The sequence below is a fragment of the Papio anubis genome, chromosome 11, assembly GCF_008728515.1.
Source record: "Papio anubis isolate 15944 chromosome 11, Panubis1.0, whole genome shotgun sequence".
NCBI lineage: Eukaryota > Metazoa > Chordata > Mammalia > Primates > Cercopithecidae > Papio > Papio anubis.
The window spans coordinates 18,229,469-18,373,647 of NC_044986.1; the positions used below are offsets into that span (position 1 = coordinate 18,229,469).

The window sequence follows — 144,179 nt, forward strand, 5'->3', positions numbered from 1 at the left end:
GGAGACCCAGGACTCCAGGTCTGAAGGCCTGAGAACCAGGAGTGCCAAGGGCAGGATAGATGTCTCAGCTCAAGCAGAGAGGGGTAATTTCAACCTTCCCCTGCCTTTTGTTCTATTCAAGTCCTCAACAGACTGGATGATGCCTACCCCTACTAGGGAGGGCCCTCTGCTTTACTTAGTTCACCAATGCAAATGCAAATCTCTTCCGAAGACACCCTCACAGACACACCCAGAAATACTGTTTAATTAGATATCTGGACATCCCATGGCCCAGTAAGTTGACACAGAAAATTAACCATTCCAGCAGCTAAAAAGAGAACAGCTGAGGCCTGGCGCAGTGGCTCATGCCTGTAATCCCAGCACTTTGGGAGGCTGAGGCAGGCAGATCACGAGATCAGGAGTTCGAGACCAGCCTCACCAAAATGGTGAAACCCCATCTCTACTAAAAATACAAAAATTAGCTGGGCAGGTGGCGGGCACCTGTAATCCCAGCTACTTGTGAAGCTGAGGCAGGTGAATCACTTGAACCCAGGAGGCGGAGCTTGCAGTGAGCCAAGATCATGCCACTGCACTCCAGCCTGGGCAACAGAGCAAGACTCCGTCTAAAAAAAAAGAAAAAAGAAGAAAACAGCTGAAATTGTAATGAATTCTTAAAGTCCAGGAGTAGCAGTCGAGAAACAAAGCAATCAACAGACACAAGAGAAGTCCATACTTGCTTCCTCGCTCTTCTCCAAGGGTCTCTACTAGGTGCTCACAAAAAACATTGAGGCGGGGCAGGAGAACTGAGAGACTGTACGAGGCACAAAGGCACAGAATTCCCTCATCCATGAGCCCTGCTCTCACGTGAAAGTCATAAGCTGCTGGGGGAGAGGCCCAAGAAAAGATGCCCTGCCTTTGGTAGAAGGGTGAAAGCAAGAGCTGTCTGCCACTCGAGGAAGGACAGAAAACGAGCTCAGCTCAGGATATTGCACTGATACAAAGCAGAGAGCTGCCACTACTGGGAAAGGGGCCAAATTACTGAGAAATCACTGGATTCCATCCACCCCGGGAGTCTAGGAGCTCAGGGCCCAAGACCGAGGCTGGAGGATGAAAACTAAAAAACACCATCTTACTCCATGATGAGCTATAACAAGCAACAGTCGATCACCAGGGAAGGTCAAAAAGAGCATGGGTCAGATTCCTTCTGTGGCACAGATATGAAGACTTGCTGAAATCTGAGCATGGGGGGAAACACTAAGGAAAAACCCTTCCGCAATTCAGGCCTCACATGAAGCACAAAGCAGCAGCAGCCCACACCTGCAGCGACTGGAAGTCTGGTGCGCTGTAAGTATAGCATCAACAAATCCAAACCTAGTTCAGCCACTGACTAGACTGCCCCAACCTCCCTCCACACTGATGACTGGACACAAAAAATGTGCCTATTTCTGGATAGAATAACGACTTATCTAAGTTTATTTTAAAGACAATATTTGGCATACAATCAAGAAATACAAAACCCACAGACAAGAATGAAAAAAAGCTGTTAACAGACTCATAAAGTTATTAACAGACTTAGATTTGAATGTCAGAACTGTCAGACAAGGAATTGAAAGTAACTATGACTAATATGTTAAAGGATTTCATGGAAAAGATAGACAAAATGCATCAAAAGGTAAAAAATGTCAGCAGAGCTGGGCACAGTGGCTCGTGCCGGTAATCCCAGCACTTGGGGAGGCTAAGGCAGGTGGATCACCTGAGGTCAGGAGTTCAAGATCAGCCTGGCCAACATGGTGAAACCCTGTTTCTACTAAAAATATACAAAAATTAGCCAGCCACACTGGTGGGCACCTGTAATCCCAACTACTTGGGAGGATGAGGCAGGAGAATCACTTGAACCCAGGGGGCGGAGGTTGCAGTGAGCCGAGATCCCGCCACTACACTCCAGCCTGGGTGACAGAGCAAGACTGCATCTCAAAAAAAAAAAAAAAAAGTGAGTAGAGAGATGGAAACCAGAACAAAGAGTTAAATGAAAATGCTAGAAATAAAAAACACGATATTAAAGACAAAGAATTTCTTCAACAGGCGTTGAGCACACTAGACATGGCTGAGAAAAGAATCAGTGAACTTGAAGATAGGTCAACTGAAATTATTCAAAATGAAAGACAAAAAGTAAGAAAGCAGAGCATCCAAGTGCCGTGAACAAATAAAATGGTTAAACACACCTGTAATTTGAGTCCCAGAAGGAAAAGAGGATGAGGAGAGCATGGAGTAGGATAAATATTTGAAGAAATGATGGCTAAAAATTTTCCAAAATTAACTTTTTAAACTATGATTTTATTTTTCTTTTTTTTGCAGCCCACTTAAATCAGACCAAAACTGATTTAAAAAAAAAGAAAGAAAGAAAAAAAGGATCAAAGAAATTAAGAGGCCCCCAAAAGGATAAATACAAAGAAAATCACTCTAGACACATCAAACTGCTAAAAATTAAAGACAATGAAAAAAATCTTGAAGGCAGCCGGAGAAACTATACAAGCCGGAAGATAACTGAGTGACTTCATTAAAGTGCTGAAGAAAAAAGAAGTTATCCAATATGGATTTATATACCCAGCAAAAGTATATTTCAAAAACAAAACACTTTTTCAGACAAATAAAAACGGACATAATTCATTGCTATTAGACATGTACTATAAAAAATATTAAAGGAAATTATTTAGAAAGAAGAAATACGATACCAGAATGAAATTTGATTCTACATAAAGAAAGAAGAAAGGGCACCAGAATGTGAATAAATGTAATAGATATTGTTAAGATTTTTAACCTCTTTAGAAGGTAACTGACAGTGTAAAGCAAGGGCTGGCAAGCTAGAGCAGAGGATAAATATATTGGTACACAGCCACACACATTCATTTATGTGTATTTTGTTTTCCTTTTTATTTTTGAGACAGAGTCTCACTCTGCTGCCCAGGCTGGAGTGCAGTGGCACAGTCTCGGCTCATTGTAACTTCCCCTTCCTGGGTTCAAGAGATTCTCCTGCCTCAGCCTCCCAAGTAGCTAGGACTACAGGCATGCGTCACCATACCTGGCTAATTTTTGTATTTTTAGTAGAGACGGGGTTTTGCCATGCTGGCCAAGCTGGTCTCGAATTCCTGACCTCAAGTGATCCATCCACCTCAGGCTCCCAAAGTGCTGGGATTACAGTCCTCATTTATGTGTATTTTCTGTGGCTGCTTTCATGCTATAATGACAGAGGTGAGCAGTTGCAACAGAAACCCTATGGTCTGAAAAGCCTAAAATATTTACAGGCATACCTCATCTTATTGCACTTCACTTGACTGAACTTCCTAGATACTATGTTTTTTATAAATTGAAGGCGTATGGCAAACTTGCATGGAGCAAGTCTATCAACACCAATTTTTTCCAACAGCATGTGCTCACTTTGCTTCTGTGTCACACTTTGCTAATTCTCAAACTATTTCAAACTTTCTCCCATGATTATTATATCTGTTATGGTGATCTGTGATCAGTGATATTTGCTGTAACTATTGTCATTGTTTGGGGGCATTAAAAACCACACCTATATAAGACAGCAAACAATTTATTAGTGTTATGTGTGTTCTGACTGCTCCACTGACCAGTCATTCCGCCACCTCTCTCCCTCTCCTCAGATCTCCCTATTCTGAGACACAACAGTATTGAAATTAGGCCAATAACTGTACTATGGCTTCTATGTGCTCAAACAAAAAGAAGTGCACCTCTCATTTTATTTTGAGATACGGTCTTGCTCTGTCATCCAGGATGGAGTGCAGTGGCGTGATCTCTACAACTTCCACCTCCTGGGTTCAAGCAATCCTCCTGCCTTGGCCTCTTAATGTGTTGGAATTATAGGCGTATGCCACTGTGCCTGGCCTACATCTCTCATTTTAAATTGAAAGCTAGAAATGATTAAGCTTAGTGAGGAAGGCATGTCAAAAGCCAAGGTAGTCTGAAAGCTAGGCCTCTTGCACCAGTCAGCCAAGTTGTGAATGCAAAGAAATATATCTTGAAGCAAATTAAAAGTGCTACTCCAGTGAACACACAAATAATAACAAAGTAAAACAGCCGTGTTGCTGATATGGATAAAGTTTTAGTGGTCTGGATAGAAGATCGAACCAGCCACAACATTCCCTGAAGCCAATGTCTAATCCAAAGCAAGTCCCTAACTATCCTCAATTCTATGAAGGCTGAGAGAGGCAAGGAAACTACAGAAGAAAAGTTGGAAGCTAGCAGAGGTTGGTTCATGAGGTACGAGGAAAGATGCCACTCCATTACATAAGAGTACAAGGTGAAGTAGCAAATGCTGATGTAGAAGCTGCACAGTTATCCAAGAGATCTAGATAGTATCATTGATGAAGGTGGCTACACTAAACAACAGATTTTCAATGTAGATGAAACAGCCTTATATTGGAAGAAGATGCCATCTAGGACTTTTGTAACCAGAGAGAAGTCAATGCCTGGCTTCAAAGCTTCAAAAAATAGGCTGACTTTCTTGTTGGGGGCTAATACAGTCAGTGATTTAAATTGATGCCAATGTTCATTTACCAGTCTGAAAATCCTAAGTCCCTTAAGAATTATGCTACATCTACTCTGCCTGTGCTCTATAAATGAAACTACAAAGTTTAGATGACAGCACATCTGTTTACAGAATGGTGGACCAAATATTTTAAGCCCATTGTTGAGACTTACTGCTAAGAAAAATAATTCCTTTCAAAGTATTACTGCTCACTGGCAATACACCTGGTCACCCAAGAGCTCTGATGGACATGTACAAAAAGATTAATATTGCTTTCATGCCTGCTAACACAACATCTATTTTGCAGAAAATGGATCAAGGAGTAATTTCAACTTTCAAGCCTTATTATTGAAGAAATACATTTCATAAGGCTATAACTGGCATCGAAAGTGGGTCCTCTGGATGGATGGATCTGGACTAAGTAAATTGAAACCCTTTTGGAAAGGATTCACCATTCTAGGTGCCATTAAGAACATTCATGATTCGTGGGAGGTCAAATATAAATATTAACAGGAATTTGAAAGAAGTTGATTCCAACCCTCATGGATGACTTGGAGAGGTTCAAGACTTCAATGGAGGAAGGAACCACACATGTGGTAGAAATAGCAAGAGAACTAGAATTAAAAGTGAAGTGAGGCCTGAAGACATGACTGTATTGCTGCAATCTCATGATAAAACTTGAACAGATGAGGAATTTCTTCTTATGGACGAGCAAAGATTCCATCTCATTTCTTGAGATGGAATCTACTGCTGGTGAAGGCACTGTGAAAGTTGTTGAAATGACAACAATGGACTTAGAATATTATATAAACTTAGGTTGTTAAAGCAGAGCAGGGTTTGAAAGGACTGACTCCAATTTTCAAAGAAGTTCTACTGTGCATAAAATACTATCAAAAAGCATCACACACTATAGAGAAATCTTTCATGAAAGGAAGAGTCAACTGATGTTGCAATCTTCACTGTTGTTTTAAGAAACTGCCACAGCCACCGTAAGCGTCAGCACCTGACTCCCGATCAGTCATCAGTAAGAAAAGACCTTCCACCAGCAAAAAGATTATGACTCACTGAATGCTCAAATGACCGTTAGCATTTTTTAGTAATAAAGCATTTTAAAATTAAGGTACTTTTTTTTTTAAGACATAACACTATTGAACACTTTATATAATAGACTACAGTGTCATATAAGCAAAACTTTTATATGCACTGGGAAGCCAAAAGACTTGTGTGACTCACTTTATTGTGATATCCACTTCTTGCATATTTGTATTATTGTGGTGGTCTGCAACCAAACCCACAATATCTCCAAGGTATGCCTGTACTAGCTATCCCTTTACAGAAAATGTTTGCTGATCCCAGCCAACAGCAGTAAGGTAAAAACAAATAACAACAAACCAATATATTATAGGATTTCTAACATGTAAAATTATATGTATAAAAACAATAGCATAAAAATTAGGAGACAGAAATGAAAATATACTATTGTAAGGTTTCTACATTACACATGAGGTTGTAAAATACTGTTTGAAGGTAATCTGTGGTAAGTTAAATATGTATATTATAAATCCTATATAAAACAGAAAAAAATTTTAAGAGGTATAACTAAAAAGCCAATAGATATAATGAAATACAAAAAAAGTATTCAGTACTAAAGAAAATGGTAAAAGATGAAAAAAGAACAATGAAAAGATGGCTCACATATAAAACAAATGAAAAGATGGTATAGCAAATCAAACCATGTCTATAATTACATTAAATGTAAATGGCCTAAACATTCCGATGAGAAGATTGAGATTATCAGATTAAATAATAAATTAAGACCCAGACATATGCTGCCTGTAAGACACTGACTTTAAGCATAAGGAAACATAACATCTAAAAGTAAAAAAAAAAAAAAGAAAAATGAAAAATATATACCGTAAAAACACTAATTTTAAAAAGCCAGAGTGGTTACGTTAATAGCAGACACATCCAGAAAAATATTTAGAAAAAGAAATACTATCAGGAATGAATACAGACATTCATAATGACAGATCAATCTATCAATAAGACATTACAATTTTACATGTATATGCCCCTAATAATAAAGCTCTCATACAAATATAGCAAAAAAAAAGTGATAGAACTGAAAGAAGGGCTGGGTGCGGTGGCTCACGCCTGTAATCCTAGCATTTGGGGAGGCTGAGGCGGGCAGATCACTTGAGGTCTGGAGTTCGATACCAGCCTGGACAACATGGTGAAACCCTGTCTCTACTAAAATACAAAAATTAGCTGGACTTGCTGGCTGGCACCTGTAATCTCAGCTACTTAGGAGGCTGAGGCAGGAGAATTGCTTGAACCCAGGAGGAAGAGGAGGTTGCAGTGAGCCAAGACCACGCCACTGCATTCCAGCCTGGGGAAGAGAGTGAGCCTCCCTCTTGGGAAAAAAAAAAAAGAACTAAAGAAGTCCAACATTGTAATTGGAGACTGCAGGTCTCCTCTCACCGTAACGGATAGGCAAAGTAAACCAAAAACAGAAAACAAAACAAAGCAAAACAAACCCCCCATTAAAGCTATGGAAGACCTGAATAACACAAGCAACAAGCTTGACCTAATTGATATTTACAGAATGACCCACCCAACAACCATGAAAGCACATTCTTAACCAATGTACATGGAACAAATTCCAAGGTAGACCATTTCTGAGTCATGAAACAAGTCTTAACAAATTTATAAGAATGGAAATCACATATTTTATGTTCATGTATTTTATATTCTCTCACTGTAATGAAATTAAACATCAACTAGAGAATTTTATATAGAAAATCCTCTAATATTCAAAAAGTAAATGATATACTTCTAAGTAATAGGTAAAGTGAAATATCATAATGGAAATTATTTTAAATTGAATGACAACTTATTGTAACTTATGAGATGCAGCTAAAGCAGTGCTCAAAGAAAAACTGGTAACATTAAATGCTTAAGTTTGAAAAGAAGTGACCTAAGCTTCTACTTTAAAACTAGAAAAAGAGCAAGTTAAACCTCAAGCTAGCTCACTGAACTATACACTTAAAATGGTGAATTCCATTGCTTATAAATGTGATGTTAAAAAAATTCCTTTAAAAAATAATTGAACTTAAAAGGAAATTCACCAGGGTCCAAAATAAAGAACACTCTGAAAACCAGAGTGATAAACACACTTGTTGATGCTACAGCAATCCAGGTAGTGGGGAAGGGAGGCAAGATTTACTCCTCTCTGTAACCAAAGGGTTTGCATTTTAAGTGGGGATGGAAATGAAGAGGTAGGTTTTGGAACTGTGATACTCGCAAACAGACATAAAACTGGTACCCTTAAAGGACTATACATTTAATATAATGGTAGACTACAACACAATTTACCACAAACATAGGGCAAAAACAAGGAAGCTTTTCTTTATTGACTTAGGCTTTAAATTAAACAAAAAAACACGAAAATAACAAAACATCTCTGCAATGATCATTTACGATAAGGATTTTGGAACAGCAATATCTGCTGTGCCTAGCAGAAACCATCCCAAAATCTCTCTGGAAGGACTCTCTCAACCCATGCACACACACTCCCATAAAGTCTCACTGAATTAACTCATAATCCAAGTTTCCAACACAAAGAACACAAGGTAGGACACAATCTTCCTTGGCTGAGAATGGGGAGATTCAACAAGCAATATTAGAGCATACTCCCTAAGAATTCCAGATAACTGAGTTAACAGAGACTATTAGGACTAAATAGACAATAAGACTCAATAGACTAATAGACTACACAGAAAATGAGACTAAAAAATACACATAAAGAAAAACTCTAAGAAATCAGAGAAAACCTCATTAAAACCATATAGTGATAAAGTAAACATGTGCCTAAATGGTTAAGATGAAAACGTAAAATACTTTGTGGTGATAAGGATGTGGAACCATCAGAATTCTCATACACTGGTGGTACAGCAACTTTGAAAAACTGCTTGCAGTATCTACTAAAGTTTAACATATGTATACTCTGCAACCTAGATTCCAGTCTTACAAATATCCATCAGAGGCAGGTCATGGTAGCTCATGCCTGTAATCCCAACATTTTGGGAGGCTGAGGCAGGCAGATCACTTGAGGTCAGGAGTTTAAGACCAGCCTGGTCAATATGGTGAAACCCTGTCTCTACTAAAAATACAAAAAAATTAGCTGGGTGTAGTGGCGTGTGCCTTTATTTCCAGCTACTCGGGAGACTGAGGCATGAGAATTGCTTGAACCTGGGAGGCAGAGGTTGCAGCGAGCCGAGATTGCACCATCCAGCCTGGGCAGCGGAGAGAGACTCTGTCTAAAAAAAAAAAAAAAAAATTCCAACAGAAATGTGTGCATGTTTACCAGGAGACAAGTGCTAGATTGCTCATAGAGTATTATTTAAAATAGTCAAAATTGAAAGCTAACCAAGTGTCCATCATTCAGTAAAATAGATCGATAGTGGTAATAACTGAATAATACTAAACAATGACAATGAACAGGAAGTGGGGCCTTTGGGAGGTAATTAAATTTAGACAAGGTCATGAGGTTGGAGCCACCATGATGGGGTCCGCATCCCTCTAAGAGGAGGAAGAAAGACAAAGCTTCTTCCCTCAGCCATGTGAGGACACAATGAGAAGGTAGCCCTCTCCAAGCCAGGGAGATGGTCCTCACAAGAACCCAACCACACACTAACACCCCGATCTCAGACTTCCAGCCTCCAAAACTCTGAGAAACAAGTATGTTAAGTCACTCAATCTATGACATTTTGTCATAGCAGCCCAAGCTAAGACAGCCAAAATATGGAAGAACCTCATGAATATAACTTTGTGCAAAAGAAGCCAGACATAAAAGAATACATATCACATACTTCTATTTATATGAAGCACAAAAAAAGACAAAATTACTAATCTACATTGTTAAATGAAACACTAATCTATAATCTTGATGAAGCAGTAGAGGATTCTGGAGGCGTTAGTGATGTTCTGTTTCTTGACTTGTTTGCTGATTATAGACATGTTTGGTTTGTGAAAATTCACTAAGCTATACAGTTATGTGTGACTTTCTGTACGTATATTAAATACCAAAGTAAAAATAAAATACATTTTACTAAAACCTTAATGAAAGAGTAAGACAACACACGAAAAAAGAAGAGGCAGATTTTGGAGGAAAAAAACCTGGTGTAGAAATAAAAACAAAAGGCCAGGGCAGTGACTCACGTCTGTAATCCTAACACTTTGGGAGGCCGAGGTGAGAGGATCACATGATGTCAGGAGTTCAAGACCAGCCTGGCCAACATGGTGAAACCTCATCTCTACTAAAAATACAAAAATAAAAAAATTAGCTGGGCATGGTAGTGCACGTCTGTAATCCCAGCTACTCAGGAGGCCGAGGCAGGAGAACCGCTTGAACCCAGGAGGTGGAGGTTGCAGTGAGCTGAGATTGCGCCACTGCACTCCAGCCTGGACAACACAGTGAGTCTCTGTTTCAAAATAAATAAATACATAAATATAAAACACAAGAGTGACTGGAATAAATATATGATTGTTAAACAGTAAATAAAAATAGGAAAAGGCATTCATTATCTGGAAAAGAGATTGGAGGAAATTCCCCAGTATGCAGCATAGTGGGATAAAGAGATGGAAAATACGAAAGAGTAATTAGATATACAATAAAACAAAAAGACTTAAATAGGATTACTAGCTGGAAGAGATGCAATATCCAAAGAAATGAAGGATGGGAATTCTCCAGAACTGATCAATATAAAAGTTCAGGTTCATGAGGAATGAGTTCCTGAGCAAAATAATTACTAATTATCTACACTTGGAAGCCTAATATTTTAGTGTTGGAGAGATTCTTCGAGATGGACTAGTCTGTCTCCTTTGTTGTAAGGATAAGGAAACTGAGACCCAAACAGATTAAGTGATTCACCTAGGATCAAAAAGTTGACTAATGGTAAAGATAGAAATAAAGTTAATATGCTGCATTTTAACGGTTATGGATGACAAAAGCAAAATAATCCCCCAACTTCAACTTTCCGACCAGTATCACTATTTATAGCAGTAATGTGAAGATATGCCTGTTCATAAACAGAATTTAGCCCACACATTAACAAATGAAGGCACTGCTGATTCAACTGCCTTAACAAATTTGCTTAATAAATAGTATTTAACGAAGAATTAGGACAAACTAGAGCTCTGCCCATACATTCCTTAGAGAAAGAAATTGTTTCAAGACAATCCCTCTTTAAATTTAACTACAAGGCCATTATACTCATTTCAGTGCATAAACCTCGTATCTATTATCTTTTCTTCTATTTAAATGTTTCAGCATTTTACAGTGCTTTTGAATTACATCTTTTTCTATAATATACATCATGATATAAGGTAAATTACTTACTTTCTTTAAAACAGAACAACTCACCATCTAATTGAACCTCAAAATGTTCATTGTAACTAATACAAATTTCAAACTGGTCAGGGGACATAAAATGTACTGAAGATCTGATACAAAGCACTCTTATTTAATACAGTAAATCATTTCTGATGATGAGTCAATGGTTTGTTTTAATTCAAGTATTTAAGAAAAAAAGACCTAGTCAGTACAGGTAGAGGAAAGTATGTTTAGCCTTTATTCGCATTTCAAAACTTTGAATTTGCAAAGAGCAAATTTCTATTACATAAAGGTCCTGGATTTTAAGACTATAAATAAAATAATTCTATGACTTTTGACAACTTTTAAGACAATATTTTTCAAATATAAAAAACTTAAACTGTCAAAATGAAGTGATTTGGTATGTTCCAGGTTGAAACATTTTCAGATTTTTAAAACCTTTTACCGTTTTCTTACAAGTAAAACAACTTTATTACGTCATGAAGGTTTAGACCTAGAAAAATATAAGACACAGAAATTTCTTGAATATTTTGACAAAAATGAAAAAAAAAATTCAGTTGGAATTTAAATACCAGACTATCAGGGAAAACTAATTTGTTTTATGAATGAGTCTTGAACTTTTCAGAGTATCTCAATCAGTTTCAACTGCTTGTAAGAGCGATAAGATTTTAAAGTTTCAATAAATTTTAAACTTTTCATATTTATTAATCTGACAACGATAAAAGGGGAAGAATTATTAGAATTGCAAATTTAGTTAGCAAAAATGAAAATTAAAACTATAGTTAGCAAAAATGAAAATTAAATCTAAAAGGACAACAGACCATGAAAAATCCTTCTATCAAGTATTTACAACACAAATAACTCATGCAAATATGTACAGAAATCATTAAGATATTTATTTATATAAATGAACAAAGTATACATATAAATCACATAAAAGCAAATCAGAAAAACTTTGATTTCTCTCCTATATTTACTAAATTAGAAACAACATATAAAACCCCTACTCAAATGGTAACACTGTAAAATGTTACAACTCTTTGGGAATGCAATAAGGCAAACATAAGTCATAAAGTTCTTCATATTATTTCACTAAATAATCCCCCTCCCAGGAATTTATCATAATCAAATTTAAAACTACTTAAGTATTCAGCAATAGATAAATAAGAGTATGAAGTAATATAATTAAAATAATCATTATCACAACTAAATACATATAGATAATATCAAATGAAAAAGTCAATTTAAAAGTGTAGGTGCCTTAAGACTATGTGAACAACAAAAAGGAAAACAGTAATATAAAAATTTAAATTCTACAGTTACTACATTAAGATGGTAGAGATAACAGTAATTTTCCCATTTGGCAAAATTTCCTTCAGTTTTAAATATAAAAGAAAAAGGGTGACTATCATTTTAAAAAAATTGTCAACAATCTCTACTCCCTCTATTAGTAAACTCTATGTGTCAATTTTTAAGTTGAAAAATACAGCAGAAATACCTCCGATGTGTTCTAAAACCTAAGTATTTTTCTATTTGGACTTTAACTTGCAATGGAAGAGGACATACTGTAACCTGTACCATTCCAACAGGCAGGCGCAGCCACTGCCACCTTTGGTTGACACACACTGTGGGGCACCGGATATGAACAGTTTTAAAATTGCACATTTTCATTTTATGACATTGTGTGTTTGGTATGTTATGTTAATGCATCATGGTATTAACATTCTTTTTCCTTACAATTTTGTCTTATACTAAGAATTGTTTTAATGTTTTCATTTAAAATATGTTGCCAATATGCTGAAAATGCTGTACTGATGCATATATAATATTTTACATTGAGTTTAAATTGGGTTAAGCACAAATAAAACTACTTTAGTTTACATATTTTAAATTTCAGAGTTAGAGATGACAAAGTAGAAAAACACCTTTAAAAAGAAAGACAAAGCATAAACATCTAAAAACTTGTATTTTATGAAATTTCTCATGAGTCTTCCTTTTGAAACCCTATTTGAGTAAAGGAAGAGGGATTTAATGTTTCCACAGACTGGCTGCATAATATATTGCTTTCCCACAACAAAAATATGAAGCACTCATTATATATGAAGTTTACTATTATAATATGGCTGCATTTAAAAAATTATGGTAAAGAGGGATAGGGAACTTTCAGAAAGCTATCTGAATGAAAATGTTTGAGAAGAACTGTTTTTAAATATTTAGAGCAGAAGAGATTAGCTGGAAATGCAGGGCAGCCATCTCAGCATCTATTTATATCTCTGGAAAGAGCAAACAAAAGAAACAATGTCATCGGGATAACGCCCTATAGAGAGATTTAAATAAATACTAAAGAATAAAGTTTTTAGTTGAAGACACATTCTTTACATTTTAAAAATGATGTTACTTAATAACTTGGTACAAAGTGCTTAACCACGTTGAAATTACCATGAACATATCTCATAGCTGCCAAAATACAAAACTATAGGAGCTGTCTTCTGCTCTAACGGTAGGAAGGTGACTTCAATTATTAGTCTTCTACTTACATCCTGTTAGTAGTAGCAGTAATAATTTGGTTCATTTATAAATATTATCAAAGTTTATTCATTTCCAAGATCTAAACTAACACAGGTATTACTAGATGATGGCCATTTTATCAAAGAAATGTTTTTAATAATAAACTCTCCAAAACACAAGAAAGAGATCAATAATGGCCACTTTAAACAACTTAAAGAATTTCAATAAAATGAAGCCACCAGGAAGCCTAAATAAAGTAAATATAACACTAAATTATGTTCATTTTTGTGAAACTAAAGAAACATGGAGCTCACACATTTTTTTATTAGAAACTTGTTCAACTTTTTCACAAGACACAAGACAGATCAAATTCAGAAAGTTAATTTTTCTGAATCTAATCATATTCATATTTTCACAATACAAAAAATCCTAAAAGAACATTCCACAACACAGCAAACAACTGAGCAACTGCAAGGCCATTTATAATGCATAGTAAATAAATTATATGCTATTGAAACTATAAATGATGGACGTTTTTCTTCATGCAAAAAAAAGAAAAGTTAGAAATATTGTTTGTCTTTTGAATGTAGCTTGTCATTCTGCATCTGCACACAGGATTCAAATGTCAACTAGAAAATGATGATATTCCCAGGTCAATCTCAACACGTCTTAATTACATCATCTTCTCCCTTTGGCTCATTTAGAGTTATATATTCACAGCTCAAAACCTGTTCATTAGACTTCTCAGGTTTTGATTTTTTAAGTGCCAGCTCTGCTGGGAAAAGAGATGAGCAATGCTCAAGAGACTGTGCAATGTCATCAATTGTCCATTTGTCTTCAGGAAGGGCATGTTCTTCTAGCGTAAATGGTCCCTGTTTGGTTCGGGTCAGCTCTAGCACATTGGCACAGGAAGACAGTTCTATGGCAACAAAAGGTGGAGAAAAAATCCAGAAGATAATTGATTCAGTATTTCATAGTCTATAATTGTTCAAATGACCGTACTCAATTCAAATCTCTCAAAATCACCTAAAAGCACGAGTATAATAATCTAAGAACCAAGAGCCCTGAGATAAAGAAATGATTAAGTAGCAAAATAATACTTAATAATCCACCTTATAAGCTACTTTAAAATCAACAAAGAACTTGCACACGTTTCTGTTATTTAATTCATGCAGCAGCCCCATGAAGATTACCCTCACTTCACAGATGAGATCGTATGACCTGTCCAGTGCAACAGCTGCCAGTAAATGGCACAGCCAGAACCGAAACCTTCTGGCTGTTTATAAAGACTACGGCTTCCAGTTCAAAACAATTTGAAAATAACTTTTAGAAGGTTAAATCTTTTTTTTTCCCTATCCCTAGTTTGAGTTAAAATCTTTTGTACTTGAAAAGATGTTGGCCCTAAGTTCATTATTCCTGTCTTCATTTTCTGTTCTCTGTTTCTCTTCTTTCCCATTACAAGCATTTCACTGCAGCTGCTGAGGCTGATAATTGCAAGCCAGAAACCTACAATGCTTTTAAAGCTGAAGGCAGCAAGAGTTCAGTTCCTAAGGCCAGTACTCAGAAATAAGAAAAACGGAAAATTCCCTCTTCCCATTGAAAAGGAGTATTGCTCTCTAAATGATAATTCATAATTCATTTTTATGCTTACCTTTTCCAATGTCACTGACCAAGCTTCTGATATAAAAACCTCCTCCACATTCAACATCTGGAATGTTAACAGTGACATAGTAAATTGCTAACCTCCTATGAAATCCACTTTACATAGAAATGATGCCCCTAAACAAATGTAAAAATGCACTATGCAAACAATTGAGTGATAAAATATTTATGCACTAAAACATAAATTATTCATCCAGTAGCATATGTGTTTGTGAGATTGAAAAGTCAGAGTGTGGAGAAAGCAAACAGCAGAAACTCATGAACACATTTTAAATTAACTGGCAAGTCATACCACTTTAATACTTCAGCCTTGTTCATTTAATAGGTTTTAAATAGTTAGAAATCTCAGCTTTGCTATCATGAGCTGTAGATTTTTAAAAATATTTTCAGATTTGTATGCCTTGTTCATTTAATAGGTTGTAAACGGTTAGAAATGGTAGTTTTGCCATCATGAGCTGTAGATTTTTAAAATATTTTCTGATTTGTACATTAAAAAAAAATACAACCAACCAACCAACCAAAAACCCCTTTTCACAGTGACAAGAATTATGTTTGGGGTACTGCACTACACATGAAGAACTCAGTTTATTTAAATGTTCTCTTGGAAATACTCCTGAAGAAATCATAAAACAACTTAAAATTATACAATGTCCCAGAACTGAATGTAAATCTAAATATCTTCTTAACACAAGTTTATTGGTTAAGAACAGGGCTCTCCGTTATTTTTATTCATCAGCAAGACTTCCTGAAAAGAGCTGCCACATTTCCACACAAAAGGACTACATTCTAGCTGCTTCAAGTCTTACTGGTACAAATAAAGTCATTTGGGAGAATTAATCAAAACTCACCACCTGGGGATTTTAATCACCCCCCGCTTTCTTCAGTCAGCTCATGGTTGGGAGCCACTGCTGAGATTAAAAGTGGGCACTGGGATGAAATGCAGGTGTGCTAGCATTCTTGCATGATATTTGGCTTGAGTGAAAAGATGGCTCTTTTGGCCTGTTATGCTCTCCCTAGTCAATAAAGTATTTCTGACTTAAATGCAATCTGAAAAACCTGAGTTTTTCTTGCTTTCATAGAGAATATCTACTCTGCCAAACCAGCTGCTTCATTTTCATGGAATGGAGCCCAACCTTTTTAAGCGTGTTTTTTTCATTATCTGTCAAATATTTTAGAAGCAGGAACTTGAAGAGACAAAGTGACTTTTTTTTCCCAATGATACAAAACCATATCCTGCAGAAACATAACACAGATAAAACAATAGTGCCCATCAAAAAAAGCAATACAGTTTAGATTAAAAGATTTGGGGACATTATTTTTAAAAGGAATCCTATTCAATCCACTGTGAAATTAAGGGTAAGCCCAATTTAAAGGAGTCTGAGGATTAAGAACTACAGCTTTGGATTCTTCACAGATCTTACATGTTAACAACTTTCTGCAGCCAGATCATAAAATTTCCAAACAACAGAAATGAACTTTTTAGTGTTTACATTTATTTCAAATATGTATTAGAAATTAAAATTCATAACTTGAATTTAAAATGTGACCATGTATTCAAGAATACATTTCTGACTTACCCGTTTTTTCCATATTTACAGGATCTTTAATAAGTTATAGGTGGTGAAGAAGGGGGTGAGGGGTTTCTTGTCCAAAAACTAAAAATGCTTTGTTTTCAATGGAAAACTAATGTCAATTCTAAAACTGAATGTATGGGGTACTAGCCAAGGAAAAGCATCCAAAAGATAATAAAAACTAAAATTTAAAAAGTATATACTCCTTACCTACTCTTCTCTATAGAGATCTAAAGTATGTTACTTTCAACTTTCTAGTAAGATAACATAGTACAATACATGAAACAGCCTAGTTAGAAAGGCATTTCTCAACCTCCATATAGCTACAGGTGTCTCATTAAATGTGTTACCAAAAAAGTATGAAGAAATCCTAACTTTCCTTAAATTCAAATTTTAAAAAATCTCCAACATCCTACAGATCTATTAAAATGACACAAAAGTAGCCAAATACAAATCAAAAGTACATGTAAATACAAATGATTTCAAATTTCTCCATCTTACCTAATGTGAAAAATGGTGGTTGGAATTTTTGAAGGGAGATACTGTACACAGTCACTGGCCTGGCAGGTTTTGCTTCTACAACTTCACCTCTCTTCATCAAAGTCGAAAGTCTCTGTCCATCTTTCTTTAATGCAGAATAGCTTGTGAGATGAGAAAAGGAGAAAGGAAACGAAAGGAGAGCAAGAATTGAGAGGGATTTGGAAAGATTGAGAGATTATGATTCCAGATTTGGCATGGAAAGGAAGGATGACTGGCAGTGCTTGACAGTGAAAATCCTTCTGAAAAATGAATGAATTTTTAATTCTAACCTACTCCATAATGCTGTCATGGATAGAGTTTCTAAATATTTCTAAGGCTGATATAACCTCATTCTGGCACACAATAAGCAGTGTTACCAATTTTATTCTTTAATCATTTTTCTGGAGACGATCTATTCATGTCTTGTCCTTACAAGTCCTCATTCTGTGTTAAAGGCACAAGGAATTTAGTAGACTCTGGTCATAATACTCTCAGCTATATTTCCTTGAAACAATCTCTACTATAATATTCATTTTTTATATAAGTTACCAAAACATTTCTAAGAAGGTAATAAGCAAATAATCTACTTAGCGTACCTTAGCTTTTCATGATGAAATTTTACTAGAAAACAAAATCCTTGCAATAATCATAAAAAATACTAAAACAATCTTACATATAAATATAAATAAGTTTAATTTATTTTAACAATGATCCAAAATTATGTTTATGCAGATCTTGCCAAAATTTTTAAATTTTTATATTTGAGGCAAAAATCATGAAAAAGCATCTCCTCAGAGATATTTCAATGTTCCTTTAAAAAACCCAAGCTTTTAAATACAAAATAAATACTAAAATCTAAAAAAAAGTCAGAAACTTATCCTGACATATCCTTTAACCAATTCAGCCATTTTTTTAAAAAAAGGCAATTTGCTTGAAATGGTAATGTGCATGAAAATATGGCTACATGGTATTATGATCTGAATGCCAAACCTCCAAATTTATATGCTGAAATCCTAACCCCCAAGGTGATAATATTAGGAGGTGGAGGCTTCTGGGAGGTAACTAGGTCACAGGGTGCAGCCCTCATGAAAGAAATTAGTATGCTTATAAAGGAGGCTCCAGAGAGCTGCCTTGCCCCTTCTACCATGGGAGGATACGGTAAGAAGGTGCCATCTGTGAAGGCATCTCAGGCCTTCACCAGAAACTGAGCCTACTGCACTGTGATCTTGGACTTCCCACCCTCCAGAACAGTGAGAAATAAATTTCTGTTGTTTATAAGCTACCCAGTTTATGTTATTTTTGTTACTGCAGCCCAAACAAACTAAGACAAGCAGTAAAGCAATCTACTTATATTTTTAGTAAGTTGTAACTCTCATCGGTTTCGCTGGTTGCAGAGAACAGTGAAGCAAAAGATTGTGCCCAACAGGAATGGTCTCAGCACCTGACATGCAGTGCACATTAGGACTCCGACTCACAGCTCTGACTTCCCTCCCAGACTGGACTGGTCCTTCCACAACAGTTCTAGGAAAAGAGACATCTCTGGGCTCTAGAACTGCCCTGATGTCTGTTGATAGAATCAGAAAAGCCAATAAATACTGTAATAGGACAGATGCCAGGTTGTGGCCACACTCAGAAACAAAGGAGACCACATTCCACTCCCTCTTAGAGAGTGTTAAAAGCTCCACATCCTGTCTCACCTTTACTTGAACATTTGGCACATCAGATTTAAAACCTGCCTTGCCATATGCTAAGAGGAAACTCGTGTATTTTAACTAGAGTCATGTTACCCATTGGAAAAGAAAACATTTTTCCAAATTTACTAATTGAACTTACAGGGGGGGAACTTGCATTATATTCCCAGTAAATTTCTGTAGAATGCCTTCAATATCTTCTTGTGTTATTTTATCTGCCAAAAATCAACAAAAAAGACACTAAAACAACCACAGAAGTACATGTACTACATTCATAGCACCAACAGCCCTGAAAATTCATTTACAATTTTTTCCAAAAAAGCATGTATTACGGTGTATGTTTTATAGCCAAAATTCTACCTTGTTAAAAAGAATAAAATATACATTAATGAGATAAAAGAGGGAGAAAGTCTTATATTCTCTATTAAAACAATTTCATTTGTTTCAATTTTTCTCCAATAAAAATAATGCAATCATCTTATATATATACTCAGTTGGTTCTGACTATGGCCTTAAGAAGATCTGAGGAAAATCCCACATTAGCTATAGAAATGATCCTGCAGTAATTAATAATGAAGTGATCAGAATACAAGCAGCAAAATAATCCCCGTAAGTTCTTTTCTAAGTTTCTCTAGGGATCAAATATTGTAAATAACTTAATGTGGTACTTAACATTAACAGGCATTATCCACATTTTAAGTTTTACCTGGTAAGATTTCAAATCTGTTCTATGTTATGGCAGAAATTTTACACACTCACATTCAACTCTGTTGTCAAGTAAAATTGCATTTATCTGTCCCCCCCAACCTCCCCCTTCTCTATTGTTGGAATTTCTCTCGTTTTACATGAACACTCACAGCCAGCCTCAAAAATAAGCCAGTGCAAAAAAAGAACACACGTAAGCAAGGATTTTAGCATGCTTACTAAACAAGCATTTTTTAAACAATGATTTTAGAAAATGTGAATGAAGACATATACATAAAGCTTTTAATATCTTTTACTTAGTCATGTTTTCAGCTTTTGTTTGGTATTGCTTCAAACAAAATGATGCAATATTAAAGCAGAGTTCTAGCATGGACCCTGAGCAAGGGTGACATGCAAATTAGTGAAGTGTTCCATATTTTATATATTTTATTTTTATTTATCTTTTTTTTTTTTTTTTGAGACAGGTCTTAATCTGTTGCCCAGGCTGGAGTGCAGTGGTGTGACCTTGGCTCACTGCAACCTCTGCCTCCTGGGTTCAAGCGATTCTCATGCCTCAGCCTCCCAGGTAGCTGGGATTACAGGCGTGTGCCACCACACATTACTACTTTTTGTATTTTTTAGTAGAGGCTGGGTTTCACCATGTTGGCCAGGCTGGTCTCAAACTCCTGACCTCAGGTGTCAGGTGGTCCTCCTGCCTCAGCCTCCCAAAGTTCTGGGATTACAGGCATGAGCCACTGTACCTGACCGTGTTCCATACTTAAAAAAAAGAAAAAAAAAAAAAAGACAAAAAGTACAGTTCTATAATTTCAAAAACTAAAACCTATGATACATTGAAATTCAGAATTTTCATACTCAAAGATGTCTTCATACATATTTCGTATTTAGTAATAAACTAAATCACAGAAGTATTCTATTATCTGTTTAGTTCACACCCAGTGGTAAGAAATTTCAGTGCTTTTACCATTTTGTAGAAAATTTATCTAAATTTTTTATTCTGGTATATGTGTATTAAATTTGATTTTATTTGAACAATATTAAATAAAAACGAGTATGCTTTGAATTACTCTTCCAATACCAGAATTAAAAGTCAGCATGGAATACTATGTCCAGATTTTAATATCAACCCAGCAAGACAGTTTTAACCTCAGTATGACCTTGATCCTTAAAAGCTAAACACAAACAAAAGACTAGAATCTACTAGACTCAAACAGACAGAAGAGCTATAAAACTCAAAAGAATTTCTCTAGCACCTAGCAGCTCCAAAAAGGCAGACCTCAGATAGCTGATCTGTTCATACTGTTTCTCAGATGTATCTCATGATACAGATGAGGATTTTTCTATGAAAAAATTTTGGTCTATGGCAACATTAAGACATTATTACTAGTGGAACCTTAGTTATACAAATGTAAGATTTCCAGATCTAGACAGCCAATGCTGTCACCAAGCTGGCACTTGCTGAAAGAAATGCCACTGCTGACAAAATTGCAATAGTTCACAACTTAGCCACATATTTTTTAAAACAAGGCCAAACAACTTTCTACTTCTGCTAAGCTGGTCTCTTTACTGACACTCCTGCAACTGTGTACTCCTTTGTGCTGCTTTGGTGGCCCTCTTTTGCTGATGTCACCACACACATGATGACAAGATGTGTTCTTTCTCATTCTACTTCTGCCACATTGTCTCTTTCTCTGACTGAACATGTCAAGCATCTGTGGTTTGTGCTGTTCACTCTATAATTAATCATACATAATTTTTAACTATTCTCTCTTTCTACATTTATTCTCTCTTCTTTCTACATATTCTATTTCTACACACACACACATACACACACGTAGGTGTTATCTCACCAATGAAATTCTAAGCTTCTCAAAGACAAAGATAATTTTTCTTATATAGCATACACTATTAAAATGGCACTCAGGACATCTGCTGAATTTAATTTGCTGAAGAATAATAGAATCTCAAGGCTGAAGGGCATTTAAAAGTCACCTAGGCCAATCATCCATCTGATGTTTGAATTACTAGGCAGCCTACACAGCAAGTTATCTTATAATAAAATCTAAGCTTGTGGTACATGAGTATGTAGTACAAACTGGCTATATCCAAAACATGATATAAGTCCAATCGAAATAATAATAATTGTTCTTATGACATAAGTACAAAGACTCTACTTCCAAAGTATTTAAAAAGAAACAGAATAAAATGTCCACAGTAAATATATCCAATAACTAGGCAGAATAAATATATTTGGTAAAAGAGGTACAAGTGTTGTAGGACTTTGGTAATTATTTTTTGTTTAGTAAATTAATAAGCCATCAAAGTGACAGCATTCATTTGAAATTAACTTTTTAAAATCATTTTCATAAAATGAATATATACAAGATCATGTTATACATCATTATTTCCTTAAAATTTTACTCTTCCAATGAACTCACAACATAATAGTTGAGACTTAACTGGACTATAGAGCTAAAACCAATATGATTGAGTTAAAAACCGTATTTGACTATGATAGAGTAACTGCGACTGGATAAATCTTGCCACCATAAACAGCTGTTAAACAGGACAAAATATATTAAGCAACAATTTCTAGACACACAACAGGCAGCAAGGACCGTAATCCCTGAGGAAAGAGAAACAAAGCAAGTCCCATGATCACTTGCTTTTGTCTGGAGGTGCTTTCTTAACTGTGGGACAGACAGGGGGATAGTCAAAGCACAGTGATCTCACTGAACAGAGATCAGAATCTGAGGAAGTAATGGCAGCCGGAATTTGAGGAAAATACACAGAGAAAGAAATGTCTATGAAGGCCCCCTTGATACTCTGACTAAATTCTAAGCTGTACATACATATATACAGAGTCTCTACAAAATTAACTAAAGAAGTACAACCAAAGTTCTTACAAGGCTGGGGGATGTTTTAATTTTAACCATCCAGAATGAAGAAACTTTGCTGAATGCACAGGTCATTTGACAGACATCCCAGAAAAGTCATGCTTTAGGAGCAGAACTAATCTAGACCTGGGAAAAAAGTCTACTTTAGAGCCATTCTAATATAAAATCTATACAAAAAACAACTAGAACAAGTAAGTGAGTTTAGCAAGGTTGAAAACACAAGATCAATCTACAAAAATCAATTCCATTTCTATATACTACCAATGAACTACTAGAAACTGAAACTTCAGAATTTGAGGTACTCAGAGATTTCATAAACAAAGGATGTAAAGATCTGATACTGAAAACTACAAAACTATGGCTATAAAAGACCTAAATAAATGAAGAGAGATATCTTATTTCATGGGTCAGAAGACTCAATATTGTTTAGATGTCAATTCTTCTGAAATTGATCTATAGCTTCAAAACAATCTCAATCAAACTGCCAGCAGGCTTTGAGTGTGTGTGTATAAAAATTGACAAGCTGATTCAAAAATCCATATGGTAATGCAAAGGACCAAGAAAGCAACTTTGAAAAAGAACAAGTTGGAGGGCTAACACTCCTTAATTTAAAGACTTACAAAGCTACAATAATCAAGACAGTGTGGTAGTGGTTTGAAAATAAATACGTCAATGGAATACAATTAAAAGTCTCGAAATAAAAGTATGCAGATATGGACAACCGTTTTTTGACACAGGTCCAAAGGCAACCACAGAAAGGATAGTCTTTTAAAAAATGGTTACAAAACGATGTACATATGCAAAAAATGACCTTGAATCCATATCTGAAATCATATTCAAAAATTAACTCACAATGGAGAGAGGGGCATAACACTTTTATGATGATAAATATGTTCACTATTTTCATTATAGCTATGATTTTAAAGGTGAATGTATATTAATTTTTAAAATTATATATTTTAAATACAGTATTTCTGTATGCCAATTATACTTCTAGAAAGCTGTTTTAAAAAAATAAATAGGGTCTTCAAACTGAATTGTGGTAATGTATTTGGGGTGGTGGGGCATCATGGCTGAGCTTGCTCTTGGGTAATTTAGGAAAAGTTATTTGCTCTAAGTTTGATATTCAAAATAAAAGAAAGGTCACAAGGGACTATTATAAACAACTTTATACCAATATTTTTGAAATTTTAGATGAAATGACAAATTCCTAGGAGAAAAAATTATCTATATTGATATAAGCAATAAAAAATAGTATAACCAATAGCTGGTAGAAAAAAATCCAACCCATAGTTTAAAACCTTCCTAACAAAGAAAACTCAAGAACAGATGTCACCCTGTAAATTCTACCAAACATTAGAAAAAAACAGCAGAAATTCGCCCTGAGAATAGAAAAAATGAGACCACCACCCAAACTCTTGTATGAGGTCGTCATAACTTTGATATCAAAACCAGTCCAGGACATAAAAAGAAAAATACACGGTAATCTCACTCAAACACAGATGCAAAAATCCTAAACTAAATATTAGCAAAACAAATGCAACAATTTATATAAAGGATAACACATTATAACTAAGTTGGGTTCATTCCAGAAATGTAAAGTTAGTTTAATATGTGAATAAGGAGAAAAATCAAGAGATACAGGAAAAAATATTTGATAAAATTTAATGTCTGCTAATGATTTTAAAAAACTAGAACTCGGCAAATTAGGAATAAAAGGCAACTTCTTTACTTTGATAAGAAAGCTATTAAAAAAAAAACCTATAGGGCCGGGTGCGGTGGCTCAAGTCTGTGATCCCAGCACTTTGGGAGGCCGAGGCAGGCGGATCACGAGGTCAGGAGATTGAGACCATCCTGGCTAACATGGTGAAACCCCGTCTCTACTAAAATTACAAAAAATTAGCCAGGCATGGTGGCTGGCACCTGTAGTCCCAGCTACTCAGGAGGCTGAGGCAAGAGAATGGCGTGAACCCGGGAGGCGGAGCTTGCAATGAGCTGAGATTGTGCCACTGCACTCCAGCCTGGGCAACAGAGCAAGACTCCGCCTCAAAAAATAAAAATAAAAAAAAAAAACCTACAGAAAAAAATATGTAAGAAATAAGGTAGGAAGGACTTGTTCTTCCAGATAGCAAGATAGTCTAAAACTACAGCAATTAATATAGTCTGGTGTACATACAAGTATAAACGAACTGATCAATGTAAAAAAAAATAGATTTTTTTTTAAACAATAGCCTAAGTGGGTACTTGAGTGTAATGAAGGAGAGAACACAAGAGTACTGGGAAAGTGCTGAAGCAACTGGACATCCATGCAGGAAGAAAAGGTGGACTGCAGAGGGAACATGAAAGGCAAAGCAATAACAGCTTCTAGAACATAGGAAAATATCTTCATGCTTCAAGAGTCAGAAAAGTTTTCTTAAACAGGACACCAAAAGGACCAACCATAAAGGAGAAGGCCTGATAAGCTGGACTAAATTAAAACTAAGAACTTGTGTTTTTCAAAAGATAAGAGAGGAAAAAGGCAAGCCACAAATTAGGAGAAAATATCTGCAACACACATAACCAAAAGAAGAGAACATATCCAGAGTATATAAAGAACCTACACATCCTCGAATGGAAGGTGCTTAATAAAAAACAAAAACTCATACAAATGTATAAGAAAAAGGCAACTCAAAAAGGAAAGAACAAATAAAAAATGGGTAAGAGACCCGAACAGACAGATAATACACAAAAGAAAATGGCTAGTAAGCCAAAACCACTTGATAAGTGCTGAATCTCATCAATAATCAAAACCACAATGGAATACAACTACACACTCACCAGAACAGCCAAAATTAAAAACACTATTAATAGCTAAAGATGTGGAGCAAGTGGAATGCTTATGCACTGCTAGTGGAAATGCAAAGTGTTCCAAGTACAATCACTTTGGACAACTGTTTGACAATTTCCAGTACAGTTAAATATACACCCATTCTGTAACCCAGGAACACATGCGCACGCACACACACAAACACACACACACACACAAATTTATGACCTATATTCCATTTGGGTATATACCCAAGAGAAATGATGGTAGAAATACATCTACCAAAAGGCAGGTATAAAATATACACAGCACTTTATTCACAAAGCCCCAAACTGGGACAGTATGTGTGTAGTATATTCACACAGTGGCATATTACATAGCAATAAAAAGTCCAAAATACTCATACATGTACCAACATGGATCTCAAAAATATACTAAGTGGAAGAATTTAGACACAAAAGGACACATAGTGTTTAATTCTATTTATACTAAATTAAAAAACAGGCAAAACTATGCCTTAGTTTTAAAACCATCTCCATAGTGTTGGACGCTAGAGTAGTAGTTATCTTTGCAAAAGGAGGACAGGGTAATGACAGATAGGGCACAAGTGTGGTTTCTAGAAATCTTCTATTTCTTGACTAAGGGTGATAGCTAGATACACAGATATTTGTTTTGTGAAAATTGATAGAGCTGTACCTTTATTTTTTGTTTCATTTTCTTTACTTGTACAACATTTTATAATGAAAAGTTTAAATACAAACAGCTCTGTAAGAATTTTTATACCTAGCTACACACTAGTCCAATTATAGCATATAACCTATTAGTTTACATCACAATTTGAAACTAAATTCAACTCTTGAGCTTACTCCAGGATAAGTCTCAGCAGCCAAACCATATACAGTCCAAAAGGAGCCAGTACTGTTAGATACAACATAGCTACATCCATTTGAGAAGACCTTGGTAACATCTGATCTCAGGACTAAGGGGTGGTGGTGTTTAGAATAAAAGATTAGCATGAGATTCCACTTTTTTTTCCTACCTTTCTTGCCTCATGGGAGGGACAGAAAAAACTACTCCCATTACAGGGACAGTTAGGCCTTCCCAGACGCTTGGTCCACATCTAGCCTGAGAAGCTATGGTCCTAGTGTCCTGAGCTCAGTGGAGAACAGATGAGCACACTGAAGCTGTGTGTCCTCAGAGACACCAGCAATAGTAGCAGACACTTAATACCTAGATGTGGATGAGAAGACAGCAGCAAAAAGCAGGAAGATGCTGTGCCTTTCCTGGCTTAACTGCAACCATCTTTTCTGAGAATGCTTCTGCTGCCTATCTTTTTTTATTCAAACTCTATATGTCATATATGTCATTCTGTATGCTATATACTACACCAAAAATACACTGAGGACCAAAAGAGACATGGTTTCAGCCCCATGGCTGAAATACACCTGCATGACTATCTGGCAGACATCCTGAAGTCTGGCAGTACACTGGACAATTCTTCACTGTGTTCTACGATCCTCTGTGTTACAGGACATCTGGCATCCCTGGTCTCCACCCATTGAAGGCAGCTGGTGTCACCACCCCACCCAGTCATTGTAACAACTAGAAACACAGTTTTTAATTGACCTGTCAAGAACAACTGATGTTAGATAAAGTAACTCAGTATGCAGTCAATGGCAAATTAATGTTCTTAAGTCATTTTGTCCTATCTAGACAAATACTATTTTTAACTGTTATGTCAGATAGCTGAAGGCTATCTCAGAGGAATAAGAAAATGAGTCTCTGGCTTAGACTCAAACATCAAAGCATGTAACAGGGCCTTTCCCTTTGTTCTCTATCATAACACTCTATTATTCCTAAATAGCACTTTTCACTATTTACAATTACGCTGTATGTTTGAGTGTTGATCAGGAGTTCAAGACCAGCCTGGCCAACAAAGTGAAACCCCGCCTCTACTAAAAATACGAAAAATAGGCAGGCATGGTGACACATGCCTGTAGTCCCAGCTACTCGGGAGGCTGAGGCAGAAGAATTACTTGAACCCGGGAAGCAGAGGTTACAGTGAGCCAAGATCATGCCACTGCACTCCAGCCAAAAGACTTTTAGTGTGCTAGTATCTGTATATTTATATATGAATGCACCTACTTTATTATAAATTACTTTTATTTCTTACTTATATTCCATTTACAATATCATATTGATTTTTCTAAATGTATAAGTAAATTCAAGTATCTCTGAATTTTATTTCAGGATAGTAAAGAAGGCATTGTAAGATATTGGTCACAGGTCTCTGTATCAGGTCTCAGAAGGTTGAGAATATTGGTCAGAGTTCTCCATTAGACAGTAAGTTCCTTAAGGACACAGGCTAGGTCTTACATTTATCTATCTTTCCCTTGGTACCTGCTATAGCAGCTTCAACAAATAAAAAAGTATTTGTTGATTTACTGTAAGCACACAGAAAAATCACACCAATCAGCAAAATTCTCTGAGCTCTCATTTTCCGGGACTACAAATACTATTCAATAAACTGTAGGAACCTCTTCTCTTCACAGTCGGAAAAAGTTGTTAGTTTCGCTATGATTTACTGTGTCACTACAATGAGATGATCTAACAAACTGAGCTTTCTTTAAGGTAAGTAAATAAGGTGACAAATTACCTAACACAGCATAGAGCTTTTTAAAATTCTAAAATGCTTAAGAATAGGAAGAAAGGATATGTTTAAGTATTTTTGTCACCCTGGTCCCCTTCCAGCATCCTCAGTGAATTACACCATCACGTAACCAATTTTAAAACACCAAAACCTAGATCATGGTTGACAACTTCCTCACTATCCCATCCAATCAACTAAAAAGCAAGTCTTGCCAGTTTTACTTCCTAATCATGGGAAATTTTTCTAATAGGAAAACTCTGTCTCTACCACTGGCACCCTGGTCCAACCTACCATCATCTCTGCTTGTACTACTATAAGAGCCTCATGACTTGTCTATGAGACCTCCAAATTCATTCTCCTCCAATCAATCCTCATAATCACACTATGAGGTTGCTATCATTATTGTCATTTTGGAGATGAAAAAACTGCAACATAAAGAGACTAAGAAAATTTCAAATTTACGCAGCTAGATAAGGGCAGAGCTAGAAATTAAACCCAGATTTGTTTACTCTAGTGCGCCTTATATTTTTCACCACGTGGTACCCCCCCAGCCTTAATTATATTACCCCAGGACTACTATTCTGAATAATAATCATTCTCCTTATTACGGTTTGGTAAATAGAGTCAGAGAAACAGGAAACTTAATTACATAAGTCCTCATGAATACTTTAGTATACTCCGGAAATCTCTGATGTCCTCTTATTGCCCTATGACTCCTTAATCTTACAAGTCTTCTGGTTGAAGGTTAAAGCTGGTTTTCAATTAAGTGAGGGTCTGCTATTATATGCTAATAATAATAATTCCAAGAATATTTCAACATCTGTTTTTGAAAAGTCTTGAAATAAATCAGCAATTTTTCTTTTCATTATGTTGCCTAATTGAGCAAGATACTAAGCTACATATAAATGTTAACAGAATAAATGAAGCTATTATGAACAACAAAAAGGTTGTCCTCACTACTGCGGCAATACGCAATATGTAATAAGGATAATCAACACAAAACTATAAGGGGGCCAAATGCTGGCTTGCCTACAACTAAGAGATAACAGTAAACAAACAAACAAACAAAAAAGCACAAAGTCCACAAATTGGTGACATAATCATGCAGGTGAACTGACTTAGAAAACTGCAATTGCTGCATTATAAACAGCATAAGCACTGTGAGAGCTGCTAGGAGACCATTTCATTTATCTATCCTTCCTTAGGGTAGTGAAAGATGGGATAGTAGGAAACTTAAGGTGGGCCCCAGTGAGCTCTGCTTTACTTCCAGAGAAATAGCTCACCCTCTGTCCTCTTTTTACATAGTCCAAAAGCGCAAAAACATGATGAGTTTTAAAGTACTAAGCCTGGTACATTTATTTCAACAGCTGACAGGTAATTTTTTTTTTTTTAATGGCAAGACAGATAAAATCTAACAGAGTATCTCCGCTTTGTTGCTCATTTACTAGGGAAAACAACGTAAATCCTAGCCGTAAGTGCTTTTGCAAGCAAGGAGGTTATTTGGAAGAGTAATTCTGAACACTTATATTTGTTTTAAAATTCTACCTTCACAGAAACTTTCCCTAAATGTTAGAAAACAGTCCTACATGAGATGAGCTTCATACCGTAAGGCTTTTCTTCTGTTACCTTCCCCGTAGAATCTAGTGTATCAGTAGCTTTCCCCAGTTCTCCAATGGCAATATATCTCTAGAGGAAGGGAAACAAGAGAGAAAATGGGCCATAAGCAAAGAAATACTGTTATGCATGTCTTGAAGTTTATACAGAATTTTACTAATACTACCAACCTGATACCAAATAAAGGCTAAAATAACAGACTGCAATGGTTTTGTTTTTAATATGTGGAAAGCAATTGTGTAAACTGAAGAGCATTCACAAACGTCGCACACTAGCCAATATGAGAAAGAAAAACCTGATTTTACTGATAATTATGGCTTAATAATTATGACCGTCACTATTGTAAACAAATTTCTCAAACCACCTTTATACTGAGAAGTTTGTTTAAGGAAAATTTTCAAGTCTATCCATGAGTAGAGAGAATGGTACAATAGCCCTGACCCCATGGCCATGTTAAGTTTCAAGAATCTTCCCACACATATAATTAAAATTAACTTTAAATAAACCAACTTAGTACTTCTTACATGAAATACTAAGACAATTCTTAGTAACTAGGTCATGCATTTAAATAAAAGTTAGATCTGTAGAAAACACAGAGTTAGTGACTTCACTATTACATGTGGGTTTTTTTGTTTTGTTTTGTTTTTGTTTTTTTACGATGGAGTTTTTGCTTGTTGCCCAGGCTGGAGTGCAGTGGCCCCTGGGTTCAAGCGATTCTCCAGCCTCACCCTGTGGAGTAGCTGGGATTACAGGCACCCACCACCACACCTGGCTAATTTTTCGCATTTTTAGTAGAGATGGGGTTTCACCATGTTGGTCAGGCTGGTCTTGAACTTCTGACCTCAGGTGATCCGCCCGTCTCGGCCTCCCAAAGCCAAAGTGCTAGGATTACAGGCGTGAGCCACTATGCCCTGCTATGTGTTTTCTTCATAAAGATAAATTACTACTTAAGATCTCAGGAACAAGAATCATTTCTAAGAACCGATCTTTATTCACAAGTGAAGAATTAGATCATTCTTGGTTACGTGAGGACTGTCTTATTTCTCATCTTAGGACACACTTGTAGTACACATTCTTTTCACTACTCTCTTTTGGTCAAACGCAAATTTTATTTGGGGCATCACATGAAGCAGTGAAAAAAGTGCAAGAATCTATTTCCTACTGAAAATAATCTGTATTTATGTGAGCAATTTTATAAAAGAAAGTTCAAAGTACTTTGCAGACATACAAGCTTATTAATGACAAATTTATTAGGCTAGTGAAGGGACCCAACACAAAAATGAGAAAAATATTAAAACTTCAAGACCTCATAAATATGCAGACATTTTATAACAGTTTAAGGGTCTTTGATGAAATCACCTTAATATTATATAGCTCAGATTTTTTAAAAAAATAAATGTAATACAGAAGGGAATATTTCAACACATTTGAATTAATTTTTTTAAAGTTTCATAGGTATTGACAAAAATTAGTTTTTTTTAACTAAACACAGTCTCATCACCTGAGACACCCATTCCTGCTTCTGTATTTTGGGACAATCAACCTTGATTAAGCACACCACAGGGAGAAGTACGAGAGAAGTACAACAATGGTAAAAGCACAGGCCCAGGGTCAACTGGCTGGGTTTGAATTCTGACTCTACCACAATTTGTAGATCAAGTTAGTCTTTCCTGCTGGAGCTTAATTTCCTTATCTTAAAATGTGGAAAATAATAATGCCTCATGAGAAGAAGCAAAGAGTTTAGAGCAACAATATCTAGCCCTGGTAAATAACAGATAATAATACCATCACCATTTTTATTTTCTAAGAAAGAAAATATTGAATGATTCACAGTAACACTAGCTAGAGTTGACTCACCTGGTTGCAGTGAGCTCCCATAAGGAAAGCAAAGCATCAAAATGTTTCATGATTTTTTTGCCTTTAGAGTCTGTTTAGTTGCATAAGAAAACCACAGTGTAATCTTGCAGACTGAGCCTTGAAAGTATCTGCACTATCCCGCTCTGTAACAAGATTGAACTAGGAAACTTAACATGTTTCCCAAGTATGCAATGCCCACTCTAGTCTCTGGACTCTCGGTGTTTTGTGCACCTGGGGCACATATGCCGCTTCCCTGGCCTTGAACTCCCTTTCTTCTCTAAGGATCAAACCTTATTCAGCTTTCAGAGCCACCCCTTAATCCATCCCAACTTCCAATTACCCACCTCCACAGCATGACTAAGAGTAGGTGCTCGATACAAATTCCGTACATAGAAAGAAGGCAGGCCCATATCAAATCCACAAATTCAATCATGTTTCTTAATGACTATGAATGTCCAAAGTATTCTCCTAAGTGCTAGGGAAGGACACACAGATACATAAGATAGAGTCCTCTCCCTCTAAGAGGTTACGGTGTAACAGGAAGACTTCAATAAAGACAACTACTGCAGAGGGGACTGGGTATAATGGCAACAACAGACATTTCTGGTTTATCTCACTGAGCTCTCATATCACATGGCTTAGCACATGACGACCTATAGAGATATTCACTGTTTTCCAAGTATATTTTATTGATCCTTACTTTCTTGAAGTATGAACTCTTAGCTAGACTTTCCCACTGCTGTTCTATTGTGTTCTTTACTAGATAGAAACACAGTAGCAGCTTAATAAAAAGTTGCTAACAGAATGATACACATGCTAGAGAAGTGCCTATGTGTGCAATTCTTCACATTTCACCATAGTTTTGAATATCTCGATTTTATCTGCTAAGTCTCAACCCATTCCAGGGTCTGCAATTATAGTGTATGTAGCTACGTGTTGGATTCTTTTTAGGGGAGACAATATCTAAATCAACATTCTTAAATCAAATCAAAATGTTCTCAAACATTTTGGTTTCAGCGCCCCTATACACACTTAAAACTTATTGAGAAACCCTGTCACACATTTTTTTTTTAATGTATCTGCCTAGATTTATTGTGTTATAAATTAAAGCTGAAAATGTTTAAAACTTCCATTAGCCATCACAGCAATGATACCATGGCACATCTAGTAACCTCTGAAAAACTCTGTCATGTATTTGTGGGATTGCAAGTTAAAAAGGCAAAACTATGAAAATACTTTCAATTTCAACAGGCACCCTGAAAGAGCCTCAGGAGTCCTTAGACCACACCCTGTGAACCGATTATTGAAATCATAGCTGTTTCCTAGCTTTCCCTTGTCCTGGCATCTAGTAATAATTATCCTTCAATTTTATTCAATTATCCACAAACCACTTAGAAAAATTCACCCACACAGTTAAGCCTCCAGCTGAAACAAAGTCTCACGACCAAAAAGATATTGGGATAGAAGAAAAAAGGCATGGAGATGTATACATTCAACCCTAACATTTTATCTTATGGAGTCTAAAATATTTCTTTTCACTGGCTTAAATTCTAAATAGAGTCTGTGCTTTAGAGCTGTTAATTCTCCAAGACGTGTATCTGGGAATTGTGAGTTCTACTACTGTATTCATTACAATGTAATTCCACTGCACCAAAGAGAGGTCCTGAAGAACATTCCATTGACCTGTGTACTCTCTGGGACTCATAGTTTCTCACTGGTATTATTCTACTCTCTACTTTACTCATCTTCAAGCTCCCTGAACCCCACAGCAGATATGAACTAGACATCTCTAGCAGCAAATCAGCTTCTGTACTGTTTAGGAGAAAGAAAAATGTTTCTATTACAGAAAGTATACACAATCATTTCCTTGGATCTCAACTGAGGTGTGATTTTGAAAGCTTGTGATTTAAAACTTCACCAACAAAATAGGGATATTACTGAGGATGAGAAAGAACACTTTTTTAAAAACCTGTCAAACCAAAAACATGTGGCTTTGAATGTCTTCAATAAGAAGGAACAGTTCTTTTTTATAGTTCATAAGTATAAGCCCTTTAAAATTTTCAATACAGTATTTTTGAAATATATGAATATTAATAGAGTATATAGAAAAGGTACAAACTGGACTAGCCTCTGGAGAAGACTGATTAGAAATTCTGAAATCTTCAAGAGTTGGCTAAGTTTCATAGGAGCATTATTCAAGTCACACTATAGAGTTCTCATAACTGGTTAACCTAAAAATGTTACTGTGTTCTTGGGGAAAGTTACTATCCTTTGACCACACCAAAAAGGGGAAACTTCATTCACTCCAATGATAACACTTGTTTAATTACTGGAGGCGGATACAAAGTTGCCTTCTGAGGAAATGCTGGCTTTGCCTGCAGGTGCCACTATGGTTTACCTGCACAGAGATATGGAGGTACCTTTATATCTGGACATACTAGTTAGATTCTTTGGGTTTTCATAACCTTTCCATCTGGTTTCTAAAGCATTTATAAAGTAACCAACTTTGATCAACAATATAGAAAACTAATAAAGACAGCACTCCAAAACCTCATCAAAGTCTGTTCCTTCAAAGTACAACATCTGGTATCCAGCTTTTGCTAAATGACTGGCTCAAAGAAAGTGTAATTTAGGGAAGATAGGAGAGGGACTACTGCCCTCCTCTAGGTAAGCTACATTTTATACTTAGATCAACTTAGGCCAAAGGAACACATCAGACTAACCTCTCAGAATAATTTTACCTAAACTGTATTTTACGTAGCTCCATGTCTACATCTGTTGTAAAACTATTTTTGAAAATCGCCGTCATTTAATATCCCTTATTGTCAAAAACTTCTGAGTTTAATGTCCAAGGAAACTGTCTCTCCCTTAAAGAACTGGCATGCTTTCTCTTTCTGATGAATGTACTATTTTTCCTACGTCACCAGTAATCACAAAAAGCAATGAAAAAAAAATGAAGTTAACTGTATTCAAGAGTTCCAACAGAACTCGCCTGAGTAAAATTAATTTCAGGAGTCTACAGAACATGTAGCGAGAGAGCTCCAACAGGCCTGGACCTCAAGAGAGAGATTGGGGGATAGGTAAAATACTTGGGAATAGTAGTAACAGTATTTAATGAGCAATTTCTGTATACAAGGCACTGTACAAAAGCTTACATGCTTTTCTTACACATTATACACATAATACTAAATGATCAGACAGAGGAAAAAAAAGACTTGAGAAATATGATCACTGGTAGAACAAAGCTCACTCCAAGGCAGGAGAGGAAGACAATGAGGAACACAGGGCAGTGGCTCTTTTCTTAACTCTTACCCTGATCTGAATGGGAAGAAATGCAAGAAATGATTTGGGTGGTCTGATGAGTATCTGGTCTTCATAGATGGAAGCAAAATAATATGATGGCCTAAAGATTTTATTTAAAAGGCCAGAATTTCACCTAATAAGTGACAGTAGTTATATGAAGTGGCACTATGTTGAAGAAGATTCTAAGGATGTTTCTTGATTCAGCAAGAAGAAATGTTAGGCCATGTTCAATTAGCGTATCTCCAATTAGGACTGGCTAGGGAGAGAAGGCTGTACTGTAAATACGGCCATAACAAGAACACTGAATATTTGCCATCCTAGAACTAAGTATTTCTACTCTTGATGTAACTCCATCCTACACATACCAGAAGTCTAATTTTACTAGTTGCACTGTGATGCAAATAAAAATTCATCTGTCAAAACAGGAAGTGAAGAAAAAGTGGACATTAGATCTGGGCCAAGTTAGGGGCTGCAGCCACCTTTTTTTTTTAAATGAAATAGAAGGAAAAGTATCAAGAATACATCATACATAGGGTTAGAGTTGGATAAAGTTTGGATGTCTGTCCCCTCCAAATCTCATGTTGAAATGTAATCCCCAGTGTTGGAGGTGGGGCATGGTGGGAACTGTCTGGGTGATGATACCGGATCCTGCACGAATGTCTTGGTGCCCTCCCTGTAGCAATGAGTTAATGCACGATCTGGCTGTTTAAAAGAGCCTAGCACCTCCGCCTCTCTCTCTCTCACTCCCTCTCTCACCATGTGACATGGCCACAAGTATAAGCTTCCTGAGGCCCTCGCCAGAAGCAGATACCAGCACCACGTTTCTTGTGCAGACTTCAGAACCATGAGCCAAATAAACCTCTCTTCTTTATAAATTACCCAGCCTCGACTATTCCTTTACAGCAACACAAACAGACTAACACAAAGTTGTTTGATAAAATTTTTCCTTTTCATAAATGTATGTATCTATAGGGTCATTACATAAAATATGTCTCTTACTATGGGTCTTAGTCAAAAAAATTTTGAAAGTCACTAGGTAAGATGATCTCTAAGATTCCTTCCAGTGCTTTTAAAAAAAGAAAAAAACTTTATTAACAGTTTTTAACTACTTTTTATTAAAAAATAGTCTTCATCATCACTAAACTCTTAATGATTTAGTTCTTTTAACATGTACATAAAACTAAAAGGATAAGAAATATAAATAGCTAACAAGACAATGATGCCTATTTTTGAAATACAAAATACCTAAGAACTAGGTTTCTGTAACAAGATGCACCTGTGGTATTCTATTTATGTTACAGTCATCTGAGGATCAGTGATTTCACTGTATGACATTCAGGTTTTGTAGCTGAACAGCAAATTGGCTGTTATAAAATTTATACCTGAGTCAGTGATGTATTTACATTTTCAGTCATAATATTTCTGAAAATATGCCTGAAATTTACAAGTAAAATCTTTCAATAATTTATAGTGTGCCTGTGTTTGTAGTTTGGGGAAGGAGGGGTGAACAATGAATATCTCAATGAACACAATATATTTTACCTTGGGAAAAAAAACCCAAACAAATTCCTTAATGTAAACATAACATTTTTATTATTAACATAAAAGTGCCTTGTTTACTGTATAGATTTTAGAAAATGCCAAATAATGTGGGAAAAAAAAATCATCCATAATCCCAGATTAAAGTAAACATTGTTCATCTTTGGGAGTAAACAAATATTAAACAACTGGCAAAAACCAGTATCAGAAACAGATTCTAAACTCTGTGTGTCAGTATTTAAGCACAATATACATATTTACTGAGAAACTGTCAAACGCCTTCATTCTAACACAATGTTTACACTCTAATTTTTCAACACCAATATTTTGAAGATTACAAAGCAAGCCACACTTCATTTATCAGAGGTACTAAGATTCCTTCCAATTGAATGGCACACAGATTTTTATGCCAGTTGATAACCAAAATGAGATATCACATGCAGTATGTTCTCCAGGGCTTTTTAAAATCTATCAATCAATCTATGTATCTATGTACCTATCTATCTACCTACCTACCTACCTTACTTATTATTTATTGAGATGGAGTCGTCTCACTCTGTCACCCACGCTGGCGTGCAGTGGCATGATCTTGGCTCACTGCAACCTCCGCCTCCTGGGTTCAAGTGATTCTCCTGCCTCAGCCTACCAAGTAGCTGGTATTAAAGGTGTGCAGCACCACACCTGGATAATTTTTTTTGGTATTTTTAGTAGAGATGGGTTTCACCATGTTGGCCAGGCTGCTCTCAAACTCCTGACCTCAAGTGATCTGCCACCTTGGCCTTTCAAAGTGTTAGGATTACAGGCATGAGACACCACGCTCGGCCAGGGCTTTTATTTTTAATACTTAAACCACTACTATGTCAAGTGTTTTCCACAGGCCAGTATCTATAATAAGTTCAGAAAATGAGATTGCGTAGAAACTTATTTAGCAATTTTACATTGCCATAATATTTTAATTATATTTTACAAAAGTCATCAATCAGTCCGCAATGAACTGAAAATTGTTTTAAATAGTCTTTGACTACAGATTCTTTTAAAGAAACAAAAGTCATTTTATCAATAATTTATATTACATTTAGAGCAAGAGTTTTAAAACAAAGTTTATTCCAGGAACATAATGAAATTTTTTGCTACCTCTTGGCATACTAATCTTCCTTGCACATGCATTTTCATTGGCCCTTAGTCCCAGCACTTATAACCAGCACCTAATTACTCATATGGATAGAGACATTATCTCTTTGACAGCTGGAAGAGACCCCTTCTACCAGCAGTTCACAGCTTTCCAACCACTCCTGCCTCCAAATAACCCCTTCTCTCTTCTATCAAGTGCCTAGAAAAGTGCTTTTGGATCTATTCAAGGTTACTCTCATACATGAACATACTTTATCATCTTAAAGAGGCCCTACTCTTTTCTTTAATAAACATTTTATAACCAATGAACAAAGCATATTTTTGCTAAAAGGGCGCAGGTTTACAAAATGGTATTGTTTCTATAAAAATTCTAAGGTTTAAAAAAGTCTGCCACTAGCATTTATGATCTCTAAGTCCCAATCATCTAAGAAATATGATATTTTAAAAGTCCAAATATAAGTTTATTAAATGATGAGCACTGTAGCATTGTTTCTTTAAGTCTAATTGGTTTTCAATTAAGAATTTCCAATTTTCAGTCTCGATATTTTCAATCTCAGATATGTTTGTAGACATAATACTCAGGAATGATACCCATTCATGCAGTTTACTCAGTTTATTTTTCTATTTGATAAAAATCCAATACATGTAAGTCATTAAGAACATTAAAGAAAAACAGAACTATTTCAGTATTCTTACCTTGGACCCTGACAACATACTGGTCAACATTTTTGTTCCACTTCCAATTCCAACAACTACAAATCAAAGAAAGAAATATTATGACACTCTGTTCTGAAAACTAGGTTTTTAAAATAGCTATATATTTTGGTCATAATTTCCCGGCTTAGGTAATGTGAAGTGGGAAAGAGCATATATTTAGCAAAATTTCAGGGCTCCTATTACTCCAAACAGTTGAACTTGTCATGCAAATAAGAAACTCTAAAGAAGGGATGAGAAGACCTTTCTCCCCATTCTCAAAGCATTAAACTCAGTAGAAACCTCAACCCAGCCCATTAGATAATGAAGCCTTAGAACAATCTCAAAGGACACACTGGAATTTTATATGGGCACCAGTAAAAAACACATGGCACAATTAACCATGTTCAAGTGGGTATGATAAAGTCTTTTGACAGAATTCATTATTAAACAAAGCAAAAGCCATTATCATAGCTAATGAACCATTTAAAGATGATTAGCACCCAGCAGTATATACAATCAAGAAAAGAGAAACATAACAACTCAGTCTAACACAAAGAAGAATACAAGGTAAAATGAAGGCTGAAGAATGTATTTTAACAGAGACCAAATATAAAGTACAACAATGGCCTACCTTTCTCTTAAATTTCAAACATTATTCATACGACAACACATTTCACTCGGTGAGGGTGAGAGGATTTAGTCACTTCTCTTTTTGTAAGAAGCCACATTTTTGTAAGAATTGAAATATTTGTCATCAACAGATACAATGTGCATAAGAACACAACACAACCACCACAATTCAGAATTATAAAAGCAAACAAGGAGTACTGATTGGCAAACTGGAAAAAATATCTTCAATATTTACGGCAAGTATCATTCACTGAGTTTACCATGTATCAGATTCTACTTGAAATGTTCTCCTTTCATTATCCCATTTAATCCTTATAACAACTTTAAAAGGCTAGGCATGGTGGCTCACGCCTGTAATCCTAGCACTTTGGGAGGTTGAGGAGGGCAGATCACCTGAGGTCAGGAGTTTGAGACCAGCCTGACAAACATGGAGAAAGCCCATCTCTACTGAAAATACAAAATTAGCCGGGTATGGTGGCGCATGCCTGTAATCCCAAATACTCGGGAGGCTAAGGCAGGAGAATCGCTTGAACCCAGGAGGCGAAGGTTGCGGTGAGCCAAGATCGTACCATTGTACTCCACTGCACTCCAGCCTGGGCGACAAGAGCAAAACTCCATCTAAAAAAAAAAAAAAACTTTTAAAGATGGTATAATTACCCCTGTTGATAAATGAGATAGATGAGGAAATAGGAATAAGAGACTAAGAACTTTGTCCAGCATCTCACAACCAGTACCTGGTAGAGTTAAGATTCAAACCAAATGGTCTAAGAGCTGACCCCCTTCCTTTCCATTCCCTCTGCCACCTTAACTCACCTAGGTTTTCTTTTCACTGCCAACAGCCTACATCACTGCAAACCTGACAGTCCTACATCCTATCCCTTTCTCTTCCAATTCATACCACTTCTTAACCATTTCTGAAACCCTATTTTTCACATTACAAAGCCCCCCAAACAATCCTTAGTAGGGTCCCAGTGCCTACAGTACCAACTCCTTATTAAAGTATTCAAAGTCAATCCTTTGAAGCCCAGCTCAAGCCCCAACTCATTCATAAAGTCTATTCCAACCCCCTCAAAACTTCTATGGCACTCATCTGTATTGATCCAAGTCATATAGTTCAAGGTCTAAGATCAAAACAGTCTGCCCTCAGTAATCCTCTGAAGAGCATAATACTCTTCAAATGACAGAACTTGTAGATACTACTGCTGATGAGGCAAACAGGAAAGATACAATGCAATTTGATTCCAATCAAATAAATCCCCAAACAATATTTTTTTGAACAACTACTATAAACATAATCCCAAGAGGAATACTTCCAATGGAAAAGCAAAGAAACTTGTGACACATTTCCTAACTTCAAAACAGCTTATAATCTCATCAGGAAAATAAAATACAGAAAAATACAGTGCTCAAGAAATGTTGCCTAATGAGTGAAAAATGCTAAATAACAATATGATAGTATATGATTAAGTGTCAAAATGAACAGAGAGAGAACAGCTGCCATAGCAAGGCAAAGGTGGGAGCATTCTAAATGACTAAAGAGGCCAGAGAATGCTTCATTCAAGCATTTCAGGGTTTGTATTAGGCCTTTGAAGGATGTACAGGGAACACAACAGAGAGAAGAGAAGCATGTTTTAAAAAAGAAAATAATTGCACAAACTCTCAGATACAAGGATGAGAACAGTGGGTTTATCAACTGAACACAGGGTATCTTAGAAGCAGGCTGACACGTTTGACTTTAACATGGTTGAAATCCTGAACTCATGATGGTTTCTGAGCTAGTTTAGTGACCCAGAAGGATAAAATTCAAAAGAAGGCATCTTAGAGTTACCCAGCTTAATCCTCTCATTTTATACCTAAGAATAACCAAGTGCCACTGAAGTGAGGTGATTAGTGAAAGCAGAATTTTAGGAAGACTAATATGGTGGTGGCATATAGAAAAATTATCTGGAGTTGGGACCTAGCCAACCAGCAGCTTTTCATTCACAGGTTAGTTTCCCGGACAGAATTTTTACTTAGCATGTTTTGCCTTCAATCACTCAAAATTGTATTTAGTACTTATTGTGTAGGTGCAGAAATAAATAAGACCTGGCTTCGGCTGTGATTTAACAATCTAATAGAGAGACAGATATTAACAAAAACCAGGAGAACAAAATGAAATTTTACATTAGTAGTATAGAAGAGCAAGCAGGCAGGCTTCAAAGGTAGGAAATGGCATTTCAGCTGAACCTGGAAAGGCCAGTAGGACTTCTACAACCAAAGGTGCTGAGAGAGATGAGCAGCTTATAAAAGAAAAACATGAGCAAAGGCACCACATTTGAAAAGGTGTGGAGAATTTAGAGAGTGGATGAATGACAGGGTTTTCCATGCACTGTTGCACAATCACTACTCTCCTACTCTATCTCCCAAGTGTTCTGTGCTCACTCAAATGTCTTCTCTGTTAAAAAACAAAAACAAAAACAACTATCTCCAAACTTATCCAATGTCCTAGTATCCTATTCTCAAATCAAAAAGATAGAATTTGTTTATGATGAGAGCCTCTCTAGGACAGGCATGGACTCCATACATGTATTTCCAGCTTTCTATAGGATCATCTTACAAGGCTCGTATCTTTCCAATTGTAGGAATCTATTTTAAGAATCTGAAACACCTGGCTGATACAGATGTGTGGGTAAAAAATAAAAACTAAAAACAAAACAAACAGTTCTATCTAGAAAGACATCCCTCACAAAATCAGTTCTGATAAAACTCTGGTAATAACCTCAGGGACCTCAAATAGGGAAATGATTAACAAATTGTATTTTAGCCATATGATGGAACATTTTATAGCCATTAAAAATAAAGTTTACAAAGACCTTATCAACATGAACAATGTCTATGTTACAATGTTAAGTTTAAAAAATGGATATATAAGTACACACAGTGAAGTAGAGCTCAACTTTAAAAATCGCATAGACAAAAAGCTACAAGGAAATATGGCAAAAATGTTAACTGACTATTGATGAAAGGTGGAAAATGGATAATTTTTTATTTTCAACTTTCCTGTATTTTCGAAATTTTCCCACTGTTTGTATAACCTCTAAAATTTAAAAACATCATTTTTGAAATGGTATATAGAAATTTTATTTACATTTTAAGTGATTTATGATAAACAGGTATATTCCTTTCCTATTGCTACTGTAACAAATTACCAATCTGGCTTAAAACAATACAAACTTTTTATCATACAGTTGCGGAGGTCAGAAGCCTGAAATGGGTTTAACTAGGCTTAAAATCAAAGGGTTGGCTTGGCTGTGTTCTTCTCTTGAGGTGCTAGGGGAGAATCCTTCACTAGAGCCCCCCTAGAGGACCCATTTTTTTGCTTGCCTGCCTCCTCCAGCTTTTAGAGGCTGCCCCCATTCTTTGGCTTGTGATCCCCTTCACTCTTCAAAGCCAGCAACCCACATTACTCCAACCTCTGCCTCCACTGCCACATCTCCTCTGACTCTCTCTTCTGCCTCCTCTTCCACTTTTAAAGAGTATTATGATTACATTGGGTCTACTTGGAAATTTCAGGATAATCTATCTTAAAGTCAGCTGATTAGCAACATCAATTCCATCTACAACCCTAATGCTCCTTGTGATGTAACCTAATATATTCACAGGTTATGAAAATTAGGACACGGACACCTTTAGAGGGCCGTATTTTGCCTACCATTTTTTTTTTTGAGACGGAGTCTCACTCTGTCGCCCAGACTGGAGTACAGTGGCGCCATCTCGCTCACTGCAAGCTCCGCCTCCCGGGTTCACGCCATTCTCCTGCTTCAGCCTCCCGAGTAGCTGGGACTACCGGTGCCCGCCACTGCGCCCGGCTAAGTTTTTGTATTTTTAGTGGAGACGGGGTTTCACCGTGTTAACCAGGATGGTCTTGATCTCCTGACCTCGTGATCCACCCGCCTCGGCCTCCCAAAGTGCTGGGATTAGAGCCAATGTGCCCAGCCTGCCTACCATGTATTTTTGAGAAACTTGTGAACCCTCTAGCAATCATGCTATAGAATTATAAACCTGAATTTCAGGTTATAATCTTAAATTGTCAGCTAAATTCTTAACTGCATCATTAATATTGCAAAAAAAAATGTTGAAAGAAAAAGTGTATTTTTTTTGCACAGGTCCAGTTTTAGTTTGTTTTCTTTTGTTTGTTTGTTTTCAAAAAAGACCTTTTGGCCGGGCATGGTGGCTCACCATGCACTTTGGGAGGCTGAGGTGGGCAGATCACTTGAGATCAGGAGTTCAAGACCACCCTGGTCAACATGGTGAAACCCTGACTCTACTAAAAATACAAAAATCAGCCGGGCGTGGTGGCAGTCACCTATAATCCCAGCTGGTCAGGGATTGGGAGTTGAATTTGGGAGGCGGAGGTTGCAGTGAGCCAAGATCACGCCACTGCACTCAAGCCTGGACAACAGAGCAAGATTCCATCTCAAAAAAATAAATAAATAAAAATAAAAAAGACCTGTATACAACACTTCACAGGATAAAGTATATATCTATATACTATAGGTATTTTGTAAGATATTTTTGAAAACCTTTTGACTCAGTTTTGGTAGACATTATCCTCTTTTAAGAGATGAAGAAACATTCAGTGAAGTTATGGGATTTTCTTAGGGTGTATATAGTTAGTAATTAAAGCAGCCAGTAGCCAGTGTACAAACCGAAGTATGATTAGAGTCCAGTGTTTATTTTACCACACAATCAAAAATCGTCTTCTCATAAGTTTCCAGAACTGCTAACTTGGACAACAAACATCCCTTACTCTGTGACTAAACACCAACAATTTTTAAAACTTTCTCTCTCCTTGGAAATCACATGCATTAGAAGAAAAATTAATACATCTGACATATGAACATATTATATCATCATAAAAGTCCTTGTGTGATCAAATATAAATTAAGCCTCCAACCAGAAAACTGTTTCCAATACAGTTTCTTCCACACATACAAATCTCAGCCCCTTCATAATACTAAAATGGAAGCTTCAACAAGATCCCTTAGGCCAAGGGTGTCTAATCTTTTGGCTTCCCTGGGCCACAATGAAAGAAGAATTATCTTGGGCCACACACGTAATATACTAACAACAGCTGATGAGTTAAAAAAAAAAAAATCACAAAACAATCTCATGATGTTTTAAGAAAGTTTACAAATTTGTGTTGGGCTGCATTCAAAGCCCCCCTAGGCCACATGCAACCCGCAGGCCAAAGGTTGGACAAGCTTGCCTTAGGTTTAGGGTAAAAAATAAACTTTCATTCACTGCCTTGAATATGACTATTTTCTGCATGCCAATGAAGAACTGCCACTAGAAATTAATAGAATTGATCTATTCATAAATAAGCAACAGATCTTATCCTCTCTTTTCTTGTATTTGTGGTGCTATGCCTGGAAAACAGTAAAGCAGAAGGGTTAGGAACATAGGCTTCAACTCAAAGGCCAACTCTAATCAACTGGTACAGGCTACTGAAGTGCTAAGCTGATAAGAATCGTGAAGCCCCAATTTCTGCCAAGAGCACAGGGCATGAGGAACAAAAGCAGGAGCGCCAGGTATCTGCCATCCACAATAGGGCAGATGCTTTGGAACTGAGCAGATCTGGCTCAAATCCTGACTTTGTCACTCACTAATTCTGACAGTGAACATGTTACTTTATCTCTCAGGGTCTTCCTTTCTTCTTCTGTAAAATGGGGATAGTAATAACTTCTCTTATAGGTTACAATGAGAATTAAACTATAGAACTTACGAATGCCCAAAACTGAAGACCTTATATACAGTAAGTGCTCAATAAATGCTTATTATTAGCTGGGGTTTTTGTTTTGTTATGCTTGTTTTTTTGAAGTGCAGTGGTGCAATCACAGATCACTGCAGCCTCAACTTCCCAGGTTCCAGTGATACTCCCACCTCAGCCTCCCAAGTAGCTGGGACTATAGGTATGTGTCACCACACCCAGTTAATTTTTAAATTTTTTATAGAGATAGGGTTTCACCATATTGCCTAAGCTGGTCTCGGACTCTTGGGCTCAAGCAATCCACCCACCTCGGCCTCCCAAATTTCTAGGATTATAGGCATGAGTCACTGTGCCCAGCCTGATTTTTTCTATTTTGTTTGTTTATTTATTCATTTATTTATTGAGACGGAGTTTCGCTCTTGTCGCCCAGGCTGGAGTGCAATGGCGGGATCTCAGATCACTGCAACCTCCACCTCCTGGGTTCACGTGATTCTCCTGCCTCAGCCTCCCAAGTAGCTGGCATTACAGGCACATGCCACCACACCAGGCTACATTTTGTATTTTTAGTAGAGACAGGGTCTCACCATGTTGGTCAGGTTGGTCTCGAACTGATTTTTTCTATTTTAACCTCAAGTAAAAATATTACTGCCAACATAAACCTATAATTTTAGAAAATACAAAAATCATACAGTTTATAATGTTCTTGAAGCATACCATTTTCTTCACCAATTTTATCCTTTTAAATAAGCACTCATTTACTTTGGATAGCTTAGATCAAGGTTTGCTGTTGTTCCTTTGTACCTAATTTTTGCTGTAAATGAAACTGAATAAAATATAAAATACCAGAGCATGTAAAAAGATGAGTATTGTTCCATAAAAGTTTGTTTCTCGTATGTGAGGAAGGGGGCACTGAGAGGGATCCCAATGTATGCAGGTAGTTCTGTGACTAAGGATGCAGTTACAGAGTAAAATATACCCTAGCCTGTGTATAACACACTTGCACTTCAGAATCTCCACCAGGGGCAAAAAACAAAAAACAGATGGAATAAAAAAGGATAAAATATTTTTATTCCCTTTGATCAATTCTACTAATTTTCCTTCACAAGCAATAAAATAGTCAACTAATATATCTCTAGCAGAAAATGACTTCCTCTCAAGCTTCCCCTTCTCAAGAGAGTTGATTTCAGAGATTAGATTAGAGATAGGCAGACAAACAGAGCCTTCTACCTTGTCAAGAGTCCCCAAGACCAGCCCACATTCAAAGATTGATATATAGCTCAGATTTTTTACAGTGTTGTAGTAAGAATACACAGTTGGACCATAAGAGATAAAGACACAGAGAAATCTGGGCACAAGCTTCCTTATCCTCTCCCCCTCCTGTGAGAGGATGCTCGAGCGTGCTGCTTTCTCTAACAAAAAAAGCGGTAACACGTGTGCAATGTTTCGCTCAGGGAAGCTCATTAGAAACTCAGTGCCCAAAGCTGTGTTTTGTTTTGTTTTGTTTTGAGATAGAGTCTCCATCTGTCACCCAGGCTGAAGTGCAGTGGTATGATCTCAGCTCACTGCAACCTCCGCCTCCCAGGTTCAAGCGATTCTCCTGCCTCAGCCTACCAAGTAGCTGGGATTACAGGCACATGCCACCACACCCGACTAATTTTCATATTTTTAGTAGAGACAGGGTTTCACTATGTCAGTCAGGCTGGTCTCAAATTCCTGACCTTGTGATCCGCCTGCCTCAGCCTCCCAAAGTGCTGGGATTACAGGCATGAGCCACCATGCCTGACCCCAGTGCCCACAGGTTTTACTGGGGACTTGAGAGGATGATCACTCAGGCACCCTCTGCCTTAGCAGTGGAGCAAAATTCCAGATTCCTAGAAGGAAAGCTGGTGTTCCCAGAAACATCTGAGGCACAGCCAACCAGCCTTATCAGACAGAGAAGGGTGGGAACACTCCTAAAATCCAAGTTCCCAGATACCAGCCAAGGGCAAGCTGTGCAAGCAGACCTTTCTAAAGATAGTAATTTCAGGCCTGCTATGTTAACTCTTTTCTGCACAGAGAGAAACCTTTTTTCAAAGTCCCATCCACACATAAAAGTAGCTATTTCTAACAGCCTTGTAGGCCTTGTACGATTTAAAGGCTTCTTTAAAAGATGGCACTATATATATCCAGTAGATCTGAAACATTCCAAAGTATAGTGAAAAATATAAGGCTTTAGTCAATCTATCTGTTCTCAACCAGTGTTTCTTTCTGATATTAAGTGACAGTGGACACTTAATTTCCTTTCATATCTCTTACCCAGAACTCCTCGGGCTGCGCTGTCTAGAGTCCCTCCATGCCCAATTTTCAAAGTCTGCTTTTTCCTCTTGGTCCATTCTGGAGAAGGCATTCCAGCTTCTACGAGAGTAATGGGGATGAAAAAAAGGTGATTACCACGACAAATTAAGTAGGATTTCCATAAACTTGGGAGGAAGAGGGAATGGCATTTTCAAAACAAATAAAAAGTATTATACAAACTTCACATGTTAAGAGACTATGACCTCGTTACTAGTAAAGAAAAGATTTTAAAATGTATATTCCCTAAATTATAAAGAAAGAGTATTCCAAAATTAGCTATCAAGACACTAGAATTCATTCTCTAAGAGAAAAATGGCATTTTTAAAAGGTGGGTAAATATCCAAACTAACCTGCAAAAATCTAGTAAATTCTTGGTAGTGGTGGGCTCTTAGAGAATCATGAAAAGAAGTTAATTTTTATATACAAAGATACTTTTAAAAGTCCTCAATTTCCATTTCTAAATCTCTTCCATGGTCTTTGCTGGTATCTCTAGCTACCTAACACTGGGAGTACATCTCATGCAGGGCTATTTCTAAATACACCAAATTCCCAAACTCCCTGTATTCGCTTTCTCCTTGAAATTGAAAAACCAAAATTTTCAATTCATTAAAGAAATGAATCTCAACAAAACATTATGTGGAAAGCAGCTAAGATTAAGTTGCACCTTAATTTCCTAAGCATTTAGATCTTTAAAAAGAGGATGCCAGCCTGGCTTATCTCATATTCCTGTTGTAAATATAAAGTGAGCCAGGCACAGTGGTTCATGTCTGTAATCCCAGCACTTTGGGAGGCCGAGATGGATGGATCACTTGAACCCAGAAGTTCGAGACCAGCCTGGGCAACACAGGGAAACCCTGTCTCTATCCAAAATAAAATACAAAAATTAGCTGGGCATGGTGGTGTGCACCTATAGCCCTAGCTACTGGGGAGGCTTAGGGGAGAGGACTGTTTGAGCTCGGGAGGCAGAGGTTGCAGTAAGCCAAGACTGTGCCACTGTATTCCAGTCTGGGCAACAGAGTGAGATCCTATCCTATTTAAAAAAAAATAAAAATAAGGCAAAATAATGTTACTTGAAAGTATTTTGGGGAGACAGGGCCAGTGCTTCCTTCTGGGTAAATATAAATTGTTTTGATGATGGCATATACCATATTGAGAGAGTATTGACTATTAGATGTCAAGTGAGAAAGAAAAGCAGGAACTGCTATATTGATCTATACCTGCCCCCAAGCCCATCAAACCTTCCTTATCAACACTGACGCAGAGTAGAAAGAAAATAAAGCAAAGAAAACGAAATGAGTGGACAGACAAGGGAGGAGGGAAATCAAAGCAACAATGGAAATGCAGAAGCCAGATTAAATGGCCAAAAGAATGCTGGGTGGCTCAGCCTCCCAAGAAAATTATCACTCTACTGAGTCAGAACCATGGTCTCTGGAACACCCTGGCATCATTCTCTAATTATGACATCACTGTACTTAGAAGGGTATGGCTGTCTGCTTTGACATAAACTTCAAAGGCCAGACCTCGGTTTCAAACCCTTGACCTGTCACTTGCAACCCATCATGGATCTCTCACCCACAAATTAACAGAAACCTTTTGGGGAACTCTTTGTATTTTCAACTTGACACCCCTTGGAGTAAGAAGGCCCCATAAATATACTATCTTCCCTTTGTGCCCAAATATACCTCCTTCTAACTTGCAGACATACTGCCCCTACTATATAAAGTGGGGAATTTGGTTCACCCCACTAAACTAAGTATTCATGGATTTTTATTAAAGTATTTTCTAGCTATAAAATTCTGGTACACTTAGGGCTTTGAAGGATCCCAACAGACAAAGATTAGGGATTGCAGTATAACAGGAATCAACGCAAAGAAAGACAAGGAATGGTATTGGAGGACACAACCACTGACCGTGGTTGTCAAATACAGCTAACATTAGAATGTAGGTATCTTTAAGAACCTTCCCAAGGCCGAGCGCCATGACTCACGCCTGTAATCCCAGCACTTTGGGAGGCTGAAGCGGGTGGATCACCTAAGGTCGTGAGTTCGAGACCAGCCTGACTAACACGGAGAAACCCCATCTCTACTAAAAATACAAAATTAGCCAGAGTTGATGGTGCATGCCTGTAATCCCAGCTACTTGAGAGGCTGAGGCAGGAGAATCACTTGAACCCGGGAGGTGGAGGTTGCAGTGAGCCGAGATCACGCCATTGCACTCCAGCCTGGCCAACAAGAGCGAAACTCTGTCTCAAATACTTCCCAAGTAATTCTGACAGCCAGTTATAACGACATCTGGAAAGCCATAGCCTAACTAACATAAATACAGAATAGGCCAATCACAAACAATATAGAAATCAAGGATAATGAGAATGTCTCTAGCTAAAGATTCTAGCCTAGCAACAGCCTTGAAACAATCATTTTAACTAAGATTCAACAAGAAAATTCAGTTCTTAGAGAGATTAGCCAGAAGGCCAGAATATGGCTTTGTCAGAAACTTGTCTGAAAGAATGGTAATCATTACCTTAAGGATAACAAAAAAAGAAACCCAGAGTTTAGTTAACAAATCAGGAAAGCAGCAGTTCTATATAGGAAAACTAAAAAACTATGATGACACCACAATACATATCCTTGATGCAATTCCTTACTTTGACGTCCTCTGAATGAGTCATCCTTTCAGGCAACAAAGCAAAACTTTAATAAAAGAATGAGTAGTCGTGATACTGGAATTAAACATCTGCAGGAGCGTGCCTATTTGCCCATAAACATTTAAATCTGTACTGTCAGTTATAATTCCCATTAGAATAATTTATTTTTGCATTTTTTTTAAGTGTAAAGTTTTCCATGGGACACTAAACAATGTAAGAAAGTCCCTGTACTGGTTTAATGGCGAGACAGAATACGGCCCAACTCTGGAGAACCTTGAATAACCTAGCTACCTAGTTTTACCACCACAGGGTGCAGAAATCACTAGGCTGTCAGCTCAGTTAAGGTAAGAGACAGTATCTTTTATCTTCAAGTCTCTATAGGCTAGCACAGACCTGGTTTAGTGTATATGTCCAACGAACTTAAGGATCCTGGATGCTTTATGTGTGAAATCATCCGAGCTGATGAAGGGGGTGATTCTTTAGGCTCTTCTAGTATTTTCCCAGTATACGTGAATAAACGAATCAATAAAAAGAACACTCTCAGCTTAGTGACCAAGTTATATTTAGTGTTCCTCAAACGTGGTCCATAAACCACTTACACTGGAATCACGTGGAGCAACTATTTAGAATTGCAGTTTCCTAAAAATACCCTGAACCATCCGAATCACAATCTCGGACAGGGCAGGGATTAGGAATCTGTATTTGTACAAGAGACTCTAAGTAATTGTTAGGCCCACTAAAATATGAAAACGACTTTATTAAGTCTTGGTTAACGAAGTATATCTGCATTTCCAATACATTCTGAGGAATGCAACTTTGGGGGTAAGTGCCAGTACTTCCTTTTGGGGTTCATCCACATGAACCCAACAAAAGCCTCCTGAGGGATCAGATTACAGAAAATAGGTCTGCACGCCCAAGGGCAGGGTTTTATTGTGTAAGTATGGGTTTTTTTCTCCCACTGAGAACTACAACTGCCAAGTAGGCTACAAGAGTTCGTGCCAGGGCAAGTCCAAGCCCGAGATGCCCGAGATTTCTGTCCAGAGCTAATTCAATGGTCATTCTCCCTTTCCCTTCCTTTTGTCTCTTGAATCACGAGCGTCGCAAAAAGCCTAATGTGCTTCCCCTCTCGTAGCGACCGCCTCAGCCTGGTCCCCACCCGGGCTGCAGTACCTGCCAGCAGCTTCTCCTTCAACCGATTCAGCAGCTCGGCTGAAGTGGGCCCTTTGGGCTTGTGCACGGCGAACACGCCGCTCAGGGACAGCAGCTTGGTAGCCAAAGCGGCCTTGGAGACCCTGGCTTCGGATCCGGTCCTGGCCGCGGCCGCAACCACCGCGGCTGCAGCCCTTGCTGGCGGGGTCGCAGCCATTGCTGCGACCGTTCCTGCAGTTTCAAGGACAGAGCATGTGTCTGTTTTCAAAGACGACGAAGACATAACCGCCGCCTCAGAAGCGGCCATACTTTTGTACTCCAAACCTGTTTCATGGTGGAGGCGCACGCTGATGATGCAACAAGAGTGCGCCTGACAGGACCCTCTTTCTCATACCGCGAAGCTGCGCAGAACGGAGAGGTCACAAGGGCTTGTGGGAATTGTAGTCCATGGCCTTCCCATACAGACCAAGAGCCTGCTGTGCCCTTGTGTTTTAAATAGAAAGTTTTAAATGTTGAGTTTTCCTGGGGTTTGTGAAGATCCATGGCTTCCTGGGCTCACTGCTTCATTGACTGTGTTGTGCTCTTGCATTCAGGTTCAGAATTAGAAGACATCCAAATGTGAGCCCTATTGGAGCGAGGAACTTATGTACCACGCTTGCCGAGACATCCTAGATGCCTCACACATTGTAGGCACTTAAATAAATATTTGAAAACGTATAAATAAGTATGAATTCTTCAAATTTCCCGAAGAAACCAAGCCAATGGTAAATCACGTGGGCTTATTTTGATGCTCTTCATGCACTCCTGTTTGCCACCCTCCAAGCCCCCACTGCCTCCACTACAATTTTTAATAATTCCGATTTTGAATACCAGCTTTTCTGTAGGTTGCATTCCTTAGTACACATTGCTTAGATATCAAAAAGCATTCTTGCAATTCGTAAACTTTAAACTACTTTCTATCTGAGACCTTCTCCCTAAAAGTTATTCACTTCTCAACAAGACTGAGGAATATTATTTTGATCCCAGCATAAGGCAGAGTGGAGAAAAATTACTTTTGCACCAGATACATTAAATGCTATCATAAGTATTGTGAGACAGATAAAGTTTGTCCTCATTGTTTTTTAGGTTTCTTTACAGTCACTCTTTCTCCTTATCATACTCTAGGACTTTAACATCTGGTATTTTAATGATGCCCCTTAGCTGCTCACAATCACCAGTTATGGGATCCCATTTGAACTTGCACCCATTTGTACAACAAACACATGGCAGAACAATTTATTAAAAGGAAAAAAAAAATTTGAGGGAGTTTTTTCAGGGCAGAAAGCTGTAACTCCTAGAAGGAAGTCACCTACTCTTGTGGTCTACTATAAAAGCCTAAGCTAACTGAAAAGATTGGCATATCAAAAGATTAGTGGACACCTGGCCCTGCTTCAAGATGTTCGTTTTTCCAGGAAGATGTCATGACTTCAGAAGGGATGACTGCACCCCAAGGAGCATGGTGTCCTTTAGCCTCAGGAAAGAGTTCTCTGTTCTTGTGGCATGGAAGCAGAGAGCCAGGGACTTGCAGGGAAGGTTGGAAGGCTTGACCAATGACGACTTGGAGATTAGAGGCCTTTTCCCAATTGTCCGGACATCAGCAAGCCTCCCTGTTTCTGTTGTGGCTCTGGGGGTGAAGGATGCAGAGGGATGCAGAGGGAGAGCAGAACTAGGGGTGACAAATGATGCTTATATTCGAATTTTCCATCAGTTCAGTGTAGGACCAGAGTTAATTTGATTTAAACAAAATGAAGAAATTGATATTTCTTGCACGTTTGATTTCTGGGATGCTAGGACACAACTAAATTAATTCTACTCTGCTATCATATCGGCATTCTTGGGATCAGAAGCACCAAGTTTTGTTTTTCTAAGGTAACCAACATCTCCCACATTGGGCAGGCCTTGAATTCACAGGTTTTCTTGCTCCAATACAAGTATGAGTTTGGGCTTTTTGGTTAGAAGCAACAGAAAACTGATTCATACCAGCTTGGGGGGCACGGGGGAGATGATTTATCAGAAATACACTGGTACACTATTCAGAATCTAGAAAGTTCTCTGTCTCTGGCTGCACATCCTTCTTTTATGCTAATCACTTGTGTCTTTTTTTTTTTTTTTTTTTTTTTTTTTGAGACAGAGTTTCACTCTTGCTGCCCAGGCTGCAGTGCAGTGGCGCAATCTCAGCTCCCCACAACTCCTGGGTTCGAGGGATTCTCCTGCCTCAGCCTCCTGAGTAGCTGGGATTACAGGCATGTGGCACCACACCCAGTGCATTTTTAGTAGAGACAGGGTTTCTCCATGTTGGTCAATCTGGTCATGAACTCCTGACCTCAGGTGGTCCGCCTGCCTCAGCCTCCCAAAGTGCTGGGATTACAGGCACGAGCCATTGCGCCAGGTCCACTTGTGTCTTTATTCCTCTTTCCTTCTTCTAATAGGCCTTTTATTGTAACTCTTCATTCCACATCCTTGTTTTAAACCATCCTATTTTGATCCAATTCCAAAAACCATCTGGATGAAGTCACTCCTGACCACCTGTAGAACATAATACCTCATTCTTTCTATCCCTCTACCATGACACTTTCCTAGCTAACTTTCTGGCTTTATTTTTTCCCATGGCACATCTCACCTGACATACCATGAATATGATCTGGATGTTGGTTCCCTCCAAATCTCATGTTGAAATGTGATTCCCAGTGTTGGAGGTTGGGCCTGGTGGTAGGTGATTGGATCATGCGAGTGGACCCCTCATGAAAGGTTTAGCACCATCCCCTGGGTGACAAATGAGTTCTCACTCAGTTAGTTCATGTGAGAGCTGGTTGTTTAAGAGTCTGGGACCTGCCTGCTGTTGCTCTCTTGCTCCCACTCTCAGCCATATGATGTGCCTGCTCCCCATTCACCTGCTATGATTGGAAGCTTCCTGAGGCCCTCACCAGAATTAGATGCCCACACCATGCTTCCTCCACAACCTGCAGAACTGTGAGCCAATTAAGCTTCTTTTCTTTATAAATTACCCAGTCTCAGATATTCCTTTAGAGTAACATAGATGGACTAATTTATACCACATATTTTACTAATTTTGTTTAATGTCCGATGCCCTCTATCAGAATATCAGCTTCATGCGGACAGGAATATTGTATTCATTGCTATACCTCCAAGGCCTAGAATAGTGTCAGACATAGCACTCAATAAATACTGGGTTGTTTTGTTTTATTTTGTTTTGTTTTGAGACGGAGTTTCATTCTTGTTGCCCAGGCTGGAGTGCAATGGCACAATCTCTGCTCACTGCAACCTCTGCTTCCCAAGTTCAAGTGATTATCCTGTCTCAGCCTCCCAAGTAGCTGGAATTACAGGTGCCTGCCACCACACCTGGCTAATTTTTTTGTATTTTTAGTAGAGACAGGGTTTCACCATGTTGGCACAGGCTTGAACTCCTGACCTCAGATGATCCGCCTGCCTCGGCATCCCAAAGTACTGAGATTACAGACATGAGCCACTGCACCCAGCCAATAAATACTGTTGAATGAATGAATGAATGAATGAATGAATGAATGAAACTTCTATAAAGGCTGGTGTGATGGTTAATACTGAGTGTCAACTTGCTTGGATTGAAGGATGCAAAGTATCGCTCCTGGGTGTTGCCAAAGGAGATTAACATTTGAGTCAGTGGGCTGGGAGAAACTGACCCACCCTCCATCTGGGTGGGCCCCATCTAATCAGCTGCCACCACAGCTAGAATAAAGCAGGCAGAAGATGGAAGAGCAGACTTGCTGAGTCTTCCAGCCTTCATCTTTCTCCTGTGCTGTATGCCTCCTGCCCTCAAACATCACACTCTATGTTCCTTGGCTTTTGGACTCTTGGGCTTACACCAGTGGTTTTCCAGGGGTTCTCAGATCTTCGGCCACAGACTGAAGGCTCCACTGTCGGCTTTTGAAGTTTTAGGGCTCAGACTGGCTTCCTTGCTTCTCAGCCAAGCAGACAGCCTGTTATGGGACTTCACCTTGTGATCCTGTGAGTTAATACTCCTTAATAAACTCCCTTTCATATACGTCTACCCTATTAGTTCTGTCCCTTGAAAGAACTCTGACTGAAACAGCGAGTTAGTGCCTGTTCCCTGAAAAGTGGAGTGCTGAACACATAAAATAATAGATGTAAGTCACAAGTGTAGCTTACCACACCTGACTTCAAATTCCATTATCTCATTTTACACGTATGGAACAGAGGTAAAGAGAATAAAATCACCTAAAGTCATATAATAAGACTCCACCTTTCTAGACCAGCTTCCATGCTACCTTCAACCACCCATGTACCTCAAAGATTCATTAATTAATAAGATTCAAAAATTAGGGACTCTAAATTTGTCACTAGCTCCCCCATGGCTGCATTCCTGGGGCACTTCTCTGATCGCTGTCACAGGCATGTATGCCTGGGAAAGCTGGTCTTCACAAAGGCTTGTTCAAATGTTGTTCACCTCTGCAACTTTCTGTGGATGGTAGAATCAGAGAAAGTGAAAGGAGCTGGGCACATTCCTCAGCCCCGGGCTCAAAACTCCCTGAGCCCAGTACAAACACCACCTGGAAAGTCTCCGATAAGGGGACAGCCGTTCAAGGTTACTGAAAGCGCGGGAGCCAAAAGAATTTCTTTGTTCCCCTGCAACTTTCGGGCTATAAAAAGCAAACGCGCGCATTGTTCAAGGCCCTCTTATATACTGTGGAATGGAGGGACCAGGTTCGAACTTGTAGTAAAGATCCTTGCCGCTTGGCTTTGACACTGGACTCTGGTGGTCTTCTTTGGGGAACAAACGGTCTGGGCATAACATCTGGGGGCCCGTCCGGGATTCCCCAAGCCCACCAGACCCCTGGTCAACGGATCTGCTAGGATCGATCTACTGATAGGTGAGCTGGCTCGTCTCCGTTTGTCTGTCTGTGTCTGTATGTCTGTTCTGAATCTGAATCTGTGACTCGCGAGGTCTGAAACTGGAGCTGGCACAGTCCTGGCGGACGCGCTATAGGACGGCCAGTGGAGACCGGTGGGAGACGTCCCCTGGCTCTCTTCTGATCTAAATTGCGATCTGAGCTGCCGGAGTGCGTTCGCGATCCGGGCAGCAGCTGACTCTGACCCCGACTGCCGGGGCGCGCTGGCGATCTGAGTTGCCGGAGCACGTTCGCGATCCGGCAACAGCTGACTCCTGACCTGGCTCCTGGGCGACGACGCGACCTGAATTGTCCCCGGGTCTCGGGCCTCTGCAAGGATCTAATCTGCCCCGGTTCCTCGGGATAGCTGGCGATCTTGGACTGCCCCGGGTCCTCGAGCATGGGCCCGGGTCCCCTGGCTCCAAGCCTGCCATGGCTCCCCGTCCCCTGGCTCCTGCTCAAGAGTGTCTCGTCCCCTCGGCTCCTGCCTCCCGGGCGCTGGCTAAGCCTGCCCGGGTCTCGGCTCCTGCTTCAAGTGTATGCTCATGATCTGGAACGCCTGGGTTCCCGGACTTCCAAAGCGCTCCTGCGACTAAATATCATTAATAAGTCAGATCAGATTTCCTTTACAGGGATTCTAACCCACATTCCTTTACAGGAAGAGACACAGAAAGTGAGACTGGGGAGAGGGAGAAAGTGAGAAGGGAAATCGGAAAGAGAAAGGGGAGGAAACGGCAGACGTGGAAAGTCAGAGAGAGAGAGAGAAAGAGGAAAAGACTGAGTGTAAAGGAGAGAGGACACGGGATGACAGAGAGAGAGAGAAAAAAAGAGCGCACGCGAATGAGATAGAGACTTAAAGAAGAGACTCTGTAAGTCTGTTAATCAAAGATTTGGACAGGAACGGAAAGATTAAAGAGAGAGATAGAGGGAGGGAGCAGGTGGAGGGGAGGCAGCCGGCACTCACGGGCCCGCTGAAAAGGAAAGTAACTTTGAAGGGCCGGCGGGGCGGACGCGAGGGCGCACTTCGCGGACTAGTCCCCCCCAGCCACCTGACTCCACGGTGGCTTTACCCCTTCGGGAAATAGGACCCCCAGATGACACAGGAATCCCCAGGCTCCAGTACTGGCCATTCTCCACCAGTGATCTGTATAACTGGAAGACTCAGAGTGCTCGGTTTTCAGACAACCCCAAAGATTTACTGGCTTTACTGGATAGTGTCATGTTCACCCACCAGCCCACTTGGGATGATTGTCAGCAGCTCCTCCGAATCTTATTTACCACGGAAGAGCGAGAGAGAATACAGGTAGAAGCCAGAAAGCTGGTCCCGGGGGACGACAGTCAACCGACTGCCAACCCTGACCTCATAAACGCGACTTTTCCTCTGACCAGGCCGGCGTGGGACTACAACACGGCAGAAGGTAGGGGACGGCTACACCTTTATCGCCAGACTCTAATGGCAGGTCTCCAGGCAGCTGCTCGCAAGCCCACTAATTTGGCCAAAGTATATTCTATTCTACAGAAAAAGACAGACAGCCCAGCTACCTACTTAGAGAGATTAATGGAAGCTTTTAGACAGTACACCCCCATAGATCCAGAGGCTCCAGAAAGTAAGGCAGCTATAGTAATGTCATTCGTAAATCAGGCAGCCCCAGATATTAAAAGAAAACTCCAGAAATTAGAAGACTTGGAAGGAAAGCGGATTCAAGACCTCCTTCAGATAGCCCAGCGGGTTTACAATAACAGAAATACTCCAGAAGAAAGGCAATTTAAGGCCACTGAAAAAATGACCAAGGTCCTGGCAGCAGTGGTACAGAAAGAGCATCTACAGCCAGAGTACACCCAACCTAGGCGGCCCCCCAGGCATGATAATCTGAGAAAAGACCAATGTGTCTACTGCAAGGAGGCTAGCCACTGGGTAAGAGACTGCCCCAAAAGGAAACAACGAGGACAGGGACCCCCAGGTCTACACCCGTACTAGTCACTCAAGATAAAGACTAGGGAAGACGGGGTTCAGATCCCCTCCCCGAACCTAGAGTAACTTTGCAAGTGGAGGGGTCCCCGGTCCAGTTCTTGGTCAATACGGGAGCACAGCACTCAGTCTTAGTTAAAACTAATGAGAAATTATCCTCCAAGTCCTCGTGGGTACAAGGGGCCACAGGAGTTAAGAAATACCCATGGACAACACAAAGAACAGTAAACCTCGGAGCCAAGAATGTAACCCATTCTTTCCTGGTCATCCCTGAGAGCCCCTGTCCCCTATTAGAGAGAGACCTGCTAACTAAAATGGGAGCACAGATCCATTTCCTCCCTGAGGGGCCCGTCGTGACCAACTCCCACAATCAACCCGAGTCCGTCCTGACTATAACCCTAGAAGATGAGTACCGGCTTCACCAAGAGCAAACAGCCCCTGACCAGGACATAGCAACCTGGCTCCAGCAATATCCAGAAGCTTGGGCGGAAACGGGGGGCTTAGGACTAGCAAAACACCGTCCTGCTTTATTTGTTAAACTTAAACCTGGGGCAGACCCCGTGCGGGTACGCCAATACCCGATGCCCCTAGAGGCCAAGAAAGGAATTGCCCCGCATATCCGCCGGCTCCTTGACCAAGGGGTCCTTCACTCATGTCACTCACCCTGGAATACTCCATTGTTGCCAGTACGAAAACCTAATAGTGGAGAATACAGACCTGTACAAGACTTAAAAAAATCAATAAGAGGGTTGTGGACATACATCCAACTGTGCCTAACCCATATACCCTCCTAAGTACCCTAAACCCTAAACATCAATGGTACACTGTTTTAGATTTAAAAGATGCTTTCTTCAGTCTGCCTTTAGCCCCTCAGAGCCAAAAGCTTCCCCGTCCAGATAGGGTCAGATAATGGGCCGGCCTTCGTCACTAGAGGCATAAGTGGCCAGCTGATTTGGCTTCCATCCTTGGGGCAAGGATTCAGAAACTATATTGCGCTGTACGATGAGCCCCAGAGTTCAGGACAAATAAAAAGAATGAATCGGACCTTAAAGGAGACCTTAACTAAATTAACTATAGAGACTGGCGCTAATTGGGTGGTCCTTCTCCCCTACGCTCTGTTCCAGGCCCGTAATACCCCTTACAGACTGGGCCTTACCCCTTATAAAATTATGTATGGCAGACCCCCACCCTTAGTTCCCAGCCTAAAAGATGATCTGCTCAAGTCTGAAACAGAAAATGTCTCTGAACTCTTATTTTCCCTACAAGCCTTGCAGAAAATTCATCAAGAAATCTGGCCCAAGCTAAAGAAACTATATGAGACCGGTCCCCCGCTGACACCCCATCCATACCAGCCGAGAGACTGGGTCCTGGTCAGGCGACACTGACAAGAGACCCTAAAACCCAGGTGGAAAGGACCACTCCAGGTACTCCTAACCACACCCACCGCCCTAAAGGTAGAAGGCATCGCGTCGTAGATCCACTACACCCACGTCAAGCTGGTGGACCCAACCTCCGACCTCCTGGGACCAATCATGGCGGCGGCTGAAGCACCGGACACGTGTACTGTAGACAGAGCTAGAAACCTCTCATATGCTCCTATCCTAAACGTGCCTCTATACCTAAACCCCAGTCAGGAGAAGTTTCCCTACTGTTTCTCAGGAACCAATTCCAGCCTCTGTAACATCACTGCAACGCTCCCTAATATCACCTTAAGGGCTCCATCAGGCATATTCTTCTGGTGTAATGGAACCTTATCTAAAAACCTACCTAGTCCCTCTGTTAACAACCTACTGTGTCTCCCTGTCACATTAGTTCCCTGGTTGACTCTACTAACTACTGGCGAGTTCCTAGAGTATACCGGTAACTGGACTAGTGCTGTTATTCACCCAGACCCTAGACCGAGACCTACACGAGCCATATTTCTCCCCCTCATTGCAGGAATCTCCCTCACCGCATCCTTCATTGCGGCCGGACTGGCGGGGGGAGCCCTAAGTCACACCCTCCTATAAAATAACAAGTTGTACCAACAATTTGCCGTTGCTATGGAGGAGTCGGCTGAGTCCCTTGCCTCCCTTCAGCGACAGCTCACGTCCCTAGCTCAGGTAACCTTGCAGAACCGGAGGGCCCTAGACCTACTCACTGCAGAAAAAGGTGGTACATGTATATTTCTAAAAAAAGACTGTTGTTTCTACATAAATGAATCAGGACTTGTAGAAGACCGGGTCCAACAGTTACGCAAGTTAAACACTGAAGTAAAAACACGGCAGTTTGCTTCAGCTGCAGACCAATGGTAAAATTCCTCTATGTTTTCTCTGTTAGCCCCCTTCCTTGGACCCCTGCTAAGTCTACTATTTCTACTTACCGTAGGACTTGTGTTGTTAACAGAATTTTACAATTTGTTAGGAAGAGGTTTGACACCGTACAACTCATGGTCCTCAGAGCCCAATACCAACCTGTAAACGCTGAAACAGAATCAGACTTATAAGACCCAAGATTGGCCTAGAGATACCTGAAAAGAAGGGGGGAATGAAAGGAGCTGGGCACATTCCTCAGCCCCGGGCTCAAAACTCCCTGAGCCCAGTACAAACACCACCTGGAAAGTCTCCGATAAGGGGACAGCCGTTCAAGGTTACTGAAAGCGCGGGAGCCAAAAGAATTTCTTTGTTCCCCTGCAACTTTCGGGCTATAAAAAGCAAACGCGCGCATTGTTCAAGGCCCTCTTATATACTGTGGAATGGAGGGACCAGGTTCGAACTTGTAGTAAAGATCCTTGCCGCTTGGCTTTGACACTGGACTCTGGTGGTCTTCTTTGGGGAACAAACGGTCTGGGCATAACAAAAGTAGCAATGATGAGTGCTTTTAGACCACATAGTCCAAGTCCTTCATTTAAAAAATGAAGTACAGGCTGGGTGCAGTGGCTCACCCCTGTAATCCCAGCACTTTGGGAGGCCGAGGCGGGTGAATCACAAGGTCAGGAGATCGAGACCATCCTGGTGAACATGGTGAAACCCCGTCTGTACTAAAAATAAAAAAAAATTAGCCGGGCATGATGGTGGGCACCAGTAGTCCCAGCTATTCAAGAGGCTAAGGCAGGAGAATGGCATGAACCCGGGGGCAGAGCTTGCAGTGAGCTGAGATTGCACCACTGCACTCCAGCCTGGGCAATGGAGCAAGACTCCATCTCAAAAAAAAAGGAAAAAAAAAAAAGCACAAAAAGGTATTCCTAAAAACCAGGGAGAGAAAGCTGAGTATGCTCAAACCTGTGTGTAGACTTGAGAAAGACATAGTTTTAAAGTCCAGAGAAAAGGATGAACATGTTCCATCTTTTCAGGATTTCCATAATGAAATTTGAGAGAGCTGGAACGCTTTTAAAAATACCTTCTGTTATGCAATTGAAAATTCTCCTAACAGGGAAGAAAATGGTAAGGTAATTAAAGAAACCAGTGGCTGATTGCACAAGAACTCTGCTATGAACTGAAGAGTCTAAAGGAAATATGATATCTTTAGAAACAGGCATCTAGAAAATTTTACTTTCTAAGGTACAAATATCTGTAATGTTTAGATTTTGACCATACATTCCTTCTGTAATTAGGAAAAATAATAGCAACAAAATAAATCTTAAAATTAAGCAAAGAATGTGTTTTTATTTTTTTGAAAAAGGAAGGGTAGATTAAAAAAAAAAAAAACTAATACTAGGACTCATCACAAACATGTAGGAGTAAGGCCAGAAAAGCTGACATCCAATTGATCTGAGAATAGGAAAACATTCCAGAGATAGTAGAATAAAACAAAACTGAACTTTTAAAAAAGGTAGAAAAAGAGATAGATTTACTGCTTAAGGCCAGTAAGATAAAGATGATGGAAGACAAATGCCAAGCAAAGCTCTGACTTTTCCTGTACTCTTCATCAAAGAGAACAGTTTTTGGATAGAAATGGAAAAAGCAAACAATTAATAAAAAGAGAATGGTGTCCATAAGGGTGAAAATATTGGAAGAGGACATCTCCTTAGACTAGCTGAGATGAGACCGCCTGGTCTCAACAATTATATCTTAGGGTTGGGGGAGAGGGGAAATATGAGAACTTACAAAAGATACTGCTTAGGGAAACAGACTTTTGCTAAACATACATTGTGTGCTGACATAGCATTTTCTTATAATTTCTACAGTAATACTCAAGTTATACTTGTGGAGAAAATAAAGTGTAGGCTGGGTGCTGGAACTTCACTACAAGGTAGATGTTATTATTATTATCCACATTTTATAGGTGAGGAAACTGAAACTAAATGAGATTAGGTAATATGACCAAGGACACATTGATAACATAGAGTAAGTGGATATGTCAGGAGTTCCCAAGACCAGTCTCAGGCTGGCTTCACTAGAAAAATTCAAGGATTCAGAAAAGCTATAATACTCACGGTTATAGTTTCTTATAGTAAAAGGATACAGATTAAAATCAGCAAAAGGCAAAGCACGTGGGACGAAGACCAGTTATCCTCTCTAAACTGACACATGCACAGTGCTTAATTCTCCCAGCACTGAAGTGTGACAAAGGTGTATGAAGTGCTGCCAATTAGGGAAGCTCACTTGAGCCTTGACATCCAGAGATTTTATTAGGGATCAGTCATGTAGACACAGTGCCTCCATGACTGACCTTAGGTACTCAGTCTCTAGTCCCCTAGAGATCAAACTGATACAGCAGTAGCTCAGGGCCTAAGGTACACAAAAACATTTTTATCAGGCAGGATACTCCACGGGCTCAGAGGTTGTCTCCCAGGAGCTGGTAAAGGGTTAGTCATTTCTTTTAAATGTGCAAAACTTGAGTATCCCAAGCTTATTGTCTGTATTAATCAGGGTTCTCTAGAGGGACAGAACTAATAGGATAGATGTATATATAGAGGGGAGTTTATTAAGAAGTGACTCACACAGTCACAAAGTAAAGTCCGACTATAGGCCCAAGCTGAGGAGCAAGGAAGCCAGTAGTGGCTCAGTTCGAGTCCCCAAATGTCAAAAGTAGGGAAGCTGACAGTGCAGCCTTCAGTCTGTGGCCAAAGGCCCAAGAGGCCCTGGCAACAACTAGTGTAAGTCCAAGAGTCCAAAAGCCAAAGAACGTAGAGTCTGATGTTTGAGGGCAGGAAACATCCAGCACGGGAGAAAGATGAAGTCCGGAAGACTCAGAAAGTTGGCTCCTTCTACCTTCTTCTGCCTGCTTTTTGTAGCCATGCTGGCAGCCAATGGGGTGGTGCCCACCCACAGTGTGAGTGGGTCTTCCTGAGGGTGAGTCTTCTCCAGGTCCACTGACTCAAATGTTAATCTTTTCTGGCCACACTCAGAAACACCCAGATACTCTCAGAAACGATACGTTGCATCCATCAATCCAATCAAGCTGACACTTAATATTAACCATCACACGGCCTTAACTCTTTACTGCACAGTAGAGAAGCTGGCACTGGAACCCCTGCCTCCTCCAAATCCTTCAAAGCCTACTACACCCACTGCCAAAGATCTTAGAGGAAAAATGAAGAATTGCCTCTGAAGTAATTGCAGAAGACACAAATTGGGTAAATATTTCAATTTTCAAAAGGAATTGAAGCCAGATTCAGTGAACTACAAGCAATAAATTTGGGCAAAATTCCAAAATAAGTTCCTTATATGATAGTTGTATAGGCTGGACCTGGTGGCTCGTGCCTGTAATCCCAGCACTTTGGGAGACCTAGGTGGGTGGATAACGAGGTCAGGAGTTCAAGACCAGCCTGGCCAGCATGGTGAAACCCTGACTCTACTAAAAATACAAAAATTAGCCAGGCGTGGTGGCGGGTGTCTGTAATACCAGCTACTCAGGGGACTGAGGCAGGAGAATTGCTGGAACCAGGGAGGCAGAGGTTTCAGTGAGCTATGATCGCACCATTGCACTCCAGCCTGGGGGACGAGAGTGAAACTCTGTCTCAAAAAAAAAAAAAAAAAAAGAATAGTTGTATAGAAAGGAAGTTGTGGTCATAAAAAACCAAAATGGGTTATTAATTCCACAAACATTTATCAAGAATCTACAATGTATAAAGCATTGGGGATTTAGCAGTATACAGTTTAGAATTTTGCAAATGTGTTTTGAGCTTCTGTGCTAGATGTAAAAGGAAAAGTTGCTGCCCTCAGAACTCCTTTTAAACAAGTCATGTTATACCAACACAGTTCGTTCTTTGATAAGTTCACTAGACTGGTAAGTGAAGGAAATCAGTAGGTATGGTTTATCGGCACTTGAGCAAACTCTTTGGTAAGGTATATAATGATATTCCTAAGAACAAGATGATGAAATGTGGGCATTGCAGGAAAAATTACGTGGAATAACCACTGGGAAAGCATGCTGTCTAATGGATTAATGTCACTCAAAAGAGATTTTTGGTATTGTGTAACAGGGCAGCATCTGGGGCCCTGTTCTGACCAAAAATGTAGGTATCATTGAGTTGGATGAAGCTATAGAAAGTATGTGTACATCATTTTCCATTGACAAGAAGCTAGGAAAAAAAGAGTAAGCGCATTTGAGAACAGAAAGACCTTCCAGAATGGTAAATTCTGAGCACCTAGCATATGCCAGCCGTGGTGATTAGCACAACTCATTTAGCCACATGCAACTGAATTTTTACAGAGATGACCATTAGGCCCTCACATGTGAATGCTAAAAAACAATTTTCAAGATCAGGTCATAGAAAACATAGGTTAGAATCGGCCGGGCATGGTGGCTCAGGCCTGTAATCCCAGCATTTTGGGAGGCCGAGGTGGGCGGATCACGAGGTCAGGAGCTCCAGACCATCCTTGCTAACATGGTGAAACCCCCTCACTACTAAAAATACAGAAAAGAATTAACCGGTCGTGGCGGCGGGCGCCTGTAGTCCCAGCTACTCCGGAGGCTGAGGCAGGAGAATGGCGTGAACCCGGTAGGCGGAGCTTGCAGTGAGCCGAGATTGCGCCACTGCACTCCAGCCTGGGTGACAGAGCGAGACTCCGTCTCAAAAAAAAAAAAAGAAAATATAGGTTAGAATCAACCTAAATGAAAAGTCTTGAGGATTTCAGTCTAGAATGAGCCTTACATGAGTGCAATATACCTTTGTGTGAATATAAAATGGCCACCAGAACAGCTCATGTGATCTTGACAGCAATAACAGAATCATCATGTCTAGAATGAGGGCGTCGTTATCGGGTCCTGATAACATAATGTGGCTGACTCTCTGCAACAGTTCATATTCCAGGTCTTTCTCTGTCTCAAAGATGCCTTGTCCTCTGCTTTTGTTAAAGAGGCAATCTTGGCTGGGCATGGTGACTCACGCCTGTAATTCCAGCACTTTGGGAGGCTGAAGTGTGAGGATCACGAGGTCAGGAGTTCAAGACCAGCCTGGCCAACATGGTGAAACACTGTCTTTACTAAAAATACAAAAAAAATTAGCTGGATGTGGTGGCGGGCACCTGTAATCCCAGATACTCAGGAGTCTGAGGCAGGGGAATTGCTTGAACCCAGGGCAGAGGTTGTAGTGGGCCGAGATCGTGCCATTGCACTCCAGCCTGGGCAACAGGTTGAGACTCCATTTCAAAAAAAAAATTAATATTAGTGATTTTAACATAATATTAACACCTGATAATCATTTGGTGTGTCACTTCTCTAGGGATATTTGCACTTTTGCCGAGGAATCCAGAAGACAGTGGCCTGGATTAGGAAGGGCAGACACTTGTGGACATGGAGACATTCTGATGCTTGCCGAATCACACCAAGCCCAACCTACATTTTCTTGACAGTTTCTTCCATTAAGCTATACCAGTACTTTATGGCATTGTCAACCCATGTCCATTCAAATAAATTACTGTTCCTATCTCAGCTGACTAATTTGGCAGCAAAAACTAGTCCACCTGCCAGTGCATTCGCTGGCTCACACAACCTCTCCATCCAAAAGTATACAGCACATTTTCACGTTAATAAGCAAAAAGAGACAGCATGTCCTCTCGCCCTCAACCTAGGAGTTTGGAGTCAGACAAATGTGAACATTTTAAAGGGCAAAGAGGTGGAAATGAGGGGACAGGATGCAGAGGCTTGGGAGGATGAAGGTATTTTACAATATATAAGAATACGAGTACTAGAATTTTTTCCTTTTTAGTCCATAAAGAAATCCCTGTAATTACTCCTGAGCCCTCAGAACATTCATTCGCGGGGCATAATTGATTCTCTACAATGTACCGAATGCTACACAGGGACATTCAGGGCATTTAATAAAGTCTCCAATTAAATGGATATGTACAATTACAAATATTGAATTTTTATTAAATTGCATTAATATAAATATTTATAACATAAGCATATTAAATATGTGTGATTACATATGTTGGATACATTACAAATACAATAGAACAGACTACTCTGGAATTGGTCAAATGTTGTCTTTAATGCTGCCAAAATAACACAGTAGCTATGACTGTTTTTATGTTATTTAACATTTATTTGCATAACAAATGTTTATTATGCACTTGCTCAGTAACGGACACCTGAGAAAACTTTCATATTGAGCACTGCTGCAAACAGAGGCATTCTTATAAACAGTTTGGGGAAGTGCTGTCAATATGTTTTTAAGTAGGCTCTGGGGATTTGGAATATTTAAAACCATTTTCTATTCACATTTTGAAGATAACATACAAATTGTCTTCCTTGATTAATCTACACTGTCATAGGTTGGGGAAATGTCCTTCTGTGACTTCAGTTTTCTTTAAACGTTTAATGATATTCTTCACTTGAGGAAGGGTTTAAGGCTGGCTTCGGAGACAGAGGTGATGGATGTCTCCCATTACCAGGTTGAATGAAAAGCCTTTTATTTAGCATTGTCTATGCCTAGAGGCGAACCAAGGAAGCAGGCTTTACCCTCTGTCATTTTTCATCTCAAAACTGAAAGCTTCAACCTTTCCTATTACTACTTAATTGAATTTAGAAAATCATGATCTTCTTTTTAAATATTTTACAGGCTTTTAAATGTAAAATTGATGGGGGCGGGGGCGCTGGCTGGAGAAGGTTTGGATATGTTCCTTCGAATCTGATTTGGTATCTATTCCACAATTTAAAAAACATCTGAATGTTTTGGCCAAGTTGGAAAATAAAAAATATGTTCTCATCCTTGGAGCCAAGGCATATCTGCCTAAGTGTCTTGATTTTTATGGTTAGCTATAAGTAGAGAAAAATATTTTAAAAAGCAAATCTTGATTATAAACCCTAAAATTACTTTTTACTCTTCACATTGGATTGCAGATTATTATTCTATGAACTTCATAATAGGAAACTCAAGAACAAGTTCTGACCTACACTCACATCTTATATCCACAATACATGTTATTTTCTGATTTCTTTTATATTCTACTTCCTACTTTTCAACAGCACTAATTAACCATGAACACCTGATCCTTTATTGCCTCAGAAATAAAATTTACTTATTTACTTCTACTTTACAGAGTTTCTAAAGGGAAAGAAAACAATACTTTCTTAGTTCATTTATAGACCACACTCAAAACTCAGTGTTGCTGGGGTTTGATCTGTTTCTTAATCTGTACCATGGGAACTTACAGTTCATATCTGGTTTGTGATTGGTCATAACATCTCAGTCAATAGCTGAACTGATTTATTTTATCCTGTTCTGCTAAAGGGTATATCCCACCTAACAAATTTATCTTTGATAACAAACAACTATTCCAGGGGGGACAACTCTCTCTCTCTCTCTCTCTCTCCGCCCCCCCCACCACCCTCTCTCCCTCTCTCTCTTCCCCCCTCCCACCATATATATACACATATGTATGAGAGAAACAAAGAGGTGGTGTGGTGCAAAAGCGATAGCCATTCAGTAAAAACTGTATTTCAAATATACACACAGTCATTCTGTTTTTCAATTTTAGTACAGTGTTCAATAAATTACGTGAGATAGTCAACGTTTCATTATGAAATAGACTTTGTGTTAGATGGCTTTTGCCCAACTCTAAGCTAATATAAGTGTTCTCAGCACATTTAAGGTAGGCTAGGCTAATCTATGGTGCTCAGTAAATTAGGTATATTAAATGCATTTTTGACTTATGATCTTTTCAATTTATGATGGATTAACTGGGACACAACCCCATCATAAGTCAAGGATCATTTGTATGTAGTTTTTAGAATAATATTAATATCCTGCTATCTATATTACATAATAAAGATTCCATATTTTATGAGAAAGCTGGGATACCTATAGAATCCACAAAGCTGCCAGACTCTACAATTCATCAAAGAGAAGGGCAAGCTCATATATAAAGTTTTAGTCTTGATCCATTTCAAAGTTTATAGCCAGTTTGTTGTTTTAAACACACGTTCATATCTGATATTTACATATTTCATGGGCATACATTTTATTTTCTGATTACAATGAAGACACATGTAGTTCACACTCCAGCATATAACAGATAGGGATGCCAGGCAAGCATTTTTAGACATGGTGTCATTTTACTGAGAGAGATCTTCTTTTCTGATAAACGGCTTTGAAAGCAGCCATATAGCTTTTGCCTGTCTTCATCTCCCCCACCTTGCAGAGTTTGTCAGTGCCCCTTTATAACCTGCTGGAAGAGAATTATAATCTGCAGTGTGACTTCGCCAGCCATTAATCTTCCTCCCATTTTAGGGGTCTGAGAGAAGAATTCCCTAGAGCATGTTCTCCCCTGGCCTCTGAGTCATCCTGTTAGTTTCTTTAGTCACAGATAAAAGAGCAGTCTTGTGCTCTCACCGCTGGTCTCTGGGGGCAGGACCAGCCACGCAACTGCAGATTTTTTCCATGGTTTCATGTTTGTCACCAACCAGCCGAAAATCAACCCTATCAACTCCAGTTAAGGTGTCGCTGTAGGCAGAAGATGTTTTCACAGCCAGGACACGGCTGTGAAAATAAGGAAATGACACATGCAATTGAAATCTTAAATATATTATCATTCAGGGTTTGGGGGAAGAATTCTGTTAAAAGCTTTCATAAAATAACATTTTCTGCCAGCAACAGCATTTTATCATCAGTTGCAATAAGTAACTCCTTAAATGCATGACTTCCCTTAGAAGTCATGAATAAGCCAATTCTGATTCCTGGGTACACAAATTGTCCAGGATGTCTCTTCCAGGTACCAAATTATACCTCTATATTCTGCCCAGAGAAGAGCCCTGAGATAATCTTATCGCTGTGTATTATTCCCTGACATACTCCACCGTGGTAGGGTAAAGGACACGACTCTGGGTCAATGTTGTGTGTAAATTACACCACTCAAAACTGGTTTCAATGTCTGTCACTCAGTCTCATGATCAAAATTACTGGAAGGTGCACCAATGTGTCCACATTTATTTCTTTTTTCACTGAGAAATATACACTAACACTCAGGAAACATTTTTATCTCAGGGGTCACTGGTTCCTGATTGGTCCACTCAACATTCATCAAACACCTCTTAAAAACAGAGCCTTTGTTTCAGGTTCCATGCTAAAGAAGTTCTGGGTCAAACGTACTTCCTAGAGTTCACAAGAACAACAGTAGCTGACCCAGGAAAAGGAAATTATCTATTCTGGGAATCCTAGTGGTATCACTGGAAAATCATATTGGCAATTTATTAACATTATTTAAATGTTACATATTTATATAAATCAGTGCTTCACAAACTACTTGTGGAAAAGGATAAGTTTTAAAAATGCCCAATCTATTGTACACTCATACTTTCATAAAACACAATGAAAATGAACTACTAAAAATATTAAATTAAAAAAAAAGAAGCTGGGCACGGTGGTGGCTCACATTTGTAATCCCAGCACTTTGGAAGGCAGAGGCAGGTGGATTGCTCAAGTCCAGGAGTTCGAGACCTGCCTGGGCAACATGATGAAACCCTATCTATACAAAAAATACAAAAATTAGCTGGGTTTGGTGGTGTGTGCCTGTGGTGCCAATTACTTGGGAGGCTGAGGCAAGAGAATCACCTGAGCCTGGGAAGTTGAGGCTGCAGTGAGCTATGATCATGTATGGACTGCAGTCAAGCCTGAGCAACAAAGGGATAAAGGACACCCTGCCTTAAAAATAAATAGATAAAAATTAATTAATTAATTAATTAAAAATTTAAAAGCTCATAATACGATGCCACATTTATTATTATTATACTGTGTTAAATTCCTATAAAAGTTCTCAAATATTTATTCTCAATTTCTGTATCTATTTCATGACAGACTGAGACATAGTTCACCCGCTGGTACAAGTTTCTAGGTCAGGTTTTAAGTAACAGGACCTGAACCATTGCCTTTTGTGCTTTATATATCCTTATATGCTTGGATACATTGAAATCAAACTGAGATGCAAACTTTTTCAAGGACATTTTGTCTCAGAAGAGGAAAGATACCTTGTTAGTTCAGTGGTATATATCGGCAACTTGGAACTCATCTTTTCCTTTCTGGGGATGAAATATTGTGGAATAAGCACAGGCTTGGGATTCAGACCTAGGTTTGAATCCTAATCTGTTATTTACTGGCTGTGTGATCTTTAGCAAGTTACTTAACCACTCTGAGCTTTTTTCCCTAATCTGTAAAATAGGGTAGCCATAACAATTTCCTCTCAAGACTGTTATGAAGATTAAATGCAACAATGTATGAAGTGTATCTTGAATGAAGTGAATAGGCAATAAATGGAACTATGGTTATTATAAATGGCAACTCACTAAACTGGGAATCCTTTTAAGACAGGCTATGGAAAAAAAAAAAAACCCACATCTTTTTCTTTGTATATGCCCCAATTTCTAGCTCAGTGCCCAACAATAAATGCTTATGAGTGTAAAGAGAAAGGAAAAGGAAGGGAAGTAGTAAAAAAGAAGGAAGAGAAGAAAAAAGGAAGCAAAGGAAAACGGCAATGCCAGCAGAGAAAAATTGAAGGGTTTTCTCACTTTAACGAGTTTCAGAAAGTGCTTCATTATATTAATAACTTGCAGAAATTGGAACAGGTGAGACATAAATTCCTTGGTTAGCTGCCAATGAGGGTTCAAAGTGAGGTCACTATCCTTCACTGGGCATTAGCCACCACACCACAGTCATTGAACTGTCCTTCAGTGGGTACTTACTGAGCAATGTACCCAGCACAGTGCTAGGCAGGCAAAGTGTGCAGTAGCATGACTCTGGGACACACCTATTTAATTGGAGATGAAAAAACATTACATAGCTTGATAGCTCTTGAAAACTACAAAATTCTTCATAGCTTCAAGAAGAGACACACTTAGCATTTTTTAATGAACAAATAAAAAGAAAGACTATCAGTGATTACTAATGTGTAACTTTAGCTGGGTATCACTATACAGGGTGCCCTACCGTAGCAGAGCTTGCTTTGCAGACGGAAGTGGTGGCTCACACCTGTAATCCCAGCACTTTGGGAGGCCGAGGCAGGCAGATCACCTGAGGTCAGGAGTTTGAGACCAGCCCGGCCAACATGGCAAAACTCCATCTCTACTAAAAATATGAAAATTAGTCGGGCATGGGGGCGCATGCCTATAATCCCAGCTACTTGGGAGGCTGAGGCAAGAGAATTGCTTGAAGCCAGGAGGCGGATGTTGCAGTGAGCTGAGATCGTGCCTAGGCATCAGAGTGAGACTGCATCTCAAAAAAAAGAAAAAAAAAAAAAAAGAAGTGGTGGCATAGGCTGAGTGAGGCTATTTATCCCTCTCCAGGATTGCTGATGGGCACTGCAGAGTACTATTTCTTTTTGCAGAATACATCAGTTATTTTGGCTTGTGTTCCCAGACCATGATCTTTTCTGAAAGGCTGTTACCTGGCTACAGATGTGATAGGAAATGATATTGGTCTTTGGCCTTTTGAGATTACAGCAATAAAACCTGTAACTGGGTATTAGCGTTCAATGATTCATTTTAAGACTACAACCTTTTCTTCACTTTCCTTTTGTGGGAAGAATTGCCACTGGAGAAAGTACATTTTGTTTTCCTCCAAAAAATCACATTTGACCATTTTCAATGCTCTGTAGGAGTCTGTAACACAAAGCTCTTTCTTGTACTTACAAAAAAAACCCTGCTTTTCTGTGATTTTTAAAAAATACTTAATTTGGTGCTTCTGTCAAGGAAAAGATTTTCATTTTTACTGAGAATAAAGTAAAATATCCACGTAACAGCAATAATACAACGCTCTGTGCTGTACAAATACTTAATATGGTAATTACTTCTCTGGATAGAATTGAAAATGACCATTTTTCTGTGAGGTAATTCTCTTTTGTTTCTAGGGATGCGTAAAGGAAAATACGTAGGCTCACCAGGACACTAAGGAATCAGTCTCCATTCCCACAAGGAATTCTAAGTTTCATCACGTTGGATTTAGAAAATTCCTTAGCATTCTTTAACTCTGATTTTTTAAAAAATTACTTCTTCAGTTAGCTAAAGCTTTCTAAACTAAACCCAAGAGGATGTTAAGTCCTAGAAGCTGACACAAACTCAAAAGTACGTAATAAGGTCCTTTTCCCCTTCGATGCATTAAATGTTTGTAAGCATCAGAATTCTATGTGTATAATTAGTAACGTACAAATGTAATGTCTCATCTTGAATATCTGCATAGTTCAGCCCATTATGAAAAGATAGCAGGCAGAGTCTGACATTAGAAGAATCAGACCGCCCGGGGAAAACGAATGAAATACATTTTACAGTCTGATTTCCTCCTAACTCAGAGGGGCTTTGATTCCTGGTTTAAAATTATAAGATTTATTATCATTCCTCTTGCAATAAAAATATGCTCATTTTTCAAGTAGTAATACTCTCATTAAGAATTGAGGAAGAAATTACTAGGACACAATGGAATGTAGAGCTTTAAGAGCTTTCAAAAAATTATCAATAGAAACCACTGATTATTTAGGGCCCATGATAGATCTTCTTTTGTTTTAGCAAGATATAAAAGAGAAAATGATTTGTATAGTTACCTTCCTTTGTCAGTGAGAAACAAAGATGGAGACTATGACCTATCCTGACATATATACACACCATTTGTAGTGGGAATTGTTTATTAAAACCATGGCACAGAATGTGGCTCTGTATTGAAACTGCGATGGCCCCCAGGTATGTCCCTTAAATAGCATAAGGAAGCGGTACCCTGTATTTAACACCATCTCTCATTGTTTTTTAGCACAGATTTTCTTTGTTTGCTTTTTCCTTTTCTTTTTTTTTTCTTTTTGGCTTTTATTATTTTTTAAATTTACACACAATAATTTCACATATTTAGGGGCTACCATGTGATAATTCAGTATGTTTTTGAATAAAATATACAATAAATTATTGTTAGTTATAGTCCCAATTTTTAATGATATCTGGAGATCCTACCCTCTGGATATACCTACAGTGACCCTCTTATGACTTTTGGTCCTAAATTAGCTTTCAAAAAGGAGACAAATTCAAGATGATTTTACATTGTTCATCAGGCGATTCAAACCCTTTCTCTCTTTTTCTTCATTGTGTTTTACCTCTCTGAGACCTAGACGTGGTAGTTTCATTGCCTCAATAAGCTGAAATACCCTAAAAGGTATATATGTATTTTTTTGAGATGGAGTTTCACTCTTGTTGCCCAAGCTGGAGTGGAGTGGCACAATCTTGGCTCACTGCAACCTCTGCCTCCTGGGTTCAAGCAATTCTCCTGCCTCAGCTTCACGAGTAGCTGCGATTATAGGCACGTGCCACCACGCCTGGCTAATTTTTTGTACTTTTAGTAGAGACAGAGTTTCACCATCTTGGCCAGGCTGGTCTTGAACTCCTGACCTCAGGTGATCCACCTGCCTCAGCTTCTCAAAGTGCTAGGATTACAGGCATGAGCCATCGGGCCTGGTCAAAAGGTATATTTATATTTTCATACATCTTATTCCTTTATAATCTCTGCAGGCAAGGCCCTGGGAGAATGGTGAAGTTGCAAGCTTTTGTGCTTCTCTCTACGACTGACTGTCTCACATCTCTTCAATTTCACGTGCTACTGTCTTTTTACATCCCCTCACCACCATCACACTTTTCTTTGGATCCTTGTGTATACTAACATTCAATTAACTGATAAAAACCTAAACTTAACCTGGGTTGGGGTTCTCAACCCAGGGTGCACATCAGAATCACATGAGGAGTAAAGATTCGCATGGTCTGGCCCTATGCCAGACAAGGAACCTGAGTCACCGGGAGTGAGAACCAGGAATTTTGGTTTTTAAAAAGCTCATGAGCATTTCTGATGAAGAATTATTATACTTATCTTCCATTAGATTCTGCATTTTAATAGGTCCAAAACCTGCAACTAAACCCACTATGATCAAATGAAGAATTTTAAGTAGCTATGGGAGAGAACTACGGAAAGCTGAGAATTCCCCAGACATAATGGGTGGAGGAGCTTGGTTCCAAATTCCTTACTTGTAACAACTACATTTTTTGAGCAATAAAAATATTTTATAAAGTTTTTTTCTTTTCTTTTCTTTTTTTTGAGATGGAGTCTTGCTCTGTCACCAAGGCTGGAGTGCAGTGGCGCAATCTCGGCTCATGCAACCTCTGCCTCCCACGTTCAAGCAATTCTCCTACTTCAGCCTCCCAAGTGGCTAGGATTATAGGCACGTGCCACCCCACCTGGCTAGTTTTTGTATATTTAGTAGAGACGGGGTTTTACCACGATGACCAGGCTGATCTCAAGCTCCTGACATCGTAATCTGCCTGCCTCGGCCTCCCAAAGTGCTGGGATTACAGGTGTGAGCCACCACGCCTGGCCAAAATTTTTTTCTTTCTTACTGAAGACTGTATGTTCTTTATAGGAAGTCTGAAAAAATACAAAAAGAAATAAAAACCATATAAGATATAGAACTCAACATTCTCGCTTATTTCCTTCAATTCTTTAGGCAATTCTTGTATTTTTTATTTTGGTGTCTGTAAAAAATTGGCTGTATCTTTTTGTATTATTTTCTGCCAGCTAAACTAATTTTGTTCTTTGAAAGTAGGACCTAGATCTTTCTCCCTATCTCTCGAACACACACACACACACACACACACACACACACACAGTGCCTAACATAGTGCCTCTAATGTTTTATGTGCTCAATAACTATATGGAGATGGAATGAATTTGGTGACCCAGTTTTGGACTCCTTTTTTGGGCATGCCTGTAAACATAGTAACAGGAAATATAGTGACTTCTATTCCTTGCTTTCTCAATCAGCTTCAAAAGATATAATATCTTAGGGTAATTATGGAAAAAATAGAGATATCAAATACAATTTGAGTAGCTCTTTGCTGTTTCAAAATAACTAAATGGCAATTTTTAAATTAAAAAAATAAATCTTCTGAGAAATAAGACTTCTGTTTCCATATTAATTTCCTTCAAAAAGGATCACTTTAAATGCCATTCAGCAGCTGCAACAGTCAAATCAGGATTAGATTTGGTTGCATGTATCAGTAAACCCAAATAATAGTGACTTAAAAAGGAAAACGTCCAGAAATACGTAGTCCAGTGCTGGCATAGTGATTCCATGGTCAACCAGAGACTCAAGCTCCTTATTTCTTCTTACTCTACCTTATTTCACGTGTGGCTTCTATTCTTAAAGTTATGTACAAATATGGCAGCAGGAGTGCTACCCTATACCTCCATATTGTTCATACAGGAAATAGGAGGAAAGAGAGAAAGAGAGAAGGACAACAGAGAGAGCACCTTGGCTGAGTTAGTGAGCTGTACGAAGCAATATCCCCGAATCCACATCCATCAATTTCTGTTTACATCTCAATTGAGCTGTAGTTTCAAGGGAAGCTAGAAAAATGTGGTCAGTGCTACCAAGAATATAATCAAGATAAAAGAGGACAGCAGATACTGTACAGGCAAGTAGCAGTCTCTTCTTCCACAGCAAATTATTTTATTTAACAGTTAAAATGCTTTGGCTGCAAATAACAGAATACCTGAGAATAAACGGCGGCCGGGCGCGGTGGCTCACGCCTGTAATCCCAGCACTTTGGGAGGCCGAGGTGGGCGGATCATGAGGTCAGGAGATAGAGACCATCTTGGCTAACACGGTGAAACCCCATCTCTACTGAAAATACAAAAAACTAGCCGGGCGAGGTGGTGGGCGCCTGTAGTCCCAGCTACTCGGGAGGCTGAGGCAGGAGAATGGCGCGTACCCGGGAGGCGGAGCTTGCCGTGAGCCGAGATCGCGCCACTGCACTCCAGCCTGGGAGACAGAGCGAGACTCCGTCTCAAAAAAAAAAAAAAAAAAAAAAAAAAGCTTACGCAGTACCTTTTATCCTACAAACTAAGGGTGGTTCAGGATTAGCGCAGCAGCTCAACAAATGTTATCAAGGTTCAGGTACCTACCATCTTTCCGTCATGCCAGTCATACTATACCAACAATATATTTCTTTGTGGTCAAAAGAAAGACCATAATAGTTGAAGGATGCCCTCACATGACAACATCCAAGCATGGGAAGGCACAAGTTCTGATGTGTGTTCCTTCCGGGAAGAAACCTTCCCTGAATTTCTCCCACCAGACTCATTGAGCATCACATACACACACTTAAACCAATCATTAGCAAAAGTAATAGATTACAACAATTGGTTTAGACTAACTTATCAACAATTCCCTCGCGGGGTTCCCTATGTGGGAAGCTAAATACTTGAACAAAACCAGGGCTCAGTTACCAAGAAAGAAAAGAGGTAGGCAGGAAAGTGGGGAGGATGAGCTATTGAATCCATAAAAGTTCCTGTTTGCCACACATACTCTGTTTTACAAAACGCAGTGATTTACAACTGTTCTCCTGAGTTGTACATACTTAGGAAATTCCATGATACTTCACTCATTACTTAAATAGTATTTTCTTTCAAAAGGGCAAGACACAAGCCTGACAGCAGACAATGAATGAATCATTAAACATTAATTCACAGGTGCAGATTTCTATTTCTATAGTTGTAGAAAAATAAAAGGAGCTACCTTTTGATGAACAGCAGTAGTACTCATTAAGTGTTACACTTTTAGCATTACAATGGCATTGGGGGGGAAAGGACAAAAAGGTACCCATTATTTTAAAATTAAAATAATAATCAAATAATTTGCATTTTCCCACAGAGATGATCATACATTTTTATTGGATGTTCTCTTTAAACCCCTAAGGACTTCCACTGGTCAATGTAAAATTAGTCTTTTCTTTTTTCCATAATAACCTTGTTTGTGAGCCTTATTGTATGTTCTCCCCACTCTTACCCCAAATAAAGCAGCCCAGACTCTGTATGTTGAAGGTTTGAATTTCCTTAGCTACAAGAAGAATCATTTGACCTAAGTTCTCAAACCCTAGGCCCATAGAGGTTTAAAACCTAAGGTTTCAAAACCTAAGACCCAGGGTGTTTCTGGGAGTTGAGGGAGAGACAAGCGAACCTTGCATGGCAGAGTTAAATTCCCTGGGACTGAGTAGGGGAGTGAAACATGGTGGCAAGTACAGTGTGTGAGGTGCGTTCCCACCCAGCTGTTTGGCGCTGACTAGTTGTCTGATATGCCTGTATGGAGATTGTACCCCCAGCACTGGGGCCTGAAGAGCAGCCTCTGGCCCATGTGAGTTTCTGTGGCAGGATTTTTGAAGCCCGCCCAAAGCACTGGTGCCCAGCAACAGGGCATATAGTTGAAGAAGTCATCAGGAAAGATGGCAATTATTGTGGAATCCAGGCTGTCCTTATTTTCTTAAAGTCAAGTAGATTCTTGGATACCTAGGATCCAATGGAAACTGGGAAGGAGTTTCAAAGTGACAAAAACTACCAGCATCTATCCGATATTCATTCTTTCTAAATAACAAAACTGCTAAGTTATCGGAGGCAGCTGTATCTGCCTTAAACACTGCATTGCCTACCTTTCTCACACCTGTGGTCAATGAGAAGCCGTCATCAACAGGGGCTTTAGAAAAAGGCTATATGCTCTTTGGCTTTCTCTTCTTCCTGCTGGAAATGAGGAAATCATGTCTGGAAGTCCAACAGCTGTCTATTAATCCTGAGGATGAGAACCACTCACTAAAAATTACAGAGCTGGAATATGGGAAGGGCCCGAGTTCCTAGCTCAGGGCTCCCTCCATTGAGAATTTTACATGAGATATTAACCCTTACCTTTATTGGTATTATCGATCCGTCTCTGTTATTGACAGAAGCACTAACCTCCTGTAAAGTACATGGCATGCTTTGGTCAAGGAATAGGCCAAGGCAGACATTCAGGCCTGCATGACTCAGAGGGATTGGTGCGCAGGTGCACACCTCCACTTGTTATATAACCTGTTTGTGTGAGCACATATTTGACTTGGAGCCACTATTTTTCCAAAAGGTATAACTGCCCTGCTTGTGCTGTACAGGCGCTCTTGGGCATGGCTTGGCTCAGCTCCGCATGACATTTGAAGTAGTCATGGACCTGACACCTCCTAACCAGATCGTATAATTCTCACAACCTTGGAAGTACTATTATGACTGATTCTTTTTGTTTTTATCATTGTTAACATGATGAAGGACTGATTAATCCTGGAGTCAGAATTCAAGCACAATTTTATCCAGCTCTAAAGCACACCCTTAATTACCAAGCTATCTGGTAAGTCAAGCTGGAACGACTTTCATGTGAAGGGAAGAAGGGGGGTAGATACCAGAGCAAAAACCAGATAACCAGAAACCAATGGAAAGAATTCTTAGAGGAATGTGTGTGTGTGTACATTTGTGTGTGCTTATAGTAACAAAGCCCCCCAAATACAATCATGCTGATGAGGCAGCTCCATCTGTTTCTGAGCCCTGATCATTGCATTTGAGATATTTCTGAGCTTGAAACCTCAAGTCAAACTTAAAAACATGCCTAGCAGTAAGTCCACTAATTGAATTAATTTAGATGCCAATTCTGATAAGTCAAATCCCAAAGAAAAAAATTTGATCTGAATTAACTAGTTTAATTGTCTGCGAAGTCCAAATTGACCAAATAATTGCAAGTTAATCCCCTCATTTAATGGTTTGTACAGCCTCCCACTCTGATTGGAAATGGGATATTTGTACTCTTGGAATTCTCTGCCTCTGTAACAGGTGTGACTCCTTTCACCAGGCTCAGGTATGAATGTCAGGGGACATTTGGCAACGTATGGAGATATTTTGGTAGTCACAGCTGGGTGATGTTACTGGCATCTAGTGAGTAGAAGCCAGGGATGTTGCTTAACACCCTGCAATGCATAGGACAGCCCCCTGAACAGAATTACCCAGGCCAAAACACCAGCACTGTTACTGCTGAGAAACTGTGCCCTAGTCAAACAGTACTTAGTGAAGGGAGAATTAAGAACTTTAACCTGCCAATAACAGCCCAATCCGTTATTTCAGGCTTCAAAGTAATATTTAAACCAGGCCTGTTGATTCGTCAAATTAAGCAGGTAATTGATCACACTCCATTTCACTTTTCCATTGTAGATGCAGCCAAAAAGTGTAGCTGATAGTTTCTAAAATCCTTCATCCTTTCTCTTTCAAGTCTTTCTGTTTACCGGAAGGTCATTAAGTTGCTTTGCTTTTGAAGTCCATTTATTACTTCTAGATCTACTGCAGTCTATTTAGTCTTTCTTAATGCTGTCTAGTAAAACATTAATGAGAAGCTCACGCATAGTCATAGAATTTGTCTGATTACCTCATTCATGTTTAATGAGCTTGCTGCTTACACTTCAGGATAACATAACAGAAATTGGATAATGTAATTCCTTCTGGGTGGAGTGCCCCTAAATTTGGCTCTGAATTATTAATCATGTAGGCTGAGGACACTAAAAAGTCTTTTGCCCATAAATTTATCTAAGTCTTTGACTACATAATTTCTATCAATATACTCTCTTCCCAGAAATTTCTTTTAATCAATTTTTGTGGCTGAAAACATCCGATTTTCTTCTGAGTACAGTCCTCAGAATTTAAAACCTGAGAAATTTAGCTTCATCATAAGATTCAAACTTGAGGTTACTGTTACGAAGCACTATAAGCACATCAGTTTCTTAAGAAGAAAGATGAATCATTATTTTAAATGTTAATTTGCAACTTCTAGAATCAAGGCAATGTCTTTAATTTTAGGTACATATATTTATGTATCTAGATCATCTACGCTTATTATAAATTTTAAAATTCTCATCTTATGGATTTTTGGCAAAAATTTTCATTAATATTCTACTAGTTTTGCAGCTATTTAGTAATATATAAACAAGTCCCATGGTAGCAATGATTACAAAATTACTCAGTTAGTTTCTTTTATAGGTGGAAACAGCTCACTACAATAAAAGGTTACATTAGTTGTCCTAGTCAAAAAACTAGAACTTTTGCATCCCATCTCTTTTCTAAGAATAAAGAAACCATTTCTTTCCAGTAGAGCAAGAATAATAATAAAAGTCAGACTGTAAAGTTTTATGAAGACTTCTAGGTAATCCTGACTCTACCAATTCTAACTACCCTATACCAAAAGAACAACAAACTAATTTCTGTCAATTCATGGGAGCTATAAACCAATTCAAGCTGTGTTCATGTGTTTAGTCCAGAATCATTATAAAACATTACAAAAGAAGCATTCTACTGAATTAATTAGCCTCTGCTCAACACAGGAGTACAATCAGGATGACCAAGCCTCTGCTAATCCAGCCCTTATTTCTCTCAGCCAGAACCTATTAGATTGACTGAAAGCTAGGGTAATAAAGTTGCAGTGAATGTTTTGCAGTTTGGGCTTTGGTGGGATCACAACAAATAAGACAGTCAAGCCGGTCATTTTGGTCATGTGGATTGACTTAACTGTTAGGGTTTAAGGGGGGCTCATTCTGAATCAGGTGAGAAATAGGTCCAAAGTCAAATGGAGGTCAAAATATTAGATTTATTGCTAGTAAAGCTGGACTGGAATAAAGGGCTTGAGTCTACGACAAAGTCAGGCTTCCTCTTTCTCTTTTCTGAGTTCTCCTAGATAGATATGCCTGAGGACCAGCTGTCTGCAGGGGTAGGGTTTGCCCTTGTGCCTGTCACCTGAAGAAATAAAGGATGTTTGTGTCCTGGGAACAGCCAAGCTAAGAAAAGATGTAAGTGGCTCAATGTACCTCTATAAATCCCACCACAGGAAAAAGTCTGCAAAAGAAGGAAGGCAGAAGCCTCTACCTAACACCTCCGAGAGCCTGGAAGTCCCTAATTTGAGGGCCAAGGCTGAAAAGCCAGGAGGAGAAGATGACTCCCACCTACCCAGATATCTCACTGCTTTGCAAAATGAGAACTGAGTTTTTCAGTTTTTAGTAATCATACTTTAAGGATGGAAATAGAAATAGTCTTTCTCCTTAAAACAGACTTTTTTTTTTTTTTTTTTTAAAGATCATTTGAAATGCAGTATTGAATTTCTGGCTCAGAGTTGGAGAAAGTATTTAACTTCATCAACTAGTGTTTTCTTGTGGAGATGACTGGATTATATTAGCCTGAATTATTGAGTAAATCTATAGTCTCTTGCTTTTGATAACAAGGTTAGGATTGGACACTTAAGTAACAGTATGGTAAAGGAATATTGGGAATAATTTCAAACAGTGATTCTCAACTCTGGGTGAACATTAGAATCACCTGATAAGCTTTTAAAAATAAATGTTAATGAGCCAGGCCCAGTGGTGCATGCCTGTAGTCCCAGCTACTCAGGAGGCTGAGGCAGGAGGATAGCTTGAGGACAGGAGTTCAAGGCTGTAGTGTACTATAATCACACCTGTGAACAGCCACTGCACTCCAGCCTAGGCAACATAGCAAAACCTGTCTCAAAAAATAATATATTGGCTGGGTGCTGTGGCTCATGCCTGTAATCAGCACTTTGGGAGGCTGAGGCGGGCAGATCACCTGAGGTCAGGAGTTCGAGACCAGCCTGGCCAACATGGTGAAATCGTGTCTCTACTAAAAACACACACAAAAAATTAGCCAGGCATGGTGGCAGGTGCCTGTAATCATAGCTACTTGGGAGACTGAGGCAGGGAGAATTGCTTGAACCTGGGAGGTGGAGGTTGCAGTGAGCCGAGATCGTGTCATTGCACTCCAGCCTGGGTGACAGAGTGAGATTCTGTCTCAAAAAAAAAAAAAAAAAAAAAAAAATTAACCAGGCATGGTGGCATGCCTATAATTCCAGCTACTTGGGAGACTGAGGCAGGACAATCTCTTGAATCAGGGAGGTGGATGTGAGCCAAGGTTGCGCTTCTGCACTCCAGCCTGGGTCTGTCTCAAAACAAAAAACAAAACAAACGAACAAACAAAATATGTGTGTATATATATACAGATGTATACACACACGCACACACACACATATATGTATTAATGGCAATCCCCTTTCTTAGAGCTTTTGATTTCATTAAAGTGTGACCCAGGCATCTGCATTTGTAAAAGGGCCTCTCTTCTGACAGATGCAGCCCCAGTGCAGAGGTCGGGGTTTGGCTCAGGTTGTGCCCTACCCTTACTCCCCTCTCTTCATCATGAGCTCTTTGATCAGTATTGTAGAGGAGGCGAAATTCCACCTCCTTTTTTGTGGTTTCCCAGCTGGGCCTGAGGATTAAATTGACCTAACATAGATTAACAGGAGAAAACCATACAAAGTTATTCAATAGAAGTTTTACGTGGCACAGGAGCCCTCATACAAAAATGAAGACCCAAAGAAGCACTTGAGAGAGTCAATCCCATACTGAATTGCACAAAAATGGTAAGTCGTGAAATGTGAGAAGGTAAAGGGGCTTGAGCGCGGGTAGTTAATTGACTAGAGAAGTCATGAGGCAGATAAGGGTTCATTTGACGAGGTTGGTTTGTACCAATTTCCCTCAGCTTCAACTTCCTGTCCTTGATGATAAGAATGTTATTCTTTTTGGTACAGGGTGGACATCTTTCACATGGGATTTTTGTGCTCTGCTTCTAAGAAACAGAATGAAGGTCAGAGTGATCTTCTTGCACCTGCTGCTTTTGTAAAAGCGTCTTTAATTCAAAATAGTCATTATGCCAGAGCGGTGTATTTTGGGGCGGCATATTTTTGACTTCTTCAGTACAAAACTGCGTAAGTATTCACAGCAGCCCAAATCCCCAGGCCCTGCCTCATAGATGTGGAGTAAAGCCCTGAGCTATTGAGTAGGAAGTAGAAAGGACGCTGAATAAAGTACAGACACCAAAGTACTGAATTAGAAGCCGCAGACCTGGGGGCTAATCTGAAGTTCGTCCCTTACAAACTGTGTAACCTCAGAGACAGCCACTCTCTGGGCCTCTGTCCCCTCCTTTGTTAAAATGTATAATGGGAATGTCTGGAGTCTCGGTTTTAGCTTTGGGGAACTCTAGATCTGGTTTCATTCCATCTTATTCAAGGACAGGTGTAAGGAGTGTATTACTCTGGGTTAAAAATAAGTCTTCTATAGTAGTTCCAGAGAAGGCACTAAAAGCAGCTTTCTCCCATTAGATAAGCGGCCTTTTACCCACAGACACGGAGTGACAGAGTCAGGTTAAAACATGAGCAGGCTTCGCTGTTGAATCCCATCCTCCTAAGAGCCAGCGGGGAAAAAGAGGAGGAGCCCTGGCCAAATATAGGAGCTTAAGGGGTGTAAGTCTCACCACTCCTGGCAGGATCCGAGGCTTGCTCAAGGTAGAGAAGGATGGGTGAGCCCTTCTGCTTACAGAAGATCCTCAGGAAACTGGCTTTGTCCCTGCTCACGGAGAGTGGAAACTGAACTTCCTTCCTTTGGCAGATCTCAGCAAACCTAGATCTGGTCATCAGAATGTTGCTTTAGCCAGTGGTTCTCAAACCTTAGCGTGCATCAGAATGACTTAGAAGGAGTGTTTAGACCCAGATTGCTGGCCTCCACCCCCAGAGTTTCTAATTCAGTAGGTCTGAGAATTCACTGCTTCTGTTGATCTGGAGACCACACTTTAACTCTACTGCTTAGGCCATCTTAGGAAGAACCACTAGGTTCTCCCTCTATGAGGCAGTTGCAATGCCTTTGGGCCACTATTATCCTTCTGAAAACTTCTGAATCCACTTGTAGTGTGTGTGTGTGTGTGTGTGTGTATGAAAGATGTGTCTACTCTTTAGGTTTCATCAGGATTAATGTACGATACTATTGGCTGGGCACGGTGGTTCACACCTGTAATTTCAGCACTTTGGGAGGCCGAGGCAGGCGGATCACTTGAGGTCAGTAGTTGGAGACCAGCCTGGCCAACATGGTGAAACTCCGTCTCTATTAAAAAATACATATAAAAATTAGACAGGCGTAGTGGCACGTGCCTGTAATCTCAGCTACTTCGGAGGCTGGGGCATGAGAATCACTTGAACCCAGGAGCCAGAAATTGCAGTAAGCTGAGACGGCACCACTGCACTCCAGCCTGGGTGACAGAGCAAGACTCTGTCTAAAAAAAAAAAAAGTATGATACAGTTGTTAACCAAAGATACATTTGTCATTCTTTCAAGCAACAAATACAAAAAATAAATGATTAAGAAACCCTGGCCCCATGCTGTGACTCACGCCTGTAAACCCAGCACTTTGGGAGGCCAAGGGGGACAGATCACAAGATCAGGAGATCGAGACCATCCTGGCTAACACGGTGGAACTCCATCTCTACTAAAAATACAAAAAATTAGGTGGATATGATGGCACACACCTGTAATCCCAGCTACTCGGGAGGCTGAGGCAGGAGAATCACTCAAACCCAGGAGGCAGAGGTTGCAGTGAGCCAAGATTGCACCACTGCACTCCAGCCTGGGCAACAGAGCAAGATTCTATCTCAAAAAAAAAAAAGGAAAAAAAGGAAATCCTACGCACATGTGCAAAAACACTTGACCTTTTATATGACAAAATTACAAAAGATAAAGACCACACTGAGATTTGCTTCTACATTTCTTCATTAAAAGTTTTAAAAGTTTGATATTGTGACTAGTATTGTCTTCACAAATACACATTTTCTCCACTTATAGCCAAGAGATCATTTAACTGTTTTGCTATTGTAAATAATACCCCAATAAACATGTACTGATAATACTTTTTTCTGCATTTTGGATTGCAAATAGTCATACTGAGTGAAATTATTCTTCATGTGCATTTTAGAAAATCCTTTTCCCAGCAAATCATTCTAACCATCCTCCCACCCCATCCTGCTCCCTGTCCCCCAACTTTCGGTTCTGGGGCCTTGTTCAGTTGTGGCTGCACTAAATATTCACTCATTCGAACAATATTTATTGGAGACTTACTATGGGTCTGTGCTATACGCCAGGGAGACAGTGGTAGAAAAGACAATCATGGTCCCTACATCTATGGAGCTTACATATTGACAGAGATGAGAGAGAGAGATCAAGTAATTGCAAGTTAAATATTTACTCTGGAGAAACAAATGAGGTGCTGAGATAAAGACTAATAGACATGCACTCATGTATATTAGTGGTGGTCACCAGGAAAGGCCTCTCTGACATGACATTTAAGCTGAAACTGAGAACAGGGAGTAGCTAGCCATGCTACTGTGGGTAGAATAGTCCAGTCAAAAGAAACTGTATGTGCAAAGGCCCTGTGGTAGGAAGAGTTCTGGTAGAGAAACTGAAGGAACAGTGCAGCTAGAACTGAGGAAACAGTGGAGAGAGAGGCAGGATTCAATAGTAAAATGCTTTGTAAGCCATTCTAAGAAGTTAGGGTTTTATTTTCATTGAAATGGATGGTTTTAAGCTGGGCAGTTACCAGATTATTGTTTTAAAAAGATCTCTTTTGCTGTTGAGTGAAGAAACAATTAAAGGAGCAAGAGTGGAAGTGAGAAGACCAATTAGAAGGTTGTGGTGGGCTCCAGGCAAGTGATGGTACAAAATTGGACTAAAGTGGGATTGTGGAGATGGTGAGTAAAGGACATTTATTTGGAGGTAAGCTCTGTGGGATTCCCTGATATGAGGGATGAGAGAGTGAAGAAAAGGGAGGAATCGAGGATGACTCCTAGGTTTCTGGCTTGAGAAACGGAGGGAGTAGTTATATAATTTACAGACATGAGTAAGACTTGGGAAGTGAAGAAAAGATTGCTCAGGAGGCCACTGAAGTGGCTTGAGGATCCCCTCAAGCAGTTTCCCAGGATCCCCCTCTAAGGAAGCTGGCCAAGGGGAAACTATGGGACCAACACCCAGTTTTCTCTTCCTATGTCCATGATCTCTCTTCTTTGGGAATCTTCTCCCCAAAACTAGGCTATGGGGTGCAATCATCTTCCCAGTTACGTAACTCAAGACCACAGCCCCTCTTGACTCCTCTTTCTTGCTACCTACATTACTTTTCAGGATTTCGCTGAATCACAAAAGGAAAACAGAAAGATAATAAAAACTTTTATTTTATTTATTTATTTATGAGATGGAGTTTTGCTCTTGTTGCCCAGGCTGGAGTGTAGTGGCGCGATCTTGGCTCGCTGCAACCTCCACCTCCCGGATTCAAGTGATTCTCCTGCCTTGGCCTCCCAAGTAGCTGGGATTACAGGCACATGCCCCCACTCCTGGCTAATTTTCATATTTTTGGTAGAGATGGGGTTTTGCCATGTTGGCCAGGCTGGTCTTGAACTGCTGACCTCAGGTGATCCACTTGCCTTGACCTCCCAAAGTGCTGGGATTACAGGATGAGCCACCATGCCCAGTCAGAAAGATAATAAAAACTTTAAAAATTCTAATTCCTGTTTCCTTTATTTTATTCAGTCATGCTAAACAGAGGCCCGAATGGGTTCTGTGCCTTGAGACTTTATTTCTGAGAGCGGACTTACTATGGTCTGAATGTTTGTGTCACCCCAAAATTCATATGCTGAAACTGAACCCCCAAGGTGATGGTATTAAGAGGTGGAGGCTTTGGGAGATAATTAGGTCATGAGGGCAGAGTCCTTATGAATGGGATTACCAGATACTGAGTCTGCTAGCACCTTGATCTTGGACTTTCCAGCCTTCAGAACACTGAGCAGTAAATGTCCGTGATTTATAATTTACCCAGCCTAAGGTATTTTGTGATAGCAGCCCAAACAAACTAAGCAGGACTTCACCAATTTCTCCATCTCAAATCCTCTTATCCTTCCCCTTCCCCTTGGAACTAAGCCCTAGGTCTGACAGACTGTTTTCTCCTGCCACACTTCACTTCATACAGTGCAGGCTTGTGAGGCCACCAAGTGCCTTCTCTTCTTACGTTTGTGTATTCATTTCCTAGGGTCACCATAACAAATTACCATAAATTGGGTGGCTTTACACAACAGAAATTTGTTCTGGTGGTTAGCTGCCCAAAATCAAGGTGTTGGAAAGACCACACTCCCTCCGAAGTGTCTAAGGGAGAAGTTGTCATTGCCTCTTCTAGCTTCTGGTAGCCCAGGTATTCCTTGGCTGGAGGCAACATCACTCAGCCTGGCCTCCAACTTCACATGGCAGTCTTCCCTCTGTGTCTGTGTCCAAAATTCTCTCTCCTTGTAAACACACCAGTTATATTGCATTAAGAGCCCACCCTTTTTCGGTATGACTTCATTTTCGCTTAACTAATTACTTCTGCAATTATTCTGTTTCCAAATAAGGTCACATTTTGTAGTACTGGGAGGCTAAGGCTTTAACATATCTATTGGGGGGGATGCAATTCAACCCATAATGGTAAGAAATTTACATTTCTTTTCATTACAGACCCCGTGACATCTCTACAGTTTCCCTACACACAACCCACAGTGGACCACAGTGGACCACAGTGGATTGGCCCCATTTGGGCATTCCTTCTATACTAGCCTGGAAGTCTCAGAAACTTCATCGAGTCCTAGAGGTGAAGGATCTGTATAGCTCATCTCACAGTGTCATATAATCAGGGTACTTGCAAATTTTCAATATGAAAAATAATTATTAGACATCCAAAATGTTTGTGTTGGCTTGATCACTGCATTTTTTTCCCATGTAGGCAAGCTACATGGACATCAAATTATCAGACAGTTGCTTGGAGAGAATGGAAGAAGCTGGAGGTCGGGGAATGGGAGTTTTACAACTTGGACATTTGGTAGCATCCCAGGACTACAAGAAGAAGACAGAAGGGTGTCCACCTTTGCTCAGTGCTTAGATGAACGTGGCTAGCCTTGTCTCTGATGTGTGATTTTTACCTCCTTGACTGACCAAATCCTCCCCTGCCCTTTCTTTGTTAGATACATATTATATCTTTGATCTGGTTAAAGTCCATTCTTATTGCCTGGGGAGCCACTTGACTGCTTTAAGGCACTTGCTAATCTCTGCTCTGATCCATTAGGAATTCATTTAGAGTTTAACTCTCTGAGGGCAACTTCATTTCTAAGGCTTGAGGACCACAGTGCGGTAACAAACAGAGCAGAGAAAGGTAGAGGTCCCAGCAAAGGGGGCTGCCTCATTGGGACAGTATACTGCAAACCCTCAGGAAGGTGGGAGGATAACAGGAAGACCCTAAGGAAATGAGAGACTCAGGGTGAGGGTGAAAACAGGAAAAAGGAAGAGTGAATGCCAACCTTCACTTTGCAATTTTCCCTAGAGCCAATTCTGACAGTATCCTCCTGCCTCTTTACAAAGAGCAGGCGGCGAAAACTGAGATGACAACAATTTTTTTTTCCTCTGTAAAGCTGGGCTCAATTTGAGACAGAATATTAATGGCAAAAGGCTCAATATCTCATTATCAATCCCCATGGGCATATAGTCCCCAGAAAAGATAAATATTTGATTAGATGATAATATGTGTGATAATTTATAGTCAGCATTCCACATGCATTTTCACTGAATCTTTTATTTGCAACTAGTACTTCGGAGTGGCCTATACAATTATATACATATATATTTTAAATTCTGAACTCAGGATCTGAGGATCATTAAGCCCATATAAGTCTTCAAAAAAAGAGCAGTTTCCTTATTGATTTACCCAGGACAGGCAACAGAATGTCTACATTCTTTCCCTTTATCTTTCAGTTCATTGAGTAAAAATAGATTGAGGCTTACCCCAGTTTTCTCAAAATCTTGCTTGAAGGTGAACATGAGGTCACCTTAATGGCTATCAAAACCATTTCTTACTGCCAAGCTTGAAAAATGTTTCCCACTTCTCTGAAATTCTGTCTTTGGGGGAACTTTAACCTCTTTCTAACTTCTAATTAGCTTTTCTTCAAGGACAAGAGTTCAGTGGAAAGTGAAAACAAGTCAGAGAGGCTGCGTGGGGCACCTAGGTTGCAAAAGTAATGGGACTCCTTTCATCTCTTCCTCTGTGCTAATTCTAGGGATTAATACTGTTGCCTGTAAAATATCCTTTGAAACCAAGCCTCCTAAAGAAGGTATTGATGTATACAAGCAGACACAATTCCCAGATGGGCTACTGGCTGATTTATGCTGATCCATGCACCTACACCCTCACAGATTTGTCTTCAATGACAACTCTTATAAGATGAGTCATTCTTACATGGACTCTTCATAGACAGCCTATTATAGATCCTTCCAAATCCCTCTAGTCAGTGCATTCTGGAGTCAAGTACTTTTCCACTAGGTGGGGGAATGTTTTTCTAGTGGAAAAGGAATCTTCCATTCCTTTGGACATGGGTAACAATGACTGGCAGAAAATGTGTTGTTTCAAAAGACTGCATTGCAAAAGCTCTTTATTTTCACATTGCTAAAAGATGCAGTTAAGTGGATTTTTTTTAAAATTAAGGAGAAGTCTGTTCTCAAAGATAAATGTATCCTTTGATTCATTCAACAAATATTTGTTTAGTAGCTACTCGGAAGATACTTTTAAGATACTTTCTCCATTACTTTTCAAGTAACAAATCAATGTTTGTAGGAAGAGGCACTAGGTTTAAAGTATAACTTTAACTCTCATAGAGCTTACATTCTGTTGAGGAAGATGGATAATAAGGAAGTGAAGGCACAAATAAACCTAACAGCTTCCAGTAGCGATAGGTTTTGGATTTTTTTTAAAGAAATGAATAGGATATTTGGAGGGTAACTGGGTGATAGCGTTTGGATGTTTGTCTCCTCCAAATCTCATGTTGAAGTGTGATCCCCGGTGTTGGAGGTGGGGCCTGGTGGGAGGTGTTTGGATCATGGGGATGGATCCTTCATGAAGGGCTTGCTACCATTCTTGTGTAATGAGTGAGTTTTTCACACTATTAGTTCACAAGGCAGCTGGTTGTTTAAAATGAGTTTGGGACCTCCAGTCGTTCTCTCTCTTGCTCCCTCTCTCACCATGTGACGTACCTGCTCCCCCTTCATATTCTACTATGATTGTAAGTTTCCTGAGACCTCACCAGACGCCAAGCAGATGTTGGTGCCATGCTTGACAGCCTGCAGAACTCTGAGCCAAATAAAACTCTTTTCTTTATAAATTACCTAGTCTCATGTTTATGGTTAAGGTAACTCAAGTTCGAACTATTAATCATATACAGTCTGTTATGCTAATCCCTTTTAGGTATTCTTTCTACTAAGTTGAATAATTTTCCTTTTCCACTTTAAGTTCTTCTGCAAACTGCTACTGAGTCTATGTATGTAATTTTTCCTGGTTAGAATTTAAAATGTTAGCATTTATTACATGATAGGGTTTTATAAGCTACTTCTTGTTTATTTAGGATACTCTTTAATGTTAATTTAGTGTTTGAAAAGTAAGAAATGACATTGAAATAATTATTAAAAGGAAGTGTTTTTTTTTTAAAATAAATCCGTATGTTTGATAAATTTGGAGAATTTCTTATTTGGCAAATTATCGTTAGGTAAATTAAATTTCTGTAAATTGGCATTTGGCAAGTTGATTCTCAGATAATTCACCAGCAATTATTCAGTTTCCATTAATGAAGAAAGAACATTATGAAGAAAAAACAAAAAACAAATAAAATAAAATAAAAATAAATTTAAAAAGAAAACAAAAAAAGAAAGAACATTGACATAAATGTAGAAAATGTATATTGAATTCAAGCCTTTACTTTTTGAGAAAAACCTGCTTACAGATTTAATTTGGTTTTAAAATTTCCAATCATCAAAGTTGTCAGCATCTCTTTATATACAGTTTTATCAAATTAAAAATATGTCATCGTTTCTGCTATTCTTTCAGAGCAGCCTTTAAAAAAAAAATGCTTCCTCTCATAAATAATATTTTCCTAGGATGAAAACTCAATTACTAAGGAGAAGAGTTAACTTCAATTCAACAGAGACATGCTTTATTAGTGCTTCTCAATGCCTTCCTGGATTTTTTCTCCAATAAAGTTCCTGGTATACTGCCGGATGACTACCCAAAATGCAGTTACAATTGTGGGATTTTATGATTTAAAAGTAATTTAAAAATCAATTCCCTTTGCCATTTACTCTAAGAGACAATTATTGCCTGGTATTGTTTTGAAATGTGGTCAGATAAAAGAAGCTTTCTCTGGCCCTCTCCATCCACCAAGTCAGAGGTTACACTTTCCACTCACTCAAGTTCCATTTTATGAGAATGGCAAATATTTTTGGTATGTCTTTGCTGTTTCTCTTCTTTTTCCCCTCCCTTTCTGAAGCAATGCTAAGAACTTGCTTGTGAATTTTTGCCCTTTGTATTCTACATTTTGCTCAAGTATTTCTACCTTTTATTGTCCCTGTCTGCATTTTACTTTTCTGCACAAATACAAATTAAAATGAGTATATTTTAAGAAAAGTAGGAGCAGTATCATCTTTACAAAGGAATAAAATATGCTTGAAATTCCAGGGTCTTTCCTCACCCAGAATAAAGCAGAATGATAGATTATTTGAGTTAGACACTTTGACTTAGAAGACAAACATTTCCTCTAAATGGGTGACTTCAAATTTCTCATTATTCTATTATAATATTTTGGGGGTAACACAGGTTTTTTAATAAATAAACAAGTCCACTAGTGGGTAGGCTAAATAATGCCCTCCCCCTAGATGTCCATATCCTAATCCCTGAAACCCGTGAATTTGTTATCTTACATGGCAAAGGCTCTTTGCAGATGTGGCTAAATTAAGGAGTTTGCAGTGGGGAGATTATCCTGGGTGGGCCCAGTGTAGTCAAATGGGTCCTTATACTAGGTAAGAAGGAAGCTCAATGTCAGAAAAGAAGATGTGATGATGAAAGCAGGGTTTGGGGTGATGCCACTTCTGGAAGGGGGCCCTGAACCAAGGCACGAGGACAGCTTTTGGTACCTGGAAAAAACAAGGAAGTCAGTTCTCTCCTAGAGCCTCCAGCAGGAACGCAGCTTTGCCAACCCACTGGTAACTCCTTTTTTTTTTTTTATTTTTTTTTTTTTGAGACGGAGTCTCGCGCTGTCGCCCGGGCTGGAGTGCAGTGGCCGGATCTCAGCTCACTGCAAGCTCCGCCTCCCGGGTTTGCGCCATTCTCCTGCCTCAGCCTCCCGAGTAGCTGGGACTACAGGTGCCCGCCACCTCGCCCGGCTAGTTTTTTGTATTTTTTAGTAGAGACGGGGTTTCACTGTGTTAGCCAAGATGGTCTCGATCTCCTGACCTCATGATCCGCCCGTCTCGGCCTCCCAAAGTGCTGGGATTACAGGCTTGAGCCACCGCGCCCAGTAACTTCTGACTTCTGTATGAGAACAAGGTTGTGCTGTTTCAAGTCACTAACTTTGTTGCATTTTGTTTATAGCAGCAGTAGGAAACGAATACAACCAGAATGTAAGAGGAACTTTCCATTGGAGTCCTTTTTAAAGAGTAGGGCCTCTTTAAAGAAATATTCTTTTTGGACTGTCCTAAATTGTTTATTAGGAATGAATTTTACAATCTTTACTTATATCAGTGGCAACGGTGGAGCTGGAGAGTCTTGTGTCTTCTCCACGCTGCACAGCGAGAACCACCAACAGTGTGGTGGAACTTACGACCCTTTCCAAGGCCACGGCTCTTTTGGCCTGCAAATGTCAGCCCACACATCTCCCTGTGCTTGTGGACTGGTTTGGTGATCCACTGGGTGTCAGGATTTCTTCTGATGGCTTTATGGAATGGATCAATGAGGATAACCTCAAAAAATCTGTATGTGGAATCTTTACCAACCCAGTAAGAATTCTAGGACTGTTAGAGCCCCACAGTGGCATTTAGCTCACTCCTCTGCAACGGACTGAAGGTTTTGGGCACACTTTAGCTGGTTAACACCATGATGGACAGGCTTGCTGTAAGTTGCACCCTTAGGAACTGGGCGTTTTCGGCCACCACGATACACACGAATCCTACATATAACATAATCTTGCTTGGCCTTGTAGCCCAGTCAGCCCGCTTTACGGGGCCTGGTGCGGTGGGGCCTGGTGGAGTGGTGAGCCCTGTGGACAGCAGAGAGCTTGCGGTACTGCCAGCAGTGGACCCTCAAGAGAAAGTGCATGACATCACACTGCTTCTTCCTCCATATCTCCTGGATGTACTTGTATGCACCCACCTTGGTTTAATGGATGGCTGCTGCCAGGAGGAAAGGAAAGAGCTTTTCTCCACTAAAGAAATATTTTTACACTTTTTTTGAGGGCATTTTAAAAAAAATTAACCCCTCCACAGTTACTTCTTATAAATTCTCTTTCCTTTGGGAATTTTTGCTCCCAAGAGAAACAGTACAACCTTAGAGCAACTGAGCAAAGTTAGGCCGACTCTGAGAAGTTAGGCCAAGTTGAAGCACCACACCAGGGCTCAAGCAATTAAAAGACCTAAGGCTTCAGGTCATGGTTGGATGTGAGATCTCAAATTCTATTATTAGGTTGTTTTTCTCCTCTCTGCTCACAAACAAGCTCTCTTCCATATGCCAAGCATGATGGCCATGAAATTCAATACACATCCAATTAACTTAGGAACTCCCTGAGGAAAGAGGACTCAGGATCACTATGGCAGAAAGGTCCCAGGAGGACTCCAATTGACCTAGCTTGGATCACATGATCAAGTTAGATTCATCACTGTGGCCAGGGAGATGATATACCCTGATTGGTTGGTCTGAGAGATAGCATACTCTGATTGGCTGGTCTGGGAGATGAGCCTGCCCCGTGGCAGGAAGTTGGGTCAGCTTTAACCAAACCTCACAGAATGGGTTCCCCATAGAAATTAGAGAGTTAAAAATTAAATATCAATGAAAAGCAGAGATAAAAGACCATGTCATTGTGGAGGGAGAGAGAGAGAGAGAGAAAAAAAAAAAAGACTCTCTTATGACTTTCTAGTTCTTGGATATAATGCCTCATGACACCTAGCCACATTGCCTGTGGATTCAGGAGTATCCTGCATGCTTCTGACAAACTCTCTCATTTCTTAAGTCAAGAGTGTTTATATTCTTGGCATCTAAATGATTCCCAACCAAGAAAGACCAAAGTAATATATCTTTAATGAACCAACGTGTCAGGTGATGTTTTATTGATAACAGTATTTTTGATACCTGTGATGGAATTCTTTTCCCCAGTAATAGCCCCCTGATTTTCTTTGGGGCAACACTCTGGATTCCCTTGTTTTGGATAAGCCTGGTCAAGCCAAAGTTCTGGGCATGGGATAGGTGATTCAAGTCTGCCAATCAGCCTGGGGCCACAGGGATTAGTTCAAGGGTGGGCAGTTGATCCAAGGTCCAAGATTTTTTTGTGGAAACCATTGAGACTCCTTCTGCTGAGCTTGAAGCTTTGAGGACATAAGAGACTCTGGAATCCATCTTACCAGCATGAAGGCAAAGCTTGCCTGAGGATGAAAGAAAGAAGATCAGAAAGTGAAGGTAAGACAGCTGACCCCTGAGGATGTAGCCTGAGCATACGGATCTAACTGTGTGCTTAACCAACTCCTAGACTTTCAACTATGTAAACCAATACATACTCTTTTGCGCTTACACTAGCTTAGGTTAGATTTCAGTCACTTACCACAGAAAAAGTGTTTACCAATATTTTAATTTATATATTATTTCAGTTATATTTGCATCTGTAATGTATTGCTATGCAACAAATCACCCCTAAATGTAGGGTCTTAAAATAACAATGATGTTTTCTTTCTGTGATTCTGTGGGCTAAACGAGTGAGCCTTCTGTTGGCCTTGCTTAGGCTCACCCATGAATCTGCACCCCACTGGTATACCAGGTTAGGGATGGGTTTCGCTCAGCATGTGGTCATCCATCCTCAAGGAGGCTAGACTATTCCTCTTCACATGGCAATATCAGGGCAGTGTTCAGGGGCACACATCAATATACAAATGCTTACCAGACTTCTACTTATATCGTGTGTGTAGATGTCCCATTGGCCAAAACACATGTTGTGACCAATCCTAGCGTCAGTGATTCATGCTATAAAGTAGCATGAATAAAAGAAGGATGATACATTGAGATCATTTATGCAATGATTTACCAGATTCTTAAAAAATTTCTAAGTGCTTCTCTGTGCATTAGCTTATTTAAGCATCATAATAACCCTGTGAAATACTCAAAATCAATATCAATTTTGTGTCAGTTAGGCTCCAATTAGGAGAGAGAAATACCGTCAGAAATTTAAACAGAAAAAAGTGTAATATAAAGAGTTATCAATTGGTAATAAGGAACTAGCAACTGGGAATGGGAGGAGATAAAAGAGAACTCTGAAGACTAACCTAAGAGTCGGGGAGAGTGACCAAGAAAAGAACAAACTTGGAAGGTAGGCCGAGTTTCACACCCTGTGGCAGGCAGGAGGAGCACACCTGTGGCCCACTGGATAGAGGAGAGGTTTGCTGAGTTGTCCCGGGCCAGAGCTGGTTATCAACTGGTGGGCTGAGGCTGGTGAGCAAGGAACCATGAGTCTCTCACCAGTGTGCCAGCCAAACTTGCAAGAGCAAACTTGCAAGAGTATGAATGTCCCTGGCCATCCTATATGCATGCCATCCATGTATAGCTATGTCATAGGAGCAAGTGGGAAAGAATAACACAGGAACTGCAAAAAGAAGCCTCTTCCACCTGCAGAGTCCCTGTGGCCCTCTCTATTGACAAAGCTGTACACAGTGCCTGCTGACAGAGGTCAACAGGTATAGGGTCCAGCTCTACAGTATCACAAAGCAGAACAACAAAGGGAACTGAGAAGCGATCAGTTGAAAAGGGGCGCCGCCCGTCTCTTTGGCTTCTTCACTTCCATATGCACCCTTTCACAAACATTTGAACTCCTTCGCGAAAATAAAACACCTCGCCGGGGCCGGTGGCTCACGCCTGTAATCTCAGCACTCTGGGAGGCCGAGACGGGCGGATCACAAGGTCAGGAGATGGAGACCATCCTGGCTAACACGGTGAAACCCCGTCTCTACTAAAAAAATACAAAAAAATTAGCGGGCGAGGTGGCGGGCGCCTGTAGTCCCAGCTACTCAGGTGGCTGAGGCAGGAGAATGGCCTAAACCTGGGAGGCGGAGCTTGCAGTAAGCTGAGATCCGGCCACTGCACTCCAGCCTGGAGACAGAGCGAGACTCCGTCTCAAAAAAAAAAAAAAAAAAACAAAAAACTAGCCGGGCGAGGTGGCGGGCGCCTGTAGTCCCAGCTACTCAGGAGGCTGAGGCAGGAGAATGGCGTGAACCCGGGAGGCGGAGCTTTCAGTGAGCGAGATCGCGCCACTGCACTCCAGCCTGGGCAACAGGGCGAGACTCCGTCTCAAAAAAAAAAAAAAGAAAACAAAACACCTGTATGTTTTCACCGAACGTAACACAGCTTCCCTTTGTAAAAATGAACACGTGTTCACCTCAAAATGAGGAAACACACAGTTCCAACAGTAATAACTCTGAAGTTCAGTCACAGTCCCAGTGAATATTTTGTTTGTTTTTGAGACAGGGTCTTGTCATCCAGGCTGGAGTGCAGTGATGCAATCATGGCTCACTGCAGCCTTAACCTCCCAGGCTCAATCAATCCTCCCACTTCAGCCTCTTGAGTAGCTGGGACTACAGGTGTGCACCACCATGCCTGGCTAATTTTTGTACATTTTGTTGAAACAGGGTTTTGCCATGTTGCCCAGGCTGGTCTCAAACTCAGGGGCTCAAGCAATCTGCCTACCTCGGCCTTCCAAAGTGATGGGATTACAGGGCGTGCCAATGCGCTGGGCCCCAGTGAATATTTTGTTACCTGAACACTAAATTATAAAGTTAACCTCCAACAATTTAGATATAAAATAAGAGTGGGAAGGAGAGAAAAGAATATTTTTATAACATACAAATGAATGTATACTGTTTGAAATGCTTATTTAGAAATAAAATGCTTGTTCCCCAGTGCCATAAAGAAACAGCACTTGAACATAAATTTAATTTCCAAGGCCATTTTTACTTTCTGCAGAAAGGGTACACTTGCCAGCAGTTTTACCATGAGAGTACACTGAACAAAGGAGACAGGGTCATTTATAACCTGACCCATCCACCTTACTGTTGTGTTCGGTTTCCATTGGCTGGAACGGGACCTCACATTCTGTATTAGTCCCGATTGGCTAGCAACTTAGAACTTTCTAAAAGAGGCAAAGGCTGAGGAGAACAAAGGAAGGAGGAAGTAACCTGTGGAATGCTGAGAAAGGTAAAAGCACCTCCAAATACGGAAGAGGAACAGGCTATGATCTAATGCTTGCTTGGACCAATATAAGCATGGCAGGGCAAATATTTAGGCTAAATTGTGGGAGCTAGGAACATAAAGTACATTGATTTATTTATTACAGCTAGCAGATATTTAAGACTGTTAGCACAGGTCTTTGAATAAATTTTGCTTCTAGGAGAAGTTGCTATACTCCTAATTAGTCAGGGAGAAGAGTCTTTTTAAAGAGGAACCTCTACTTTACTTTTTACGTACACATACAACAAGCAAGGAGAAAATCTGCAAAGCTAATGTGAACTCAGAAAATCTGGCACAGGTCTCAGTTAATTTAGAGAGTTTATTTTGCCAAGGTTGAGGACACAGCCTCAGGAAGTCCTGACGACCTGTGCCCAAGGTGGTCAGGGCACAGCTTGGTTTTATACATTTTAGGGAGACAGGGAACATCAATCAGTATGTGTAAGAAGCACATTGGATGGATTGGTCTGGAAAGGCGGGACAACTTGAAGCAAAGGCAGGAAGAAGGCTTCCAGGTCGCAGACAGGTGAAACACAAATGGTTGCATTCTTTTGAGTTTCTGATGAGCCTTTCCAAAGGAGGCAATCAGATATGCATCTATCTCAGTGAGCAGAGGGATGACTTTGAATAGAATGGGAGGCAGGTGTGCCCTAAGCAGTTTCTAGCTTGAGTTTTCCTTAGTGATTTTGGGGGCCCAAGATACTTTCCTTTCACATGACCACAGTCCTGATTTTTGTAAGATGCCATAGAATAATCTATGATTTCCTCCTCCCACAATTCCTCCTATATTCACTTTACCCTCAGACAGAACCTCAGATGGTCAAGGTTCTTTACTAGGTGAAATGACCCAAACCTTCATTCCCTAAGGGTCTGAGTCTTCAGTCATGCTGCTTTTTGTTTGCTTGTTTCTGTAGTTTTCTGTTACCTTTTACTATTGCACATAGAAGTACTAAGAGGATCTCTAGATAATCCTCTGTGTTCCAGACATGGTTCCTCTTCCCCATTGTGTAGCAGCAGTTCAATTTCCCCTTGGTAACCGGGATCAATCATTCTAGCCCGTAGAGTAACACATTTTTCTGCTGGTTGGCTCAGTGGCACAAGTCACCCCAAATGGCCAGGTGGCAGTTGCATCTCTCAGGAAGCCACAGTTTCACCAAGCAGGCAATAAAGGGTGGATTTGGAGCTGAGTGGTGAGAATAAATTGATAGCAGCACAGTTGTCTCTGTTCTTCAAATAAGAAAACTATGATTCAGAGAGCCAATTGATATGCCTTACATCATGTGCTACCAAGAGGCAAGGGCCAGGACTTCATCCCTGGTCCTCAGGCCTCAGATCAGAATCTTCTTTTTTGCTCATTTAGGGATAGTTGTTCAGCTAGATTGGATCAAGCACCAGACACAGATATAAGACCTGGGTCTGAATGCTACCATTTATTTACTCACTGTAAAACCCTGGGCAACTCACTTAAGGATTCTGGAGCCTCAGTTTTTTTCAACTGTAAAGTCAGGACACTGGTCCCCACTTGACAGGATTAGAATGAGAACTGAATGGTTAAAGGTCTATGAAGGCACTCTGTAAACTCCAGCAGATTATACAAAGCTAAGGCATCATTATTAAGGATCGTACAGTCTCTCAAGTTACTGCTTACCCGTGGAAAATTTTGATTAATTCCTTAGCATCTCATAGTTTATGACAAATGGCCCTATTAAGGGAAGTTACTGCCACCCAGGCAGCGACGGGGTGATTTCTAAAATCAGCAGAAAATGTAGAACAAGTGGGCATAGTCCAGAGTGGCAGGAATTGGTAGGGTTCTATGGACCAGTAATCTCTGACTCTCAATTATTTCTGCCAAATATTTCTTTCGAGTCATTTTGGGAAATGGCTCACTGCCTTTTGCTATTTTATTAAATCTAAGAACCTCATTAAGTCAAACTATCAGTGATGCATTGTCAGCAGGAAGAAAATGGGGAAAATCCTCTTTCAGTGTTTGATCACGAAAATCTTTCTAACAAACCCAAGACAAACACATTCCACTCCTACTGCCTATTCACATGAGATTAACTATTGTGCCTGTTCACAATATTCAATCATCATTTCTTACTCATTTAGAGCTGCTTGCATGCATTAGGAAATGGAGAACAGCAGGCTACAGTGTATCCTTCTGCATTCTCAGTGCTAGAAATATGGCTTAATTAAATGCAATTAGGACCTTGACACTATTTTTATTAAGAAAAGAAGAAGCCAAAACTCTCTCCTCCAAAATAAAGAAAAAGATAGTAGAAGAAATTAACATTTGTTTTTCACTTTCTACTACACACTCTAGGTTGTTCCCAGTTTTTTTGTTGTATTTTATAGACCATTACTCACAGTCGTGCCTAACAAACACCTAGACTGCCTTTCTCGCCTTTACTTGCTACATTGATAGTCCCCACTAATAATAAGCATTGAACATATTTGGAGGGAAAAGCACAGTTTCCTATGCTCAGTCCAATTAATGAAAATGTTGTTTTCCATATAGTTTTCAGGAAGGTGTTACATCATTAAACATCATCATCTGAGGGATGATTTGAGACAGGGTCTCACTCTGTCACCCAGGTTGGAGTGCAGTGGCACAATCATGGCTCACTGCAGCCTTGATCTCCCCAGACTTAGGTGATTCTCCCACCTCAGCCTCCCAAGTAGCTGGGACTACAAGGTGTGTGCCACCATGTCTGGCTAATTTTTTTATTTTTATTTTTTATTCATTTATTTTTTTTTTTGGAGAGACAGGGTTTTGCCGTGTTGCCCAGGCTGGTCTCGAACTCCTGGGCTCAAGCAATCCACCTGCCTCAGCCTCCCAAACTGCTGGGATTACAGGCATGAGCCACCATGCCCAGCTTCATCCTACATCATCTTAGCAGCTGTCTGTGTGCCTAATTTGGTGTCTGGCACACAGGCACACAATAAATATTTGTATGGAGGCCTTTGGCTTCGTGTCATAGCCTGTTATCAATGAAAGAATCATAGAAGAAGAACTCATAAAGAGGTTCTAAACTTTTCAGATGACATTTAAAATTAACTGGTTTCGGGCTATCATGCTAAACCAAGACATTTAAAGAAAGTCTTCCCCTTCATTATTAAAGTGATAAATGGTCACTATGGAGTTTTTTGAAAATATAAGGAAAAATAAGATGAAAATCACCCATAGTCTCACAACCCAGATATATTTTTTAAAATTTTGGTGTATTTTCTCCTGTCTCTCTCTCTCATTAGGATTGTACAATACACAGTTTTGTGCTCAACACTTTTTCACATAATTTATTTGGAATATATTTTTCTTGTCATTATGTGGTCTTCGAAAACAAAATATTCAATAATGTATGAAATTCTATGCTTGTATATATGCATATGTGTACTCCCTCAGTGTGTATATACAAAGACACACACACATACCCTCACACACATACAGGGACGGACACACACACAGAGACACAGAATACTACATAAAACAAAGCTGAATTTGTTACTTATGGTAAGGAAGAGCCATGCTGGTCAGGTAGAATCTGCCTGAGCAGAATAATGATTTTATACTGGATTTGGGGGAAGCATAGAGTTCAGGGATTGGGAGATTTTCAGGGATATAAGTAGACTGATGTCAACTCTAGAGATGTGGTTACTCCAGTGAGACTGTCGTTGATTGGTTGGCATTCAGAAGCTCATTTACTAGACTAACTTGATTCCTGAGTGGCTGACTTGCATATGTAAGAGACTATCACTGATTGGTTGGTTTGTCAAAGCAGGTTCACTGAAGCAAGTTGCATTGATTGATAGAGTTTAAATCCTGGTTATAATGGTACTTGTTACCATGGTTATAGAACAATCAACCTTTTCCCAGGAATATGGGATTTTAAAAAATTCTTAATACAATAATTTAATCATTCTCTTATTATGGGATAACTGGATTACTCACAATATTTCCCCTATTATAAATAATGCTCCAGAGACTATGCTAACAATATTTGAGCATATTCCCGGTTATTTTGTTAGGAAAGATTCCTCGAAGTGGACTGGTGAGTCAACAGATGATTTTGTTTAATTTCATTAAAGTAATACGAGTTTGTTACAGAACATTTAGGAAATATAGATACATAAAAAGGAGAAAATTAAAATCATCCATAAGCTACCCCTCTCCATACCATATTATCCCTGTTTAATGTTTAGAACTTATTCTTCTATTCCATTTGTTGTGTGCCTCTGTAGATGTATACAAAGAAACACAAATGAAAAATTCTGGTAGTCCTCTTTTCCATTTTGCTTTCTTTATCTAATTTTCCGGGATATCTTTCCTTGTCATTACATAGTCTCATGTAATGTCTGGATAAGATGTGTGTTTATATCCGTATGTAATACCACAATTCCTTTAACTATTTTCTGTTGTTGGATATGCAGGTCTCCCTTCCACCTTATTTTGTTCAATCCTAATAGTATTCTTATATTATTTTAAATTTTTTCATTATTACTATTATTTTGAGACAGAATCTCGCTTTGTCGCCCAGGCTGGAGTGCAGTGGTGCCATCTCTGCTCACTGCAACCTCCACCTCCTGGGCTCAGGCGATTCTCCTGCCCCAGCCTCCCAAGTAGCTGAGACTACAGGTGCCTGCCACCACGCCCAGCTACTTTTTATACTTTTAGTAGAGATAGGGTATCACCATGGCCAGGCTGCTCTTCAACTCCTGACCTCAGGTGATCCACCCATCTCGGCCTCCGAAAGGGCTAGGATTACAGGCATGAGCCACCGCACCTGGCCTTCATTATTATTAAACAATGACTTATTGCATATATGTATACCTAAATGTTCACACATGTCTATGTTTATTGTCTAAAAATAATTTCACAGAAGTTGGACTTTGGGTCAAGTATTGGGGCAGGGTTTTAAGATTTTTTGATAAGTATGTTGGAAAAATGGTTTCCAGAAAGTTAAAAATGTAAACTGCTGAATTTTCTTCACCCTATGTAATACTTTGCCTCAAAGTATGTTTTCTGTTCTTTGCCCATTTTATAGAAAGAATTAGTATCATATTTCTATATTAATTTGTATTTTACTGAGTGGAGGGTTGCAACTACTTTCCAGTTTTATTGTTAAAATTGTTTTTCCTTCTACCAACGTCTTATTTATGAACTTTGTCATTTTTCTGTAGTCAGGTTCATATTTTCATATATGGTTGTTAGAATACTTCATATAAATATATTCACCCTTGGCTGGGTGCAGTGGCTCACGCCTGTAATTCTAGCACTTTGGGAGGCTGAGGTGAGCAGATCACCTGAGGTCAGGAGTTTGAGACCTGCCTGACCAACATGGAGAAAACCTATCTCTACTAAAAATACAAAATTGGGCAGGCTTGGTGGCGCATGCCTGTGATCCCAGCTACTCAGGAGGGTGAGGCAGGAGAATTGCTTGAACCCGGGAGGTGGAGGTTGCAGTGAGCCGAGACTGTGCCACTGCACTCCAGCCTGGGCGACAGAGCAAGACTCCATCTCAAAAATAAATAAATAAATAAATAAATACACACACACACACACACACACACACACACACACACACACACACACACATTCACCCTTGTGGCATTTCAGGTATCTTATTATTTGCTTTAAATTTGATTTAGTGTTTTAAAAATCTCAGTATTATGGAAATTTTCAAACTTTCAAAGGTTTTTATATACTGTATGTAATACTAGGGAAAATAGTATAATAAACCTCCATGAGCACATTACCCAGTTTCAATAATTATCATGGCCCATCTTATGTCTCTATGCCCCCCAGACTCTCTCACACTGGATTATTTTGAAGCAAGTCTCCAACATCAAATAGTCTCAGCAGTAAACACTTCTATATGCATATATATATATACACACACACACACACACATTTTATTATTCTTGTTATGTTTGTTGAGACAGGGTCTCACTCTGTTACCCATGCTGGAGTGCAGTAATGCAATCATAGCTCACTACAGCCTTGAATTCCTGGACTCAAGCAATCTTCCCACCTCAGCCTCCCCAGCAGTTGGGGCCTTCAAGTGGCATCACCATGCCCAGCTAGTTAAAAAAAATTTCTTTTGTAGAGACAGGGTCTCTCTATGTTGGCCAGGCTGGTCTCCAACTGATCTCAAGCAATCCTCCCATCTTGGCTCCCCAAAATGCTGGGATTACAGGCAAGAACCATCATGCCCAGCCTGTATATACATATATTTAAAAAATCTAACAGCAATATTATTATCACACCAAAAACCTCTACAATAATTCTTTAATATTATTAAATATCTAGTCAGTGTTCATATTTTCCTGACATATATACTATATATTTGTATATATAATATATGCACATATATTTGCATATATTATTTATATACATATATACACACACACACATATATACACACACATATATATAAAATCACAAATCATTGGATTCTGAAGTTAGACTCACACAATCAAAGGTATTACCCAGTATCAAGCTCCACAAGTAATTTCAAAAATACAGGCAATCAGGCTGGGTGTGGTGGCTCATGCCTGTAGTACCAGCACTTTGGGAGGTCAAGGTGGGTGGATCACTTGAGGTCAGGAATTCAAGACCAGCCTGGCCAACATGGTGAAACCCCATCTCTACTAAAACTACAAAAATTAGCTGGCGCCTGTAATCCCAGCTAGCTAGGAGTCTGAAGCACAAGAATTTCTTGAGCCTGGGAGGCAGAGGTTGCAGTGAGCTGAGATCACACCACTGCATGCCAGCCTGTGCAACAGAGTGAAACTGTGTCTCAAAAAAAAAGAAAAGAAAAGAAAAAACATAGACAATCAAGAGAATGAGACAAAGTACAGACAGTCTCCAAGGATGAGGCAAGGTCACTGTGGGGGTGGCTCTGAGAAACCTGGCAAAGCGATGGACAACACAGAGGGAAGGGGACATGCCTGAGTTGCCCTGAAGATGCTTGAGGGAGGAATGCTAAGGGACAGAGGCTAAGGCGAGTAGGATGCTTGGATGGCTATTTCATGTCAGGCTAAAAGATCCACCAGAGGAACGACCCTTGGAGGGCCCAGAGGACACGCCCTTCAGCCAGGGCATTGGAATGTGCTGGTGAGGGGGCATCAGCACTGCTAATCCATTCAGTGGTGGTGCTCCACTGCAGGTCAGGGTCAGCCATTGAGAAGATGGTCTGAGTTGGGCTTGTTAATGTGGATAGGGATGATGGAGCCCTGAAATAATAGAGGCAACTTAAGCACCAGAAGCCAGGAGGACATAATGAGTGTAACGAGTAGCAGTGTGGAAGGGGGTGTTGACCCACAAGGGGCTATGGAGATGACTGATAGAGCAGGGTATCTGTAGGGGCAACACAGGCACCAACAAGGGTGGTGCTTAATATCTAGAACCACAAAAAAAAAAAAAAAGACAAGAATGAAAGAGCAGGGAGAGAGAGTGCCTGTCTCACGTCTCCCAGTCAGAACTCAGTGTTACTTTTTAAATAGCATTTGCAGTAACCCAGGCATATTTTACTAAGGATTATGCAGAGGCAGAGAGCAAGCCTTCTTTTATTAACATTTGAGTTCTAGCTGCCTTCTCCTCTCAACTATTCTTCGCTGATTCTCCATCTCCAAACTATTTGTCCTAAACTTTTTTTGGCCTCATCCATTCTCCACCCACACAGCACACATTAGCAATGATGCGGGTGGCCTCACAAACTTCAAAATCTGACAGTGCAATCTCAAACCTATTGCTAAATTACCTCTGTGAGCTCCTTCAGACCAGACTCAGCACTTCATCTTGGCTACTCTCTGAAACCCAACTTCAGAACTTTTGATAAGCAATATGGACTTCACTGAATGCTTCATAAGGAAATAAAGAGAAGATTACATGACAAGTCATAGAGCAAAACTTCATCAGCAAACTTTAAACAAACTTCAAAGTTCCACCTTTGGCCAAGCGCGATGGCTCACACTTTTAATCCCAACACTGAGAGGCTAAGGTGGGCAGATCACTTGAGGTCAGGGGTTCAAGATAAGCCTGGTCAACATAGTGAAACCCCATCTCTACTAAAAATACAAAAATTAGCCGGGCATGGTGGCGGGTGTTTGTAATCCCAGCTACTTGGGAGACTGAGGCTTGAGAATCGCTTGAATCTGAGAGGCGGAGGTTGCAGTGAGCTAAGATTGCACCGTTGCACTCCAGCCTGGGCGACAGAGCCAGACTCTGTCTCAAAAAAAAAAAAAAAAAAAAAAAAAAAAAAAAAAAAAAAAAAAAAAGAAGAAGAAGAGAAAAGAAAAAAGAAAAAAAGAGAAAAGTTTCACCTTGATGATCTGGAGGTGCTTACTTAAGCTTCTTCACCACTCTCTACCTTGAGCAGTATCTTTTGGGCACTTTGCAGTTCTCAGGAGTATCTATGCTCTTGCCTTCATATCTTTCCACTTGTCATTCTCTCTTTTAGCATATTCTTCCTACCTCCACTTCCCAAACTGGATAATTCGTGATCATCCTTTAGGAGTTATAGATTTCACTTCTTTTGAGCAGCCTCCCTTCTCCCTCCAAGTCTAAATTAGGGATCTTTCCTGAAGGCTCCTCTTATTATCTCCTCGCTTACTCTTTATATCAGTCAGGGGCCCCGCAGGAAGCAAACGGCACACTCCGAGTTAAAGAAACCAACCAGGAATGCTGAGGCATCTGGGAACCAGAAAACTTGAGAAACCATTCATACCCCTAAGCCTGAAGGAACAAATGGAGAGAGTGGTGTTACTAACACCCTCGTGAGAGCTGGGGCCATGGAAGCAGAGTCGTCCAGCAGGAGTCAGAGCCAGAGAGGAGCATCAGCACTGCTAGACTGAAGAAGGAAGAGCTGGGGCTGGGGAATGAATATTCTGATGTCCCTCTCCTTTCCCCTCCTTCCAATATCTGTCCATAGGTTGCACCTAACCAGAAGTCAGAGGGCAAGAAAGCCCAGGCCGTTCTCTGGGGGCCTTGAGTTTGACAGAAAGATACAGAGAATAGATGGTGAAACGCGAATAGCCAGCATTTCCTATATTAATTCTTTATCACATGGTGTCGTATTTGCTGAGTTGCTGATTTCAGCTTCTTGAAGGCAGGTGCAGCATTCTCACGACCTGGTACAATGCCTTGTATATGTAAACACCCTATAAAGAAATCTTTACATCATTCAGTACACATATCAGGTGATGCAGTACATATTGTTAATTCTCATATTAATCCCCATTGCCTAATGTATGGAGAGAGGAACAGAACTAACATTTCCCAAATAATTAACTAATGAGCGGCAACGTAGCCCATGGCAGAGTGCAGAGACTTCACGGCCACACTGCCTAGGGTCAGGTCTGCTTTCACCACTTCCTAGCTGGGTGACCTCTGGCAAATTGTTTGTCTGAGCATCAGTTTTCCAACCTAAAAACAGAAGCAAAAATAGACCTCCCTCATAGGGTTTTTTAAAGAATTCAGTGATTGAATATACGTGAAATGGTTGGAAGAGTGTCAGGCACACAGCATCATAAAAATGTAAGGTGCTTATTATTAATGAAATTATAATGTAAAAATATAAGGTGCTCTAATGATTGGTATTGTTACTTATGGCTAAAATTGCGCCCCATCTTGGAATAGAGCTGTTTGTCTACTGTTAGAAAAGAGGTTTCTGGGTCTTTTGGACAGTACTCTCCCTGTACAGTCATTTTAGCAATGTGCACCTGGATAATATTATCTGCTTAGCCTGGTGACTATAACTCAAAAGGAAAGTGCTGTGAAAACTTTGCAGAAAATGACTCAATGTTTTCCATCCCTGGTGCAAAGCTGGCGGTGGTAGGAGATGCATGGAATCATGGCCTTTGAGTTGGACAGACGTGATGCTTCAAGTCCCACCTTCCCTCGTTACTAGGTGTGTAATCTCATGAAACTTCTTTACTTCTCTGATCCTGAGCCTTCATCTGTAAAAACAGAGAAAACAGAGCCAGGCATGGTGGCTTGCAAATGTAATCCCAGCTACTTGGGAGGCTGAGGCAGGAGGATAAAATAAACTAACAAAACAAAACAAAAAAAGGCCAGGTGCAGTGGCTAACACCTGTAATCCCAGCACTTTGAGAGGCCGAGGTGGGCAGATCACCAAAGATCAGGAGTTCAAGACCAGCCTGGTCAACATGGCAAAACCACGTCTCTACTAAAAATACAAAAATTAGTCAGCTGTGGTGGCGGGTGCCTGTAATCCCAGCTACTTGGGAGGCTGAGGCAGGAGAATTGCTTGAACCTGGGAGGCGAAGGTTGCAGTAAGCCAAGATCGTACCACTGCACTCCAGCCTGGGCAACAGAGCAAGACTCTCAAAAAAACCCAAAAACCAAAAAATGAAAATAGCAAAATAGCATCTACTTTGCAAAATTATCTGAAAATTAAATAAAACAAAGCATGTGTTAACATCTAAGGCCATATTTGGCCCACTGTAGACTGTTTCTGTTTGTTTTTTTTTTTCTTTCAGAGAAAACTTTAAAAGGTACTCTACAGATAAAAAACAAAATGAAAAAATATAGCCAAATAAATATTTACCCAACATCCACAATCATGGACTCCAAAGTGTACTGCTGTTGTTTGAGAGCCACGTTCACCACATAGTAATTAGGTGGCCTTTGGGGAGTTACTTAATTATTGGTGTTTTAGTTTCCTCATCTGTAAAATGGGGATAATAATAGTAACCATCTCATAGAGTTGTTCTGAATATAAATAATCTATAATATGTGATGTACTTAGAATAATGCCTCGCTCTTCATAAGTGTTAATTCCTCCTCCTCCTCTTCCTCCTCCTGTTATCATAGTTGTTATTTGATCAAGGGACAAATTAGGCACTAGAGGAGACACTAAGACGCTTTATTCCATGCCACTGCCATCAAGAGGTTGTGATCTTCGACCCGAGTAGCCGCTTTAAGGGAACCATGCCCATGTCACCCTTTTAAGTTAAAAGAAAGTTTTCTTTGACAGCCTTCAACCTAGGTAAACTCTCAGGGTAAACAAAGCCCTGAGATTCCTAACTCACCATGGTCGCAAAGCCTATTGCTTTCTCTACACTGTCTTCACCACAGGTTATACTCAGGTCCTAGCTGAGGGAGAGACAGGGTCTTCCGATACCCACAACCACAGAAGAGAAAAATGAGAGATGATTATTCCTGCAGGAGCTTCCGCAGATGCATCGATACAATCTACGCAAATGCAGTAAAACTGGACTGATTAGGTGGGGTGAATAGCATGGGAAATATGAGCAAAACAAATGGTGATTACGGCTGAGACAGGATTGCAGCACGGCTATTTAATTCTACCTTAATTCAACAAAGCTGGCATGAAAATGTTTAGTGTCAAAGACCTGGCACACCAACAACAACATCATTAATTAATATTGACTAAGTGTCCAGAGCCTCTTGGGTACTGCACAGCAAAAACAATTCCCAGCCTTAAAATGAAAACAGGATAGAGAAAAAGGGTCATCTCCTTTTTTTTTTTTTTTTTTAAAGATGGAGTTTCACTCTTGTCGCGCAGGCTGGAGTGCAATGGCACGATCTCTGCTCACTGTAACCTCCGCCTCCCAGCTTCAAATGATTCTCCTGCTTCAGCCTCCTGGATGGCTAGGATTACAGGTGCTTGCTACCACGCCCAGCTACTTTTTGTATTTTTAGTAGAGACGGGATTTCTCCATGTTGGTCAGGCTGGTCTCAAACTCCTGACCACAGGTGATCCACCTGCCTCAACCTCCCGAAGTGCTGGGATTACAGGCGTGAGTCATCTCGCCAGGCTGGGTCATCTTTTAAAAATGTTTTTCTCCCCCAGGAAGGTGGGCAGTATGAGAAGCCACTGGATTCATTTAGGGGTATTCTTATAGGGAAATGGAAATATTATCAAAATAACGATAATGGCAGCTAATCGTGAATATCAGATACTGTCCTAGTACTCTACATATATTGTTTTTTGTTTTGTTTTGTTTTGACGGAGTTTTGCTCTGTCGCCCAGGCTGGAGTGCAGTGGTGGCACTATTTCAGCTCACTGCAACCTCTTCCTCCCGGGTTCAAGCGATTCTCCTGCCTCAGCCTCTCGAGTATCTGGGATCACAGGCATGCGCCACCATGCCTGGCTAATTTTGTATTTTTAGTAGAGATGGGATTTCTCCATGTTGGTCAGGCTGGTCTTGAACTCCTGACTTCAGGTGATCCGCCTGCCTCAGTCTCCCAAAGTGCTAGAATTACAGGCGGGAACCACCGCGACCAGTCATATTGGCTTATTTAATACAGGTAGTTAATCCTCATTCCCTGACAAATAAAGGGAAGGATGGGGGCAACGTTTATTAAGCTCTTAGTGAGTGTCCAGCACAGAGCTATTTTCTTTTATACACGCTCTCATTAAATCCTTAAATGGTAATTTTCCTAGCTGAGAAGAAAGAGGTTCAGAGAATTTAAGTGATTTGCTAAGTTCTTAGCATTAGTACGTGGCAGATCAGCAGTTTAAACTCAGTTTTGTCTGACCCCAAAAAGTGACTTTCATTTTTACCACACTGTGTTCTTCTAATAACATTATAGAAACAAGTCTCAAAGTCTACATAGCAGATGCCTAATAGTTGACATTGATTTTTTTGTTCAGAGATCTTTCTCCTGGGAAGGGCTTATTCTAACCAGGTTGAGGCTACCTTTATACACATCCCATCTCCCTCATTCTCCTCATTATATCAGAATCCTTCCCAGAAACTCGCTTTTTATTAAACTAATTAAAGTTGGGTTTCTGACTCTTACAACCTAGTGTATCCCAGTTGAACCCCCACCACAATTTCAGTGATAGGGCAGGTTGTAAATTCATTCTTGGCATATTACACAGTGAAATAGATGTATTACAGGATGTCACTGTAATCAGATGGATCTTTGTTTTTGGAGGATGGAAACCAGTCTCTTTACTATCTGGTCACACCTTTTTTAAGGGAAGCATGATTTGATCCTGCAGTTTAAGAAAATATCTTGTATACTGGCCGGGTGCGGTGGCTCATACCTGTAATCTCAGCACTTTGGGAGGCTGAGGCAGGCGGATCACCTGAGGTCGGGAATTTGAGACCAGCCTGACCAACATGGAGAAACCCCATCTCTACTAAAAACACAAAAAATTAGTCAGGAGTGGTGGCACATGCCTGTAGTCCCAGCTGCTTGGGAGGCTGAGACAAGAGAATCGTTTGAACCTGGGAGGCGGAGGTTGCAGTGAGCTGAGATCATGCCATTGCACTCCAGCCTGGGTGACAGAGTGAGACTTTGTCTCAGAAAAACAAACAAACAAAAAATATCTTGTATATCATGTTAAGCTTGGATAGAATATTGCATTTATTTTCATCCAGTATAGACCCATTAGACACCTTATCTTTTTTATGCCCTCCTTCTTATCAAAAATTGTTTAATAGTAAATAATTAAGGCTGTGGGGGAGTGGCTTGTGAGGGGAGGATGTTCTACAAAGCATGGTGTCTTTGAGCTCAAAGAATTTACAATGTGGATAGGAAGAGAAGACATGTGGATATGAGAAGAGGACAATTGACATCCAAAGCCACTCTTCATCCTATGAATCGGCTGATATGCTCCAAAAGTCCCTTGGAAAGCAGGCGGGTGAAACCTGGAATATTTCCTCATAGGAAATGATATAAGGTCCTGCTATTCCAGGTTTCATCTGAAAAATTAACCCGGTAATGTCACAAAATGGTCCAAAATCTTTACCCTCTAAGGCCTCCCCCAGTCTGGCTTCTGTCCTCCTTTCCTGGTGATTTCTCCTTCTACCCATACCATGCTGGTGCTCTTTAAGTGCCCAGCGTCCTACCCTGTCACGAGCCTTTCGCCAGTCCCAGTCCATCTCCTGGCTGCTCTTTCCTGCCTGGCACTGCCTTGCACCTTCATGAACCCTTAGTCATCCTTCTGGATCAAGCCGAGAAAGGAACTGTTGCTCACGAGGTGTTTTATTTTCTTTTTTTCTTTGTTTTTCTTTCTTTCTTTTTTTCTTTTCTTTCTTTTTTTTTTTTTTTTTTTTTTGAGACAGAGTCTTGCTCTGCCACCCAGAATGGAGTGCAGTGGCACGATCTTGGCTCACTGCAACCTCTGCCTCCTGAGTTCAAGCAATTCTCCTGCCCCAGCCTCCCAAGTAGCTGGGACTACAGGTGCATACCACCATGCCTCGCTAATTTTTTTGTATTTTTAGTAGAGCCAGGGTTTCATCATGTTGACCAGGCTGGCCTCGAGCTCCTGACCTCAAGTGGTCTGCCTGCCTTGGCCTCCCAAATTGTTGGTGTTGGGAATAATGCTTAAAGAGAAACCTCATCATATCCCACATTGGGATGACAGGTGCGAGCCACCTTGCCCAGTCTCACGAGGCGTTTTCTGACTCCTCAGACCAAATCTTCCTTTCAAACACTGCCTAGCACTTTTTGGCGTGTCCTTTGTAGTCCTCACTGTACTAGCAGGAATTTCTCTAGTGCCTCTCTCCTCTCTCAGAGTCCGTTTTTTCATCCAGAGGTGAGCATTGGAGTATGTACCGTGTGGGCTGTGATGAGGGTAGGAGAAAATCACAGAGGCACAGAGTACAGCACACATGAGCTCTCCAGCCACAAGAGCCTCTTGTGGCTACAGACACAGTGGAAATGTCTGGGGACAGACTGCCTCATTCTTCACTGAGAGGTGGCTGCCTGAGGTGGCTGCTGAAGCTCCCCCAGCTTCTGGGAGGTGAGGAACAGTTACCATCCAGCTGAGACTGCTCCCAAAAAAGCCCATGAACTTCTCTTCTGTCCTTGGGTAAGCAGACTCATGCTTACAGCAACACAGTGCTGATTCAGGTCAGCAAGCCCTAGCTCGTGTCCCACACTCAGGCCAAACAGGAAGATCCAAAAGCAGCCTTCTGAAACCGAAGTCATTACAAACAAAGCGCGCGCGCGCACACACACACACACACACACTCACACAGACATGCACGCGCACACGCACATACACAAGTATGATTTAATGGCCAGGTCTTGACTGTCTTGGAAATGGATGGGCCACCTGGGCTTACAAATAAACCAGGTCATGTTTGATTTTTCCAGGAGAAATGGAGGATGGGGAGAGCGAGTCTGGCAGAGCTCTGAGATGGCCTAGAATGGGCATTTGGGGAGAACTCCTGGGCTAGCTATCCTTGAAATGTGTAGGTCTCCCTGCTGAGGCTCTGCGGGTGATCAGGCACTGTCAGAATGAATTAGTGGCTCCATAAAGCCAGGCTCTGTGGCTAAATGGTGGGGGCTAAAATCTCTGAAGTTCCTTACATCCCAGCAGGCTTCTCTAAAATATTTATGGCTGTTAGGCAACATGGCAAGCCCAGGTCCTTGAAATCTGGAATGCAGGTCTGGGACAAGGTTCCTACTGGCCAGCCGGGGAATCTTGGGCAACCCTCTTCACTTCTCTGAGTCTCTTCTCTCTACATGCAGAAAGCAGCTGATAAAGCCCTGTCTGCCTCATAGGGTGCCGGGGAGGGGCCAAGATCCAATCAGCGTCTCCGCCCCCCGGAAAGTGATAAACAACTGGGATTATTTTCCAAATATTGTTCCAGTTTATCTCCCTTACTCTTGAAGGCTTTTGGAAAGCTCTCCAAAAGGCTGTGACCTTACAGTCCATTTGTATTTATTTGTTGAGAAGCTTCGGTAAATCAAAGGCATAAAACAGGGGACTCAGCTAAGGAAAGTATTTCCGCTCACTGCGAAGAGATAAATTTTCAGGCCCCGAAAGGGGAGCTGGAGAACGGTGCAGGCATGTTTACAGCCCCCTCGTTAGTTCAGGCACAGTGATTGTTTGAAGTCCCAGATTCACCCAGCGAATAAGAAAGGCCCAGCAAGTCAGCAGTTTGACGTTGTCTCCAAGGCTTTCTGTTACGTTTATACTGGAAAGAAACCATTGGCCTCTGTAAAGTGGAATTTCCATATAATAATTGAGATGGCCTTGTAAGGAGGGAAGGTCCCTGTTGCTGCTTCTACAAGGAAGTTGGACTGATAGGGAAATGTGGAAACAAAGGAAGCTTTTGTCTTATCTCTGAAGCGAAGCGTTGTATGGTGGTTTCCAAATGCCTGTCTCATGCCCTACAGCATCAGAATCACTAGGAGTGCTTCCTTAAGATACAGATATCTGCACCCATGCAACACATATTGAATTCCTAGGAAGGAGCCCAGGAATCTGTGTGTGTGTGTGTGTGTGTGTGTGTGTGCTTTGAGATGGAGTCTCACTCTGTTGCCCAGGCTGGAGTGCAGTGGCATGATCTCGGCTCACTGCAACCTCCACCTCTGAGGTTCTAGTGATTCTCCTGCCTCAGCCTCCTGAGTAGCTGGGATTATAGGTGCCCGCCACGATGTCTGGCTAATTTTTGTATTTTTAGTAGAGATGGGGTTTCACCATGATGGCCAGGCTGGTCTTGGACTCCTGACCTCAGGTGATTTGCCTGCCTCGGCCTCCCAGAGTGCTAGGATTACAGGCGTGAGCCACCGTGCCTGGCCGGGAATCTGTACTTTTTACAAACCCTTCAAATAATTCAGTTGCCCATCTAGAAACGGAGAAAACTGGATGGGAGTTTATCTTTGGAGGGTCAGTGCTTGAAGACCCTTGCTGATTGCCTGGCCGGACCTACAGAAAGACTGACTGTTTAGCTTCTTTCAAGCCAATATTCTTTTTTATATTTTAGACACAGGAGGCTCTCGCGGTGTTCCCAGGCTGGACTTGGGCTCCAGGGCTCAAGGGATTTTCTCACTTCAGCCTCCCAAATAGCTGGGACTACAGATGCACACCACCATGCCCAGCTACAAGCCAATATCTTTAAATATGTATTCCACACTTATTTAGAGGGGTGACATCCAGCATTCAGTGGGGAAGACAATAGTGGTGCTCTCAGCCTTTCCTCTGTTGCCTGTAACCAATTAGCTCTTGCTCCATACTCACACACTTCACTATACGACCACACAGTGCATGATTCCATTTACATGAAATGCCCAGAACAGACAAATCTATAGAGACAGGAAGTACATTTCGGCTTGCCTAAGGCTGGGGATTGGGGGCGGGAGGATTGGGGTGATGGTTATGGGGAGCAGAGCTTCTTTGGGGGTTAACAAAAACGTTCTAAAATTATAGAGATGGAAGCACAGCTCCGTGAATATATTAAAAGCCATTGAACCATACACTTTAAATGGGTGAATTGTATAGTATGTGAATTACATCTTAATAAAACTGTTAAAACCCTTCGGGTTGGGTGTAGTGGCTCACGCCTGTAATCCCAGCACTTTGGGAGGCTAAGGCAGGAGGATCGCATGAGCCTAGGAGTTGGAGACCAGCCCAGCCAATAGGGTGAAACCCTGTCTCTACTAAAGACACAAAAAAAATAGGCAGGTGTGATGGTGCAGGCCTGTAATCCCAGCTACTCTGGTGACTGAGGCAGGAGAATCACTTGAACCCGGGAGGTGGAGGTTGCAGTGAGCCGAGAGAGCACCACTGCACTCCACCTGGGTGACAGAGCCAGACCCTGTACGTTATTACAAATAATAGTTTCACTGCCCTAAAAATCCTCTGTGCTGAACCTAGTCATCCCTCTCTTCCCACCCCTTTACCTCTGGAAACCACTTATCTTTTTACCGTCTCTGTAGTACTACTGTTTTTGAATGTTGGAATCATAGTATGTAGTCTTTTCAGTCTGGGTTATTTTACTTAGCAATATGCATTTAAAATTCCTCCATGTCTTTTCATGGCTCTGTAGCTCATTTATTTTTATTGTTGTATGAAATTCATTGTATGGATGTACCACAGTTTGCCACTCTAGTCACTTTTTGAAGGATATCTTAGTTTCTTCTTCTTTTTGGCAAATATGAATAAAGCTGCTATTAACATTAAAAAAAAATAAAAAAATAAAATAAAAAAAATAAACCCGTCACTCTGCAAAACCAAAGCCCTGCAGCTGACCACACCCACCGCTCCTTATGAGGCATTTGAGCAACTGTCTGTTATTGCAAGAAAGGGGAATGCCACTTCCGGAGATTTCAAGAGACAGGAATTTGGGAACCGCTATAAAACGCTGTATTTCAGAGACATTTTTTTTCCTGCATCATTACCTTTCTTGAAAAGTATTAGTGCTCAGAGTATGTGTGTATTTCAGTATTCATATGGATTTATTCATCTGGCTGTGGTATAATTGCATTTTGTAGATGAGATCTGTTTCCTTCTCTAACTTAATTTTGGAGCTTACCTAAGTCATGTCCCAAGGGAGGGAGGTAAAAAAGGGATTAAAGGATTTGCTGGATATTATTTGTTTGTTTGTTTGAGACACTGTAAGATGATGCTCAATTTTCTGAGAGTCTGTCCCTCCATTAAGATCAGATCACAATGCAGTCATGGGAGATTGCCCAGTGCTATGGAAATAGTGAGGGCTTTGGCTGCTTAAGTTCAAATTCTAGTTACCTTTAACAACTGCAACTTTACTTCTCTCAGCCTAGTTTTCTTATCTGTAAATAAGGAATATTGGTAGCTTGCTTATAGAATGATTCTGAAGAGTAAATGACATAATAAACCTGGCACATAATAATAGCTGCTCTGTAAAAATGTACGTAATTAGAACCTGGCACATAATAATATCTGCTCTGTAAAAATGTAGCAAATATCACTATTATTTAACTTCTCATTTCATGTATGTTATGTTTCCTAATTTGGATTCTTAGCTCCTTTGTGTATTGTCCCTGATCCCCACAGAGCTCCTAACATAGTGTGTCCTAGGCAAAAGCCAAGAAAGAGTTAGGAAAGAACAGGTTGTAGAGGACACCTATGAGCCACTGGCCCAGGCTTCTTTTCCTTCTTTCTTTTTTTCTTTTTGAGTTGGAGTCTCACTCTGTCGCCCAGGTTGGAGTGCAGTGGCACAATCTCAGTTCACTGCAACCTCCGCCTCCCAGGTTCAAGCAATTCTCTCTGCCTCAGCCTCCTGAATAGCTGGGATTACAGGCACCTGCCATATGCCCGGCTAGTTTTTGTAATTTTTAGTAGAGATGGGGTTTCACCATGTTGGCCAGGCTAGTCTTGAACTCCTGACCTCAGGTGATCCACCTGCCTCGGCCTCTCGAAGTGCTGGGATTACAGGCGTGAGCCACTGCGCCTGACCAAGGCTTCTCTTTTCTAGACTTATCCATCCTGATTCCCATCATCCATCCACAAAGATATAAAAGTGGGCTCCCAGCAGCTTCTATGAGTGACTTTGCCCCCACTCCTCTTATCCTCAGCCTCAGTTGGTTGGACTAGGTGAGGACAGCCAACTTAAACTTGGCTAGGGAGTTCAGTGAGTCCTTGGCCAGTGGGCGTGAAACTGATCCTCCGTGTTCCACTGTAGTTGTGATTTGGAGTGTGTTCACAAAATATGATTCTAGACAGCCATTCATAATGCTTCCAAAATTTTTTCAAAGCCCTAAGAAAATAGTCATATTATAATGTTAAGGTGAAAAGGATAAGACAAAATTATATAGACCTCATAGATTAAAAAATATATATGCATGAAATACTGAAAAGAAAATATATTAAAATGTGAATAGAAATAGAGGCATTGTAGATAATTTTCTTTTAGTTTTTAATACTGACTGTTGAAGCGAAGTCTATATATTGGGGGAAGGTGGGAGTAGGGGGAAGGAGCCAATGTACATTTTCTTCTCTCTTCCCCTTAAAAAATGTTACTTCTTCTCTGGTCTCAATTTTCTCAGAATCCTAGCTATCTTGGTATCTGATGAAATAATTCACACACAGGTGTTAACAACTTGCTAGCTCTCTAAAGGTGTTATTATTTGAAAATGGGCTTCCAGACGCAAGATGACTTCATGCAGAAATTCTCAACCACTGATCCCTTCCAGAACTAAGCTAAGGATTTAGCAAATTTGCAGGAGAAAACATCATAGAATTGTCTAAAATTAAAATTTTCTCCCATACATTTTCCCTTGGTGCCTGCCACTAATGTCTCAATTAGAATTTTGTAGCACGAACAATAGAATCACTGGGGAGCTTTAAAAATATACAAATTCCCCTGCTCCATCTTCCAGATTCTGATGTATTTAACTGGCCTTTTGTGAGGCCCCAACCCCTATGGTTTTTAATCCTTTGTAGGTGATTCTAATCTTCAGTCAGGATTGAGAATTATATATAATTATAATTATATAATTATACTGACAGTATAATTGATTGAATGCAAAATTCTATATTGAGTAATTTTGTTGTCTCCAGCTTAATAGCGTATCCATATTTTGCAGGATTTCTGAAGGAGCTTCATGGGTTCCAGTTGCCCTACTAATTGAATGAACTTGGAAGCTCGTGCTTGACCTGAATCCTCTGGCAGCGCGGTTCTCGGTGGGGAAAGAGACAGTTTGGAGACATCGCCCTCCAGTGACAGCACTCAGGAACTGTTGAGAGGCCTGGGTACACCCTTGCTTCCCATTGATTGTTCCTCTAAGAACAGGGGTGCTCTGAGCCCGTTCCAGGCTTTGAAAGCTCCCTTGAGTTCTTTGTACTTTTGTCCTTGCCCGGATGTGTCAGCAACACGCTTGGAGGCATAAACGGGAACGAAGCTTCAGACGTGTTCTTAACTGTCAGGAGTAACAGTTGCAGATAAAAGCTGCAGAATTGCTCATCAATACTGGGAAGGCTGAGCAAAACTAGAATTATTCCGGTAACTTAACAGAAAAAATAAATAAACATGTCAATAGTTACAGGGTATGGGAGGGAGGGAGAGTGTAAATTCATAGCAAAACATTTGGAACATTCTCTTTAGCCCCCTTCCCTTGTGCGGGGGCAGAAGTCTGAGGTGAGTGGGGAGCACTGTGGGGAGGGGCAGCAGAGGAGAAGTCTCACCAGGGTGGACAGGGCCAGGGGGCCATGCTAAGGAGCTGACAGGTGAGAAGAGACTCATCTCTGTAAAGAATGCTTGAGAGTCCATCTGAGCCCCCCTGGGAAGCTTGTCCAGAAAGCTCTTGGCAGGTCTCATTCCTATCAATTCTGGTTCAAGAGGCCTAAGAACCCGAGAGGGTTCTGAGAAGCAGTGGCAGGGCCTGCCGGGCATCCAACACCTACTTAGTAGCAGGTGTGGAAGGAGGACTGTGCCTCGTTCAGTCCTTACAAGTACCCTCTGCGGTAGATGGTACCATCCCCATTTTACAGATGAGGAAACTGAGGCTCGGGGAGGTGATGTGGGGTGCCTAAAGCACCAGAGCTGGGCAGTGATGGAGCCCGGACTGCAGTACCCTGTTGCGGGCGGTGAGGGGAGCTGTCACAGGAACAAGCCAAATTCTGCATGAGGAGGCTCCGTGCCAAAGGTCGGAGCAGGACCACAGATGAGGTGGACCTGCTGCCTGGTCCACAGTGCTCCTTGGGGACCTTGTGTTCTCCCTGGGGAAAGGGTTGCAGTCAGGCGGGAAGGTAGGAAGGAAGAGAAGGTAGAGAGGGGAAAGGAGGCAGGACCAGCCACCAGGCAGGGGGCAGTCAGAGCCAAAAAGGCAAAGCGCTAGTGAGCGAGAGGGTGGGGGCCCATGGTCTCTTCTGCTTCCTCCTCAGTCTTTCCCCTCAGGCTCCTTTCTTCCTTCTAGAGCTTTTCTTTTCTCCCTCTCTCTCTCCTTACTTTCTTTCTTTTTTTGAGACAGAGTCTCAATCAATTCCCAGGCTTGAGTGCAATGGCACAATCTTGGCTCACTGAAACCTCTGCTCCTGGGTTCACACATTCTCCTGTCTCAGCCTCCTGATTAGCTGGGATTACAGGCACCTGCCATCATGCCTGGCTATTTTTTGTATTTTTTTAAGAGACGGGGTTTCACCATGTTTGCCAGGCTGATCTTGAACTCCTGACCTCAGGTGATCCACCCTTCCCCGACCTGCCAAAGTGTTGGGATTATAGGCGTGACCCACTGTGCCAGGCCCCATGTTCCTTTCTTACTTCTCCATCATCCTTTCTTCTTATTTCTTCACTTCCCCTTTCTTAAAAGAGGATTTTTCCCCCCTCACAGATCCAAGGCATGCCCTCACGTCTCACAGGATGGCAAAGAGAGACGATCAGCCGCTTAAGTAAAGAAAAACATCAAAATCAGACCCGTCTGCAGTCAGAATCCACAGCAGTCGTCCCACAGCACAGCACTGCCTCCGCCGGCGCCCTTCCTTCCCTCGGAACTCAGCCCGTCCAGGGCTGCAGAGCGGCCTGCAGTCCCCGGTGGCAACAGCACTTAGCGGCGCCTCATGTTTAATGCAAGCAAGCTTCTGAGACAGGAAAGCTTTCAAGATACAGCTGAAGATACACGAGCGCTGCCCTTTACAGAGCAAACACGAATGTACAAAACCAACGTGGGTTTTCCTATTTTACAATAATTGTGTTCTCATCTGTACAGATTTAAGCAAATCGCTTCTGTCAGAAGAAAGGAGAAATCTATATCCAAGGGCCTCTGTGGCCTAGAGAGGCCTGAGTCACCTCTGCTTTTTGAGTCTCCCAGTAATTTTAAAATGAAAAAATTCCGGCTGGGCGCAATGGCTCACGCCTGTAATCCCAACACTTTGGGAGGCTGAGGCGGGCGGATCACCTGAGGTGAGGAGTTTGAGACCAGCCTGGCTAACATGGTGAAAACCCGTTTCTACTAAAAATGCAAAAAATTAGCAGAGCGTGGTGGCACGCGCCTGTAATCCCAGCTGCTCAGGAGGCAGAGGCAGAAGAATCGCTTGAACCCAGGAGGCAGAGATTGCAGTGAGCCAAGATCGTGCCATTGCACTCCAGCTTGGGCAACAAGAGTGAAACTCCGTCTCCAGAAAGAAAACCGAAAAAATACTAAAATAGGTTATACAATTTCTAGTTCATGCTCATCATTAGCAAGTTCATATTTTTAGCACAAAAGAGATAATGCAATATGATTGTGCTAGTTACTAGCTAATTACAGGATTTGTAAAAAGTAATCATTCCTAGTGTGCTATAAGTAATGGGGCACAGGTGTATAGCTGTATTTTGAATAACTTCTTTAACCTGTTAGGATGTGATTCCTTTGAAAAAAAAAATTAAAGATCTAAAGTAGAAGTCTTTTGTGTGGCTGTGTTAAAGTGTATGATATTGATGACTATGAAAGTTAAAGTGTATGACATTGATGACTATGAATATTTCCCTTCTGCTAACATAGACACTCTTGTCTCCAAACAAGTTCGCTGCGCTTCCCACTCTGTCACTCAGTCTGGATGGTTTTGTTAGCATACCCATGTCCTCTACCCTGTCTTCAGAGTGCTTAGGTTGAAAGGCTTTATAAATACCACGTGTCTAGTCCAAAACCCCTTCCTCGGCTATCTGGACCCAAAGCACCATGCCAAGTCAATGCAGTGCTACAGAACTTAGATGTTCCCCCCCCCCCCCCCGAATATTCCTAAATAATTCGGTGTTTTAAAAGACTCTGATGCATCTTGGAGAAATGGCTGATCCTAGGACTGGGGCAGGAAACATATGAGATGATCTGGGAGTATTTTGTAATCTCCAAAAGTAAGGAAGTACTAAAACACAAAAAGAAACAAAACACCCATATATGAATGGGGGTATGTTAAACAGACACAGGAAGCAACTGAAACTGTTCCCAAAGGCCAAAGCTGGAACAATTTGAGCAACAAAATTAATGAAATAGTATTAGATTATAACGTAAAGTATAAGACAAATATCCATGAATTTGTATTGATATAAATGATTGGATAAAGGGTTTGGGACATCAGTCTTCCTTGCAGAATAATTCCAAACAGTTTTTTGCAGATACTCCACCCTCAAGAAGGTACAGTATTAACTCCACACTTCTGAAGTGTGAGCTATCTACAATGACTTTGCTTCCGAAGAATACAGTATGGAAACGGGAGGGAAAGAATAACTTTACAGTGGAGAAACCTGACAAATACTATTTCAGCCAGGGGATGAAGCCCAACATCATGCTGGCAGTGTGTACTCTTGATAAGATATGACTAAAATCACACTTTATCTCTGTATTCCTTCTCTGTAACACCCATAATCCCAGTCTAATCATGAGGAAGACATCAGACTAATTCCAATAGAGGGCATCCTACAAAATACCCAACCAATACTCCTCAAAACTGCCAAAATCAACAAAAATATGGAAACTTTTAAGAACAGCTGCAGACACTGCAGAAAGCCTAATAGTAACCACTCCTTGGAGGTCTGAACACCAACTCTGCAGGGCCCATCCCCTAACCTTCTAGGTTCTGATCATCTCACCTCCTTTCCTTTGGATCCTCCAGCTTTAGAGGTGGTGCTGCTTCCTGCTGTTTTTAGCCCTGTATTACACTAATGTTCTTCCTTTGCTAATTCCGCCCTCCAACACCCAATTCCCTGTATAAATTTCTTCTGTTGAAATACCTTGTGTGGTTTCTGTTTTCCAAACTGAGCTGTGCCTGTTACAGTGCTTGGTACCAGGAAATAGACCCTCAGGGATGGGGATTTGGAGATCGATTTGATTTTGTGCTTGGTTTTAAGTGCTGGGCTGAGATCTTTTCAATGGGAATTGCTTTGCTAGTACTCCATTGCATGTGGAGGCATAGTGATTAAGGTGTCACCAGTGATTGATTGAGATGAAATGCCTATGGAATCAGGTGCCTTGTGGGACCATATAGCTTTTCACACAAAGAATGACAAGGATAATAGGCATAAGCTGTCATTGTCCCTTGATTATCCTAATGGCAGTGGTAATTACAACTACAAAGCATTGGAGTGGGATGACATCTTTCAACTGGAGATTAAAAAAGGAAATCACTAGCTCAGGTTTAACCTTCTAAATTCAAGTCTGAGAGCACTGAGAGGCTCTATGGCAGCCCTAAAATAATGGTTTTTTTTAGTCACAGGGCCAATCTCATATAAAAAAATAACCATAATTAAATTGTGTGGGTTACAAAATTACAATGTAAGTTGAACTCATAGGCTTGCCTTGACTCTTATGAGAAAACACATTGATTGGGTGAGTGGGCCCCTAGGATTTTGAATGGTCACATCTGGGTAGATGTGAATGAAGCTGAAAATCTTGAACCCAAGGCCTCTCTGACAGTGGAAGCTTTTGGCTTTTAGATCTATAATTAGAGTGAGATCTCAGCATGTTCCAGGGGGAAAAAGTGAAGTCTGACCTGGGAAGAATTAGCTTTCATTCCAAATGAATGACAACATCTTGCTAATTGATTTAGGCAGAAATCTGAGGATTATTGTGAGAAGTGTCAAAGGAAGATAAAATATAACATTAAATCAGACCAGTGTATGGACTTGGGTGGACTTATCAGAGTCTGGACTTACCGTGTTAGCTCATCCAACTGGAAGTGGCTCTAACAGTTTTCTTAGTTGAGTCAATAAAATATATTTATTGGTGACCTACATTCAGTGAGCTGAGATGAGGGAACTTCCTGGGGTAATGTAGAAAAACTATCCATAGACAGGAATGCAAATTTACATGGGAGCATGAACATCCAGCCATGTCTCCTGATGGGGTGTAGGTGACAATCTCTTCACTGACATACTAAGAAATAGATTAATGAGGGGAGTGCTAGCCTCCCTGGAAAGCTCTGTGGTGGATCCCTTTGCTAGATTGGGGTTCACAGTGGAAGATGCTGCCACTGAGATGGGTCTAGTCAGGAAAATAGCAATTATATAATAGAGATTTCAGCAGAGGGAATTTCATATGGGAGTTGGTTACATCAATGTTGGAAGGCTGAGTGAGGAAAATGGGTTATTCACTGAGGTCATCCAGAAATAATAACCCAGGAAGCAGCTACCACCACTGGACTGACAAAACAAAGGGAAGAGGCTGGGGTTGCAGAGCTAGAAGCTTAGGGCCAGGGCCCTAGAAATGTAGAACTCTGGTCTCTGAGAGGGGGTCTGCCATGCTGCTGTTGCTGCGTTTGAGACCAGACGAGGTTGGCTCTAGGAGGGTTTAAAGAATACAAAGCCTAGCCAGGCTCAGTGGCATGATCCTGTAGTCCCAGCTACTGGAGAGATTGAGGCAGGAAGCTTGCTTGAGCCCAGGAGTTCAACGTTGCCGTGTGCTATGATTGTTCCACTGCACTCCAGCCTGGGCAACATAGCAAGAGAGACCCAGTTTAAAATGTGTGTATATATAATTATAGTATATATATTACATATTTAAAAACATATATTTGTATATACAAATAAAAAATATATATGTATGTATGTGTATATATATGTGGAGGCTAAAATCAATTGCTATGGGCCCATTGCTGAGGTGATACAGATAGGAAAAATAACCTCAAAGGAAGAAAGTTCCTTCTTCCTCCTCCTGTTCCCCTTCTCTGGAGCCTCTTATTAACAAAATGTAATAGAAAGCCAGTTAGTGAAGAAGAAATCTAGTTTGCAGCATCCTAGCCTAGCAACACGAAGTAGTACACAGAAGAGTGGATTTGGAACAGAAGGACAAGAGCTTAGTAAGCCCCACTGAACTTGCCTTATCCCTGGTACTTTAAAAAGCAAATCTTTCCAAGACGGGGACTTTGTTGAAATCCCCTCTCCTCATCAGAGCCCTACAAGATTTAGTGAATATCTGTTGAACATTACGGATGATGTTACTGTAGCCCTGCAACAATACAATACATTTTGGACCTCAGACCTCAACATTTATGAAACCAGCACTCAATTATAGTGTTTTATGTGTCTAGCTGGAAAGTTTTTTCCACTCCAAGCAGGATCATTTAGGAAAGTCCTATCAAGACAGTAGAGCCTGCCTTTGGATGAGTGGAGTAGCCTCTTACTGTCAGTGCTTTGATGCATAGAGGTACTGAGGGCAGCTTAACTGCTCCTGTAAATTATATATATATATAAAATTTTAAATATATGTATATATATAAAATTTAAAATCATTGTTAAGAGGCAGAGATCAGCTTCCATGGTGATGTGAGGATTAGAGTTCGCAAGTCTTTAAAAATAACACAGGAATCAGTGGAAAAATTCAGCATTTGCGCCTATCCAATATCTTTCTTAACCTAATAAGGTTGACAGTCAGCATCTCTGTTAGAAGAAGTTAATGGTATTAGTTGAATGATTGATTACACAGATCACTGCAGGAAGGGCCAAAACACAATGGTCTTATATCAGAGTATAGCAATGGCAAGCTGTACAATGAGGACAAAGAAATTTTAATAATGACCTTAAAATGGCGTTGATATTAAAATGCTCAGCCCAGAATTATCTATGTCAAATTAATTACACTTCCCTAGTCTTTTCCTTTCCATTGAAATAAAAATGATAATGAGCAACACTACTTCGCAAGATGTATATCAGCAATTTCTGAGTAATTTCTTTGAAATACTCAGCTCAATGAATATAAATTATATTATATGTTATGCATGAAAAGACTCCAACCATTAAGAACTGCGCAAAATTATTTTTATTTCAATGTCAAATTCCAAAGGAAAACACCCAGAAATTGCTATGCATATTTGCATTTATAGCTTTTATTATTTTTAGGATGCGGTTTTGAACCCAAATTCCAATGAGTCACATGTACTCTTGCCAACAGTATTTTCAGGGAAAGGCTTACTTGAAGCTGCATGACACTGGATCATTTTATGGAAAATGTAAGTCTTTATGAAATGGAACCTGTTTGTTGTCAAGGAGTCCAAGCTACATTACTAATGAGTAATATTTTATTTTAAAAGTAGACATTTCCTTCTCAACTCCATTTCTGTGGGAGCCCAACACCAATGCAGCTTAAGAAAATGATGGTCTATTTTCTAATCATTTCTAAAACAAAATGGAAATAAAGCTCATAGGACAAAGAATTGAAGCAGCCCACAAAGAATATAGAACCATCAATGCTCTGTGACTTGCTACATTGTTGATAAGAACAACAGGATAAAGAGATTTAAGTAGAAGAACATACTTTAAACATGGAAGAATAATGTTTAAGGAACAGCTAATTTGTTTCTCCTCTAGAAGGCTCCAGTACATGGCTCTCTAGGGAAATCTAATCAATTAAAACCCTCCATGCTATTCTACTTGTGAGTGGAATAAGGAATACATTTCTCGTGTTATTATATAAATGAATCTCATCTTCAGGGATTTGAAATATAGCTTTATCCAGAGTATAGTGAATTTGTATGTCATCTCATCTTTCTGCATTATAGTAAAATTGATTTTATGATTCCTTACTCATAAATCACAGGCCTCAGGCAATAACAGCCTTGGAGATGCTTTTGCTTGTCTTGCCTAATCTCACAGGCTGGGTGTGTCTCTTGTTCTTTTTTCAACCACATCTAGCTCTTTGGCTTGCAATTATGGTTATAGTTCTCAGCCTTGAAAAAGAGTGGTTGTCAGACCCAGGTCATGTTCCTGGCTTGTCTGGATCCTCTAAACTGAATACCATCCCGGACACCTTTAGCACATCATTGGAAGAAATTAATAGTGTGATCACCATGCAAATGAGCGCACATCACAACATGGGTACCATTATGAACTTACAGCTACAAAAATCAAAGAATATCTTCCCTTTCCCCTTACTCTCCCCTCTGATATAAGAGCAAAGTGACTCATGGTGGTATTTAGATTTCTGGCAGTCTGCTAGGGGGTTTACCTTCATGTAAAGATGTGGTTCTTCAATTGAGAGAAGTATGCAGTATTACCCAGTATTTAAAAAATATATATATTCCCCCCACTTTTTTTAAAAGACTCCCTGTCAGTTCCTCAATATACTGATTAGTCCAACTAGAGCAGTGGTCCCCAGCCTCTTTGGCACCAGGGGCTGGTTTCATGAAAAACAATTCTTGCACAGACTTGGGGATGATTTCGGGATGCAACTGTTCCACCTGAGATCCATCAGGCATTAGTTAGATTCTCATAAGGAGCGCACAACCTAGATCCCCGCGTGTAAGTTCACAGTAGGGTTAGTGCTCCTAGGAGAATCGAATGTTGCTGCTGATCTGACAGGAGGCGGAGCTCAGGTGGTCGCCTGCCACTCACGACCTGCTATGCTGCCCAGTTCCCAACCAGTCACGGACTGGTACTGGTCTGTGGCCCGGGGGTTGGGGGAACCCTGAACTAGAGGGAAGAGGAAGGTCATAATATAAAATCATAAGCCTGAGCAATATAGTGAGACCCTATCTCTACAAAAATAAAAATAGCTGGCCACAGTGGCACCTGCCTGTAATCCCAACTACTCAGGAGGCTGAGGCAGGATTGCTTGAGTTGAGGCTGCAGTGAGCTGATTGTGCCACTGCACTCCAGCCTGGGTGACAGGGCAAGACCCTGTCTCAAAAAAAAAAAAAAAAAAAAAAAATTATAAAGCAAACTGAATTTTAACTCCTTAGACTCATACTTGGGAAATCAGATAATTCCTTGAAGCTACCTCAAGAAGACTGGGCATGAAGGAAGCAGGACTCTCTTGATCTTGCTCCCTGGCAGGAGTGAGCTCTGGCCTGTCCACCTGGCTTCTAGCCTGACTCCAGGCTTAGATGTCAGGAATGGGTGGGAGTTGTGGGATGATAACCAAGGGGAGGTCTACACATCCTCTCTCTCTATGCATATCTGGCACGCGGCTTCTGAATTCATCGCCACTGTCTCCATCAGCCTAGGCTGGTTCTTTCTTAATCGGACATGCAAACTGCTTTGTGCCCCAAACCAGGAGAGAATAAAGAATGCTGTCAAAAGAGCGCTGAGTTAAAAGTAAGGAGAAAGGCTTGGTTCTACAAATGCTTTAGCCGAACCAAATCTTACCCCTAATCTTTGGGTCATTTTAAAAGTCCAGTTTAATCTTTTGATTTTAGTATTTCAGTTGACTATGTGGCTTCTTGCTATACAATAGTTCTAGAGAGAGATCACAAATCACAAGCTAAGTGCTATTCATCAGCTGAGAAAATATGGGCCCAAAGCACTGTTCTTTGGGCTAGTGCTTTATACCAACATCAGAATGAAGTGAAAGGCAACAGTTAAGCATCGCAAATACAATAGGATGCAGAAGTTTCTTGCCAGGTTGGCTCTGTTGTGATTATAACCTTTTCTTTTTTTTGAGATGGAGTCTCACTCTGTTGCCCAGGCTGGAGTGCAGTGGTGTGATCTCTGCTCACTGCAACCTCCGCCTCCTTGGTTCAAACGATTCTCCTGCCTCAGCCTCCAGAGCAGCTGGGATTACAGGCATGCACCACCATGCCTGGCTAATTTTTGTAGTTTTAGTAGAGATGGGGTTTCACCATGTTGGCCAGGCTGGTTTCAAACTCCTGACCTCAAGTAATCCGCCCATCTCAGCCTCCCAAAGTGCTAGGATTACAGGCGTGAGCTACTGTGCCTGGCATCTGTTCTGGTTATAACTTCTGAGAATATCTTACATATCTCAAAAGTAAGACTATAACCCAAAAGTTAGAATAATACATATATAATATATAATATACTTATATATTATATATGTATTATACACATATATGTATTATAATACATATATATAAAAAATATACTTAAAAGTAAGAATATTCAGGCAAGGCTTGAGTTTCAGATTTTTCTGTTTAGATGATTTGCCATCTTACTTCCTTTCCCTGGCGCTCACAACACTTGGGTCTTGTTTCTCTAACAGTGTTCACCAGTGTGCCCTGTAATTTATTTTTGTAAACGCCACACCAAGACCGTTACTTTTTTAAGGCTGAAATCATTTTTTGTTTTCCTAGCACCTTAATACCTGGTCCACAGAAAGTTCGTGAGAAATATGTGTTAAATAAACAAAATTCTTGTTTGGTTTGTGGATGTCCTATTTCTGATACATTTTTAGAAATGATATAACAGAGAAATTTCTAATGCCCACAATAGTCAAATCAGTAAGAGTAGTGAGTGTGAATGAAACAGGCTTAGACGGGTCTCCCTGAGGCGGGTTGTGGGGCATATTACCAAATAAAGTTAAGAACTGATTTTCTGGAATCAACCCAAATGCCCATCAAAGATAGACTGGATGAAGAAAATGTGGTGTATATACACCATGGAATACTATGCAGTCATAAAAAGGAATGAGATCATGTCCTTTGCAGGGACATGGATAAAGCTGGAGGCCATTATCCTCAACAAACTAACAAAGGAACAGAAAACCAAACACCGCATGTTCTCTCTTATAAGTGGGAGCTGAACAATGAAAGCACGTGGACATAAGGAGAGAAACAACACACGCTGGGGCCTGTGCTGGGGGCGGGGTGGGGAGGGAGAGCATCAGGAAAAATAGCTAATGCACATGGGACTTAATACCTGGGTGATGGGTTGATAGGTGCAGCAAACGACCATGGCACACATTTACCTATATAACAAACCTGCACATCCTGCATATGTATCCCAGAACATAAATTAAAAAAAAACAACAACAAAACACAAAAAGACCGACCTTCTGCAAGATAGTCCAGAGGTAACAACTTTATTGCCATAAGAACAACTAAAACATACTCCATTTCTTCTGCATCATTCAGTGTTAAACAAACTCAGATGCAGTGTTTCTGCCTGCTCTTTTATATATATATATATATATTTTTTTTTTTTTTGGAAAAGAAGTATAGATTTTACTTGAGAGTTAGTCCAGCAAAACTTCAACTTTTACAGTTTTATGTTAATTCCTTAAATTCCCTTGGGATTACTCGTTTTCCAGCTAAAACACTGCTAAATTCTTAACAGTTTGAAGCAGGTTTTGGACTGGGGATCCAATTATGCATTCCCAAAACGCAGTTTTCTTTTGAAGTAGCTCAGGGCAAGGAGGGTGATTTCAACTTTTCAGTGTCTAAACCTTGCCTCTTCCATCCTTTCAACCTATCATCTTACTTCCGTCTAAAGCGATTTTGAAAAGAATCTTCGGGTAGTTGGGATTAATCATTGGATTCTTCTCTTTCTGGCTGTGCTGTGTATTACATGTTTCTTTGTTTCCAATTCAGAAACTCTGGCAAATGCTCAAGTGAATAGAGTAAGTCTAGAGTTTAAGTGTCAGCTAAAAAGAAAAGTTTTTATATGTGTTAGAAAAATACTAAGAAATAATGCTTAGAATAAATTGTTTCTCTGGGCCGTGCATGGTGGCTCACACCTGTAATCCCAGCACTTTGGGAGGCTGAGGCAGGTGGATCACCTGAGGTCAGAGGTTCAAGACCAGCCTGATCAACATGGTGAAACCCCGTCTCTACTAAAAATACAAAAATTAGCTGGACATGGTGGCAGGCATCTGTAATCCCAGCTACTCAGGAGGCTGGGGCAGGAGAATCACTTGAACCCAGGGGGCGGAGGTTGCAGTGGGCTGAGATCGTGCCATTGCATTCCAGCCTGGGAAACAGAGCGAGGCTCTCAAAAAAAAAAAAAAAAAATTGTTTTTCTCAGACGTGCATAACATTCCTTCCTTTTGTGCAGTGATTATTAAGAAGGGAGGTGGAGGAAATATATGAGGTTTACTATGAGGTTTACCTGGGGGAATTTTTCAAGCTACACATCTCTCCTCCACAAATAGATATATTGCTTTTTGTTCTCTCCCTAGAATACTATAGAGACCCACTGATTGTGGTGTGCCATATCCCTTTGTGTGTTGGGGGTGCAAAAAGTTAAGACTTGCTTGAGATTTATCATTGGATAAAACGTTCCCAAGTAGAATTTTACAAAAACATAAGACATTTTGTTTAAATTACATTATTTATTTTTTAGATCATCCCTCTTAGTCCTGCATGCATTGTTAGCACAAAAAGTTGAACTTGATCACAACTTCCTTTGAAGAGAGAGTAGGTACACAATGACCATCTGAAGAGTTTCTCCACAGATGGACCAAGAATTCCAGACGTTGGTAACACTGTCAGTAACCTACACAACGTTCGATACAAAAAATTTACCAAATATCCTGTTTAATGTAAACAAGGCAGGAGGCAAAACAGAGTATTACAGTAACACTATTTTACAGGGCCCAGAAATGTGATTATCTACCATGTTTTAACACATAAAGTGTCACAATGACATGCACATTTGATTTACTATGCAACCCAAAATATAATTACCATATAATGTGGTTTTAGCACTTCACTGTAACTTTTTCTGTCAATACTGATGGACTTCATAATTAAATGGTAATTGTATATTAATGCAATAATTTATGGAAACATTACCATGAATTTATGAAGTAATTCCATAATTTGTGCCCTGTAAAATTAAGTGTAACAATGTTTACACTAGCAACAGTGTAAGCGAGCTAAGAATTTTGGTCCTTATATATACACATATATACATATGTACACACACAATAATGTACAATTAAACCAAAAAGCTATGAATCCACTCACAGCTTCCATATTGCACAAACAGATACATTATGAGAAAGTTACATAGCTATAAGGTGAGTACTATATGGCAATAGGCTAAGACAAATCTGAGTTAAATCAAGTAAGGAATGTGGCTCATAACTAAAAACAAACCCAAAGACTATACTGTTAGAAAGTTTTAAAAAATGTGCGTACTTATTGATACAAATGTGAAGCAAGGCTGAAATTCACTTTGGAACTTGCTATGGCAATCAATTGTTATGACTGTGCTTTCCACTCAACATAGTGCATTTTAGTCACTGTTTTTGCGAGTACTGAGTAACAAATATTCAGCTGTCAACAGACAGTTTAAGAAAGACTAGTGATGCAGTACAACGTTTCAACTAACAAATTGAACTCACTGTGAGAGCTTGTACTGGCTCTAGCTCTGAGCTAAATGTAAAAGAAAAAAAGAAGGGAAGAAAAACAGAAACTTAGACGAGAAACAAATGAAATCTTAAGCCTTAGCTGATTACAAATTAAAGTCATTACAATAACTTAGGAAAATTATATTTTCAGAAGCAGCATACACATACACACATACAAGAGTTAAAGCTTTTCTGAGCTTGGTTTCATGGAGTAATTATAAGGTCCCATAGTGAAATCAAGGATAAAACAGTATTTGGTTTCAGAGGTAATATCATTGCTACTACACCTATTGAGCACTATGAAAACATTAAGAAATATCTAATATCTCTTAATGCCTTAGTTTAAATACTTGTACGTCGAAGTAGACTGTTACTACATCTAGAAATGGAAATGTCGAAGTGTTCCCTGTATGAAGTGATTTAAAAAATACAGCAAACTGAATAATGCCTTCACATCATTCAAAATGATTTAAAGACAATCATGCACAAAATAACTATCTCCCACTTTTGTTTTTTCTTTGTTTTACTTAATAAATTTCTTAGAATAAGCTAATAAAGATTTGCATGAAATTGGAGGTTTAGTCTTTTTGTTGTTTTAACAGTGGTAAGCATTCTAGAGCTGATGCTATTCATAATCTTTTGATATTGTTCTTAATAAATAGCAAAAACAAACTATGAAATAAACCAGAAAAGCTAATACAACAAAATGAGCAGACAGGTGTAAAACAAGCCTCTATGCACACGCCACACAATGCATATATACAAACATGCTACATAAAATAACTTCCTAGAGGGGGTAGTGAGAGTTCCCTTCAAGCTGGAGCCTTTGATAGCCTGTTCCCCCAAATATCAGTAAATGAAAAGATAAAGAGGAAAGTGCTGCTGCTTAACATGTCAGATAAAAACAAACAATAGATTAAAAACAGTATTTGAGTGATCAGTGTCACTTAAAGGAAAAATAGAAAGCGGACTAGCAAACACGATTTTGTCCATCGAGTACAAGCATGCTGTGCCCAGCTCAGCTTTGCTGAACTACAGGTTCCTACATGTATACCCATTCACATACATACCCAATTTCCCCAAATCCTTTAACATGTAAACAGGACGTTTAAAAGTCTGTTTTCTTTAATCTCTTTAGAATCATTTAAAACAAGAGACCAAACAAACTAGAAAAAAATGTAAACATCGAGGAGCCACTGGCATTTTGATTGCTGCCAAGGGTTATCAGTCAGTTCCTCACCTAGACACCACCATGCGTTTCAGTAAGAAAATCAAATTATAAAGCAATTTTATAAAGCAATTTTCTGAGAGGGAGAGGGGGGGAAAAAGGTTCTCGACCCAGTACATCTTACTTAGTTTAAAAAAAAAAATACAGTTTTAGCAAACACTACCAATGGTGAGCATAAATTCAACATTGTTGCGAAAATGACACAGTTTAAATCAACTGGGACCCATACATGAAGAAAATCACTAACATGGCTATGTGCACAAGAGTAAAAGAACACTTCTTTAAAAATAGAGATATATTGATCAAGAATTTATCATATTAAATTGTTATTCTTAAAAAAGCTGAAGAAAGTTAATGGTGCTCTACACATTTTTATCTCCTATAATTAACTCATTCAATGGTTTCTGAATTGTATTTTTTCTCATTTACAGTTTTTTTCATATTTTGTTTGATAAGAATTCTGACCTTAAAAAGTTATAAAATTAGTGATTTTTTTGCTACTTATTAATCCAAAATAATATAAGCATTTGAGTCCCAGAGAATGTCAAAATGCCTTGCTACCTAAAAGGATATTAATATAACAGAAATATCATCAAAGTCATGACATCGGAAATATTGCAGCTTTTCAAACACAGTCATTAGAAATGCTTATTTCCTGAAGTTCCTTTGATTGTATCCTGGATTCGACAATGTGCAATTTTATAATAGAACCATTATGATAAAGCCAATGAAAACAACATTATACAACATTTTACCAAGAATGTCCACTCAATAGGTTCTTAATGGTTCTGTCCAGTTTACAGCAATACTTCGTTTAAAAAGGCTTTTTATCCTCTTGTGGCTGGGTGGAGCTGAGTCTTTTTTGATGAAATGTACACAGTAGTTCTGTTCCCCTAGTTACTTGAAAGATGTTATTTATGGTGTGGAGGAAGCATGATATTTCACAAATGCAATTGCCGCCAGCTCCTTACAGAACTCTTCTAACACAATCACACCCTCTAGCAGTGTGATGTGGTCAATACTGGTAAGGGAAAAACAGACAATAAATCAATTCAATGTATCAGCAGATCATTAAGTTCACTGAACTTTTTGGATTAAAAAAACGTAAAACATGAACTTACAGAGGGCCTTCAGGTTCCAAACCAAGTAATCGCTTTCTGACTAACAGAAGCTTGGGAGTAAAGTCTTGAATACGCTGGATTCGAAGCATAAGGTCTCCAACAACCTGCATCACAGAGGCAAGGCACTTCAGTTCCCGAAATCAGCTACATAGACAACCTCAGGATTTTAGAAAAAATCTTCATTCCCATCATTTAATAAATAATGTAAACTTTCACTACTCATATAATCATCTTTAACCAAGGACTCATACCTAATTCTTTAAAATAAAAGTTACATATTATTAAAAATAATTTTAAAAATTATTTTATAATCATATATAATTATATATAATGTGTATATATGTATAACAATTACTTTGAGGCAGTAGATATATTTTTCATTATGTGACACTAACTGCATACAATGATGTTAACATATTAATTGCACAGACTTATCACTCCTAGGGAATATAACAGAACTAGTAACTCACCCTGACAATTACAGAGAAGAGAGATCTACAGCCAGGAGCGAGGTTCACATAAGGATCCAAAAGGTACTCGTGGATGTGTGGATGAGGGAAGAGAGAAAGTCTAGATAACACCGAGGTTACTTGTAAGTTTACATCATATGGCTATGGAGAGGTAAAAAACAGAAAGACATTTAATAATAATGTATACCTGTGCACTTAATTTACTATTTCAATTTGTCCTTTTAAGAAAGGAGAATCTGGTCAGGTGCGGTGGCTCACACCTGTAATCCCAGTATTTTGGGAAGCTGAGGTGGGCGGATCGCCTGAGGTTGGGAGTTCGATACCAGCCTGACCAATGTGGAGAAACCCCGTCTTCATTAAAAATACAAAAGTAGCTGGGCGTGGTGACACATGCCTGTAATCCCAGCTACTTGGGAGGCTGAGGCAGGAGAATTGCTTGAACCCAGGAGGTGGAGGTTGCGGTGAGCCGAGATCACGCCATTGTACTCCAGCCTGGGCAACAAGAACAAAACTTTGTCTCAAAAAAAAAAAAAAAAAAAAAAAAAAGAAGGGAGAATCCACCATCTTCCTTCTTGCTCTGCATGCTTTTCTGCAATGAAAATATCTACAACTAAACTAGCTCTCACATCTCAAATTACATATATCACAGTCCTAAAACTTTTTAAAAAAGATTTAAAAAGCATATAAACATATAAAGGCAAATAAGTGACATAGTCAGAATGTTCATTATATGCAGGTTGATTCAACTAATGAAATTGTTCAAGGGGTCATGACAAAGCACCAGTGTATCATATACAATATTAATTACAGAGGACCCATTGAGCATAAGACCAAAAACCAAGAAGGGAAGATATTACACATTTTTAAATACAGTAATTTCAGAAGTGATATTCCTCACCTCAGATTATTCAACTACAGGCAATTTCCAAAAACACACAGACAGTAAAATGAAGTCAAATCACAGAACCTTGTCACCAGAATGAAAGTACTTGGGGATAGAACTGATGACGACCTTATGCCTCAAAGTGAATGAGAAGGTTCAAAACAGTGATTACAGAGAGGGATCATCTCATTTCTTGCATGAGTATTAACTTTCCCCAAAAAACTGTGTATCTGTGTACATTCCTCACACTTGTTTTGTACGAAATATTGCGATTTGACTTGAATTCTAGTTGTCTGTTTATTCTTCACGGAAAGGGGCTTTGCAGAGTTATGTCAACATCAAAGTAAAAGGCACATTACACAAAGAGTTGCTACTACTTGCTCAGAACTTTCAACAGAAACTTCTCACCCCTTCCAGTTTGCTTCTTCTAAGCAGCCAAAGGAAATAAATTGGTTGCAACAAAACTAACCACAGTGAGGAGGCTGCAGAGAACCCAGGTGGCAAGAGTGAGACAGATGCTGCAGCACAGTGGAGGGAACAGGGAGTCAGGACCAAGTGCAGCATCAGCCAGCACAGCGGAATGTTTTACTCTCAGCCACTGAACAACCTGCAAAGCCTTGATCACAGTGAATAGCAATAAGGAAGTCAATCTCTGGCATTCAGTGGAGAATGCTCGCGCACGTGCCTGTTCTACTACAGACTTCGGCATTTTACTATCTTTTGAAAATCACCACAGCTACAGACGCTACGATGTACATGTTTTGTCACATAAACAAACACGCTCAAGTCCTATGCTGTAAGGCCCATTTTAATCTTTCTAACTTACTACTAGATTCATGAACGTGGATTTTTTTAAAGAACAAAAACTGCTCCAAGTCATTTTTTTTTTTTTTCCCAAAACCTAGTGATAAGCAAGGTAATTGAAAGAAAATATGCATTCCCAGTACAGGATAGTTTAAGAGCAAATTCTCCTACTTGGTAATGCTTGGGGGCTTTTGGGTATTTTTTATTAAGGTATCATAATTGTACCTATTTTGGGGGTCCATGTGATATTTTGATACATTTCACAATGTGTAATATGTAATGACCAAATTAGGGTAACGGGGACATCCACCACCTCCAGCATTTATCTTTTCTTTGTGTTGGGAACACCATAGTTCTCTTCTAGCTCCTTTGAAATATACAATAAGTTTTTGTTAACTAATTTCCTAGAACTTATTCTTTCAAACTGTATTTTTGTACTCATTAACCAACTTCTCTCCATTCCTCCTCCCTTGATAATATTTGCAACAGAATAGCCTTCTCTGAGACTCAACTCATAATAAACAATGAATTCACATTAAATTGTATTTTAGGTATGAAGGAATCATTTACAAAAAATAATTTAAAAGAATGTATTTAGTAGAAAAAATTTAAAATATGACTTCAGTCCAGAATTGTACATGACTCTTCACTGCAGGTAGCTAAGATTTTTAGGTCACTAAATTTTGCCATCTGCAGATGCTTAAATAAAGAAATCAATACAATTTGGCTTTAAACAAATAGATTACTATTTAGACTTTGTATTTTTTCTGTGTGGTGTTACTTTGGTTTGTAGTTTATTTTAACATAAATCTAGGTCATAAGTTGCTTAAGAAATGTAAGGCTGACACAGATTTCTTAATGTAGTAAAAATGAAAATAAATTTCAACAAGATAAATTTGTTTCACTGTACTCTGAAATGGTCTCTACTTCCCATTGGTAATAACTTTAAAACAAGCTGGCCTTTTTGGAGGTTGTTGGTAGTTAAGTGTTTATATCTATTATTTGAGGTCCCTTTATTTTATACTTTATACAGCATTTACCTGAAAGGAAAGCAAGCCAGATTTCTCTGACATGCCAAATAGACTTGGCCCATGTTTTTGGACTGAACTCAAATTCTGAGATAATAAACTTTGAGTTAAAAAAGTAATATCAACTTCACTTTAACAATCAGAAAATGTGAGAAGTAGCTAAGTTACTTGATCAAATTCAAACTCATCACGCTCAGGGCAGGGACAAGATTTGGCCTCCTTACAATGTTCCCAGTGTCCTTTACATTCTGCTATGAACTTTAGTATTTTAATATCTTTTTAAACTCACAACCATTACAAACAATAGTAAATGTTTGTATTATGATTTTTTTAAAATTAGCATTGTGATAACACAATAGTGTTATGAATACTTGATACCATAACTTCTCAATTATGCATGAAGACTTTAGCCACTTTCCAAATTATTCATTAAATTTTTAATCTCAGTCAGGTTACTTAGACCCTATTAGGAATATATACTAAGAAAATGCCCTGCGAAGAGGAAAACAAAAGAAAAAGAAAAAAGAAGAAAGAAGGCAGCCAGGCGTGGTGGTTCATGCCTGTAATCCCAGGACTTTGGGAGGCCGAGGAGGGTGGATCACCTGAGCTCAGGAGTTTGAGACCAGCCTGACCAATATGGTGAAACCACGCCTCTATTAAAAATACAAAAATTAGCCAGGCATGGTGGCGTGCGCCTGTGATCCCAGCTACTTGGGAGCTGAGACAGAAGAATCGCTTGAGCCCGGGAGGAAGAGGTGGCAATGAGCCAAGATCACACCACTGCACTCCAGCCTGGGTGACAGAGCGAGACTCGGTCACAGAAAAAAAAAAAAAAAAAGGAAGAAGAAATAGAGAAAGAAAGAAAAAAAAAAAAACTACAAGCAAGCATCACTCTCAGCAAAAATGTTTAGGAAAGAAAGAAAATGAAACTAGGCCAAAAATGCTTAACTTCCTAGGACTCGTGTTTCGTCTCTGAGATCAGACTATACCATGTTCTTACCAAAAAGGCTTTGAAAAATCAAGAGTTTTTTTGTTTTTTATTTCGTTTTAGAGACGGGGTCTCACTATGTTGCCTAGCCTAGTGTGCAGTGGCTATCCTTAGGCACAATCATAGCGCCCTACAGCCTTGAACTCCCGGGGTCAAGCAATCCTCCTGCCTCAGGCTCCTGAGCAGCTGGGACTAAGGTGCACCGGCCTCAAGAGTTTTAAAGATAAAAGGTTTTAGGCAGGGCTCCATAGCTTACTAGCTGTAAGTCACATAGCTGAAACCAAGGATTCCTCATCTATAAAATAATACTAGAAATCTGTCTTGCCTATGATACAGGGTTACAGGAAGAATGATTGAAACAGTCTATGAATCAGCTCTATGCTATGAAGTGCTATCTGGTGAAATCGAAAAGTATTTTAAGCATTTCAGATATTCTGCTTTCAATGTATCCTTTTGTGTCAGCACTCTACAAACTAGAGAAAAAGTGCTCAAGTTTGAAGATTCAGGGTGGATCTTCCAATTCAGAAACTACTTTTTACAATTTAGATTCTTTTTTAATACTTTCGGTCAAAATTTCTAAACATTACTGTCTTGACACTCATTGTTATTAACTCTTGCTTGTTAGCTTAATCAAATTTAAACTACACCTAGAAAACTGGCTCAAAAACAAAAACAAAAAACAAAAAAAGAAAACAATAAACTGATGAATCCTGGCTACCCAGGAGGTTTACCCAGCCATGATGTGAGGCCATAATACCTATTAATAGCCAGATTTGTATACCTTGGTTGTCAGGTTTAAAACAACCAACCGAAGCAACACTAGAAATACAGCACATGCTATTGAGAGATTAAAAAAAAAAAGGACCTGGTCTCTTATAGAGATTACTGTCAGAAACAATGCTGACTAAACTCTAACATAGTGAAATATTTCTTAGATTACAATTTCTTTATTTGACTTTCTGGTTGTTGAAGACAGCCTACTTAGTAAATTTCTTTTATAACTCCCTATGCTCACATAAACATTTAACTAAAATGCTAAAAAAGAACAAGTACTTTAATATACAATTGAAAATTAATTCCAAATTGGTCCACTCAGTTTCTACATTGAGGAAAGTACTATGCTAGTTGTGTTCTTTCAGGTTTATATTCTAATGGGTCAAGTATTTCAAAGCTCTCTCATCACTATGCTTATGAGCCAATGAGAGATGGAAGGAGGGATTCCATAATCCCAAATTTATTTCTCTTAACAGATGAGATGTATATAGCAACCTATCAGCTGATGGTGATTTTTATCCACCTTTAAAGGAGTACACTAACCTTTTTTATTTCACCTCTCTGTTATGAAAATGAGTATCGTTTATAAGCTTTGTCTAAAGAGTCAGGTTCATCTAACACTATTCTGTAATTTTATTGAGACCAGAGTGTTCAAGATTCAATCTGAACTGACATTTAGGGTCTTCTAAATTGAGAATCTGTATTTGTGCTAAATGTACTAACTAAAAGGCAAAGCAAGTCATAAAAGGAAAGCACTTCTAATCATCTCCAAAATGTGTTAAGGATATTAAGACAATGGCCTATCATGAGATAGATAATGCTGTAGCAGCTGTCAGGCCAAATAAATGTTTTTAACATACAAAATGCATCAGAAATCTGCCAGTTGTTGGCAATCAATCTTCATGAAAAAGTCACCCAGTGGAAAAAGTAAGAAAACAATAAAAGCACTTTACTGAAGATCTACCAAGACTTGAGATGATTTTGTGGTGAATGGCAACAAAATAACATGAAGATTAGTAATTTAAAATGTATTACCTGATCAAGAATTCTTCCCATTCTGTCAAACAGCACTTTCAAAAAATGACCTTCAAAGAAAGCTGCTTCTAAATTGCACTTTTCCAATGCTTTTGGAGACCCAGGCCACTCCCATCTTAAGCAGATAGCACAGTAGTCCCGGAACTACGGGGAAAAAAGCATGTGAATCATTAAAGAACAAAAACAAATTAAGATGAAATAGAAATGATTTCCTCAAATAGGCATATAAAAAAACCATTTGAATGCAGAATGTCTGCTATGCTTGAGGTACCAAGGGAGAGGAAGAAGAGATGACACAGATCTTTCTGTGACTAGGGGCACAGGTAAGATTATATTAACTGCTGGTACCAATGTAAGTTGATGAAAAAGAGACATATTTTAACTTTACTAAAATACCCAACAGCTCTTTCCTTTAAAGGAAGTTAACGCTTTAGTTACTTTCATCACCGATTTAGAGGACATTTAGAAAGAAAAGTCAGACCTAGCCAAGGTTTCAAATGTATTCTAAAATGGTATATACCACAGATGAACTGATGCACATTATCTGAGAAGACAAGCCTGCTGTTCCTAGAATGGACGCACACTAGGCATGATGTTATGACAGGATCAAACAGTGCTACTCAGAAATGGTCCACGGACCAGTGCTGGTCCCCAAAGTGTTCATTACCGTCCACCATGAGATGAGGACAAAAAGCAAGAGCAAGCACTTAAAAGCATTCCTAACAATTTGACTATGAAGAGTTTTATGTCTGTTGAATCTAAGTACGAAATAATCAGGGTTTGTATTTCGGGTCTTTTTTTTCTTTTCATTTTCTATAATAGGAATTATTATTATTATTTTTTGATACAGAGTTTCGCTCTTGTTGCCCAGGCTGGAGTGCAATGGCACTATCTTGGCTCGCCGCAACCTCCGCCTCCCAGATTCAAGAGATTCTCCTACCTCGGCCTCCCGAGTAGTTGGGATTATAGGCAAAGTGCTGGGATTATAGGCATGAGCCACTGTGCCTGGCCAGGAATTCATTTTTATTGTATTTTACAAAAGTGTTGGTCTGTGACAGATTAGAAATTAAAAAAAAACCCACAAAAACAAAAACCCAGTCTTTCACTACAGATAGTTATCAGTGAAGCAGTGTGAATATTTACAAACACAAGAATATTTCATATAATAAAAATGAATTTTAAAAGTCTCCCCAATATGTAATTTACTTGAATTGAAACAAAATAAATTTAAAGCACTGTTTTCTTCCATATGCCTTCCCTCTTCAGATTCTCCTTATTTAATAAAGCAAAATTACTTTGACCTCTCTAGTTTAGAAATTACCTGAAATTAAAACAGAACATGGCAGCTGGGCGCGGTGGCTCACGCCTGTAATCCCAGCACTTCGGGAGGCTGAGGCGGGTGGATCATGAGGTCAGGAGATCGAGACCATCCTGGCTAACACGGTGAAACCCCCTCTCTACTACAAAATACAAAATTAACCAGGTGTGGTGGCAAGTGCCTGTAGTCCCAGCTACTCGGGAGGCTGAGGCAGCAGAATGGCGTGAACCTGGGAGGTGGAGCTTGTAGTGAACCGAGATCGCGCCACTGCACTCCAGACTGGGAGAGAGAGCAAAACGACGTCTCAAAACAACAACAACAACAACAACAACGACGGAACATGGCCAGGCGCACATTTTTGTATTTTTAGTAGAGACGGGGTTTCACCATGTTGGCCAGGCTGGTCTCGAACTCCTCACCTCAAGTGATCTGCCCACCTCGGCTTCCCAGAGTGCTGGAATTACAGGCGTTAGCCACTGCGCCCGACCCAAATCTCAATTTTTAAGAAATAATTTTTACATTAATACTTCTTATATTCTGACTTGGAAAGTAATATTTTAATTTCTTCTATCCTTTTTGTTTTTCTAATATTTCTGAAACAATCATAACTGCATTTTAATCACAAAATGGAAAATGAGAGAAACTTTACAGAAAGAATAAAAGCAGTTTAAAAATCTAATTGGTAGTGCCGAAAAGATATGTTTTTATTGTCTTTGATTGTTATTTGAATGTTACTTGCTACTCCATTAATTTATTCATCATGCAGACAAATTCATGTATTTATGTGGACTTTAAAGTATTATGAATTAACTATGTGCATATGCAGATTAGTTATATATAATAGCATACTTCAATCCAAATAATTTAAATGAAAATTAAATGTATATTTTTCAGATTTGAGAAATTTCAAATTTTAGACTGTAAATTTTAAAATTCTTTTTCAAATTTTGAAATATTTTATTCTGGTTATTTATTCAACAAATACTAAATAGTTACTGATATTGTAAAATGTATAAAGTTCTAAGGTACATATTTTGTGGGATTTAATGGTAAATCAGGCATGAATCCTACCCTCAAGAGACTGATTATTACAACCCCAAGACAAGAAAGAAAACACAAAGGACCACACAAGATGAGAGATAATGCCATGAGCATGAAGACGAGTAGTTACCTTTACTGTTGGGAAGAGAGAGGAGAAAGAGGGTAAAAAGAATAAATCACGAGCTGGCATTTAATCTGGATGTTGAAGACAGTGGAGAAATATAGATATCAGATGGTGGGTGAGAAATAAGAAGAGAACCTTGCAGACAAACAGAATAGCATCAATTAATGCACGTAAATGTTATATTTGGATAACGAGTGAAAGTCATAGTAAGAAATATAGAAAAGCAGGCTGGAAAATGATCCAAAAGGATCCTGAATTGTAAGATTTGATGTCTAAGTATTTATACTTTATGAGTTAATAAAGAAGAAGGGGTTCTCAGATGCACACTTGAATGAGATTAATCTGTTAATGGCTTCTAAGCAGAAGGAACAAGCTGGGGAAACAAGTGATGAGGCTACTGTAATCCTGGCAGAGGTAATAAAGATGTAAACTAGGATTCTGAAAGCAAAAAGCAAAAATGGAGAAGGGGGCAGACAGGAGAGATACAGTAGGGGCAAAACTGATATAACTTGGCAATAGACTAGAGGCTAAAGAGAATAGAAGACCAATGAATCCCACCCAGGCAACTCTGAAATAAAACCTTGGATGACCAGGAGGATGGATGTGCCACTGACCAGAGCAGGAAACAAAGGAGCAATGCAGTTTTAGAGGAATCAATTGTAAGTTCTACTTTGGAAAGATAAAGTCTGAGGTCTTAGAAGAACATCTGAGTGGCTGAGGTTAGAGCTTTGGGGACACCTCAGACAGAGAATTCACGACAGGATGAATGCTAAACCAAAAGAATATCAAAGGAATGAAGATAGAAAACAGGGCCACTGATAGATAGTTTTGTTTTTTTGGCCATATCATAATATGGGGGACAGAGTAAAAATGACACCTGAGACCTAAAAGCAGCAGCAGCAAAGAATGATGCTGCAGAAACCTTAAAAAAGGAGAAAGTTTGAAATGGTGGGGGCTGGGATGGGGGGTGGGAGGTGGTTTAAACAACTTCAGTGAAGTTACAGGATAGACGCTCAGTACATGAAAACCAGCAGTATTTCTACATTAGGAAAGATCAGAAAATGAAGTTCACAGAATAATTTCACTTACAATAAAGAAATACTTAGGAATAGATTTAATGAAGGAAGTGTAAGACTGTACACTGAAAACTGCTTTTTTTTTTTTTGCAGAAATGGACAAAGTAATCCTAAAATTAATATGGAATTACAAGGGACTCCAAATAGACAAAATAATTTTGAGAAAGAAGTAAGTTAAAGGATTCATACTTCTCAATTTCAAAACTTACTACAAAACTGCAGTAATCAAGACAGGGTGGTGCTGGGATAAGGACAGGTACATAGGTCAGTGGAATAGAATTGAGTCTTCAAATAAACTTTACACTTAGAGTCAATAAATGGAAAATAGCCTTTCACCTAGTGCTGCAGAGACAACTGGATGTCTACATGCAAAAAAAATGAATCTGAATCCCACTTCACACTATATACAATAATTAACTCAAAATAGATTAAAGACTTAAATGGATAAACTAAAACCATGAAACTCTTAGAAAGAGATTTAGGTGAAAATCTATGTAATCTTGGTTAGGCAATGATTTCTTAGGTATGGCACAAAAAGCACAAAGAAAAAATAGTTAAGTTGCACTTCATCAAAATTAAAAACTTTTGGCCAGGTGCAGTGGCTCACACCTGTAATTCCATCACTTTGAGAGGCCAAGGTGGGCAGATCACTTGAGGCCAGGAGTTCGAGACCAGCCTAGACAACAGGGTGAAACTCCATCTCTACTAAAAATACAAAAATTAGTTTGGTGTGGTGGTGCAAGCCTGTAATCCCAGCTACTCAGGAGGCTGGGGCAGGAGGATCGCTTGAACCCAGGAGGTGGAGGTTGCAGTGAGCCGAGATCGTGCCACTGCATTCCCGCCTGGATGACAGAGTGAGACTCTGTCTCAAAACAACAACAACAAAAAACAAAAAAACAAAATTACGTGTCGAACACGTAATTTTTTGATAGGACACTATCAAAAAAGTGAAAAGGCAACTGCCAAATGGGAGAAAATATTTGTAAATAATATATCTGATAAGGATCTACTATGCAGAATATGTAAGGGACTCTTACAACTCAACAATAAAAAGACAAATAGCCCAATTAAAATACAGGCAAAGGATTTTTTTACTTTTTATTTTTTGGGGACAGGGTCTTGCTCTGTTGCCCAGGCTGGAGTGCAGTGGCACCATCATAGCTCACTGTAGCCTTAAATTCCTGAGCTCAAGCTGTCCTCCTGCCTCCGCTTCCCAAGTAGCTGGGACTACAGGTGCATGCCACCACACATGGATAATTTTTTAAAAAAATTTTTGTAAAAATGGGATTGTCCAGGCTGGTCTCAAATTTCTGGCTTCACGTGATCCTTCCACCTTGGCCTCTCAAAGTGCTGGGATTACAGGTGTGAGTCGCTACACTTGGCCAGGATTTAAATATTCTTCAAAGAAGAGTACAAGTGTCTGCTAAGCACATGAAAAGTTACTCAACTTCATTAGTCATAAGGCAATGTAAATCAAAACCACAAGGACACACCACTTCACACCTCCTAGGGTAGCTATAATTTAAAAAGAAAAAGTATTGGCAAGGAAATGGTGAAATTGGAACCCTCATGCACTGCTGGCGTGATGTAAAATGGTGCCACCACTGTGGAAAACATTTGGGCAGTTCTTCAAAAAAGTTAAATATA

The 144,179-nt window shown here is 39.8% G+C and overlaps 2 protein-coding genes, 1 long non-coding RNA gene and 1 pseudogene across 3 annotated transcripts in view; 1 reads left to right on the plus strand and 3 right to left on the minus strand.

Annotated features, from left to right (window-relative positions):
* Window positions 1-11,137: 11,137 nt before the first annotated feature.
* TRUB1 (TruB pseudouridine synthase family member 1) lies at window positions 11,138-50,936 on the minus strand. Its single transcript, XM_003904287.4, has 8 exons — window positions 50,596-50,936; window positions 46,743-46,841; window positions 38,069-38,124; window positions 29,533-29,614; window positions 19,016-19,088; window positions 17,165-17,304; window positions 15,082-15,138; window positions 11,138-14,349 (listed from the first exon to the last, which is right to left on the minus strand). Exons 1-8 carry the CDS (start codon window positions 50,879-50,881, stop codon window positions 14,090-14,092), a joined length of 1,053 nt encoding a protein of 350 aa, XP_003904336.1. The 5' UTR covers window positions 50,882-50,936; the 3' UTR covers window positions 11,138-14,089.
* LOC110744176 lies at window positions 49,683-51,662 on the plus strand. Its single transcript, XR_002524456.2, has 2 exons — window positions 49,683-49,769; window positions 51,168-51,662. It is a non-coding gene; the product is annotated as an uncharacterized LOC110744176 (long non-coding RNA).
* Window positions 51,663-91,990: 40,328 nt separating this feature from the next.
* On the minus strand, window positions 91,991-92,841 carry LOC101006901 (annotated as a pseudogene).
* Window positions 92,842-129,599: 36,758 nt separating this feature from the next.
* Window positions 129,600-144,179, minus strand: part of FAM160B1 (family with sequence similarity 160 member B1) — a 46,001-nt gene continuing 31,421 nt past the window's right edge. The window contains exons 14-17 of the mRNA XM_003904286.4: window positions 138,974-139,117; window positions 133,462-133,602; window positions 132,992-133,095; window positions 129,600-132,891 (exon numbers count right to left, since the gene is read on the minus strand). Of these exons, the coding sequence (XP_003904335.1) occupies window positions 132,786-132,891; window positions 132,992-133,095; window positions 133,462-133,602; window positions 138,974-139,117 (495 nt within the window). The 3' untranslated portion in view covers window positions 129,600-132,785. The remainder of the gene's footprint in view (window positions 132,892-132,991; window positions 133,096-133,461; window positions 133,603-138,973; window positions 139,118-144,179) is intronic.

Bases quoted from the DNA above. Each gene is read 5' to 3' on its own strand.
- TRUB1 (XM_003904287.4), bottom strand. From the start codon at position 50,881: ATGGCCGCTTCTGAGGCGGCGGTTATGTCTTCGTCGTCTTTGAAAACA. The intron at 19,089-29,532 runs GTATGAAGCTCA...GATTTTTGGCAG, and splicing joins AACAGAAGAAAAGCCTTACG to ATAAAATAACACAAGAAGAT. The intron at 15,139-17,164 runs GTAAGATGGAGA...TTAACATTCCAG, and splicing joins ACCACCATTTTTCACATTAG to ATGTTGAATGTGGAGGAGGT.